Source organism: Pongo abelii, chromosome 21 (assembly GCF_028885655.2).
Source record: "Pongo abelii isolate AG06213 chromosome 21, NHGRI_mPonAbe1-v2.0_pri, whole genome shotgun sequence".
NCBI lineage: Eukaryota > Metazoa > Chordata > Mammalia > Primates > Hominidae > Pongo > Pongo abelii.
In genome coordinates, this window is record NC_072006.2 from 43,967,639 (window position 1) to 44,111,817 (window position 144,179).

Below are 144,179 nucleotides of genomic sequence, written 5' to 3' on the forward strand. Positions count from 1 at the left end.
ATTCCTTGAGGTAAGATGTTTCTTTTCCTCTGGATGTGCTCAAGATTTTCTCCCTGTGTTTGGTTTTCTACAGTTTGAATTTGATATATTTGAGTGTAGATTTTTGGCATTTTTCTTGCTTGGTACTCTTTGTGCTTTCTATATCTGAGATTTTGTGCCTGTCAATAATTTGGGGAATTTCTTTTTTTTTATTTTTTTTAATTTTTTTAATTTTTTTTAATTTTTTTTATTTTTTTATTTTATGGGTTTTTTTGTTTTGTTTTGTTTTCTTTTATTATTATTATTATTATTATTATTATTATACTTTAGGTTTTATGGTACATGTGTGCAATGTGCAGGTAAGTTACATATGTATACATGTGCCATACTGGTGCGCTGCACCCACTAACTCGTCATCTAGCATTAGGTATATCTCCCAATGCTATCCTTCCCCCCTCCCCCCACCCCACAACAGTCCCCAGGGTGTGATGTTCCCCTTCCTGTGTCCATGTGTCCTCCTTGTTCAATTCCCATCTATGAGTGAGAATATGCAGTGTTTGGTTTTTTGTTCTTGTGATAGTTTACTGAGAATGATGATTTCCAATTTCATCCATGTCCCTACAAAGGACATGAACTCATCATTTTTTATGGCTGCATAGTATTCCATGGTGTATATGTGCCACATTTTCTTAATCCAGTCTATCATTGTTGGACATTTGGGTTGGTTCCAAGTCTTTGCTATTTTGAATAATGCCTCAATAAACATACGTGTGCATGTGTCTTTATAGCAGCATGATTTATTGTCCTTTGGGTATATACCCAGTAATGGGATGGCTGGGTCGAATGGAATTTCTAGTTCTAGATCCCTGAGGAATCGCCACACTGACTTCCACAAGGGTTGAACTAGTTTACAGTCCCACCAACAGTGTAAAAGTGTTCCTATTTCTCCACATCCTCTCCAGTACCTGTTGTTTCCTGACTTTTTAATGATTGCCAATCTAACTGGTGTGAGATGGTATCTCATTGTGGTTTTGATTTGCATTTCTCTGATGGCCAGTGATGGTGAGCATTTTTTCATGTGTTTTTTGGCTGCATAAATGTCTTCTTTTGAGAAGTGTCTGTTCATGTCCTTCACCCACTTTTTGATAGGGTTGTTTGTTTTTTTCTTGTAAATTTGTTGGGGTTCATTGTAGATTCTGGATATTTGTCCTTTGTCAGATGAGTAGGTTGCGAAAATTTTCTCCCATTTTGTAGGTTGCCTGTTCACTCTGATGGTAGTTTCTTTTGCCGTGCAGAAGCTCTTTAGTTTAATTAGATCCCATTTGTCAATTTTGGCTTTTGTTGCCATTGCTTTTGTTGTTTTAGACATGAAGTCCTTGCCCGTGCCTATGTCCTGAATGGTAATGCCTAGGTTTTCTTCTAGGGTTTTTATGGTTTTAGTTGTAACATTTAAGTCTTTAATCCATCTTGAATAGATTTTTGTATAAGGTGTAAGGAAGGGATCCAGTTTCAGCTTTCTACATATGGCTAGCCAGTTTTCCCAGCACCATTTATTAAATAGGGAATCCTTTCCCCATTGCTTGTTTTTCTCAGGTTTGTCAAAGATCAGATAGTTGTAGATATGTGGCATTATTTCTGAGGGCTCTGTTCTGTTCCATTGATCTATATCTCTGTTTTGGTACCAGTACCATGCTGTTTTGGTTACTGTAGCCTTGTAGTATAGTTTCAAGTCAGGTAGTGTGATGCCTCCAGCTTTGTTCTTTTGGCTTAGGATTGACTTGGCGATGCGGGCTCTTTTTTGGTTCCATATGAACTTTAAAGTAGTTTTTTCCAATTCTGTGAAGAAAGTCATTGGTAGCTTGATGGGGATGGCATTGAATCTGTAAATTACCTTGGGAAGGATGGCCATTTTCACGATATTGATTCTTCCTACCCATGAGCATGGAATGTTCGTCCATTTGTTTGTATCCTCTTTTATTTCCTTGAGCAGTGGTTTGTAGTTCTCCTTGAAGAGGTCCTTCACATCCCTTGTAAGTTGGATTCCTAGGTATTTTATTCTCTTTGAAGCAATTGTGAATGGGAGTTCACTCATGATTTGGCTCTCTGTTTGTCTGTTATTGATGTATAAGAATGCTTGTGATTTTTGTACATTGATTTTGTATCCTGAGACTTTGCTGAAGTTGCTTATCAGCTTAAGGAGATTTTGGGCTGAGAAAATGGGGTTTTCTAGATATACAATCATGTCATCTGCAAACAGGGACAATTTGACTTTCTCTTTTCCTAATTGAATACCCTTTATTTCCTTCTCCTGCCTAATTGCCCTGGCCAGAACTTCCAACACTATGTTGAATAGAAGTGGTGAGAGAGGGCATCCCTGTCTTGTGCCAGTTTTCAAAGGGAATGCTTCCAGTTTTTGCCCATTCAGTATGATATTGGCTGTGGGTTTGTCATAGATAGCTCTTATTATTTTGAGATATGTCCCATCAATACCTAATTTATTGAGAGTTTTTAGCATGAAGGGTTGTTGAATTTTGTCAAAGGCCTTTTCTGCATCTATTGAGGTAATCATGTAGTTTTTGTCTTTGGTTCTGTTTATATGCTGGATTACATTTATTGATTTGCATATATTGAACCAGCCTTGCATCCCAGGGATGAAGCCCACTTGATCATGGTGGATAAGCTTTTTGATGTGCTGCTGGATTCTGTTTGCCAGTATTTTATTGAGGATTTTTGCATCAATGTTCATCAAGGATATTTGTCTAAAATTCTCTTTTTTGGTTGTGTCTCTGCCAGGCTTTGGTATCAGGATGATGCTGGCCTCATAAAATGAGTTATGGAGGATTCCCTCTTTTTCTATTGATTGGAATAGTTTCAGAAGGAATGGTACCAGTTCCTCCTTGTACCTCTGGTAGAATTTGGCGGTGAACCCATCTGGTCCTGGACTCTTTTTGGTTGGTAAGCTATTGATTATTGCCACAATTTCAGCTCCTGTTATTGGTCTATTCAGAGATTCAACTTCTTCCTGGTTTAGTCTTGAGAGGGTGTATGTGTTGAGGAATTTATCCATTTCTTATAGATTTTCTAGTTTATTTGCATAGAGGTGTTTGTAGTATTCTCTGATGGTAGTTTGTATTTCTGTGGGATCAGTGGTGATATCCCCTTTATCATCTTTTATTGCATCTATTTGATTCTTCTCTCTTTTTTTCTTTATTAATCTTGCTAGCAGTCTATCAATTTTGTTGATCCTTTCAAAAAACCAGCTCCTGGATTCATTAATTTTTTGAAGGGTTTTTTGTGTCTCTATTTCCTTCAGTTCTGCTCTGATTTTAGTTATTATTTCTTGCCTTCTACTAGCTTTTGAATGTGTTTGCTCTTGCTTTTCTAGTTCTTTTAATTGTGATGTTAGGGTGTCAATTTTGGATCTTTCCTGCTTTCTCTTGTGGGCATTTAGTGCTATAGATTTCCCTCTACACACTGCTTTGAATGCGTCCCAGAGATTCTGGTATGTTGTGTCTTGGTTCTCGTTGGTTTCAAAGGACATCTTTATTCCTGCCTTCATTTCGTTATGTACCCAGTAGTCATTCAGGAGCAGGTTGTTCAGTTTCTATGTAGTTGAGCGGTTTTGAGTGAGATTCTTAATCCTGAGTTCTAGCTTGATTGCACTGTGATCTGAGAGATAGTTTGTTTTAATTTCTGTTCTTTTACATTTATTGAGGAGAGCTTTACTTCCAAGTATGTGGTCAATTTTGGAATAAGTGTGGTGTGGTGCTGAAAAAAATGTACATTCTGTTGATTTGGGGTGGAGAGTTCTGTAGATGTCTATTAGGTCCGCTTGGTGCAGAGCTGAGTTCAATTCCTGGGTATCCCTGTTGACTTTCTGTCTCGTTGATCTGTCTAATGTTGACAGTGGGGTGTTAAAGTCTCCCATTATTAATGTGTGGGAGTCTAAGTCTCTTTGTAGGTCACTCAGGACTTGCTTTATGAATCTGGGTGCTCCTGTATTGGGTGCATATATATTTAGGATAGTTAGCTCTTCTTGTTGAATTAATCCCTTTACCATTATGTAATGGCCTTCTTTGTCTCTTTTGATCTTTGTTGGTTTAAAGTCTGTTTTATCAGAGACTAGGATTGCAACCCCTGCCTTTTTTTGTTTTCCATTTGCTTGGCAGATCTTCCTCCATCCTTTCATTTTCAGCCTATGTGTGTCTCTGCATGTGAGATGGGTTTCCTGAATACAGCACACTGATGGGTCTTGAGTCTTTATCCAATTTGCCAGTCTGTGTCTTTTAATTGGAGCATTTAGTCCATTTACATTTAAAGTTAATATTGTTATGTGTGAATTTAATCCTGTCATTATGATGTTAGCTGGTTATTTTGCTCGTTAGTTGATGCAGTCTCTTCCTAGTCTCGATGGTCTTTACATTTTGGCATGATTTTGCAGTGGCTGGTACCAGTTGTGCCTTTCTATGTTTAGTGCTTCCTTCAGGAGCTCTTTTAGGGCAGGCCTGGTGGTGACAAAATCTCTCGGCATTTGCTTGTCTGTAAAGTATTTTATTTCTTCTTCACTTGTGAAGGTTAGTTTGGCTGGATATGAAATTCTGGGTTGAAAATTCTTTGCTTTAAGAATGTTGAATATTGGCCCCCACTCTCTTCTGGCTTGTAGGGTTTCTGCCAAGAGATCCACTGTTAGTCTGATGGGCTTCCCTTTGTGGGTAACCTGACCTTTCTCTCTGGCTGCCCTTAACATTTTTTCCTTCATTTCAACTTTGGTGAATCTGACAATTATGTGTCTTGGAGTTGCTCTTCTCGAGGAGTATCTTTGTGGCGTTCTCTGTATTTCCTGAATCTGAATGTTGGCCTGCCTTGCTAGATTGGGGAAGTTCTCCTGGATAATATCCTGCAGAGTGTTTTCCAACTTGCTTCCATTCTCCCCGTCACTTTCAGGTACACCAATCAGACGTAGATTTGGTCTTTTCACATAGTCCCACATTTCTTGGAGGCTTTGCTTGTTTTTTTTTATTCTTTTTTCTCTAAAGTTCCCTTCTCGCTTCATTTCAGTCATTTCCTCTTCCAGGGCTGATATCCTTTCTTCCATTTGATCGCATCAGCTCCTGAGGCTTCTGCATTCTTCACGTAGTTCTCGAGCCTTGGTTTTCAGCTCCATCAGCTCCTTTAATCACTTCTCTGTATTGGTTATTCTAGTTATACATTCTTCTAAATTTTTTTCAAAGTTTTCAACTTCTTTGCCTTTGGTTTGAATATCCTCCCATAGCTCGGAGTAATTTGATCGTCTGAAGCCTTCTTCTCTCAGCTCGTCAAAGTCATTCTCTGTCCAGCTTTGTTCCATTGCTGGTGAGGAACTGCGTTCCTTTGGAGGAGGAGAGGTGCTCTGCTTTTTAGAGTTTCCAGTTTTTTTGCTCTGTTTTTTCCCCATCTTTGTGGTTTTATCTATTTTTGGTCTTTGATGATGGTGATGTACAGATGGGTTTTTGGTGTGGATGTCCTTTCTATTAGTTTTCCTTCTAACAGACACCCTCAGCTGCAGGTCTGCTGGAGTACCTGGCCGGCTGTGTGAGGTGTCAGTCTGCCCCTGCTGGGGGGTGCCTCCCAGTTAGGCTGCTCGGGGGTGAGGTGTCAGGGACCCACTTGAGGAGGCAGTCAGCCCGTTCTCAGATCTCCAGCTGCATGCTGGGAGAACCACTGCTCTCCTCAAAGCTGTCAGACAGGGACATTTAAGTCTGGAGAGGTTACTGCTGTCTTTTTGTTTGTCTGTGTCCTGCCCCCAGAGGTGGAGCCTACAGAGGCAGGCAGGCCTCCTTGAGCTGTGGTGGGCTCCACCCAGTTCAAGCTTCCTGGCTGCTTTGTTTACCTAAGAGAGCCTGGGCAATGGCGGGTGCCCCTCCCCCAGCCTTGCTGCCGACTTGCTGTTTGATCTCAGACTGCTGTGCTAGCAATCAGGGAGACTCCGTGGGCGTAGGACCCTCTGAGCCAGGTGCGGGCTATACTCTCCTGGGGCACCGTTTCCTATGCCCGTCGGAAAAGCACAGTATTCGGGTGGGAGTGGCCCGATTTTCCAGGTGCCGTCTGTCACCCCTGGAAAGGGAACTCCCTGACCCCTTGCGCTTCCTGAGTGAGGCAATGCCTCGCCCCTGCTTTGGCTGGCGCATGGTGCACTCACCCACTGGCCTGTGCCCACTGTCTGGCACTCCCCAGTGAGATGAACAGGGTACCTCAGATGGAAATGCAGAAATCACCCGTCTTCTGCGTTGCTCACGCTGGGAGCTGTAGACTGGAGCTGTTCCTATTCGGCCATCTTGGCTCCTCCTGCCAATTTGGGGAATTTCTTAGCCATTATTCAAATAGTTATTCTGTTTCATTATCCCTTTTATTCTGGCATACCAATAACACATATGTCACACCTTTTGGAATGCCCCACTGTTCTTGGCTATTTTGTACTTTTTTAATTTTTCATTCTTTTTTCATTTCATTTTGAGAAGTTTCTATTGATGTGTATTTAAGCTCTTCTGATTTTTTTACTTGATTTTGTCTAGTCTACTGATGAGTCTATTCTTCACTTCTGTTATAGTGTTTTTGTTTCCTTTTTGATCTTTCTTAGAATTTCCATCCCTGTACTTGCTTATATTACCCATCTGTTCTTACATCTTGTCTACTTTTTCCCTTAAAGCATTTAACATATTAATTATAATTATTTAAAATTATCTGCCTGATAATTACAAAATCTATGTTATATTTAATTCTGATTCTGATGCTTGTTTGTCTCTTCAGTTTTTTTTTTGCCTTTTAGCATGCCATGTATACTTTTGTTGAAAATTAAACACGACTTATTGAGTAATAGGAACTAAGGTAAAAGGGCTTTTGTGTACATTGTTGTGGAAATTGAGCTAGGCATTGGCTCTGTTTAATGTTTTCTTTATCTATGGGTATTGAAGATTTCAATTTCCTCTGGTGTCCTTGATTTTCTTTTCCTTTTTTGTGTTTCAGTTTTCCTAAAAACTCCTTTTTAATAGTCTGTGTCTTGCAGTTCTTTTAACTGTAATTCACTGTTATTATATGAAAGCTTTGATGACAGGGTGGTAAGGTATACACGTTCTATAATGCTATGATTAAGCCTCAGTCTTTTTGTGGGCTTCTGTCTCTGATCTGTGACCATCCTAAGTGTATCTCAGTGTTTTTTCCCATATTAGGTAGATATGAAGGGTAGATGGTGGAGAATTGAGACATTTCCCGTACTGCACAGTGGATAAGGCTTTAGTAAAGTCTTTTCTCTTGCCAAGTAGACTTGTCTTATGGAGAATGCTCTGGGCATATTTCAAAGTAGTTACTTTATCCTTCCTTCTGCCAGAAATGTAAGGCTTTTCTCTTGCCTCTTTACTGTGAGAAATGGGTAGGTTTTCTGTTGTTTTCAGGAGGTAAAAACCCAAGGAAGAGTAGAGGCTTCCCTAAGACTGTGGTTTCTAGGAATTCTTCACTCTCCAGCTACTTCACACTAAGACTCCAGCAATTCATTAAAATTATGATTTAGCATTACTATCAGCTAATGGCTCCTGTTACTTCTGCTCCAACTAAGCTAGTCATGGCTGCAGAACCATGTAGTTTCTTATCTTTCTAGATTTCTTGGTGGTACTTTGCCCTGTGACCTCAATTCTCTGATGGACTCAGAAAAAGTCATGATTTTTGGTTTGTTCAGGTTTTTTTTTTCTTGTACGAATAGAAGTGATAACCTTCAAGACCTTTACATGTCAGAGCTAAAAGCCAATATTTACTTCACTGGTGTTAGTATAATATATCTTTTCCCATCATTTAACTTTTAGTCTATTTGCATCTTTATATTCCAATTTTTTTGTAGGTAACATTTAGTTAGGTTTTGTTATTTTATCCAATCTGACAATCTCAGCCTTTTAATTTGAGTGTTTAGGTCATTTACATTTAATATATTTATTAATATGGTTCAGTTTAAATCTGTTATCTTTCTCTTTGGTTTCTGTCTGACTAATTTCTTCTCCTGTTTTTTTCTTCTACCCTCTGTTTAAATTGAGTACTTTCTGTGATTCCATTTTATATTCTTTAGCTCTTATCTATTATTACATTTTACTGGTTGCTTTAAAGTTTATAGTTTACAATATATATTCTTAACTTACTACAGTTTACCTTCAAGTGATATTATATACTTTGTATGCATTATAAGAACCTTAAAATAGTATACTTCTATTTCTATTTCATTTCTCTGGGCTTTTATTTTTATTTATTTTATTTTATTTCATTTTATTTATTTTATTTTATTTTATTTTATTGATTTTATTTTATTTTATTTATTTTATTTTATTTTAGAGACAGAGTTTCACTCTATCTCCAGGGCTGGAGTACAGTGGCATGATCTCAGCTCACTGCAACCTCTGCCTCCCAGGTTCAAGCAATTCTCCTGCCTCAGCCTCCCAAGTAGCTGAGAATACAGGCACCCACCACTACACCCAGCTTTTTTTTTGTATTTTTAGTAGAGACGGGGTTTCACCATGTTGGTAAGGCTGGTCTCGAACTCCTGACCTTGTGATACGCCCACCTCCGCCTACTAAAGTCCTGGGAATACAGGAGTGAGCCACTGATTCTTCTCTGGGCTTTTTTGTTACTCTGGTAATACCTTTTAGTTTTATATATGTTATAAAGTATGCATCACATATTTATTATTTTGTTTAAACAGCCAATTGCATCTTGAAGGATTTAAACAATAACAAAATCTTACATATTTATCCACAGACTTAATATTTCTTGCCCTATTTATTTATTTGTTTAAAACATGTGTATTAGGCAGAAGAATAGTCTTTTACCTCCATGATGTCAATGTCATAATTTCCAGACCCTTTGAATATGTTAACATATATAACGAGATTTTGCAGATGTGATCAAAGTTAAGGACCTTGTAACAAGAGCTTATCCTGGATTATTCAGAAGCCCCTCACCTAATCACGTAATTCTCTAAAAGGAAAGAAACTTTCCTGGCTGAAGTCAGAGGCTGAGGTCAGAGGAAGATGTGACTATAGAAGAACGATCATAGGATTGCAATATTGCTGGTCTTGAAGACAGAGGAAGGATGTGGGTTACATCTAGAAACTGGAAAAGGTAAGGAAACAGATTCTCCTCCAGTACCTTCAAAAAGAAACACAACTTTGCCAATATCTTGATTTTTAGCCTAGTGCTCTCTGTGTCAGACTTATGATCTATAGAACTATACAATAATAAATTTGTTTTTTTAAGCCACCAAGTTTATGGTAACTTTAACCAGTTACCGTAGAATATGGTAACAAGTTACCATAGAGTAGCAATAGAAAACTAATACATGATGTATCATCAGTGAGAATACCATCACCCCCAAGAGGATGAAATTGGTTCTTGGATGCCAACATACTTTTTTATGTATAAATATTACTTTTTGTGTGTAAAGCATGAATATGCATGCAGTACATAAATAGATATACAGTGTATCTGTGGCATTAAGACTTTATGAGTTGGTACTTAGGGAAAAAAGTCTAAAAAGACTCCTTAGGGGATGATAATAAGAAACACTTGAGAAACACTGGTTCAGATGCATATTTTCATCTGTATTATTTTATTTCAGCCTGAAGTATTTCTTTTATTGTGTCTTGTGGTGTAACTTTACCATCTGTAGGTGATAAATTATTTCGGTGTTTCTATGTCTGAAAAAAACTTTGCTTTCATATTTGAAAAATACTCTTGCTGGGTATAGAATTCTACATTGACAGTTTTTTACCCCTTTTATTACTTTAAAAGATTGTTGCACTGTCTTTTGTTTTGCTGGTTTCTGACATAAAGTTCACTGTTATCTCTAAACTTGCTCTTCTGTGTTTAACATGTCCTTTTTCTTTGTCTATTTTAAAAGTTTGTACTCATCACTTGTTTTGAGAAATCTGATTATGCTGTGCTTTGGGTTAGTTTTCTATGTTTGGTGTTTATAGGGCTTTTCAAATCTACATATTTATAGTTTTAATCTAACTTGGAAACATTTGGGCAACTGTGTCCTCAATTTTTGTTTTCTTCTCCTCTTTTGGGTATTCCAATTTAGTGTATATTAGATCTCTTAAAATCATCCTATAGATCACTAATGCTTTTCTTCATTTCTTTTTTACTTTTTAAAAGTATTTGATTTTGCATCATTTCTATTACCATGTCTTCAAGTTTACTAATGTTTCTTCCAGTTATATCTAAGCTACATACATTATAGATCTTTCTCTCAAACATTTTAGATTTTACCAATAATATTTTGGTTTATATTTATACTTGTCCTGTGTCTACTTGATTTTTAAACATATGAGAAAAATTATAACATCCAATGTCCTTGCTTACTAATTTTAATATCTGTGCTGATACTGGGAAGTTTTAATTTATTGATTTTTTTCTTATTATTTTAGTTTTTGTTTGCATACCTGGTAATTCTTGATTGTGTATCAGATATTGTGAAGTTTGCATTTTTGGATGTTTGATGCTTGCATGTGTGTGTGTGTGCATGTTCTTAACCTTTGTTCTGAATAAGGTTACTTGAAAACTGGTTCTGTAGAATTTTGTGTTTTAAGATTTGTTAGGGGAGACCAGAACATTGTTTATTCTAGGACTAATCTTTGTCTAGTACTGACACAAGAACCTATGTTGAGAAAAATATGAGCATTTCTTTGAATTCATTAAGAAAGTGTGTTATAATTGATCAGCTGTGTCAATCATGGAGAGCAGATGGAAGAGGTAGCACATGTACCCATTATCTGCACCCTATATTATGTATATTTGTGTAATAAAGAACCAAGAATGATTACCCTGGAATTTTCCCAAGATACTGAGATACTCCAAGTAGGGGGGCATCAGGGAAGATGACTGAGATTATTACTCACATTTTAAAATAAGTAAGGTCAAAGAGGCTAAATGCCTTTTTAAATTCAATGAGACTTCAATGCAAGAACCAAGACTTGAATTCCATTTAACCCCATTTTTAAATAGCCAATTTAATTGGAGAGATGGCAGCAAAATGACAGACAATGAAAGTGATACTGGGGCTTCACAAGACTATTTCACTGTACCTTAACTACATTATGTAAGTTGCTGTGTCATCTACCCATTCTAGGTGAGGACCACACGTGGAAAAGGGAGGCTGAGAATGTAAGACATCAGCAGAGTGTGGATCTGATAGCTGTGTTGGAACTAATGGAAGATAGATGGTTTGAGAAGTAAGGAGATGGCTGGGCACTGCTGGGAATGTTTTGAAGGCACATCTGGGCTAAACAGAGAGTATCATGAATGATTAGCAGTATTTGCTTTGAGCTTGGTCAAATGAAGGTAAGGGAGTGTAAATGAAGGCCATTATGTTAACAACCTAGGCTTCTTTTCACAAGATCATGACAAAGACCTTGGTGGATAAAATTGTGCTAGTTATATTACTTTTTTGTTTATTTGTAGTTAGTTTGAAATTTCCTAGTTAAAACCATTTCCCCTTATTCTGAATATTTTTCATGAGACTATTGATGTCATTCTTCCACTCCCTTGCAGCAGGTGGACAGATAACCACAGAACCCACCAAAATTCTTCTCTGGAAATGATGCATATATATATGCAGACACATAAAAATATTTATATAGAGATATATATATCTTTTCTATATATAATACATATATTTTATTGATAAAAATATTTTATCTATGGAAATATACACTTTTCTCTATATTTATTAATATTTAATTTATATTTATATAATATGTTATAAATATATAAGAATATATAGAGAAATATATATAGAATATATATAGAGAAAATACATATTTTCTATTTTCTATATATATCTTTACATATTATATATAGAAAATATGTATATTATATAGAAAATATATATTATATTATATAGAAAATATATATTATATTATATAGAAAATATATATATTATCTATATATTTATTATCTATATATTTCTACATGTATTCTATATATTTATATATATAAATATATATATTTATATTCTATATATTCTATATATTTCTACATGTATTCTATATATTTCTATATAATATATAATTATATGTATATTATATATAATATATATAGAAATTATATATAATATAGAAATTATATATATTATGTATTATATATAACATATAATTATATATAATTATATATAACATATTATTATATATAATTATATAATATAATATATTATATAGAAATATATAGATTATATATAGAATATATAGATTATATATTAAAATACATAATGTATATTCAAATACTTTGTTTTTATATATAAAGTACTTTTATATAACAAAGTATTTCTATAAAAATAAATATTTTATATATTTCTATATATCTGTATATTTCTATGTCTAGCATAGAAATATATATATTATTAAAAATATGTAATATATATTTTTATAGAAATACTTTGTTTTGGTTTGCTGAGCTATAAAAATATGTCAGGGGCTTACAGTGAGCATCTCTTCTAGCTTCATGGTGGAGAAAATGATGATGGTAAAGGGTCTGGACTGAGCCACACTTGAAAGATAACAAATATACTTGAGAATCTCAATTGAGCCATTCCTGAAACTAACAAACATGAACTTCCTTGTTATATAGGCCAAACAATTCCATTATGTTCTTAAACCAGTATCTCAGTTTGGTTTCCCCAGAAGCAGACCTTGAGACAGGGATGCAAGTGCAAGTTCTTTATCTTAGAGATAATACTAGGATATAATAGTATGAAAGGAGAGAAGCAAGACAAGGAACGGAAGACAGTCACTAAAAGCCTTCTTATCCAGGAAGTAACCATGATACATAATTGGAGCGTAATCTCTTTGGGAAACCTTAGGAGCCAGTATAAAAATGTGTCTGCAGATTATCCCACCTGTGGAGAGAGGGGCTGGGGGTATCTATGTACTATGCCCTTTAGTCGGTTATTGAGTTGTAATCCCAGGAGACATCAATTCCTGGAAGTTCTGGCTGCCTTGTGAGTGGGTGGCAGCATGGGCTCGTAGAACCAGAGAAAGCCCTCAGGCAACGAAATGCAGGGCTGGCCAATTTAAGTTGGGCTAGTGTGGACTGAGGTGAGGGTGAAGAGACTTGAGTGTCGCAAAGGCGAGGTCTGTCGCAGCTTCACTGAGTTGAATTTCCATCACCTGCAACAGAGAGTGCTGGGAGAATTCAGGGCCCCTCATGTGCTCTCAGACCTGGTCCATGCCACTATCCAGCTTTGTAGAGAAGGCAGCACTGTTTCCCTTTCTTGAAGGATCGCCCTGCCAGCTAGGTGGCATGTGTGTGCACCCCAAGATCTAGACAATGAGAATGGAACTCAGTAGCCTCTCCGAGGAGAAAGACAAACCCTTATGAAGATCAGATGAGGCTTTCATTGCAGGAGGCCTTATACTATTTACCCACTGACAACTTCTTTCTCATGAAAGTTTGTTTTCAGGGTTGTGCCCTGCCTAATGTGATTTGTTTATTTTTCTTGAGTGAGAACCAGCTTTGGCTTTTAGGATTTGGCCTCAGTTGTATTTCCCATTAGTCATTTTCCCTGCAATAAGTGTTGCTGGCTGTAAAGTTGGAGTCCTTTTAGCACAACTGGGAGGGGCTTGAGGCTCCCAAATATTGGCCTTTTTCTAGAGGAAGCAAAAAGAATAGCATGAGGTAAAGGAGAGTGTCTGAAGTCAGTAACTATAGTTTTGATATGCTTAGATTTTACCCCTACATCTTGTTCTTTACCCACCCAAATCTTTGACACTAGAACATGAGAAGCAAAATAAGGCTGGCAGGCAGGAAGTGATGGTGGTACAAAATTAGGCTGGAGTGATGGGCAGGAACCATCTCCCTTAGTTCTAAGATCAACCCGAGGAAGGTCATGTCCTCAAGGAAGGATAGATCATTCCCACATTCAAACTGTAAACACCATCATCTCATTTTTTATAAGGGCTTTCTTATGAGCTCCTGAAGTTGAGCGTTAACTGGTAAATGTGATTGTGGACCACATTCCCCCTCCTCTCTTGCCCCAGACCCTGCCAACACTACAGTCTTCATCAGATCACACCCAATCAGAGAACACTTAGTGTAGATACTAAGAGTTGGGGGTGCATTGTTCAAAAGCTCTGATCTTTGGTAAAGTTCACTCATTAAGTCTGTCTTTGTAAGCATCTGATCCATTCCAGGGACCGTTTTAGACACCTGCAATAAAGTGATGAACAAGAAAGACAGTCTCAGTCCTCAAGAAACTTCTATTCTGATTAGATAGGCAGAAGACAAGAAAGACATTAATTCAATAGTTATGCAACATCTCTGTGCCTCAGTTTCCACCAACATATGTGAAATGGAGTCAATAAAAACACTCGCCTTGTGTTGTAAGAGTCAGATGACCTAAGATGGAATTGATGGAAGAGACCCCAGCTTATTGATCATTGCTCCCTGTGTATCTATTCTTTGGTAGAGGCTGAATTCTAAAGGTTCTGGTCAGCAAAGCCCTAAATTTGAACATGCTTGAATCAGATGAATTCTGCAAGGGACTGGCACAGAATAGGGAACCCTTCTTGTGCTCTGGACACAAACCCTAAGCCAGGTGTACCTGGACATCATTTTCTAGGATGCACAAAGGGTCTTCATTCATTAATGCCTTGCACATGTCAGAAGGGAAGAGAGGCTTTGGGCCTCAGCCTTGCCATTCAGACCCAGCTCCTTACTGGTACAACCCTTCCATATTCCTTACTTCCAGGGCCTGGGAGCATGGTCTGCAATGCCCAATCGTGTCTGGATGTGCCTCCAGGTTCAGACATTACTATGCCTGCTTTTTCTGGTTTTCATTTCCTTTTCTTGTGTGCTAGGCTTTTGAAATACATATTGCAGCCACTTGTTGCCCTGTTTTCTAAGCTGCCTTGAACTGCTGCCAGAGGAGCTAATGACTAAGTCACTCTCCTTTTGGCCTCTGGCAGGACTGGAAATCCACTTGGGGATGGAGTAGCAAAGGCCCAGCCATCCTGAACCAATCAGGAAACCACAATAAAAGTGCCGACCAGGGAGTCAGTCACTCACCCTCAAAGCTCAGCGCTGAGCTCAGCATGGAGGTGTCCACCAGGCTGGGGATGCTCTAGTTTGCTTCTGCAGAACCACATCAGAAGCAGAGACTCAGGCACAAAGGGAGGACCTTCAGAGAAGCCTTGGGGGGTATCCTAGGGTCAGCAAGAAAGAGAAACTCACTGTGTTTCTGAGCCAGGAAAGACAGAGAACAGCAAAGAAACACCAGGCTGTAAGCCAAAGACGGCAAACCCAGGTGAAGTAGATTATGAATAACAATAATAAATAATAGTTAACAGCTATTTTGAACTTACTTCATGTAAGGTCTTATCCAAACACTTTTAAAGTCCTACCTCATTCAGTTCTTCCAATAACCCTATCAGATAGGCTCTATTATTTTTCTCACTTTCAGAATAGGAAACTGAGTCACAGACAGATTTAGTTTGCAGTGTCCCAATGTTGTTCCAGTGATCCTCTCTTACAGGACAATTGCAATCCTCTTGGTTAGTAATCCTGATTTCAAAATGCATTTCCCAGGTGGTTTATTTGTTCAGGTATATCCAGCACTTGTACTGAGAGCTCAGGATAGAGAAGATAAGATAAGACAGTCCTGGTCTTTGTCTGGCTGATTCTGATGGCCACAGCATCTCCAGCCACCCATTTTGACCTGTTCTTGTTTTCACCTTTGCTTTCCATTATTTAGGGGGGTTTATAGTACAGTAAACTATTAGGTTGGTGCAAAAGTCATTGTGGTTTTTGCCTTTAATTTCAATGTCAAAAACCACAATGACTTTTGCAGCAATCTAATAGTTTCTATTTTCTGCCCATCTTCTACACCTTCATCTCTCTTGGATTTGCTGTCACCTAGAATGTGCCTCTTCCCTATCTACCAATTTTGCTCTTTTGAGTTCTGCCTGTCCTCCAAGTATCACCTACAGTTTCCAACGTTGCTGCCTTCATTAAGCTTTTCACAAGAAACCCAACCTCAGGTCTTCTCTCTCTCCTCTGAACTGAGGGGATGAATACTTTGCAGCAAGTCTAGAGATTTTTACCTCATACTTCCTTGTGTTGTCCATTTCCTTTATAACTGAAGAGAAATGGTCGTATCTTATTACTCTTTCAGTTTCTTCCATATGCTATTATGGAGTAGTTAAAAATAGCTTATGGATTAAGGAAGTAATTTAACAAAAAGGATATGGTGGGCAGCTTCTAAGAGGGCACTATGATCCCCACCTCCTGGTATTCATGTCATTGTGTAACCTTCTCCCCTTGAGTGTGGGCAGAACCTGTGACTTTCCTCTAGCCAATACAATACAGCAATACTTATGGGCTGCCACGTCTATGGTTAGGTTATGTAAGGTTGTGAGTTCCATCTTGTTAGTAGACTCTCACTGGCTTTGAAGAAGCAAGCATCCATGTTGGGAAGGCCTACCTAGCAAGGAAATGAAGGCAGCCTACAGCCAAGGAGAAACTGAGGCTCTCAGCCCCACAGCCATTAAAGAATTGAGTTTCACCATCAACTCCATGAGGCTAGAAGCAGATCCTTCACAGTGCAGCCTTCAGATGAGACCTCAACCCTGGCTGACAGTTTCCATTATACTTTGAGACACCCTGAACCAGACAGCCCATCTAAACTGTGCCCTCATTGCTGACCCACAGAAATTACAAGATAATAAAGGCATGTTGTGTTAGTCCATCATATTTGTGGTAATTTGGTACACAGTGATGGATAATACAGGAAGGTTCAGCAGACAAAGCCTTTTTGGAAGAATTCAAATGGATTGAAAAGTATAACTAAGGAAAGCAAGAGAGTGAGGTGACATTTGAGGCTGGGGAAGTGTGTGAGCAATGGCTTTATGGAATGTTCACAAAAGAGTTCCAGGCAGACCTGGAGATGTAGACAGGAAGCTAACTGGGGAGGCCTTAAAGCAAAAAGAAGAAAAAAAAATACCAAGCCAGAAGAAAGAAAAATGGTGACAATGTAGAGAAATTGTGATAGTGAGGGGATACCTCCGTGAACATTGAGAATGAGATAAGATGGAGATTCTTCATTCATACCAGATGGCCTTTACCTTTGTATAGATGCAGGTTCTCAGGTTATCTGCTGAAAGCAAGAGAGGAAGAGGGCTTCTTAGTGTAACAATACTATTGATGACAATAAGTCACCATTTTACATCTCATTTAGGCCTCACAGCCTCCTTATGAGAGGTTTTATTTCCATCTACACTTTGTAGATAAAGATTAAAACATTCAGGGAGATTAAGTTACTTGCTGATTGTCATCCAGTTCAGTAGTGGCAGAATTTGGAAACAAACTCAGATCCTAGAGCCATGGTGTCATACTGAGGTTCTGGAACATTTTTCTGCAGATGCTGTGGGGAACGTGCTCTTTGCCAGTGTTGTTTTACTGCTCTGTGTCAAGAGTGCTTTGGGGACAATGATAGAAAACATGATGGGTTTAGACTCAGAAGGAGGAAGTGGTAGAAAACATGATGGATTTAGATTTAGGAGGAGAAAGTGATACAAAACATAATGAGTTTAGCCTCAGGAGGAGGAAGTCTAGCAGGAGACAGAAACAGGCAGAAGAGAGGCTTTTTTATTGAGAAGATATGAAGTAATCTAGTGTATCAAGGTAAATATTTCAGGAGGTGGAAGACAACCAGTGTGTGAAGGTTGTAGCTACTGGAGCATCTGCACACAGGAAAACACGAGCTTCCCAGAGACTTCAGAACAGAAAGCCTAGCTGAGCTGTGAGAGAAGATGGAAGATGAAGGACTGGCTCCAGTTATAAAGTAGATCATAGAGTAAGATGGTGAATGGAGATACGTAGGTAAGGGATACAGGAAACCTGTCCACTTCATTCCAATAAACATTGATATAAATGTTCATAGATTAATTGAATCTTTCACTGTGATTCCTGGACAAGGCAGTGCCATCTCTGAAATAAAAGCCTCTGTTTTCTGTTTCCATCTTTATGAGTCAAGCAGTTGTTATCATGTTTTTAGAAAACTAATGTAGGCTTCAAATTCATAGTTACTCCCGCCTATTCAATGAAAACAACAATCATATGTGAAAATGATACGATGGCATGATGGTTCAGGATGGACTGTGTTGGCATGGGAGTTTACCAAGGAGGATGCAAGCATTTTCTAACTTTCAGAAAAAGAGTGATGATGTGCTCACATTTTTGGCATAATACTGGGGTATTGAGAACTAGCCCTCATGCGATACTGAGAAAACCACTAAGAAGGCAGCCATGACGTTTCTTTCATATTTTTTTCTCAATGCCTAGCTCTGTGTTTGGTGCCTAATAGGCGACTTATAAAAGCATATTGACAGAATGAATGAGTGGGGCATGATTTTGTGTGTTCCTTTGCTCAGTCCCTTTGCAGTCTATTTTAGATAAACATACATTCTAGTGAGTACCAGGAATTAGACAGCACATATGCAGTTCAGAGACTGAGGGTCTGAGAAGTCCACACTCCTCTCCCAGCTTTCCTCTCCACTTACAGAGGAAACTAACCTCCTCTCCTCCCCACACCTCACAGAAGAGGGAGGCCAGCTCTAATGGCCTTGGCCCCAGTTTGCTTGTATAATTAATGTGGGATTTTTCCTCCTCTAGTAAAAAATGACCTTGTCAAACAAGAGATGACAAAATCTTGGTTACTGAGCAATTGTGGACTCCCTGCTGGGATGGCATCCTGGGCCTTGCAAAGAGAAATCTAATAAAATTGGTGTCAGGGGCTCCCTGGGTGCCAGGTCCCCTGCTGCCTGACCCCACGATCTCAATTTATTAGCCAAACCCAAGAAAGCAGACAAACCTCACTGGCTCCAGACAGGAGACTTCCAAGTGGGAGCTAATGTGGGGGCTGGGGCTAGGCTTCAGCAAAAATGACAAGGGAAATGACAGGAGGTGCCAGCCGACCAGGGAGCCTGGGGAAGCCTTATTCAGAGCATCATGCTGCCTTGGCAGGGCCGGTTTCAACTTGGTAGAGGAATGTGTTAGAAAGGCCCATTGGGAAAGGAAGTGTTTTTTCTCTCTTTGCACTGTTATTTGCAGGGCCACGGACAGCATGTCTTGCATTAGCCATGTTCGTGGGAGTCAGCAGGCGTCAGTAGAGGAATAGCCAAAGAAAAACATTTGCATGTGCAGTTTTCATTTTGTAAATTGAGCACTACTACAAGTGCAAGAGAGTTTTAAGTGTACAGTCACTATTTACCCTTCCATACAACCAAAACTCCCTGTGATAGGAAACACTGATTTGCATTGTACACTAACTGCACTCCTTATTAACTAAATGATCTTGGGAAAATTTCTTAGCTTCTTCACCTATAAAATGAGATAACAGTACTATTCTCATAAGGTGAGGATTCCAATATGAGAAAAACGATAGCACGTCACTATACCAGGAAAAATCAGCTAGAAGAAAAAAAGTGTATTTCAAATAGAAATGAGAACTCTAAAATGTCTGTCTAAGAATTGTCTTAACAAATAATATATAAAGCCTATGGGGGAAAGTGTCAAAACTCTAATAAAGGATATAAAAAACCATCTGATAATTTTAAAGATATTCCATGCTTATGAATGAGATGTCTTAATATTTAAAGTTACCAATTATCTTCAAAGTAAACTAAGAACTTAATGCAGTGACAACCCAAATTTCAGACAGATTTAAAAACATCTAAAGACTAGAAAAATGCACACAAATGTATATGATATAAAAATATAAAAGCCCACAAATAGGTCAATTTTGGAAAAGAAGAAGAAAAAAGAGCAATGTACTGCACTAAATGTTAAGATATATTACAAAGTCATAGAAGTGAAAACAGTGGTTAAAGCCGGAGGAAGCCAAGATGGCCGAATAGGAAAAGCTCCGGTCTACAGCTCCCAACGTGAGCGACACAGAAGACGGATGATTTCTGCATTTCCATCTGAGCTTTGAAGAGAGCAGTGGTTCTCCCAGCATGTAGCTGGAGATCTGAGAACGGGCAGGCTGCCTCCTCAAGTGGGTCCCTGACTCCTGACCCCTGAGCAGCTTAACTGGGAGGCACCCCCCAGCAGGGGCAGACTGACACCTCACACGGCCGGGTACTCCAACAGACCTGCAGCTGAGGGTGTCTGTTAGAAGGAAAACTAATAGAAAGGACATCCACACCAAAAACCCATCTGTACATCACCATCATCAAAGACCAAAAGTAGATAAAACCACAAAGATGGGGAAAAAACAGAGCAGAAAAACTGGAAACTCTAAAAAGCAGAGCACCTCTCCTCCACCAGCAACGGAACAAAGCTGGACAGAGAATGACTTTGACGAGCTGAGAGAAGAAGGCTTCAGACGATCAAATTACTCCGAGCTATGGGAGGATATTCAAACCAAAGGCAAAGAAGTTGAAAACTTTGAAAAAAATTTAGAAGAATGTATAACCAGAATAACCAATACAGAGAAGTGCTTAAAGGAGCTGATGGAGCTGAAAACCAAGGCTCGAGAACTACGTGAAGAATGCAGAAGTCTCAGGAGCCAATGCGATCAAATGGAAGAAAGGGTATCAGCAATGGAAGAGGAAATGAATGAAATGAAGCGAGAAGGGAAGTTGTTTAGAGAAAAAAGAATAAAAAGAAATGAGCAAAGCCTCCGAGAAATATGGGACTATGTGAAAAGACCAAATCTATGTCTGATTGGTGTACCTCAAAGTGATGGGGAGAATGGAAGCAAGTTGGAGAACACTCTGCAGGATATTATCCAGGAGAACTTCCCCAATCTAGCAAGGCAGGCTAACATTCAGATTCAGGAAATACAGAGAACGCCACAAAGATACTCCTCGAGAAGAGCAATTCCAAGACACATAATTGTCAGATCCACCAAAGTTGAAATGAAGGAAAAAATGTTAAGAGCAGCCAGAGAGAAAGGTCGGGTTACCCTCAAAGGGAAGCCCATCAGGCTAACAGCGGATCTCTCGGCAGAAACTCTACAAGCCAGAAGAGAGTGGGGGCCAATATTCAACATTCTTAAAGCAAAGAATTTTCAACCCAGAATTTCATATCCAGCCAAACTAACCTTCATAAGTGAAGGAGAAATAAAATACTTTACAGACAAGCAAATGCTGAGAGATTTTGTCACCACCAGGCCTGCCATAAAAGAGCTCCTGAAGGAAGCGCTAAACATGGAAAGGAGCAACCGGTACCAGCTGCTGCAAAATCATGCCAAAATGTAAAGACCATCGAGACTAGGAAGAAACTGCATCAACTAACGAGCAAAATAACCAGCTAACACCATAATGACAGGATCAAATTCACACATAACAATATTAACTTTAAATGTAAATGGACTAAATGCTCCAATTAAAAGACACAGACTGGCAAATTGGATAAAGAGTCAAAACCCATCAGTGTGCTGTATTCAGGAAACCCATCTCACGTGCAGAGACACACATAAGCTGAAAATAAAAGGATGGAGGAAGATCTACCAAGCAAATGGAAAGCAAAAAAAGGCAGGGGTTGCAATCCTAGTCTCTGATAAAACAGACTTTAAACCAACAAAGATCAAAAGAGACAAAGAAGGCCATTACATAATAGTAAAGGGATCAATTCAACAAGCAGAGCTAACTATCCTAAATATATATGCACCCAATACAGGAGCACCCAGATTCATAAAGCAAGTCCTGAGTGACCTACAAAGAGACTTAGACTCCCACACATTAATAATGGGAGACTTTAACACCCCACTGTCAACATTAGACAGATGAACGAGACAGAAAGTCAACAAGGATACCCAGGAATTGAACTCAGCTCTGCACCAAGCGGACCTAATAGACATCTACAGAACTCTCCACCCCAAATCAACAGATTATACATTTTTTTCAGCACCACACCACACCTATTCCAAAATTGACCACATACTAGGAAGTAAAGCTCTCCTCAGCAAATGTAAAAGAACGGAAATTATAACAAACTATCTCTCAGATCACAGTGCAATCAAGCTAGAACTCAGGATTAAGAATCTCACTCAAAACTGCTCAACTACATGGAAACTGAACAACCTGCTCCTGAATGACCACTGGGTACATAACGAAATGAAGGCAGAAATAAAGATGTTCTTTGAAACCAACGAGAACCAAGACACAACATACCAGAATCTCTGGGATGCATTCAAAGCAGTGTGTAGAGGGAAATTTATAGCACTAAATGCCCACAAGAGAAAGCAGGAAAGATCCAAAATTGACACCCTAACATCACAATTAAAAGAACTAGAAAAGCAAGAGCAAACACATTCAAAAGCCAGCAGAAGGCAAGAAATAACTAAAATCAGAGCAGAACTGAAGGAAATAGAGACACAAAAAACCCTTCAAAAAATTAATGAATCCAGGAGCTGGTTTTTTGAAAGGATCAACAAAATTGGTAGACCGCAAGCAAGACTAATAAAGAAGAAAAGAGAGAAGAATCAAATAGATGTAATAAAAAATGATAAAGGAGATATCACCACAGATCCCACAGAAATACAAACTACCATCAGAGAATACTACAAACACCTCTACACAAATAAACTAGAAAATCTAGAAGAAATGGATAAATTCCTGGACACATACACTCTCCCAAGACTAAACCAGGAAGAAGTTGAATCACTGAATAGACCAATAACAGGATCTGAAATTGTGGCGATAATCAATAGCTTACCAACTAAAAAGAGTCCAGGACCAGATGGATTCACAGCCGAATTCTACCAGAGGTACAAGGAGGAACTGGTACCATTCCTTCTGAAACTATTCCAATCAGTAGAAAAAGAGGGAATCCTCCCTAACTCATTTTATGAGGCCAGCATCATCCTGATACCAAAGCCTGGCAGAGACACAACCAAAAAAGAGAATTTTAGACCAATATCCTTGATGAACATTGATGCAAAAATCCTCAATAAAATACTGGCAAACTGAATCCAGCAGCACATCAAAAAGCTTATCCACCATGATCAAGTGGGCTTCATCCCTGGGATGCAAGGCTGGTTCAATATACGCAAATCAATAAATGTAATCCAGCATATAAACAGAACCAAAGACAAAAACTACATGATTATCTCAATAGATGCAGAAAAAGCCTTTGACAAAATTCAACAACCCTTCATGCTAAAAACTCTCAATAAGTTAGGTATTGATGGGACGTATCTCAAAATAATAAGAGCTATCTATGACAACCCACAGCCAATATCATACTGAATGGGCAAAAACTGGAAGCATTCCCTTTGAAAACTGGCACAAGACAGGGAAGCCCTCTCTCACCACTCCTATTCAACATTGATGGAAGTTCTGGCCAGGGCAATTAGGCAGGAGAAGGAAATAATGGGTATTCAGTTAGGAAAAGAGGAAGTCAAATTGTCCCTGTTTACAGATGACATGATTGTATATCTAGAAAACCCCATTTTCTCAGCCCAAAATCTCCTTAAGCTGATAAGCAACTTCAGCAAAGTCTCAGGATACAAAATCAATGTACAAGAATCACAGGCATTCTTATACACCAATAACAGACAAACAGAGAGCCAAATCATGAGTGAACTCCCATTCACAATTGCTTCAAAGAGAATAAAATACCTAGGAATCCAACTTACAAGGGATGTGAAGGACCTCTTCAAGGAGAACTACAAACCACTGCTCAAGGAAATAAAAGAGGATACAAACAAATGGACGAACATTCCATGCTCATGGGTAGGAAGAATCAATATCATGAAAATGGCCATACTGCCCAAGGTAATTTACAGATTCAATGCCATCCCCATCAAGCTACCAATGACTTTCTTCACAGAATTGGAAAAAACTACTTTAAAGTTCATATGGAACCAAAAAAGAGCCTGCATCACCAAGTCAATCCTAATCCAAAAGAACAAAGCTGGAGGCATCACACTACCTGACTTCAAACTATACTACAAGGCTACAGTAACCAAAACAGCATGGTACTTGTACCAAAACAGAGATATAGATCAATGGAACAGAACAGAGCCGTCAGAAATAATGCCACATATCTACAACTATCTGATCTTTGACAAACCTGAGAAAAACAAGCAATGGGGAAAGGATTCCCTATTTACTAAACGGTGCTGGGAAAACTGGCTAGCCATATGTAGAAAGCTGAAACTGGATCCCTTCCTTACACCTTATACAAAAATCAATTCAAGATGGATTAAAGACGTAAACGTTACACCTAAAACCATAAAAACCCTAGAAGAAAACCTAGGCATTACCATTCAGGACATAGGCATGGGCAAGGACTTCATGTCTAAAACACCAAAAGCAATGGCAACAAAAGCCAAAATTGACAAATGGGATCTAATTAAACTAAAGAGCTTCTGCACAGCAAAAGAAACTACCATCAGAGTGAACAGGCAACCTACAAAATGGGAGAAAATTTTCGCAACCTACTCATCTGACAAAGGACAAATATCCAGAATCTACAATGAACTCCAACAAATTTACAAGAAAAAAACAAACAACCCCATCAAAAAGTGGGTGAAAGACATGAACAGACACTTCTCAAAAGAAGACATTTATGCAGCCAAAAAACACATGAAAAAATGTTCACCATCACTGGCCATCAGAGAAATGCAAATCAAAACCACAATGAGATACCATCTCACATCAGTTAGAATGGCGATCCTTAAAAAGTCAGGAAACAACAGGTGCTGGAGAGGATGTGGAGAAATAGGAACACTTTTATACTGTTGGTGGGACTGTAAACTAGTTCAACCATTGTGTAAGTCAGTGTGGTGATTCCTCAGGGATCTAGAACTAGAAATACCGTTGGACCCAGCCATCCCATTACTGGGTATATACCCAAAGGACTGTAAATCATTCTGCTGTAAAGACACATGCACACGTATGTTTATTGTGGCATTATTCACAATAGCAAAGACTTGGAACCAACCCAAATGTCCAACAATGATAGACTGGATTAAGAAAATGTAGCATATATACACTATGGAATACTATGCAGCCATAAAAAAGTGATGAGTTCATGTCCTTTGTAGGGACATGGATGAAATTGGAAATCATCATTCTCAGTAAACTATCACAAGAACAAAAAACCAAACACCGCATATTCTCACTCATAGATGGGAATTGAACAATGAGAACACATGGAAACAGGAAAGGGAACATCACACTCTGGGGACTGTCGTGTGGTGGGGGGAGGGGGGAGGGATAGCACTGGGAGATATACCTAATGCTAGATGACGAGTTAGTGGGTGCAGCGCACCAGCATGGCACATGTATACATATGTAACTTACCTGCACATTGCGCACATGTACCCTAAAACCTAAAGTATAATAATAATAATAAATAAATAAATAAATAAATAAATAAATAAAAAAGAAGTGAAAACAGTACGGCAGTGGCTCCCAAAATGAATAAACACATCACTGGAACAGAAAAGAACGTTCTCAGGGAATTATATGCATACCTGAGCAGGTGAGAGATATATATATATGTGTGTGTGTATATATGTATGTATGTATATATATGTATATATGTATGTATATATGTATATATGTATGTATATATGTATATATGTATGTATATATGTATATATGTATGTATATATGTATATATGTATGTGTATATATGTATATATGTATGTATATAGATGTGTATATATATGTATGTATATATATATGTGTATATATGTGTGTATATATATAAAAGATGACAACAAAAATAAGTGGATTACATTTTATCTGTAACTTTTAACTGATGGTGCTGAAAAATTTGTCATACTACATGGATGACTATGGAAATCCTTTTACTACAAATAAAAGGACGTCCAGATGGATTAAAGTCCAAAGTGTAAAAAGTGAAACTTGAAGGTTAAACAAAGAAAATATTATTATGACTAGGATTGTGGAAGGATTTCTTAAAAAAGTCTCAAATATCACAAATCATATGTTGTCAAAATTAAGAATCCCTGATCATAAATCCATGGACATGGTTAATAAACAGTTGACAGATTGGCAGAAATTACTTGCAAGTTATTTGCAAATTTTAAAATTAGCAAAGGACGAATATCTATAATGTATAAGAAACACCCAAAAGTCATAGAAATAGAATAAAGGGAAAATGTATGAGTAGGCAATACACAGAAGAGGTAGTCCTAATGACCAATAAATAAATAAAAAGATACTGAAACTCATTAGTAAACAGAAATATGAGTGGAAAAATGCAATATTACTTTATGCCATCAAATTGGCAAAAGCTAAAATAATTGTATAACGTTGGGAGGAATATGGGGAAACAATAGTCTTTTATTTTTATTAACTGTTGTTAAGAGAACAGGCTGATGCAACCAGAAATACTTAGTCTAATGATGTTTGGGCATACCTTATGATGCTGCAATCTCACTCTTGTTTGTACAGTATATTTGAGAGAACATCCAGCCCCAATTTCATAAGGGAACACATAGAGGATGTTCATCGCCATGGTGTTTGAACTAGGGATTGTCAAATATGACCAATGGGCCAAATATGTCCACAGGCATGTATTTGTGCACTGTCTATGGCTGCTTTTATGGTATAACAGCAGCAAAATCCTTAAAACCAAGACTTTAGAGCCCCCAAAGCCAAATATATTTACTGTCTCACTCTTTATAAAAAATGTTTGCTGACCCCTGGTTTAAAGTATCAGGGAACATTAGACAACCTAGATGTTCCATTGCAAGGGAAAAGCTAAGGGAACTATAATGGACACACAGTATGGAATATCATGTTACTGTTATAAGACATTAACTACGTGAGACGTATGCTCACAAATGCAGGAAGATCCGAATGTAAGAAAGAAAGAAACAGAACCAGTATACGTGAATATACTTTTACAGAATTAAAAATACCTACATAACAACAACACTATACAGTTTTCAAAAATATACAAAATATTAAGGTATCATATCAAAGACATTATGGTTGATAAAATGAGGAGAGGGGACGCATGAATAAAACACACCATGAGAGAGTCTTTGTACGAGTTTCACAATAGAAGTATGCTATGAAATCAGAAGTGTGATTCACTCATGCCTCTATGCCTCAGATTCAAAAAATAAATGAAATGTGGAACGTGCTGAGTACAATGCTCAGTACACTGTGAATTTTCAAAAAGCATGCATTACCATCATCATCATTATCATCATCATTATCACCTTATTAGTAATGTTTTGAAAGTGAAATCCTAACCATGGAGCTAAAATCAAGAAAGAAGAACATGCTTAAGACAATCTTGTTGCATCAGTGAGCCTAGGATAATTGATCGACTGTCACCCTCTTTAGAAAAACTCTTTAGGGGTCAAAAGAGTTTTATGACTCCTTTTATGACTGAAATCTATGAATTGATAGAGAGGGCCAATTGTTTCCTGTCAGAGTCACTATTTGCACTCGCTAATATTTCTGGTTCTTTGCCTTCCAGATTGGCTCTTTGTCCTGGTCTTCCTTTTAGTTGGCCACAGACTTGTGACTAGTTCTGACTGAGGAGCTGTTAGTGTAAGTGCTGTGTGACCCTTGTGGACCAGGGTATCAGTTGCTCTTTCTAGACCCTCCAGAACTCTCTATCCTGCTGGCACTGTGGCTAGCTGTGTCTGCAGTGGTGGTGTCTCTTTAGTCCCTAGAGGACCACAATGACTAGAGCTAATGCAGTCCAACAATGGATGTGTTGATTGAAACCACTGAGATTTGGGGGATTGGTTGTTACCCAGCATAGCCTAGCCTATACCCTGACTGACACACCTTCCAAATTTTCAAAGACCTGGAAACTTAGAATTGGAAAGACCCTCAAATGCCATGCAATCAAAACCCCAACATGGGCAGAGGGAGTGAATGTTTAGAAAGAGAGGCTCAGCCCTAGTGATAAAGAGCCCACATCCTCCTCAAAAGCTCCTGTCCTTTTTCACTCACCTCTTATCATTATTGAGATTCTTCTGTTTGGAGCCAAATTTCACCTCCTGGCCACTTTCACTCATTTGTATTAGTTCTGCCTTCATCCCTCTTTCACACAATAATTCTTCAGATAGGGGAGTATGGTAGTCAGAAGAATGGTTCCCTAAAAGATGTCCATATCTTAATTCTTGGAGCCTATGGATTTGTTACCTCACATGGCAAAAGGGACTTTGCAGATGTGATTACATTACGGGTCTTGAGATAGAAGATTATCCTGCATTGTTTGAGCAGGCTCAGTGTAATCACAAGGGTTCCTATAAGAGGGATGCAGTAGGGATCGTGTGAGAGTAGGAGATGAGGCAGTGGAAACAGGTTGGAGAGATGCCCCTGCTGGAAGAAACCTTGAGCCAAGGAACCCAGGCTTTCTCTAGAAGCTGAAAAGAATAGGAACAGATTCTCTGTACCCCCTCTGTACCAGCACTGATTTTAGCCCTGGAAGACCCACTTCATACTTCTCCACAAACTGTAGGATATACATTTGTGTTGTTTTAAGCCACTAAGCTTGTGGTAATTCGTTACAAGAGAAAAAGAAAATGAATACAGTGAGATTGCCATGTTTCTTTGAATTTTCAGTTTCCAGAAGAGTTGCCTTTTGCTACACCTGGTTTCTTTTTTAGTCTGGTCCTCTGATATTTTAAAAACTGGTTTCATCAATCCAGTTTGTAAAAAAATGGGATTTCTAGAACTTTGTTTTTATTCTAATTGTGACTTAAGAAAGGAAATTGTAGCAAAATTAGCACTGCCTAGAACAGTCACCAAAGCAATACAGACTCTCTAAGCAGTTGATTGAACTTGGTACCTACCCAGACTCTAAATAAATATTTTTCATAGTTGATATTGCTGCCATTTAGACAGATCTCCCCAATTCCATAGTCCACAGTTGTTCAGTTATTTAGGGGGAATTAAGTGTGGATTTTATTGATTCCTTCAGATTACCAAGTAAGAGTTAGTTAATTCATGAGTCATGTATTTGGTCAAAACTAACAGCATTAATAGTCTGTATTGGAGCTATTAATGAGAATTCAAGAGTTCGACAAAACTTTGTCAGATTTGAGAAACAGAAGAACCTGCCTTTTTAGGGCAAAACCATATTAATAGCATTTTTAAAATAGATTTGTATGTTCCAGGGTCCTTATCGAATAAAGCACCTATTGCCTTATCCAAATCTCAAAACAGTCATATGAAGAAGGGAGTATTATTATTGCCATTTTTAAAACTACAAAATGTTTTTAAGGGTTGCTTAAGCAATTCACCCAGTTTTCACAGCTAGCAAATGAGGGAGCTGGGCTGAAACCAGGCAGTCTGACTGTGCAGCTGGTGCCTTAAAACCATGCTACAGAATCACTCATAACGTTATATCTGTATGGTCCTTACTGGCCTGTGGCTTGGATGTATCTTATTCCAGGTCCAGAGGTTGCCTGGAGTATGTGGACACTGTCCTTGGAAATGAAATGACTTGTCAGCTCATTTTTGATGGATCACATTTCTTAGAATAAGCACAAAATATTTTCCATTTGCTAAGTGATTTTATCATGCCTCTCTGGGCTGGACTTTGGAGGGGAGAGAGGAAACAGGTTTCATGGTTAAAGCCTGAGACATACCTCTCAGGCAGTCATGGGTGAGGGGTTAGTAATGGGTGACTTTGGCCCCTCTTCATGCTCACCTGGCACAGGAAGCTCTGGGTGGTTTGGCTCCAGCTCTTGAAAACAAGCTCCTTGTTTGCCCTCCTGAGTTGATGGTCTGGTGGAGAATTTGTCCGAAGGAATTTGTTCCAGGAAAGGTCCAGCTGCATTTGACAGGAAAGGGAGAAAAGAGAGAATGAGGCATAAATCTCTGGCCTTCTGCCTCTTGCTTGGGAATCTGTCCTTTCCAGCCTGTAAGTGTGGAAATGAGTAACTGGTGAGTCTCAAAGCTTTGAATGAACGTCATACCCCTGGGCAGACAGGTGGGCCCCCTGAGGAAAGAAATGTCCCTTTTCATAGAAAACATCTATATCCAATATTAAAAAGCTTACATTAGCCATTGGCACATGAAAAAAACATTCAGCATCGCTAGTCACTAAGGCAATGCAAATCAAAACCACAGTGAGATACCCCTTCACACCCACAAGGATGGCTATAATAAAAAAGACAGACAAACAAGTGCTGCTGAGAATGTAGAGAAACTGGAACCTTCATACATGGCTGATGGGAATATAAAATGGTGCAGCTATTTTGGAAAAGAGTCTGGCAGTTCCATAAAATGTTAAACATGGGTTAACCACATAACTCAGCAATTTCACTCTTAGGCGGCGTATACCCAAGAGAAGTCAAAGGTCGAGTGTAGCCTCTTGGGATATCTCAGCCATCTTGATAATCAGTGTCCCCAATTTTCTCTCCCCCTCATTTATTTAATGTTGTATGATTCCATTTTTAAGCTGCTGATAAAGGCATACCCAAGTCTGGGTAATTTATAAAGAAAAAGAGGTTTAATGGACTCACAGTTCCATGTGGCTGTGGAGGCCTCACAATCATGGAAGAAGGCAAAAGGCATGTCTTACATGGCGGGAGACAAGAGAGAAAATGAGGGCTAAGCCAAAGGGGATATCCCTTATAAAACCATCATATCTCATGAGACTTACTCACTACCAAGAGAACAGTGTGGGGGACAAAGCCCCCATGATTCAGTTATCTCTCACTGGGTCCCTCCTACCACATGTGGGAATTATGGAAGCTACAATTCAAGATGAGATTTGGGTGGGGACACAGCCAAACCATATCACATGCCCTATTCACTAACGATAAAAGTCTGTCCAAGATGAACTACCAGCTGCCCACCTCTCAACCCCTTCCACTCAGCCTGCTTCACCCAGTTATTCTGTCTGCCTGGCCCTGGAACACTTTTGGGTTTGAGATGGACTCAAATTAGGGAGAAGCATTTTGTGGGACATCACAAAGGGAAAATGGGACACTAACTAAAGCCAATACCCCTGTCATTGGCAGCTATCAGAAATGAGGTGTGGGCCTCAAGGCAGAGTCAAAGTCATGGAATTAGAATAGTGGATGAGAGGTTGGGACCTAGATTTCAGCAAACAATAATGAAGGGCAAAAGGAAAACAAACTTCTCCAACATAAAAGAGAGGAGTCAAGCCCTGTGGGCCTGATCAACAGCTGGTCCTTGGTGAAAAAAGACATGAGTTTTAAAAACAGCAGAATATGAAGCTTCACCTTAGATCCTGGGACTTGATCCTTGGAACTTCCGAAGGTTTTTGGATCCTTGGAAACCCTTAGGAAAAGCAGCAACTCTCTTTGAAGGGTTTTCTCTGTTGGCAATTATTACCTTAAAGTAGAATGTTTACAGTCAGCCAGAAGCCAGTTCCAAGCAATCCATCAGACATGTCTACATGGGTCTGAACTTTACTCATAAGCAAGGCTAAAATTCTGTCCTATGGGACTGTTGGGTCCCATGTTCACCAACTTGAAAGTATCAGCGAAGGGATGACAGGTGTCATGTAATTCTGCATCCTGATGTTTCCGGCTGATAGAATAATTTCTAGTTTCATTTCTTCAAGCTTTTTTTTTTTTCAATCTCTTCTCAAATCCAAAGGTAACTTGTATTCTACAATTCTTATTTCTCTTTCCTGACTGCATAAATGTATTTCTAAGATTTACCACACACATTACTTACTTATGTGTAATAGGTAAATGTTTTAAATGTATTTGTCTGACAGATTTGAACATGCCGCCTCTGTGTTTTCTATTTACAATGTATTTTCTTTGTTCACTCCATACCCCATCCTATTTCTTGTTTTCTCTTCAGATGATCCAGCTTATTTTATGTTTTCATTTTTGCTTTTCTTTGTTGGGAAGTTATATATTGCCTACTATTTTAGTAGTTATCATTAAAGTTTTTTTATGTGCATAATCATCTCAACAAAGTCTTAAATTAAGCAACCTGTCTCTTTCTTAGCTTCCAAAAAACCTTAAAATTCTTTAACTTGGTTTTACTCACTTTCCATTTTCATGCTACAGCTTCTAGTATCTTATTTACCCTATGATCTGCTGTCCACTAAATAAGGCATTGTTATTATTACAATTATTACATTTTAAAGCAATTTTAAAAGATTTGCCATTGCGTTTACCAATTTCTTTTTAACATTGTTTCATAATACTTCTTCCTTGTTAGATCAATTTCCATTTTTCTGAAGCCTGTTCTGGTGAAAGAAAGAAACCATTAGTGATTTGTGCTAAACATACCCATCGTCTTCCATAATTGCCTCAGCAATTCTGCAGAATATGAATTATTATCCCCATTTTACAAATTAGAAAAGAAAGGCACAGAGACGAAAATGACATGCTCAAACAAATCACAATACTGATGTATTTCAGATGCAGCCAGATATTTTGATAAAATACATCTTCGAGTGGCGAAAGAAGCAACTTGCTTAGAGTTAAATAGAAATATAATGGGTTCATCAAGAAACAATTGGGAGATTGCAGAGTACTTGTAGACAGGCCAAAGTGCTTAAGCTCAAGTGATTTGTGCAAAAGAAAAATCCATTATTCTGAAAAAATTGCTTTAACAGAGAATTTTCAAAGCGTAAGAGTTGTTAGATTCAGTTCTTAATTTGGAGCAAGAAAACGGGAAGGAATGGTGAAGGAAGGTAACGTTATCACAATGACTAACTTGACTTTATTTTCCCAAAATATCTAAATCTTACAGTTTAAGAGGAAATGCTTTGGGGAGAGATAATCTTTAAAATTTGTTCACTGCATTGGTTTTTAAATTTTCAAAAACATATCTGAATTAAAGGATGGATAAGACACATTACATCAAAATTCACTCAGGGCTGATATATGATGACTGGTGATGTTTCTAAGGATAACATTATGAAATTAGTTAAGAACAGGAAAGAGACTTTAATAATTCATTATCGGTCATTACCTTTGGTAGTGTTTGTTATTGTTTGTAACTTGAAGACCTATAGGAATAATAATAATAATAGTAATGATAATTAAATTTTTTAAAAATAATTCAATTCTAAGCAGATCACAGACAAGCAACACTATTAGACAGGCAGCACTCAAGATAATTCACTCAGTCTGTTGATGGATTCCATACTTCTCATAAGCGTAAGATTCATTTTCACAATTAAAGCTAGATCATTAAAATTGCAGCCTGTTGGCAGTAACACTTTTTGCAACTCAAATTCTCTTTAGAACAAAACTTGTAGTCATTAGAATGGTGACAATGTGCTGAAAACACCCACTTTGGCCTTCCCTGGGCATTCTGTTCTTCCTGGCTTGCACTTCAACAAGTTGACAGCCTTATTTTGTAGGCAACTTTAGTAGATTGTCAACTCTGGCTACCACCTATCCTCAGGTGGGATGGAGCAGAAATTTTATTCCCTTTAAAAAACCATATCTTGCCTAATTCAAGGGACTGTTGTGTTGAGGATTCAGGGTGCAGGCACCTGCTGCCCACAGGCCTTTGGGTGGTGTGAGAACACCAGAATCAGGTTACCATCACTGAGTTGCCAAACCACATTCTGATTCTAATGCTGGCCAGCTATGTGCCCTTGGGTCTATGACTCAATATTTCTATGTCTTGGTTTCCTCATCTCTAAAATGAAACTGCGATACCCAAGCCCTAGGACTGTTAAGAAGGTTCATTGAATACAAGTGAAGCTCTTCCTGATGATATCTCAAGCACCTTACCCTATTAGTACACATGAATCTTCCTCATTATTGGAAATGATTGAAGACCAGTTTTATCTTAGAAGGCTGAGTTTTCATATGAAGACTTTTTTATTTTCTGTGGTTTAGTTACCTCTATACAGTGGTCAACAAGAAAGTTGCAAATGGAATCAAGTTCACAAAAATACATTTCATGAATTAAATATTTTCATGAGCTTTGCCAAGGGCAGACAATTAAGCTTTGTGTTGCTCAACTTCTTGGTGCTCATGCATCTGCTCCTTCAAAACAGGTTAGTGCTTTGATCTGATGGGCCAGTGTGGACAACGATGCTGGGCTTGTGCGTGGCCTCTGTACACAGAGCCCCTGAAATGCAAGCCCATGTAGGCCAAAATTTCAGGCTGTACATGTTCAAAGTTTTGCTAAAACTCAGTGTGGCAGACCTTCAGCTTCTACTCTGTAAACCCTAAAGGCCATATAGCAGTTAACTGAATGTTCCAGAATTTCCATGATGTGTTTATGTTCAAAAATTCAGTCTTAAAATTTCTTTTTCACTTGAACTTGACAGCCCCGACCTTGTATTTTGGAGTTGAAAAATGTGAACCAATACACATAATAGCTAATTCCCAGTGGGGATTCTAGACAAAGAAGATAATGTACTAGAGTGAATATTTGTTATCTTTGTAAATATTATCTTTGTAAATAAACAATAGCAACACAAAGATCTATGATGCTGATGACTTCATGAACAGGAAGAACAGAGGAAGAAGGGAAAAGGGATGAAGTCTTCTAGCATTGGACCATCCAGTATTGTAGTCACTAGTCATATGTGGCTGGCAAGCACTTGAAATGTCTCTAGTCTGAACTGAAATCTGCTGTAAGTGTAAAACGCACACCAGATTTCAAAGAAGGAGTTTGAGAAAAATAACAGAAAATGTGTCATTGATAATTTTTGTGGTTTCTTGTTGACATAATATTTTGCCTATATTGGGTTAAATAAATGATGCTACTATAATTGTTGTTCACTTTTCACTTTTTAAATATGGCCACTATAACATTTAAAATTACATATTTGGCCAGGTGTGGTGGTTCACGCCTGTAATCCCAGCACTGTGAGGGCAAGGCGGGAGGATCACTTGAGTTCAGGAGTTCGAGACCAGCCTGGCCAACATGGGGAAACCCCGTCTCTACTAAAAATGCAAACATTAACAGGATGTGCTCACTTGTTCCTGGGAGGCGGAGGTTGCAGTGAGCCAAGATCATGCCACTGCACTATAGCTTAGGGAACTGAGCAAGACTCTGTTTCAAAAATAAATAAATGAATAAATATAAATAAATAAAAGTACATATGTGACATTCATTATATTTCTATTGGACAGCTTCCTTTAATACACAAAGATAATTTCCTATTTATTGTATGTAAATAGTGTCTTCAGCAGAATGGAAGCAATTTATACTTATTTATTTACATATGCTTGCTAAAATATCAATTTTCCAAAAAGTGTTTCTCACGTAGACCTGAGGTCAACCTAAACCCTGTTTCTGTTCCACACTCACAAATTATGAATTAGTGAATTCTAAATGAAAGCAGGCCCACCACATTTAGCACATGAGATAAAGAGGAAATAATGTGACTCATCTGTAAGCTTAAGTCTGGTTTAGAAAAGCAATGAGAAATGTGACAGTCCCACTGTTTAAATAGACAAAATGAAAAATCATAAGCAAAACAACCTATGTGATTGTATGTTCTCACTCACATGTGGGAGCTAAGCTATGAAAATGCAAAGGTATAAGAATGATACATTGGTGTTTGAGGACCCGTGGGGGAAAGGGCAGGGGGTGGTGATAAAAGACTACACATTGGGTACAGTGTACACTGCTCAGGTGATGAGTGCACCAACATCTAATAAATCACCACTAAAGAACTCAGTAACCAAATGCCACCTGTTTCCCAAAAACCTATTGAAATAAAAAAATCAAAATAAAAAAAAAAGCCTATGTGGATTTAATGTATCATTCAAAGATGCTTCAGATTTTGATAGAGGGATGTGGCAGCTATTTACCATTCTGGTACCTATAAGTACATACAGGTTTTAGGTTTTTTATCCCAAGATGCTTCCTTCATCCCCATGAGATGTTTCACTAGAGAGGAGCCAGTGCAGCTTCCAGTCAGAGCTGGAGAAGCACAGAGACTGTACAGACAGCAGGATACCTTGGATCAGGCCGGATTAAGTTGCCTGCCTCTGTTCTCTGCATCTCCAATCCATTGAGAAACTTCACTGAAGGAAACTCCCTTCCCCTAGTCTGTGACATTCTGAGCGTATTCTGTGAATTTTCTTCATGCCTACACTTCTGTGCAAATGACAGTAACCAAGCAACCTGGATGTACAGTGTTTGGGGAGAAAAGCACTTGGCTCAATGATGTCTGCAGCCTGCTGCCGATACTGAATTGCTGTGTCCTGAGCCAAGGCTGAGGATGCCTATTACAATAAGGCCTCTTAGCAAGAGACAGCACACTGAAGACACAGCTCTTTGTCAGAAGCAATGACCAGAGGTAAGACAACAATGTTCCAGGGCACCAAAGCTGGCATATTATTGTACAGCCTTATTATTAAATGCTCAGGAAAGTAATGTAAAATGTTCCAGAAAGCATATATATGATGGCTCTAGGAGTCAGAGGAAGAGATTGGGAAAGGGTGGAGCACAACAGCTTTCAAGCAAAGAAGGCAGGGTGGAGGTAGCTGGCAGTAATATCAGCAATAACACTGACAGTAACCACTGGCCTATTGAGTACTTACTTTGCATCAGATCCTGTAATTGCTTCATGTGTATTGGCTCATGTACTTTTTATAACCATCCTACTGTTCTCTCTATTTTATAGACAGAGAGCTTTGGATGGTTGAGTAAGTTGCCTAGTATCACATAGCCAGGACATAGGTAGGCAGATCTAGGATACAAACGGGAGTCTTTCTGACACCAAAGTCTCTGAAATTTCCACTGTGCCAAGAGGACAGGTCATGAATATATTCTATCCTCTTATTCTTCACCACTTTGAGAAATTTGTGAGCATTGCCCATGTAATTACTATTCATCTACGACTCTAGATAAGTGGTCTCAAATGAGCCCCAGAGAACATTTGGCAATGCCTGGAGACATGTTTTGCCACCACTGGGGTGGCGGGTGCTACTAGCATCAAGTGAGTGGAGGCTAGGGGAGCTGCTATACATTCTATAACACAGAGGTCAGCCCCTCACACAGAAAAGTCTTAGCCAGCGCCAAATGTCAATAGTGCCACATTGAGAAACTGCACCAGAGGAAGGCATGGATATCAATGCAGAACCCTATCTCATCCTGCCCCATCTAGGTCACTCCATAGCTTGGTTGATCATTCATTCATTCAGTGCATATTTATTAAGCACCAACCAAGTGGCCAATGCCATGTTAGGCTCTGTGGACATACATTATTAAAACATCAAATGAAGTGATTCAATATTTGTCAAAAGTATAGTTAAAACCCATATGCCACAGGTCTAAGTAGTGTAGAAAGGAGGACATTTCAGGGAAGTAGTTGATACAAAAATGTTTTGAGAATCCAACATGCTGCTTTACATGTTTTAAGAAAGATAAGAAAGAAGATTAAAGAATGTTTACATATCAGTTAGCGCATCTTTATTTGAAGTTAAATCTATACTTAGTCTGTATCCTGTCAATGCTATGTTTTTGTCTAAGTGAGTTTACTAAAATGTACAAAGAACTTCACTATAACGTTTAGGAATTTGTTTTAATGTATCTACAAAGAATATTGACTTGTAGCCTTCAGACTTAAGTGTCAGTCGTTGAAAATTATATTTGCTTGAGTGTTTGTTGTAGAAAATTACATTTATTCACTTACAATTTAAACAATGGTTGTCATAAGAGGTGAAGTGTGTTCATCTATCTTGTATTAATTAGCCCATTGACTAAGGCTTCCCTAAGCTTGTAATTAACCAAGCCTGTCTGTGAGAACAGTGGTATTAAGCTAGCAACACTTTTGAGAGTCTTCTTTGCATTGATTTATGCAAACAAACATTTAAAAGTAACTTGAAGAGATTAATTTTGTAAGACATCTCACAATCTTCCACAGCACAAGGAATTCAATAGTTAGAAAAAAAAGTGTTTCTAAACTCAAAAGTTAACTGCTTGGCAAAGGAAACAAAAAAATCAAAGAAATAATCACAATAAGAATTAAAACTACAACTGTCATGGCTATAAAGAAAGAGAGACTCAGAATATAAGGAGTAAACAGAATGGGGAACATGACATGGCCAGTGGTGTGGAGTTGGGGGAGGCTTCTCTGAGGAAGTGGTGTTTGAGCTGAGAACTCACCAAAGTGCAGAAGTTATTCCAGGCAGAGGGAAGAGTATATGCAAAGGCTTGGGGTCAGAGACAGCTTTGTGGATGGTGTGCCCAGTTCTAAGGGAGTGTGGACAAGTGCAGTGTCTGATAGTCAGAAGGGTAGGCAGGGCTTGTACATTGTGGGTCCAGGCAGGCCACATTACTGGGTTTACTTCTTTTTTATATTGACATCAATGTGGAATAACCAAAATGCCAAAATCAAGAGGGCAAAATGAGAATGTTCATTTTGAGAAGCTCACTGGGCAATGAATGGATCATTGCAGGAGCTGAGTAAAGGCAAAAAGACCAACTAGCAGATAATTGTGTCAACCAGTATATAGATAATGATGGTTGGAAATAGGTCAATGACAATGAAAATGGGGAAGAGTAGGTGGATTCAAGAGAAATTTGGGAGGTAAAATCCACAGGGTTTTATATACAATGAATTGGCTATGATGGCACAGGCGAGGGAGATGGAGGTATTAAATACTTTTTATTGGGCTTAAGGGTTTATATCTCATATACTGGGGACAGCAAAAACATGGCTGATGATGTGGCAGAAGTTTCATGAGCACCTGCACTGTCTCCTATGAACAGGAAAAAGGGAAATATCGTTCTATTCCCCTATGGTGGTGTACAGTATTACCAGCTGCCTAATATGGCCTTTAATATAGAGGAAAAGGACCATCAGCTCTGCAACAGGAGGGGAATTCTGGGGCATCTGAATATTTAACTCAAGGAATTCAAGCCCTGCCAAATCTCAATCACAATGCAAACCTTTATACCCCATTTCCTTCTGTGCCAATAATGACATTTGAAACAGGATGGAGAAGTCTACTGAAAAGCAAGATCCCCCTCAGTGAGCACATTGGTCAATCCCTGCTGGGCTGTCTGTTTCAGCTATTAATTTGCATGGGCTGCTTCTGGACTGATTCTGTGATGGATCTGTTGCCAAGATCAGCCACTAAAAGCTTACTTGCATTTCTGCTTTCTGGACATGACATATCATGAGGCCAAGAAAGAGTGGACAGGTACATAAGCTATAGCCTGAAATGGAAGGAGATGAGTCTGTTGCCAACAGCCGAGGAGAGTAGTAGGGGTGACTAGAGGGGAGGGGAGGAGTGGAAATCAGGTTTGAAAGAGACAAGGTCTCAACCTGAGCCCAGGCAAAGGACAGCCATTCTCTAAAGTGTGGCACCATGGGTTTCTAGAAGAACTTTGGAGTTTGACCTCGGCTCATATCCCAGCTCTGCAAGAAGTGAGCTTAAGGCAAGTCATTTCACCTCTCTGAACCTTGGTTTCTTTTGGGGGAAAAAAAAAATGGAAACCATCATGTCTACTTTGGATGGTGGTGAGAATGAAGTGATGTTGCCACAAGCATTGGGAAGCCTTTGGCTTGGCTCCAGGTCTGTCTGGCAAACACTTGGTTTTAAGGAAGTAAAGGCCACAGACGTAAGCCTACCACCATGCTTTTGCTCACTGCCTTCCTCCCACTATCCCGGACCAAAACCATATGGACCCCTAAATACTCACAGTCTTGAGTTCAATGCATTATCTGAATCAGTCAGTTTCTCCATTGACTGAAGGCAAAATGGCTGAGATAGACATTTGGATGGACCTTCCTGTATAATGTAAACCTATCTCTCTGAATCAGCTGGTGAGGTAATGGGGTGTTAGTCACATGCACACTGAGTTGTTAGGGAATATTAAATGACATCACTCCACTTGTTATTATTTCATCTGTTAAAATTAGGTTTTTGCCTGAAATTGCTTAGTGACAATACTCCTGGACTTTCTTCAAAAGCTGTAAAGATGGCCTCTCGAATTTAGAAAATGCTGAAATTGTTGGAAAGTTTTACTAAGCTGTTTAGAATTTAAAACAGCAGCTTCCAGCAAAGCAGTTAAAAAATAAACAGCATCTCAGGGTGTTTTCCAGTTTCTTCTTGAAGCAATAACTCAAAATCTTGTCACATTTGGAAAAGGAGACAGATCAGGTGTCTAAACATTCTAAGTGTCTTCAAAGAAAATACTTGTCCCTCTGGAACAGTGAGTCTGGTATTAAACAACATGATTGCTTGATGAGTTTTATCATGGCGTCTTAGACCTGGGAAATAGCTTACAAGTCATCTCTCAGTCTTTTTCCCAAGTCAATGAAAATGTCATTTGCTTTATAAAGAATGGATATTTCACAAGTTTCCCTTGTAAATTTTTTAAAGGCTAAATTCATCCATTGCAAGGAAACTGTGGTAGATGTTTCATTCCCATTTTTCACTTTCGTCTGCACCTGTCCTGTCCAGGTATTAGAAGAGAATCACTTTCTCATCTGAGAAGATCCTCCCTTCTTTCTGACATGGTCAGGTTCTATCTTATCTCAAAGCTTATCTTCTTTATAACCTCCTTTGCGAGACTCTTTCCCTACCTTTGGGGAAATCACATTCCTACTTGTACTAAGTAATCTTGCAACAGTGTCTATCCCCTCTCATCATTAGTATGTGTGTCCTTGAATGAGTTTTTCAGTGTAAAGTCATAATCCTTTGAGGTTTCAGGTGGACAATTAGTACCGGCTATTGACACTACAATGCTGGAAGGTACTAAGGAGATTGTTAAAGCATTTTCACTTTACTGCTGAGATAACCAAAGGCCAGAGAGGAGAAGCAATTTATCTATACATACATAGTGACATAACTGGAGCACAAACTAGAACTTCTGACTTTCAGTTCAGCTTTTTTTCAGCTATGATGACATGTCAATAGGTTCGCAATTTGCCCCTGGTTCTTAAGAGACATTCAGTCAATTCTTATTGAGTGAATAGATACTGAATGAGTAAAGAGGAACATTTTCTTAGGAATTTAGTTTTAAGTACAACATGGATGCCATGACAGATGAAAGCACTCACAACTTGGTCATAGATAAATGTTTATGGAAGGCCCCAGTGATGGGATTGAAGGGTCTCATCCTGGAACTGACTGGAGATCGGTCAGGAAGAATCAGGAAGAATCTGATTCTATTTGGATTCCAACTCTTGTTTGCCAGGTCATGTATGTTGTGAATTCGGAAGTCAATTAATTTACTAATTCGGTCAAAGCCAATGATTCTGAAAGAGGTGAAATAGCATTATTGGAGTTGAGGATAAGAAGATATTTTGAATTCTCAGCAGCTCAAACTTGCCAGGGGCTTCCTATTCTGGCCCAGGTACCATCACCTTGGGAAGACTTCCTTGTCAGCTGCCAAAATCTCTCTCCTTCATTGGCCCCTGAGAATCCATCCCTTGCTCCAATAGCCAGAGCTACTAATATCCCCTTACCTCAGTGCACTCAATGGAAGTGATTGGAGACTCTTTCCTCCACTTACATAAACACCTGCTTCAATACCTAGCAGGTATCTACTTCTGCCTACCTAGAGAGAAGTGGATACATTTCTGGATTTGTCAGAATAAATTTAAATGAGGCTGAAGATCCATTCATGGAATCTTGTCCCTCTGGTGATCCTCAAAGCAATTAACAGGGGGGTATAAACAGTACTTGGATCTTTGTGAGCAAAGAGAGATGCTTAGTGTAACTGTAGCTTGAGTACAAATAGTAAAACTGTTTAATTTGTGCTGACACTCTAGAGAAGTCAAGGGTAGAGAGATGACCATTGTGTGAGATAGGAAAAAACAAATCATGTTTCTTACTCTCATACTCAACACACTATACAGAACACTTCTAACATCAAACATGTAAATTTTTACCGACACATTAATTCTCTGGCAGAACACCCACTGGGTGTCCCGAAATTTAATTAAACTCTGACACTATCTACATTGAGTTAGACTCAGATCCCATAGGTTAAGGGATCAGTCCCACAGGACTGCTCCAACCCCGCCACCAACTTCAGATGCCAGTAACAAACTCAGGCCTCAGGAACATCAGGCTGACTAGCTATACAGGAGAGATTTCCACAACTCTCTCCTTGGCTTCCATCATTTGCTAGAGTGGCTCACAGAACTCACGAAAGTGCTTTATTTGCACTCATTGATTTCTTAGAAAAGGTATTACAAAGGATGCAAATAAACACCCAGATGAAGAAAGAATAGGCACTGAACTTCCTCCAGGATATCTCTGTGTTTTCAGCCATACAGAAGCTCTCCTATAGCTTGGGGATTTTTATGTAGGCTTCATCATGTTAGGCATAGTATATTATTAACTAAATATGCAGCTCCACTCCCTTTCTCAGAGGAAGGGAGTGGGGCTGAAAGTTCCAAGCTCATAACGATGGCTTGGTCTTCCTGGTACCCAGTCACTATCCAAGAGCACACCAAGAGATGCCTCAGAACAGAAAAGACTCTTATTACTCAGGAAATGACAAGAGTTTTAGGAGTTCCGTGCTACGAACTGGAGGCAGAGACCAAATATATATTTCTCATTATATTACAATATTACAGACATGTTAATGGATGGATGAATGTGTGGATGGTTTAGACAAATTGTTCTATGAACTAAAGCCTTTCTTGTATCAACACAGAACAACTGACTTGACTTTTCAGTATTATGAGCCTAAACATTTTATTAAGGGCTAGGAAGACAATGAATTTGCTTAACTCAAACTTACTGTCTTTCCTAGACAATTTTTATTCTCTTTTACTTCTAGAAATTATATCCTATCCTCCATGCCCTTATAACACTCTGTAGTTTGCTCAGCTACATTTATCTCTTTATGGTGACTTGCCCATCTGTTTTCATGGGGCTGTGAGCTCCTTGATGGAAGAGACTGTCTTTTTTTTTTTAACTATGTGTTATTATCTTTCACTTTTTATTTTAAAATAATTTCAGACTTATAGAAAAAATTTAAAAGAGTATATGACCTTCACTTAGATTGTCTGCAAATTTTAAAAATGTACTACATTTGTTTACCATTGTATCTTTCTATCTACCTATCACCTATCTACACACACACACACACACAGACACACATACACACTTTATTATGAAATGTTTAAATGAAGGTTGCACACGATACTCCTTTACCTCTAGATGTTTCAGTATGAATTTCCTAAAATCAAGGGCATCTTCTTATGTAATCACAGTTAAATGATCAAAATCAGGAAATTAACATTGATTCAGTACTATTAACTAGTCAATAGAGGCCTTATTCAAAGTTTACTAGTTGTCCCACTAAATCCAAGATTCCAAGTCCAGGATCTTATCCGCACTCACAGGTTGTATTTAGTTGCCATGTCTCTCTAATCCATCATGTCCTTTTGTTACCCTTGAATCTGGAACAGTTCCTCAGCCTTTCTTTGTCTTTTATAAACTTGGCACATTTGAAAAGGAGAGACCGGGTATTTAGTAGAATGTCTCTTAATTTGGATTTGTCTGAGGTTTCCTCATAATTATATTCAGACCATGCAACCTTGGCAGAAAAACCACAGAAGTCATGCTGTATCCTTCTCGGTGCATCATATCATAAGGCACATGATGTTGATTTGTCCTATTTTTTTGTGATGTTAACTATAATTGCTTCATTAAAAGAGTGTCTGCCAGGCTTCTCCACTGTGAAGTTACTATTTTTCTCTTTGTAATTAATTAGTATCTTGTGGGGAAATACTTTGAGACTATCAAATATCTTGTTTCTCATAGTACTTTCACCTACTAATTTTAGCATCCATTGATGATCCTTGCCTGAAACAATTATTCCTCTTGTGGTTGCCAAGGGGTGATTTTCTAATTTCATCTTTCATTCTATATTTATTAGTTGGAATTCTGACATGTCTTTTCCATCTGTGTCCTCATTGCTTAGGTCAGTCTGGTCCAAAGAAGGTATTATTTTGTGTGAGTTGTTCTAGTTAGTTGCTTAGTGTTATTATAAAAATATTACAAGCAAGGTCATTGTTTTAAAGAAGAAAGTATGCAAACATGGTAAATTGTGCTATTCAATAAACTTTATATGAATTGTAATTTAAATAGGTCTTTTAAAAATTAGCATAGACAAAGGCACTTTGTAAAAATCATCAGAATACATAAACTGTGGTCCAAAACCCCTTACATAAATGAGACAAATCTCCAGGATAAAGCCTTCCATCCTCTCTCAAGTGAGTGGGTCTCAGCTGTCTCAGACATAGAGGACTGAGTCATACCTGAGACTATCCTTTGCTTCTGGGTCAGCAAGTTACCCAGAAGAAACTTAACATTGTGATGACACACTTGAGAAAGATTGGACAATTTTCATAGACAGCTTCTTCTTACTCTCTCTGTTCTTCAAATTTTAGTTTTTGTTTCTCCATAACCCAAAAACAATGGGGCAAACTTATTTGCTACTCCTAGTATTCTTTGAATTTCAGGATATGGATATATTGTTACATTTCTATATACATGGTAGGACCACAAAAAGGGTTAAATAAAAGCATTACATAGATACTACTTACTCCTCAGGGTCCTACAGACATCTTCTCCCCTATCCTGTTTCTTCTTTCTCAGACTCCTTGTGCAGCGTTTCTTTGTCCTAAACTTGACCTTAGCTGCTGACCAGTTTCTCCTATGACTCAGCCAAAATACTGCCCAAGCCTTTACCTTCAGTCCTCTGGGGTTTTGCATCTGGGCAAGTGGCTCTCTTTTCTGGGCAAGCTCTGATCTTTCTTCCTGGAACCCTCCACTGCCACATCTGTCAGTTTGAGGTCTCTGACCCCATCTGGCTTTCTTCCTGGGCCACTGGCCCTCTCCCAAGGACAGCCAGAACTCCCAAGTTAATTATCTAGAGTCATATTGCTTCCCTGTCTATCCTGACTTAAAAGGGGGAAAAAATCCTTCTTCCTTTTGGTTCTCCAGAATAATTTAGAACTTTTCAAAAAGAATTACAACTATAAACAAGGATAAAACAGAGACAAAAAGGTTAAATAGGTAAATAGTTTTTAAAGACCCCAAAGTTCATATCAAATTTAGTTTTAAATACAGATTATATTAAGTGGCCTAAGTTAGACTACTAGGACCCACAGTACTGATCACTACACCATCCATTAATTTTATCTTTTAGGGAAAGCCCTTGGTGAGGTGACATCTGTTTTTAGTTTTAACTATTTCTTGGTCCCAGCTTATGGAAAAGGAACCAAGGTATAGTTCCACAATCTCATGAAACTCCCAACTCAATGAGGATCAAGTCTATGGCTGTGGTATTCACACACAAATCTTCCGAGGCTCATATAAAGTCTGGAGTAGAGTAGGTAATCCAATGATCATGCACTTAAATTTTCTCAAAACAGTCTCCCACAAAACTTTAGCAAATTCCTGAATTTCCAGTATTTAGGCACCAGAACTATATCTTCCAAACTGCAGAATTAGAAAACAAAGTCATGTGCAAAGGAACAACTCTCAATTGGAATTAAAAACATAATTGTTACGGCAACATTGGTCCACATTAGCTAGGGTAAAAAGCCTGGTATCTAACCAGTATGTTCCTTGCTACATTTAGGAAGGACACAGGGAAGGTTATAGCTTATTGTGCATAAAATCTGCAGACCCAAGATCACCAAGAATTGAGTGAAGACAAGTGGAAATATGGAAGCAGGGGTAATATGGTGAATAGTTGTCTTGGGTAAGCTTGTCAATGATCACATCATTTTCCCTAAAAGAAATCAAGCCTTTAATTACTTTCTAATTTTCATATAAAATTTGTTTTTCTCTTATTTTCACATACAAATGTGGAGTCTTGGATTAGACTTACTAACACTGAGACTTCAGGAGAGAGGTTCAGTAGCTGAAGTTTCCTTATCTATAAAATGGGCACATTTCTTATCGTGTAATGCTGTTATGAAGATTAAGTGAAAGAGAAAATATCTTGCATGAAACCAGCCTAACCCTTTGAAGAACATGTTACTATTTTACTATTTCTTAACTTTGTCCTTCTGTCTGGTGGTAGGCATAATTTTAATAATAGCCACCAAGTTTCCATAAACTAATATCCAGAATCTATGAACTATCACCTCCATGATTATCTTACATTTTAATGCACAGTTAACTTTAACATAGAAAGATTATCTGCCTAATCTAGTTTCACGAGCCCCTTTCAAAACAGGATTTTCTCCACCTGGTAACAGAAGAGGATTGCAGAGGGTGTCAGAGAGACTTTCATCATAAGAATTTGATGGTAGCTTTGAAGATGGAGGGGCATGATGAGACATGAGAAGCTGAGTGGTCCCCATCTGACAGCCAGTGAGGAAACAGGAACCTCAGTCCTATAGCAATGAAGAAATGGATTCTTTCAACAGTCTGAATGAGCTTGGATGTAGGTTTTTTCCCCAGTTTCTCCAGATAAGAGCCCAGCCCAGCTGACACTATAACTGGAGCTTTGAAAAATACTCAGCAGAGAAACCTGTTGAGCCCACCTGGACTTCCAAACTTACAGAACTGTGAGATAAAAATGGTGTTATTTTAAGCCATTAAAGCTTATGGTAATTTATTATGCAGTAATAAGAAATAGATAAACATCCTTTCCTTCCTTCTTTTTCCATTAATAAACATTTATTTCTGTAATAGCATGTGCAGGGTACTGCTTCAGACACTATAAAACTCAGGGCATATAATTCTCCAAACATCTCTAAGAAGTAAGTTTTAATATCCCCATTTTCATGTAAGGGTGAAAATAGGGGTATAAATTTTGGACACTGTCTGGACTTTAACCCAAATCCTACTGCAACATTTTGTTATTTCCATTTCCCCATCTTTCCTACAGGATTCAAATTTTCCTCTGCCCAAGTGGTCAAGGGGGGCAGAAGGCCCTAGGAAAAGGGGGCCAGTGAGGCACGCATTACTCCTGAGGTTGTTATGGAGATAGTGCAAATTGGATGCCAGCACCATGGGTCACAGTGGCACTTGGAGACTTTAAGAAGTCATTATTATTGTCAAGCTTGCTCCCTGCATCTTCCCCTCAAATTCTCAGAATTGAATTTGGCACAGTTAGCCAGAAGGCCTGGCTCTGCTTTGGAGTGCATGAAAAGGGATTACGATAACAATGATAACAATTAATATTTAATAACTATTTATTCTGTTCCAGGCACTAATTAATCTCCAAATCTACCCTCTGCCTTGGCCAGGGTGCTGCTGTGCCAAGCCTTATTGGTGCCTGAGGCAGAAGGAAAAATGTATACTCTGGCTATAATGGAAGTAAACACATCAACAATATTTTCAAAATCTACTTCATTGCTTATTTCATTTTCAAAGAAGAGAATTGTCATACTGACAATTTCTCTTCACCCAGTGACAAATTTGAATACATTTTCATTAACTGAAGCTGAATTAAAATGATCATAAATATATTTGGGTATATATACTATAATTAAGCTGAGGATAATGTTTATTTTAATACTTACATTTCATTTTTCAATATTTTTTCAACTATTTTAATATTCTGCAAAAAAATTAACCACTAGAAAAATACATAAAAATATGTATAGAAACGTGTGCATGTACACACACACACATGTTTTGCCTCAGGCTCAATATGGCTAAATAGATCAATAGTCTTTATTGAAAATTTTGATTATTTTCATCATGGATTTTTTTGCATAAATTTTAATGTATAAAAATATATTTATTAAATTATCATTTACCATGATTACTGAGTTTCTTGACACCTCCTTTAATTTTTTGACTGAATGACTTACTTATCCTAGTCTTGGCCCTTGTTCAGAGCAAACACCTAGCTTCTCCCAAGAGGCTTAGCCTCTCTAGACTTTTGTATACATTGAAGAAGATCCTAATATTGACTGCCTTATTTTCCAGGCATGTATTGGTGAGTTTAGACATTTCAAAGTCTCAAAGTGTGTCATTTTCTTGACAACTTTAGCCTGTCCTAGGTTACATTACATAAACATAAGGGCTTTGCAAAGCTTTCGTTTGAAAAAAAAAAAAAAAAACTTACAAAAACTGTAGTTGCACAAATGTAGCAAGAATTATAATGCTAATCTGAGATGTATTTACCCTAATATTGAGAGGCATCTGGAATACTGCTGGGGGCCAATGTATATGCAGAGTAAAGGAATCTTCTGGGAGAGAGAGAAGGGAGGTGTGCAATTTTCTACAATGAGTAAATGTTAATTGTTTGGCCAACAGTGTCTTTATTGCTCTGGTAATAATAGAAAAAAGCAGTAATACAAATATATTCTGGGTCATAAAGATCACTACTCTTAGTTTTACTTTGATTTCACTATACTTGCATTTGTGTTTTAATGCAAGACGTCCAGCACCCTGCTCCACCAAAAGAATTTTAAAAAAAGATGAGAGATCTTACTGAATAAATGAGGTGTTCATTCTAAGTGAAGGTCAGTGGATATCTTCAATTCATTTGTATGAATAAAGCTTTCATAGCAGTTCAAACAGGCAAACAGCGTGAGGGGGTGGGGACAGGAATTGAATCATGGCACAGTGCACTAAGTATGGGCTTGTCAGGTGGCAAAGATACTGTAAAAATATAGCTATCAGTATCATCTTCAGATTTCAAATGGCAATTTAATTTCAGGAACACAATACAAGATGCCACATTGAATTGATATTGTTAGTTCAAATGGAATGGCTATTATTGTTTTGTTACTATTGAAGTTGTAAATGTGTTTTTTGCTATAGTCATACATGAACCATGAAGATAAACAGTTAATATAGAGCTTTATTTTATATACTTTGAAGTTATATTATGACAGAAATAATTTATATCAACACTGGACATACAGGTAATTTTTTTTTCCCTTCACAAAGGCCATTATGCCACCCAACTTTAAAAGCCTGGAACTCTAAGAAGTGTCCCAGTTATTTAGAGAATATGTCAGATGCAGAGAGAAGGTGGTGCTTAATCCTGAGGGGCTAATAGCTTGTCATAGTGTCTCTTAACTATGATGGAGGAGATATTTGAGAGCCTTAAGACTTCTTTACACTTTTTACTCATAACTGTAGTCTTTGCTTCATGATGAAGCTAATCTGAGCAACCCTATAGTGTGTTCACAAAGTGTTAGAGCAAAGTTAGAACCACTCTTGCTTCCTCCTCACATCAAACAGCCTAATGAGATTGTTAGCAACATTGTGAGAACCTGTTATCTTTACATCTCAGCAAGAAGGTGTGTATGTGCGGGTGGGCATGCCCACGTATGGATGAGGTGTGGAATTGTCACTGCTGTTGCACTTCCAAATTCTGGGAACTGTGAATTTGGCTGGGCAGGGTCTGGGCTTCCAGCCAGCTGCTAAGCTGTCCAGGTAGATGACACACTAATTAGGGGAACTGCAAACCAATTAGCACTTTGGCTGGATTGGCTGATGTGTCTTAGCAACTTCTTCACTGAGTGTTTTGTGATAAGAACCAGTCCAATGTGCCTCCCTAAACCCCTCACCATCTAGATGGGTTATCCAGTCTGTCCTGGAAAAAGGAATGCTTTAGCCCTAGGGACATTATTAATGTTTCAATCCTAAACTGCCAACCTTTCTTTAGAAGGTAGCAATTCTCCCCTGAGAGATGACTATCATGCTTTGGGGCTGGTGGGCTAGGCCAGACCTGCACTGTGAAGAGGAGAGGCAAAAAAAGAAAAAAAAAAAAAGAAAAGAAAAAAGAAAGCTTGCCTAGAGGGTTGGAAGGTCAGTAGCTCCCTATTGAACACATTAATCTGTATGGTCATTGTCAGCTTGGATACAGATTCCAGAATTGGTTTTATTTTTCTTTCTTCGAAAGCATCCTTGCTCTTAGCCTTCTGCAGACCGCAGGCACCTAGCCTACCTGTCCTTTTCCCTGATAGCTCTGCCTCTTACCTTCACTGGTGTTGGTTCCCTACACCAACCCTGCCCTGTTGACCTCTGCTGGCCTCGTAGCAGAGAAGGAGAGGGAAGGCTGGGGACCAAAGAGGAGGGGAGGCACTTCTACAGGAGTATGTTCTGATTAATTAATTTTTTATTTTATATTCTAAGATGCTATTAATGCACCCAAAGGAAATTGTTTGCTTCTAAATGGTTACAACACATAGAAAAGTGTTTCTCATTTTTTTATAATATAATAACAACTATATTAATTTCTTAGTATATGACACCTTCTGAGTGCCAATAACAATTTTTTAAAAAGGAACAAGGGATTATGTTCTAGTGTCCTCATCACTATCTTCCTTTATAGGAAAATGTGACTCTTATAGCAGTAATCATCTCTGGGTGCCTGATTCGAGATATTTCCCAGTGTGTATATGATGTGTATGTATAAGTGTACATGTGACACAGGACTTCAGTCTATCCTCTAGCATGTGAGGGGTTTCATCCTCTCCCCATACATAAAGAAAGGTGATTTTAAAAGACCTTTTTGAAAATAGACTAATCATAGAGTTCAGAACAATATTTTCTTAGTTCACGGTTTGTGTGTATGATTATACCAATTTGGTCTCCCTTATTCAAGAAGGAACAGGTAAGCAAAAATGATGTGTATAATTCAAAAGACCATTCTCAACACACTTTCTATTGGCAGCCTCAGTTGTTCACACCTTAGCATCTCTACATGTCTAGGCAAGCCCGGAGAGCTTAGCATGGTTGGGATTGGGACTTTGAATTGGGAACACAGGAGCCTCCTGGGATGGAATTTTCTCTAAACGTGGTTTATTTCATTTACCAGATCTTATCAATTACCAGTGAATCTACATATTACCATACTGAGAAACGTTCTGAGGAGTGTTGCAAATCATCTATAAGGAATGCAGGATTCTTTCACCAAAATTGTCATAGAGGCAGGAGTCAGGGGTGGTGATGTTTGCAATCTCTGCCTTAAGGACCAGAGAAAGTCAACATACACAAAATTGATTAATGGGTGAGACAGCATGATTGGCTTTTATCCTGCACCCTTTCCTGTCTCCACACACATACCCTGGCCTCATGGATGCAGTACATTTTCCTGACCCTTGACTTTGGAGTAGTCACGTGAATCTGTTTTAGCCAATGGCATATGGGTAGGAGTCATAGTGGGCTGATTCAGAGACTAGGGCAAGAGGCCTCTTCTGCTTCCACTTGCTCTATGTTTCTACTATCATTGTGAGCTAAACATGCCCTGGCTAGCCCCATGGTTACAGGAGGTTGAAAGACAGAGCAGAGATCAACTGAACTAGCCATTCTACAGAATTGGGAGACTTTGGAGATGGTTTGTTACACAACAGTGGTTAACAATACAGTCCACAAATGAAACCTTGGTTACTAAATAAATGTATAATTGTGAATACAGAAGAGTGTCATTTTCGCAATGGAGCACGAAGAAATTTACATCTGAATCCCAGGGCAAGTGGACTGCAAGCAAACGCTGCCAATAAAATGGCAAGAAGTATTTCATTAATAAATTATAATAGAGACTCAAAACCTGCTACTGCCAGGCAAAGCAGGTTTTTAGCCCATGTTGTGTAATGTCATACTTGTAGAGGTAGGTATAAGGATGCATTGGTTTTGGAATATGTCTATAAATTTTTGACACTCCTACCACCAAGAGGTGGATTTTAATTTCCTTCCTCTTGATTATGTTCCAGCCTTAGAAGTTAGAAATTACTTGCATCTAACAAATATTATACAGAGCAATGGTATTGTATGGTTTCTGAGGCTAGGTTACAAGAGATAATACAGCCTTTTCTCTCTCTTGTAGGCACCCACACCCTTGGAGCCCAAAACCATGCCATGCACATGTAACCAATCAGCTACATGTGAAGGTCACATAAAGGTGTTCTTGTCCTGGCTCCAGCTAAGGTTCCAGCTCTCAGTCAGCATCAATTGTGGAAGTGGGAGTACATGAGCTTTTAGATGATGTCAGTCCCCTGCCTTTGACACCAAGTGGAACTGAGATGCTCTTTCCACTGAGCCCTGGTCAAACTGCAGATTCATGAGCAAAATAAACACCATCATCACTGAAGCAACATTGCATGTGGGGTGATATGTTGAGGAAGCCATAGATAATCAGAGAAAGCTCCTTTTCTTTTTGAGCAATACCATTTGCATAGGAGAGAGACAAAGCTGCATGGACTGGCAACTTCCATGACCAAAAAAGATGTCATTTTCTAAGGGTTTGAGTGGGAGGTGGCCCTGACAGCATCTGCATGAGCCAGAGATGCACTCACACTTTCATTATTGCTTGAGGGTGCCAAGAACTGTAGCAGTAAAAGCAGAAGCAGAAATGAAGTACACGAAGGATGCTATGGAGTGAGAGAAAAGTCCATGCTTGTGAGAATCAAAAGACACCCTGTGGGGACGCCCCAAAATACTTGAGGAAGTGTGTAAGTAGAGCTGGACCTTTCATTCTCCCAGCTGGGGTAGAACTGGAGCCGCGTATGCAGGGCCTGCTTCGTCTTCAAGGCTGCCGTGTCCTGGAAAGCCAAGCTTGCACATTGGTTATAGCACTCCACTTTCCCAAAGCCCTCATATACATCATCTGTTTCGGTGCTCGCATTAACACCTGTGAAGTAGATATTATTCCCAGGTCTCACAGCCCATAAATGGCAACTCTGCCAGGAAATCAAGTCCTGCTTTTCTCCCTGTACCAGAGCTGCCCCAGCAAATTAAAGCTTATTCTAAATGTAGGTACCTAGAGCGTTTCTTAAATTAAACCCAGAGTGAATTCTGAACCTCAGTCTAAGCCTCTGCTGATTTGTCTATTCTGTGAGTTCAGAGTTCTGCATAGTAAAATCTCATTAATTCAATCTCCATGAATGTAGAATTTGGGGTAGGCATCAGAAAGCAGTCTCTCCTTAGTCACTTAGCCACACTTAGTTTGGCCCATTGACCCAAAAATTTCTTGTTAAGGCCTTTCTTTAAAATGATCTCTAAGGCAGGCACTTTATAAATGAAAATCATGCCCACCTAAGTCTAGGCTTGCAGGTTTGTCTGCCTCGGGCTTTCAGGTATGTCTGGTTTTCTTACCCCATCCAAGGGACAGGCTGCTCACAGGTGCTTAAGATCATCCTGGCATGGACCCTGGTTTGTGCAGTGTGTGCCAGTGCTGGATGTGAAAACACCAGTCAAGTCCCATTCGCTGGTCTTAGCCAGTCAGAACCTTGCTTCTGAGGCAGGGTGATACTGTGGTTACTTCTCTCAGATTTCCCTCTAATGTTTGGAAGTTCCTATACACCATACTGTTTTGGCATTAGCCACAGATGTAGGCCACAAATATCTACTAGGCAGCATGGGCTAACCAAAATAAGGACACAATTGACCCAAGTTCAACCTTGTCATTCTTAGAGACACTGGAAATCTCCTCAAGTTGGTAATAAGTAGAATTTTTTATCAAATAATCACTGTTTTACAGATAAAGATGGTGCCTCCACATAAACTGAACATATGGCCAGCAAAGAGCACCCCTATTCCATCATCCAAGTTCTTCCTTAGCCGAAGTGAAAACATTTGAAATTGATGATACAAAGTGCTGGGGAGGGTGGAGAGAAATGGCCCCTGTCTAAGCTATATGGTGAGTGAATAGCAAGGCAGTTTGCCAATATCTATCACTTGTTAAATCCACATACACTTTGCTCCAGGAATTAGAATTTCAGGAATTTATCTTAAAACTGTTGTAACAACACATATATGAAGAGGTTTATTGTAGCTTTGCTTACAGTGACAACCTGTCACTGTATCAGAAACAACCTAGATAACTGTCAGTGGGAACTGGTTGAATAATTTGTTTTATCAACATGTAGGAAAATATCCAATCTCTATAGAGAATGAGGCAAACTTTTACAAACTTTGTAAGATGTATTTCCTAGTAAAAATAAACATAAGAACAAACAAATGAAAATAACAATGACATGATTTAGAAGAGTGTATAAAATAAAATACAAAAGACACACACATACACAACTCAGCATTACAGTGAAAATTTTGGAAAGATAAAATGGAAACCATTATAATGGTTACAGCTAGTATTCTGGTAAAAAAGAAACATATTTTCAAGATGTTGTTCAGTACCATTTGAAGTTTTTATTTATTTCATTTTTAAACCATGTATTACATTTTTTAAATTAAAAGAAAGCAAAAGCTAAAAGCAATATGAACACAGAAAAGTCAGTATGAGGTTGTCGATACATAAAGTTTGAAAGTGCAGACTTTTCAAAACTGCATCACAGGAAAATTAAGGAATATCTACATTGTGGATATCAAATTGCAACCCAGCACAGATAATATTTCTTGAAGAAAGTGGATGGGTTTGATTTAAGGACTTGAGGGCTAGGGAATTTTGCCACAAAACTCTGTTTTTTTCTTTCCCAGAGTGCGTGTGACCCTGGGGTTAACTACATTCAATGTTTTATCAACTCACCCTTTCATATGCTCTACTACACTATTTTGAAACCAAATTTAGGCTACTTTGCATCAGCCAGTGAAAGCCAATTTTAGCAGGTTGTCATCTTTGTTTCTGTTTTTGTGATCTTGTTGTTTTTATTTTTGAGACTATTATTTTGATTCTGTTGCCCAAAGCTTCTTTAGAAAAAAATTTAGGTGCAGTCCACAGGGAGGGAGCAGCTGCCAAGATCCACGCATTCTCCCCTCCACACCAACTCCATCATCTTCAACAACCGTCAACCTATTCATCCTACTTCAGTTGGAAGAGCTAAACTTTTTGTTTATTTTTGGATTCAAGATAAAATTTTATTCAAAAGATGGAATCGTGTAATAAAACACTCTTGGAAAATAATCTTTAACTGCAGTTTGCATATAATATTATTTCAAATTGAATATGATACAGACAAATTAAATGGCTAATGCCAGTGTTAAAAAATGCAAGTTTCCTAAATGTAATGTAATTGAGATAAAGACAGTATTTGTCAGGCTTGCAAAGAAGAGACTATTTAAGTAGAAATATGAGGTAGGGCTAAACATATGGCTTTTGGGGCCAGAAGGCCTGGGCTTAGACCTTAGTGCTGCTAATTATTGGCTATGCAAACTTGGGCAATCATTTACACATTCTGTGCTCTGCATATACAACATAGAAATGTTCCTGGTGCTAGTGACATCACATAGCTTTGTTATGTAATTTAATCAATTACTTGAAGGATTTAGACCATGCCCAGTGCACAGTAAGCTTATATAAATATTAGCTACTGTCATTACCTTTAATCAGATGCTCCTTATTAGGCTTAATGCTATGTTCAAAGGTGAATATGCATGAAATATTGGAAACATATTAATATTATTTAGAGTTTTATAATCTACTTTGGCTTTGGGGGAAATGAATCACTCATGATATGAAAATCAATAATTCAACTTCTACACATTTAAATTCCATGTATATTTTCAGGACACACTAAACAACACATTAGAAGCCTTTCTGCTTAAGTATCTTAGTCATATTCTAGACATAATTTACATACAGTAAAGTCCACAAATCAGTTATACAGATGCAGACACCTATGTAACCACCACTCAGAACACAACAGAGAACATTTCCAGCAACCAAGAAGGCTCCCACCTGCTCCTTCTCAATCAATATCCCTAAAACAGTGAACCCTCTGACCTCTACCCTATAATTAGCTTTTCCTATCCTTAAGGTTCATATAAATGAGCTCATTCAGTGAGTTCTCTTTGTGTCTGGCTCCTTTTGCTTGGCAAATCTGTGAGTCCCATCAATATTATATGATATACCACAATCATTTGTTCTATTCTGTTGATGGGCCTTTGGGTTGCTTCCAGTTTGGGGCTATTTGAATTAAACATTTTTGCAGATCACGAGGTCAGGAGTTAAAGAACAGCCTGGCCAACATACTGAAACCCCGTCTCTACTAAAAATACAAAAATTAGCTGGATGTGGTGACACGTGCCTGTAGTCCCAGCTATTCAGGAGGCTGAGGCAGGAGAATCGCTTAAACCCAGGAGGCAGAGGTTGCAGTGAGCCAAGACTGCATCATTGCACTCCAGCCTGGGTGACAGAGTGAGACTCTGCCTCAAAAAAACAAAACAAAACAAAACAACATTTTTGAGCATTTTTGTACGTGTCTTCTGGTGAATGCACAACTTGCATCTCTTGAGGAGGGAGATTTCTGAATCATAATGTAGGCTTTTGTTTAGCACAACAGCCCGCCAGTTTTTCTTTGCATTTCGTAAGGCAAGTTGCACCATTCCTGTCCCAGATTGGAGGCCAAATTTTCTTCAACAATGTGGCAGGGTGGCCTGTACTATGGGTGTATTAGCCTGTTCTCATGCTGCTAACAAAGACATACCTGAGACTGGATTCCTCACAATCATGGCGGAAGGCAAATTAGGAGCAAAGTCACGTCTTACATGGCAGCAGGCAAGAGGCCATGTGCAGGGGAATTCCCCTTTATAAAACCATTGGATCTCATGAGACTTATTCACTATCACAAGAACGGCGTGGGAAAGAGCCACCCCCATGATTCAATTACCTCCCGCTGGGTCCGTCCCATGATATGTGGGAATTATGGGAGCTACAATTCAAGATGAGATTTGGGTGGGGACACAGCCAAACCATATCAGTGGGTAAGTTCAATAAGCAATGAATCCTTAAGTACCCATCAGAGCACTGAAGCCACAGAGGTAGGAGGACCAAGAATAGGCATCTGGGCTGGTGACACTCAGACGTCAAGATCCAAATCTACAGTTTCTATAGAGGAAAGCTTTCACTGGCAGCCAGACCCCTGCCTTCAGGGATGCCTCAGGCCCTGAGAGTTCACCTCTTCCTCCTGGCAATGTCAAGTTCCACATTTCTGAGCCAGGCAGAGGAAATTATTTGTGAATTTATGACAGAGAAAATATTCTTTAAACAGAATCTTCCCTGATTATTGGAGCAAACTTGGCTGCTAGGAACTGCTTCTCCCTATTAGCTCATTGGGAACAGAGGGGAGAGCCTCTCACTCTGCTTAACCCCCTATGGCTCTGTTCCTTGCCAGAGAAGGAGCCCAGTAAATGCTTGACAAGTCAAATGGAAATGATTTTTCCCCCTTTTAAATGTCTCCTCACTATGGCGTGTCATTTATACAGGGCGAAGCTTTTATTACATTCATCCTCTTTCCTCCTACCTAATCCTCTTGTCTTTCATCTTCCATCCACCTGTCTCATTGCATTTGGGACTCAACATGTGACATGGAATAATAGTGGTTAAAGCATTAGTTCAAGGGCCAAAATGCCCATGTTCAAACCCTGTTCTGCCCCATAATAGCCCCGAGATCTTTATCAAATAACTGTCCTATATCACAATTTTTTGTGCAAATAAATAATATATATATAGAAGTGCTTAGAATTATGCTAGGCTAAGGCCTACATAAGTGTTACCAAATATTATATGAGAACCTACAGGGGAAAAAAAGAAGGGAACGTCTGTTTAGCCAGAATTCCTCCTGTATAGAGGTCTTCTACTCTGAAAACATCACCCTTAATTACTCCCAAAACAGTCTTCAATAGTGAAGGATACCAGTAATCCCTCCTATCTAATTATACCCTTAAAACTTGCAAGCACCTGATATTCAGAATATATTTGAATCCTTACAGAAACCTTTTGAAAAAGAAGAAGAGATATTATCCCTATTTTGCAGGAACTAAAGTTCTTGGGCTTTCTGTCATGCAACCATCTAATCACTCATTCACCCATTCACTGATATGCAGATTGTGTTAAGCACCTCCCAATCCCAGTCCCCATCCCCTGCACACTGTGTGCTTCACCCAATGCTCCTGCCTGGTCAGCCAGAGCTCAGGTCTTCCGATAGCCATCCTGCTCTAGTCCTACCCACCAGACCCCCAGCCCTCTGTGAGCTTTTATTCAACTACTGACTTCTCCATCTCTCTTTTCTACCTCTTCCTCATCCAGACTTTCATCACCTGAACATCACATTCACTGCATTTAAGTTGAATGGCTTCCTAACTTAATAACTTACATAAAAATTATGTATTTTATTGTATACTATGTGTTTAATATTTAGCAGCAAGAATAACAGATAGAAAAAAATGAAAGAGTAAATGAAAATACAGATATACAATAAATGAAAAAGAGAGTCTATATTTTACCATTCTGGATAATTGCTATATCTCTAGAGCAGATATGTATATGTGTATGTATAAATTTTAACAAAATTGGTATTGTAATACACATAACATTTTAAAACATACTTGTAAACTTTAATATCTATCTTTCCATGTCAATACATATTTATCAACAAAATCAATTTTAATTGACTGAACAATGTTGCACAGTATAGATATCCCTTACTTAATTTGACCTGTTATTGAAGAGTAGGTTATTTCCTTGTATAGAAATGTTTTGCTAGTATAAACAATGCTAAGGTAAACATCCTTGTATATACTTTTATGTTCATATCCTTGATGTACTTTAAATAAATTCTAACTGGTGACACTGCAGTCTTGTTTTTAACACTTTTGATAGCTTTTGTAACACTGTCCTTCAGAAAGACTATGCTAGTAAAAGGGTACCCACCACCTGCCAGCACTAGTAAGTATTATGTAAAACAAATAAAAATAAAAACTAGGCCAGGTGCGGTGGCTCACGCCTGTAATCCTAGCACTTTGGGAGGCCAAGGCGAGTGGACCACGAGGTCAAGAGATCAAGACCTTCCTGGCCAACATGGTGAAACCCTGTCTCTACTAAAAATACAAAAATTAGCTGGGTGTGGTGGCGCACTTGGGAGGCTGAGGCAGGAAAATCGCTTGAACCCAGGAGGTGGAGGTTGCAGTGAGCTGAGATCGCACCATTGCACTCCAGCCTGGAGATAGGGCAAGACTCCATCTCAAAATAAATAAATAAATAAATATAAAATAATAAAAACTTTATCAGTTAGATAGAAAATGTATAATCTATTTTAATTTGCATTCATTTTGTTACCAATCAAAATGAATGTTTTCATAATCTTATTATTTTGCAAATCTTTGCCCATTTCTTTAATAGATATTTTTATAGTTGATTTATAAGATCTCTTTTTATATTGAAGATAATAAACACTTTTCACATGTACGGCTGATACTTTCTCCATTTGAAAAAAAATTTTGTGGGGCCAGGCATGGTGGCTCACGCCTGTAATCCCAGCACTTTGGGAGGCTGAGGTGGGAGACTTGCTTGAGCCTAAGAATTCCAGACCAGCCCGGGCAACATAACAAAACCCTGTTTCTACAAAAAAAAAAAAAAAAGCTGGGCATTGGGGCATTGCGGTGTGTACCTGTAGTCCCAGCAGCTACCTAGGGGGCTGAGGTGGGAGAATCACCTGAACCAAGGAGTTCAAGACTGCAGTGAGCTGTGATCACACCACTGCACCCCAGCCTTGGTTACAGAGTGAAACCTTGTCTCAAAAAAAATTATTTTATGTTTAGTTGCTAATTTTAAGAGACTTCAAATATTTATGTGTCAGTTTTAGTCATTATGTTTTCCAGCTTTTGTGAAAGACTTAATAATGTCTTTTCTAGGCCAAGAAGATGTTTTTATAGTTTCACTTTAAAATTTAACTTTTTAAGATATACGTAATTTATATTCTTTCATGGTGAGACATAAAAAGCTAACTTCTTCTCTGTTTGTTTAGCCAGTTCTCTCTGATCTGTGGTTAAAAATCCACTGCCAGGAAGAGTGTGATGGCTCATGCCTGTAATCCCAGCACTTTGGGAGGATCGCCTGAGCCCACAAGTTCGAGACCAGCCTGGGCAACATAGCAAGACCCTGTCTCTACAAAAATAAAAATAAAAATTAGCTGGGCGTCCGGTGTGCGCCTGTAGTCCCAACTACTCAGGAGGCTGAGGTGAGAGGATTGCTTGAGCCCCGGAGTTCAAGGCTGCAGTGAGCAGTGATCATGCCACTGCACTCCAGCATGGGCAACAAAGTCCCAGTCTCAAAAATGAAAAAAAAAAAACAAACAAAACGCTTGTCATATAATATCGCTAGTTGTTTGAATGGTAGTGCATTCAGCCTATGACAGCTTGGCTCCTCTTGTCTTCCTCCCTCCTGTTTCTCTCATCCCTTCATCCTGGGCTCTCTCTTCATGTAGCTTTCCACCTTTCCTAGGAACCCTTGCATGTTCAAGCCTTTATGTCACTGCATACACAAGTCCCTCTGCCCTGCAGTGACTTCTCTCCACTCTCACCCCAACCACTTATACCAAGAAAACCAGACATCTTTTAAGGTTTAGGGAAGGTGCCACCTCTACTCTGTGCCCTTTAATTCTCCAGATATTAACTTCCTCCTCAGGGTTCTCACAGCAATCCATATTTCTGTTGGAGCCTTGTTCTGGTGAACAGTAATTGACAGTGGACTTTGGGCCCTTCACTAGCAGTTGCCCTACCATATTTATTTCTATAACCTCAGCTCTTTTGGCATACAGCAGGTGCTAGAATAAAGTTCCTTCATTGAACAAATTAGCAATTGACTGGCAGCTCAAAAAACTTACCTGACCCTATAGGTAGACTGTAGCAGGGATATTTCTTGGTTTTCTTCCCAGTATCTCATTACTGGGTTATCCAACAGTATGCTAAATTCCAATAGGGGAATTCATTTTTCTGCCATACCCTACTGTGCATTTGAGGTGAGATTGACTGGCAGCCCAGGGTCTCTGATGGGCTTAAGACAACCTGCCTATTCCATCATGGCCACAGTGATGACTTCTGAACCGAGCATGTAACCCAACCAGCACCTTTCTCCTGAGAGGATGTTTTCTGAGTTTGCAAGGAAAGGACAGCTTATTCCTTTGTAGAATGAAATAAGAAGCCCCTCCCTTCCCAACATGCACACAAGACATGAGGGAGGAATGCTATAAGCCTCAGCAGTTGGTACTCTTCATCAGACCTACAGAAGAGCTTTTCAGAAAATGTTGCCCACCATAAACAAGCAGAGCCAAGAAAAACTAGGCAGAAATCCAATCGTTGTTATAACATTTAAGTACTGGATCATATTGCACCTGAAGTGGGTACCCCTGGGCTGTTTAGTTACATGAACCACTGCATTCCCCTTATCAATTAAGTCCATTTGAGTTAACATTTCTCATAAATGTAACTATAACAGTCATAACATATATAAGGTTATTGGATGGCTAAAATTACAATGAGACATGAAGGAAACGTGGGCATATCAAAACAAAGGCTAGAGGAGAGAAGCAAGAAATGGTAAATTAATGCTGCAAATACTAATGGTGACCATCACCAAACCATGGGAACTAGGATTTCTAAACAGTCTTCCAGATACCAGATCACTGTTAGCAAAGCAATTTCCTATGTATTTTATTAGTTTCTTTGAAGTATATAAAGTTCCTTGCCCAGCTCTTGGCACAGAGTAGTCCTCAAAACCCAATAATTTTCATAATCCCACTTTCACCCAATCCCCCTCAGTCGTAACAATCAACAATTCATCTTAGGATAATAAAATAACCACTTGAAAGCATGAATTATTGTCTTTGACTTTAGAGAATTCATGGAGTTTAAGAAGGTGTCAGATGGAAAAATATAGAAAGTTGACTCATTCCCCAGATGAATGCAAAAGTGAAACATCAAGTGATTGTTTTTAGAGGAATATGAATCGTCACAGCCCTGGGAGATAAAGCACAGTGCAAAAGGAAATGTATCCAGATCTTGCCAACATTGATATTCAGCCAGTACCAGACACTGGGGAGACAGTGATGGAAAGTCAGACATTATACCTGGCCTTTTTGTGTAACTTATATTTCAGTGGAGAAACCAAACAATAAAACTAAATAGAGTAATTTAACTTCTAATAAGCTGTGTGCCTAGGGCTAATTTGGGAAGGTAGTCATGGAAGGCCTCTCAGCATCGAAGGCTTGGCAGTTGAGTTATAAATTATGAGAAAGGGCCAGTCAGGCAGAGGTCTGGAGGAAGAAGAACCCAGGCACATGTCCAGCACATATGAGGACTTCAACTATGAAAGGAAAGAAAGAGAGGCACAAAGTACCATAGGCATCCAAAGAGGGCAGACATAGCCGCTTACAACTTGCAAGGGCCTGGAATGTGGTTATGGTCAGAATCCTGCAAAGGATCAAAGCTCTGGGACCCCAAGGAGGGGTTATGTCTGAGGCTGACTAATGTCTTTAAACCTGGGCCAGCAGTGACCACAGAGAAGGCTGAGGCCACTGACATCGGCATGACCCAGGCCGGCAGATGCTGACATTCCTTTACTGTGTGATTCCCACAGAGCTGGGGCTTTTCATCAGGAATGAGCATTATTAGTAACCAGTCTCAGGGGAAGGAGGGGGACATGTGTGCAGGGAGTGAGAGGCAAAGGGAAAGTGGGAGAAAAACAGGGCTGGACACATCATGGTGCCAGGGACCAAAGGTCAAGTGGCGAGACCCTCAGGCTCGATGGCATTTGGGGTGTGGGACACTTCTGGCTGCAGGGCCCTCAGCTGCCTAATTTAAGACTACAGGTTGTGTTTAGGGGTTACCACCTCAGTCTGGGAATGTCACTGTTCCCCAGAGACTAATATTTCTCAAGAAGCTACTGTTTCAGTCACTGAAGCCAACAGGGTCTCTACATGGGATGACCATAGGATGTGCCACCTAAACTGGGACTTTTCAGGGTAATAGGGAGTGGAATAAATTCTAAACCCAATAGAACACTGAGACAACTGGCATGAACTGGGCCAACTGGGATGGACAGTGGCCTTGCTCATACCTCCCTGCTCTTGTGGAGGCAGTCATTGACTTATTAATGTGTGTTGGGTGTTAAGAGTTGTGCACGCTCATCTTCTCCTTTAAGAGGTAAGCAAATGGTAGCCCTGAAGAGTCAAGAATACTCAGAGGCTCAGTACTAAAGCAACATAGTATTCCAGTTAGAGTGTAGGTGCAGACTTGGATACTCCTTGCCTCCAATCTCACCGCCACTGTTTACTCTGAGCAAGTTGTGTTGCCTCTCTGAGCCTCAGTTTGCCCATGTGCAAAATGGGAATGATAATAATAATACCTACCTTGCCAAGTATTATAAGCTTGAATTCAAATAACGATGTAAGGAGGTTAGCATGGTGCCTGGTGCATAATAAGCAGCCACAAATGGCAGTTAATAGGGTTAATTCTCAGGGATGCAGAACCCTCTAAAAGGTTGCATCAGGACTTTGCTAAACAGGCCTCTAACAGAATCTCACCCTCCATCCTCTGGGTGCTCCTCCCAGGGCCTGGTGTACGCTTCTCCTTTAGAAGGAACACGCACACATTCTTTTGCCCAGGGCATGTCTTTCCCTACTTTCCAGAGGAAAATGTCCTGATTCATTTTCCCTATCAGGAGGCTGAAAGGAACAAGCAAAAAGGAGAGAATTGAGGTCATTGGTCCATCCACACATAAGCTCCAATTCAGTCTTTCCAGGGAATCACTCTGGATTTACTCACCACCAAGTGACAGATGAGAGCAACTTAGTAATTTGAAAACCTGGGAAAATAACATGTATTCTAAGATGTTCCCAGTGCTGATTTGGAATTACTGAGCACTGTTCATTTCAGCCTTCAGCAGATCATGCCATCCTGAGTTGGAGTTGGCAGTTCTAGGGAGGTCCTGAGATTAACCCAGAGACTGAGACTGGACTCCAGGGAGTCACAGCCCAGTTCAGGCCTTAGCCAGGGTCCAGACTGTGCTTGTTGGCTTTTCAGCTTTTCCAAAACCTGTATAACCAATCCCTGCCTTGTTGCCTATCTTCGATTCTTAGCAAGGTTCCTGTTTCAAGATGCAACTGCAGAATAGAATCAATGTAACAAGACATCTATGCAGGGAGCACTGTGAAACACACAGAGGGCTACAATCTATTATTGCCAGGTGCTGGAAGATCAGTAAGAGCTAAGTAGAAGAGGTATGACATGCAAATAGGGCCTTGGAGGATGAGGATGAGTAGAGAGTTTAAGGAAGAGTGGAAAGGAAGGACACTGAAAACACAGGAACACGATGCACACAGGTAGGAACACAAGGTGTGGTTGGCAGATAGATCATATATAAGTGGGTAATGCCTGGGAGCAGGCTTAGGAAAAAACACTGCCTCAATTTGTTCTCTTACTAATTAGTCTAGTGTCTTTCTTAGTCACAGACTGTGATATCCAGGGTCCAAGATGACCTCTAATGATCTCCTCCTCCTGGTTTTCTTGTCTTTGTGTGGTCCTTACTCCCACTTAATAGGGCTGACCACCGAGCCAATACGATGTTGTCAAAATTAAGGTGTGACTTCCAAGCCTAGATCATACGATATATTTCCACTTTGCTCTCTCTTGGCTCCTAGCTGTGGGTAAAGACAGCTACCCTATCATTAGGACACTCAAGCAACCCTACGGAGAAGCGTATGTGGTGAGGAACTGAGGCCTCCTGCCAATAACCAGCACCAACTTGCCAGGCGTGAGACACCTTGGGAGTGGATTTTGCAGATCAGGCATGTCTTACATGAAGGCACACCTGGCCAATAGCCCATTTGTTGCTTCAACAGCCAAAACCACCCAGCTAAGCTGCTCCTGGATTCCTGACTCCTGGAAACTACGTGCCAGTAAATTACCTTTGCTTTGAACTCTAAATCAGAATAGACCTATGCTGTGTCTTTTTTTCTTGGAGCTTCCACACAAAGGGATCTTCATTATGGACTGTTTTGCCACAATAAACAGAAGATCTCCTGGACATATTAAAGGGAAATGTGTCCTTAGATAACCTGGAAGCTAGATGTTTGTCATTGTGGCTTCATGTGATTGCTTTCCTCTGCACACATTCTGCATTCTCCTCTATGCAGCTCACTTCCTTTGTACGGCTGTAAGTTTCCATTTCCCTAGAACTTGCATTTGCCTATGGTTTGTGGTGGCAACCCTGGCTCTAACCTTACATGACTTTATTGATCCAGAGTCAATCTCAATCTTACAGCATGTTTTGTGAGGCTTAGTTTATATTTTCAAGAGCAAGGATGATTGGCTCCTCTTGAGTCAAGTACCTGCCCTGCCCATGAATTCTTCAGGCAGGACCAAGGAGCAGTCACCCAGTATACACATGGCTCCTTAGCTTCCTTCTTTAGGAATGGACTGGAAGAATCATGACCAAATGAAGGGTTATAGATCTGGCAAGCACTTCAAACATTGCCATGTGTAGTACATGTAGCCCCAACTAAGAACTTCCCAGAAAACCTGCTGCAAGATCAAGATCATACACTCTGTCCATTTTTATGAACTCACTAGGGTGTGAAACTTTCTCTCCCGAATAAGAAGAAACTTGAAACAAAATCCTATTGGCAGCCAGTCATTAGGATTCATGACTCAAGACCCACATTTTTACGAAAGCAATTCCAAACTCTCAAAAGCAATTATGCATATTATATCATCAGAATAAAATAAATATACATCCCAGAATTAATATGAAGGCATAAACAACTGCTGACGGCCTATAAATTGTATTAGGAAAACTTTGATAAACTCTTACTTTTCCACACTTCCCTCAACCTCATGACAATAACTGTTTAGATTCAACACATATCAGGGGCATATGCAGCTGGAAGTAAGGAGAGTTGGAAATAAATAAAAAGGAAAACAGAAAGAGCAGGAGAAATGGGCAGAAGGATAATGACTTTAAAGGGGAAAAGGTCACAAGAAGAAGTGAATCTGATAGCCCAGGAAAACACCCTTTCTCCTTTCTGATAAAGGAAGGTAGCTAGGGGTGTCTTTATGAATTTACTTTTCATGCTTTTCCTCTGGTCCTTAGCAAAGAGGGGGCAATTCAGAATGAGCTATTATTTACTCAAGAAATAGTTACTGGACATCTGAAGGTGTCAGAGGCGTTTAAACCAGAGCAACTCCATCTTGAGTGAGGACTAGGAAAATGAGGCTGGGACCTGCTGAGTTGCATTTCCAGAAAGGTATTCCTAGCCTCTAGATATTTACACTTAAGGGAACAGATTGATAATGTTTACTAAACAGATCCAGACTTGGGACTGTCCTAATATCTCGATATGTTGAGAACAAAGGCATTCCTAATTTTGCTTTAAAGATAATAATATTGGCCAGACGTGGTGGCTCATGTCTGTAATCCCAGCACTTTGGGAGGCTGAGGTGGGTGGGTCATTTGAGGTCAGGAGTTCGAGACCAGCCTGGCCAGCATGATGAAACCCCATCTCTACTAAAAATACAAAAAAAAAAAAAAATTAGCTGGTCATGGTGGCACATGCCTGTAGTCCCAGCTACCTGGGAGACTGAGGCGGGAGAATCACTTGAACCCAGGAGGCAGAGGTTACAGTGAGATAAGATCGCGCCATTGCACTCCAGCCTGAGCAACACAACAAAACTCCATCTCAAAATAATAATAATAGTATTGATTCTTGCAAAATATAATAATTAAGAAAACCAATCCTTTGTCACAAACCCTGTAGCAGAGCACATCTACCAGTGATCTTCTCTTATCCTGTATATAAACAAGCATTATACCTAGGGTGGACATATTCCTCCTCTTACTTTCAGGAACGTCCTACTCTGTCTATGGAGTAGCTATTCTTCCGTCACTTCACTTTCTCAATAAATGTGCTTTTTCTTTGCACTGTGGACTTGCCCTGAATTCTTTCTTGAGTGAGATCCAAGAACCCTCTCTTGGGGTCTGGATCGGGACCCCTTTCCTGTAACAGAGGGACTAAATGGAGTCATGATCTTAGGCAACTTAAAAAAAAATACAGGAGACAGTTGAACAAACAATTGAAGATAAATAGGTTCATTGCTATATTATGGGCATTGTACAAAATTAATTATGTGTCCAGGAAGGTGGGGGGATTGAGCTCCTCACTCTGTTGAATGGGTTCTTGGAAAGGGCAGTATTATGGATTGAATTGTATCTCTCCCCCAAAAGTCGTAACTAACCCTCAGTACCTCATAATGTGACCTTACTTGGAAATAGGGTCATTGCAGATGTAATTAGTTAGGTTAGGATAAGATTATTAGGGCCCTAATTCAATAGGACTGGTACATTTATACAAAGGGGGAAATTTGGACACAGAGACATGCACACAGGGAGAATGGCATGTGAAAATGAAGGCAGAATCAGGGTGATGCTTCCACAAGCTAAAGAACCCTAAAGATCATCAGCAAACCACCAGAAGCTAGGGGAGAGGCATGAAGAGATTCTTCCTCAACCTTCAGAAGGAACCAACCATGCTGACTAACACCTTCATTTTGCATGTCCAGCCTCTAGAATTGTGAAAGGATAAATTTCTGTTGTGTAAGCCACCCAGTTTGTGATACTTAGCTATGGCAGCCCTAGCAAAAGAATACAGACATTTTATAGTTTCTAAAGATTAAGAGAAAATTAACCTTCTAAAGATTAACCTTCAGGCTGAGGGGGCCAGAATAGGCCTTCAGTCACTTGAGGAAGGTAGACTTGGGGAATATGAGAATATGCCTCATGTTGCAGGAGTGCACATTAGAGAGGGATGCAAAGTGTGGCTGTAGAGAAAGAGAAAGGGAATGAATTGCGAAGGCACGTGTTGGGATGTTGCAACATTTTTAAATGAAAGCTGGGGAAAAGAGAGGTATTGAGGCATCAGAATCACTTGAGGGCTGCCCTGTGATATGTTTACAGTATACCTGGTAATAACAGATATCCAAAAGCTATTTGTTGAATGAATCTACAAGAATTGGCTACTTCAGTGCAAATAATCAAGCCATGGGACATCCAGCATCAGGCTCTACCACATAGCCTGTTCCATGAATGTTCCAGGTGCTTCACAGTCCCCTGGTGAAGGAAGAGCCCCAAAGGCAAGACACTCATTTTCCCTGAAATGAAAAGGTCAGCCCTAGCAAAGGGGAGGAAGTGTTCCTTGTACCTCTGTCTTCCCCATGCTTCCCTGCCTTTCCACCTAACTCGCTCATCGAATGTCGTTTAGGAACAATGGGTTGCCAAATTTCTCTTTAACCTAAATTATATATTTTGGAGACAGAAAGTGTAAGATGGACTGAGAAGCCAGGAGTAGTAACCAGTAGGTGGAGAGATAGTGACCAGCCCCTGGGCCCCTTCAGAGGACTTGCCCCACTTCTGAACTGCTCTTTCTGAAACATCTTGCTTTCTGCACAAATCATGTTGTGGGTTGTGGTGGGAGCCAGAGGGGGGCAGCCTTGCAGCAAAATGCCTGGAGGCTGCATTAACTTCTTTCCCTGACAACTTATATGGCAGCTAATTTATATGCTACCTCCTATTAGTTTGGGGGAAAAATATAGCTAATGATAACGAAGAGAATGCCATCTATTTCTTTAGCTTAAACATGCCTGCTTCAGTGAAGAACAGTTGATCTCTAAGCTTGCTGTTTTCAGGCTATAAAAGCTGTTTATTTCACTCTATAAAAGAACATTTGAACTTATATAGCTATTTAAGTTTAAATGTTTGGGGGGAAAGAAAAATGCAAGGGGAATTAGCAAAGAGATGCTGAAACCTGATCTGGGCTGCGGGGTTTGCGTAGAAACTTCCTTCTTTGGGAATCCCCCCTGCCTGCCCCCAGTGCACCCACTGCAGCACCAGCCCACAGGAAATGTACTGAGCTGAGTGTGATTTCAACATTAGTAGTCATTTTGGCAAAGCTCTCAGAGTCAATCATTTCTCATGCGCTGGTGTGGTTCGAATTCACTGGGGACCCCTTGGCTCTTAAAAAGCTGCAGCTGCCCCAAAGAGGTGACGGACATTAACAAATCTGTGTTGTTTTTCTCTTAAAAACTGTGAGTTTGCATGAGGGATCTGGGTAGAAATGTGCTTCTTCTCTGTGCATCATGGGAGGCTGCTGCTCTGTTGGCTCTGAGAATGACTGATAAGTCTTGAGTTTTTGACAGATGAGCTGCTTTCTCTTGAGGAGTGCTCAGACTTCCAATTAGCCACCAGAATGCTGGCCTTTATGTCTTTCTGGAAGAGTCAAACATTCTCCAAACAGGCTGACCATGCATCTTAGTTTGCTCAATACAATCCCAGTTCATGCCTGTTGTGTTCTTGGTGTACTTTCAATGGTGCTTCCTTCACCCTTCAGAATGTCCTGCTTCAGATCATACCTTATATGACCAATCTATTCCTGGAAGTCTTTTCTTGCATTTTAGGCCACATTTGCACCCAACTTAGGGAGACACAAGTGCTTTGGGATACAGACGAGTTTGAGAGGTGAGTTCTCTTGGTTTGGGTTCCCATAAGATCAGCTCTGAGTCAATTGTGTGCAACTAGTGTATTTGGGAGGTGCAGAAAACACCTGCTGGAAAATAGGGATATGAGAATAAAAGGAGAGCAACTAAAATAGGTGCCCTGGACATCTGGAACTTAATTCTGCTGAGGACACTCTGGCAGACAAAGAATGTCATAGAATCATTTCTCAAGGTGGATGAAGATAATCCCAGGGGTGTTATTTACATTATTTCCTGTCTGCCTGCTAGAGGGCAAAGCAGCCTTCAGCTGCTTTGGAGAAATCTACAACTATAGGAAAGAAGGATGAAATGGAGAAAGAAAACACAAGGGTTATCGAGTATCCAAATGTTTCCTGATCTTTCTAGGCTTAGCTTAATTGATACATATGCTCCTTCAGCAGGGTCATCTTCATAATGAAATTATTTTAAGTGCAATTGTTTAATGTAGGTCTCACCTGCCAAACTATGAACTTCATGAGGGCAGGACTACATAGGTTTTCTTCAATATGTTCTTTGAACATAGTATGATAATATTTGTCAAATGCATCAATAAATAAATAAATTGTGTCAGTTGTTGTCATATACTCTATCACTCAATGTTTTCCATTCTATGACATAACGATTATAATCTCCAATTTGTAGGCAAGAAAACAAGAAGACTTCTCAATATTATGTTGTTAGGAAATACAAATCTAGGTCTGTCTTACTAATTCCACCCTCTTCCAGTATAGTCTTCTGGTAAAGAGGAGTATTGATAAATAAAGATCTTCCCACTTTTTTTTTTTTTTTTTGAGACAGGGTCTTGCTCTGTCACCTGGGCTAGAGTGCAGTGGAGCAATTATAGCTCACTGCAGCCTTGAAATCCTGGGCTCATGCCGTCACCTTGCCTTGGTCTCCCAAGCAGCTGGGACGTGTAGCATGCCATAGTGCCTGGCTAATTTAAAAAATGTTTTTGTAGAGATAGGGTCTTGCTATGTTGCCCAGGCTGGCCTTGAACTCCTGGTCTCAAGCAATCCTCCCACCTCAGCCTCCCAAAGCACTTGGATTACAGGCATGAGCCACTGCGCCCAGCCAAGAACTTCCCATTCTTGCAGGCTTCTTTGTATCTCAGCATGTTGTATTCTACAACCACACATGCTGCCTAATCCTAGTCTGCCACTTCATATACTCTTGGCCCTTCTCCAATTTACCCTCCTATTTTAGGGTGTCAGACTCAAGCCTGATGTAATTGTTTAAAGACTTAACATGGAAAAGGATAATGTTTTGTTTGTTTTAATCTTCAGGCAAGAGAGAAAAAGCCAAAGTTTCAGAAGCTAGTGCTTGTCTTTCCCATGAATGATTCTGCTCCTGAAAAGAAGTAAAGGCTCTTAAGGATTTCTGACATCATTTTTTTCCCTTCTTCATTGTCAAAAGTCTGGTCAAGGTTTGATGGGGGGCAGGAGTGAAGTGAGGTAGGAGAGTCGAGCGCTGTGCTGGTAAATGTTCAAAAACCAGCTCCCCTGGAACAAACTTTCATTTGTAGCATATGCCACTTTCCATGGTGTAAACTTAAAATTGACCACTATGGCCAATTTTAAGCTATCAATGTTGAATCACTGAATGTGAATGTTGAGAATGGACCCACAGTACTACAACATTATATAGCATTTCCATCATATGGATATAATAGATGTAAACAACCTCACAAGCATGGATTGTAGTACAATAACTGAAAATAGTGAATTTTGAGTATTTACTTATTACCTTTTAAAATGCAATTTATTAACTTAAAGTTTATTAATGTAATTTTTATTAACAGCTGCATCTAACAACTAGCACACAAAATTTCTGTAAGTGTAATCGTCAGCTCTCATGGGCTGCTACAGCTACACCATTTTAGAGACTCTGTCTTGAGTAAGTCCTTTAGTTTGTAGATTCCACTCAGATCTTTGTCCTAACTTCAAATGAGTGAGATCTCCAGGTGAAATTGGCCAATGGAAAGTGGTTCAAGATTATGGCTGGACAACTGGAGAGTGAACCATCTTTTGATGCTCTCAAAGTTTGAGACACTTTATGTGTGAGATATTAGGCTTGCCACTACCCTCCTCCCTAATCAAATATTGGCCTTTTGTGACCCTGTGTCTCTGGAGGCTGACTCCTAAGGACTGCACTGCTCAAGGTCCTTTGACCTTTTGCTTCTTGTTGAGCTCAGAAAAAAAAAAAAAAAAAAAAAAAGAAAAAAAAAGAGGCACTGGCAAGATACATGAAATAAGAAGGAGAGATAATTGGGAGTATATATACCCCTACTCTCTCCCTGCCTCACTGCAGTTCTGACATTAGCTGAAAATGGCTCCTCTTAGGTGAGCATGTCCCATGGCTCTCACTAGACCAGTCCCAGTTCCCTCCCCTTGGCTTTCCCTATAGCTGCTTCCTGGGTGCCCCACCAACCTTCAGTCTACACCTCTGTAAACAGTCCCTTTATTAAATTCTTTCCAGCTAAACAGTTTTGAGTGTGCCTTGTATGATAGAAGCACCCTATATGATATACCAAGTGCATATATCCAGAGTAATATATCCAACTGCATTGGTCTTTAGGAAACCTAATAATCTAATTGCTCCTATGGGGAGCACATTTCTATGTTATATTCTCATTATGCTCACCCCATCACGTCCATACTATTATCAATGTCCAGTTATCAATGATCAGTGGGAAAATGGGACACAGACAATTAGCTTTCCAAATATAGGGCTTTCTTAACTCCCACATGCAACTTCATCCACCCAGTGGGCACATCATCAACTCACCTTGGCTGGTTGGCTGAAAGTGGCTCATGCTTTGCTTTGAGAGCCAGGATTTGGCTCTAATATTAGGCACAGCCTGTCCTGTGGGACTTGTAATGAAACCAGGCAGCTGCTAGGGCTCTCTGTTACAGTCCCTATCTTGTTCATCTGGCACAACAGCTATTTCTGAATTCTGCATTTTGTATTCTTCTTATGGACACCTTTCTCTGGCCTGACATTCTTCTTGGCCGATTGTCCCAGACCCATGCATGAATTCAGTTGTCAAAACATCTAGGAGCCAATACTACGTCATTAAACTAACATAAATTGAGACCATGCACCAGTTACATACTCAATTCATATTATCACAGTGCTAAGAAGTTCACACATACAGGCTCTTCTACCATGGTAAAAACCCAACAAGATGGGTACCATTTATCCCACTTCTCCAACCTATTACCCACTGCTTGTGCTGGTCATTTGTCTGCACTTGGATATATTCCTTACCCTTCTTTCCATCTTCTCTGTATTTCAGGAAACTACATTTACAGGCTCCCTTGACCACTAGTTTCTGGCTAGATATGGCCAACTGAAGGACTTGGCAAGACATAGGACAGGAAAAGGCCAGGGTAATTTTCTTCCTCTCCCACCTGGGGCAGCATCTCTGGAAGCAACTGTGCTTCTCTTGCAGCTCCCACTCTCACTGGACAGCTTATGCCTTGATGGCCTAGCAGGCCTGCCACAGTCCCAGTTTCCACAGGGCTCTTGGGATCCTGCAAAACTGGTTTCTTCCTTTGCCCCTCCAGCCCTAGATAAGGCACTCACTTTCTACAGTTGCTAATCTCTTGCTTCATCTCCTCTTCACTGTTTTAGTTCTTCTTATACCTTAAAACTAATTCCCTACATTAAGTTTTCTCTATTGAAGTACTTTGCACGTGTTTTGCTTTCCTGGCTGCACTTGACTGGTGAGTTTCTCTATCCCTTGTCTTTTACAATCATATTTCTATAGCTCTGTGCGTATCTGGGTGTGTGTTTAATTTATTGAAAGCATCCTGTACTATAACTATTTGTTCCCTTTATAGTATTAACTAGAAATTTCTATCTATAACTACTTACATTAATAACAGTTTATGCCCTTTTACCTTTTTATTATCTGCCTTCCCTGATAGCCTGTAAGCTCTATGAAGTCAAGCATTTCACATATTTTATTCATTGGTGTATTTGCAACACTCAGTAGATGACTGGCTTGTGGGTAATCATATTAAATAAATGAGTGAAAACCTTAATGAATCCCCATTTTACATATAAACACACTTAAGCTTAAAGAGGTGAAATAATGTTTAGATCATCTGATTTTGTGCTGCCAGGTAGCTCAGTGAACTGCCTCCTTTATGCCACCTGCTTTTATTCTATGGATTTAGAATTGTGGCCCAGATTTCCTATGGTAGCAGTCATCTTATTTCACCTTGGATCTCCCAACCCCATTGTCCCTGTTTCTCCAGCACTGCTGTGTACCTGCTCTAAACATAGCCTGCTGTTGTGTCATCTCTGTCATACTAGGCTGTTTATGCTTCCTTCCATGGCACCATGAGCCATATTTCCCAATATTTCTCCCAGTCCTGGGGTGGGCCACATTTCATTCCAGCCTGGATCCCTGACTTTCATAAGAGTACTTATGAAACTGCATGCCAACATTTCCTAACAATGTATAACATCTGGTGAAACCGAGGAACTCAGGCCAACACCTAAAATAGGGGGTTTCCCCAAATAACCTGGCCTGAGCTGAGTCTGGCCTGAGCTCCCTGCTGGTGTTGCCAGAGAAAATATAAAGTATCCAATTGAATTTGAATTTCAGAAAACAATATATTTGTATATACTGGTACTGAAAAAGTATTTGTTGTTCATCTGAAATTCAAATCCAACTGGATACCCTGTATTTTTGATTGCTACATCTGGCAACCCTACTGTCTACAGTTGTCAAACAGTGAGAGAGCTGAAACATTAACTAAGACTATGTTCCTTTCCAAGAGAACTTTTGAAAATTATCAGAATCTCCCAAAGAGATGTAAAAAAACAGATCCCCAAGTCCAATCCTAGACCTGCTTGTTGGATAAGATCTCAGATCTGCATCTTTAAAAGCGTCCCTTGCATTCTGTGAGTCAAGCAGGCTTTATGACAACTCTGATTGTTGCCATAACAGAAGCAATGAGAGAAATCAGTGGATGCAGATAGAAGGGAAAACAAAACAGAACAAGAGTTTTAGGTGACACCAGAAATCAGGCTATCTGATTCTCAAATATTGTGCTCCTCTGAAGCAGAAGGGAGGGACTGCCTGTGCCCAGAACTGTTGACCGATCGTGTCCTGGAGACTACTTCCTGTCCCTGTTCTCCATCCTTGCCTCCTCAGCACTCTGGATGGCGGAGGTCCTGACGGTAACCAGGCAACTCTAGAGTCTGGCCTGAGCTGCCTGCTAGGGTTGCCAGAGAAAATATAAAATACCCAAATCAATTTGAATTTCAGATAAACAATATCTATGTATATGCTGGTACTGAAAAATATTTGTTGTTTATCTGAAATTCAAATCCAACTGGACACCCTGTATTTTTTATTGCTATATCTGGCAAACCTATCTACAGTTGTCAAATACTGGGAAGGCTGAAGCATTAACTAAAACTATGTTCCTTTCCAAGAGGACTTTTTTTCTTTTGTAAAATAATTTTCAACTTTTATTTTAGATTCAGGGGATACATGTACAGGTTTGTTATGTGGGTATATTGTGCGATGCTGAGGTTTGAGGTACAAATCATCCCATTACCCAGAAAGTGAGCACAGTATTCAATAGGCAGGTTTTTAGCCCTTGTCCTCCTCCCTCTCTTCTTCTCTAGGGGACCCCAGTGCCTATTGTTTCTATTTTTATGTCCATATGTGCCCAATACTTAGCTCCCACTTAGAAGTGAGAATGTCCAGTGCTTGTTTTTCTTTTCCTGTGTTAATTTGATTATAATGCTGGTCTCCAGCTGCATGCGCTGCTGTAAAAGGCATGATTTTATTCTTTTTTATGGCTGCATAGTATTCCACGTCATATATATAGCGTTTTCTTTATCCAATCTACCCTTGATGGGCACCTAGGTTAATTCCATGTCTTTGCTATTGTGAACAGTGTTGCTATGAACATGGGAGTGTATTTGTGTTTTGTTTTGTTTTTGTAGAACTATTTATTTTCCTTTGGTTGTATACCCAGTAATAGGATTGCTGGGTTGAATGGTAGTTCTAAGTTCTCTGAGAAATCTCCAAATTGCTTTCTACAGTGGCTGAACTTTTCTATTTCTACCAATAGTGTATAAGCATTCACTTTTCTCTGTAGCCTTACCAGCAACTGTTATTGTTTTACTTTTTAGCAATAGCCATTCTGACTGCTGTGAAATCATATCTCATTTTGGTTTTGACTTGCATTTCTCTGATGATTAGTGATGTAAAGCATTTTTTATGTTTATTGGCCATTTGTATGTCTTCTTTTGATAAATATCTGTTTATGTTCTTTGCCCATTTTTTAATTTTGTTGTTGTTGTTTGTTTTTTGAGTTGTTTTAAGTTCCTTATAGGTTCTGGATATTAGACCTTTGTCAGATGTGTAGTTTCTGAACATATTCTCCCATTCTATGGGTTGTTTGTTTACTCTGTTGATAGTTTCTTTTGCTGTGCAGAAGATTTTCAGTTTAATTAGGTCCCATTGGTCAATTTTTGTTTTTGTTGCACTTTCTTTTGGGGACTGAGTCATAAACTCTTTGATAACACTGATGTAAGAGGACATTTTGAACTTCTGTTTCTTGGAGTTGGATAAAGCCAGTGATGTTGAGAAGTCCCTCTTTAATAAACACTGTCTTCTGCAAGACTTATTGACAGATTCAATTCTGCACACATGTAGTATTTAGTACCTATTTCTATCTGCCATATGGGTTCCAGGTCTATCCCCAGCGTGATGCTGGCAAATGCTAAGTGTTCTAGGATGACTTTGGTGAGAAGTTCCATCTAATTAGAAGACCAGCATCAATACAGCTAAACCAGCTCAATTGTTTTAGGTGTATAATTTGTCTTCCAATTTTGACTACTGCAAATATGTTTACCAAATTTGTTTAAGGGCAAATGCTGCCTTACTTTGCATTTCTCATAGATACATGTTAAATGTGGAATTTAATACATAAAAATGGTAGGATATGCCCTTTCCATGAGTGATGGGATTGTTTAGTATTCTTCGGGAAGTCTCTGTGTTTGTCCTTTATTTATTCATTTAATAAATCTTTTTTGAGAGTATATTATGTGCTATGTGGTGTTCTAGGTGTTGGGAGTATTGAAGTGAAACAAAACAAAACACAGCCTTAAGGAGTTTGTGCTATGGATAAAATGAGAAAGAAGCGGGCAGGATGGGCCTCTGGGGAGGTAATGTGGCTGCAATTTTAAAATATTCATTAAGAAAGACCTCACTGAAGAGGTGACATTTAAGCAGCAATTTGAAGGAGAACTGCTTTTAGGATTTTAAGAACTCTTTAGTGAATTTGTTTAATCATCGTTCATTTTAAAATGTATACATTTACCTAAAATGGAGTACTCATAGCAAGTCTATCATTTATGAGGACATCAAATTTGTAAGGTGATATTGGAATGCAACGTGCTTAATGTAAATATCCACTCTTCAATCTCAAATGGACCAACTCAGAAATACACAGTGCATTACAGTTGTTTCTAATTAATATTTGTTCATGCAGTATAGTGCTTAAAGTGTAGGTTCTGCAGTGCAACTGCTTGGTTTCAAATTCTGTCCCCACCACTTAGTAATGATATTGTGTATGACAGATTGTTATAAATTTCTGTACCTCAGTTTCCTAATGTTAAATTGGGATAACTGTATTAGTTACCTCAGAATGTTATTGTGAGGATTCAACAAGGCAATGTACAATTCCTATCCCATAGAAAGTTCATGGTATGCTAATAAGCTGGCTCTCCAGAAGAAAAACAAAAAGCCCTGATATAGAGTTTGCCAATGTTCATGGCATAAAAGTCTCACCTTAGTCAATTTCAAGCTCAGTACATTGTCACTGAACATAGAGTTGGGAAGACATGCACACAGTCAGCTACAATGAGCTATAACACTGTACTGACTATATAACACACTAAATAAGTTATTCATGGTGCTATATTATCAAAGATAAGTATTTATTTGTAGGAAAATAATGGTCTTAAGAATGTATCTTTATATACAGATATTGATGGCTTTAGAGCAGACCTTCTCAACCTTGGCACTGTTGACACTTTGGATTTGATTTTTTTTTTTTTAGTTGAGAGGCTGTCTTGTGCATTATAGAATGTTTAACAGATTCCCTGACTTCTATTCATTAGATGCCAGGAACTACACTCCTGCCCCAGTTGTGACAACCAAACATGTCTCCAGACATTGCCAGATGTCACCTGAGGGCAGGGAGGAATTCCCTGGTTGAGAACCACTGCTTTATAGAAATGGTAGCTAGAAAAGCTAGAAAAACATATTTCTAGGAGAATAGATTTAAAATCACATTTTAAAAGAAAGTAACAACAATACAAGTGATTACAAATACGCTGAAAAGACTATCAGTTTTTAAGTAATTGATATTTTTAAAAAGATGAGCAATGGGTTAACACTAGGTGGAAAGGTGGGCTAAGATGTCACAGGTGGCAAGCATCATGGCAAAGTGGCTGGAGCCTGTTGGTGTCAGATAGGCCTCGGCTCTTACCCGGACTCTGCTACTTATTTGCTGTGTGATTCTGGGCAAGTCATTTAACCACTCAGAGCCTCAGGATACTCATTAATGGAAAAAGAATGAAGGCTGACTGAAACAGATTGCAAACATAATAATCAAGTCTTATAAGTATTTATTGAAGAGGAAAGAAAAGAGTCCTTGTTAGCTCTGTGTTTTGGGGGACTGGTAGGCCTTGGGCAAGGACTGATGGGAGGGGAAGCCCAAAAGGTGTGGTGGACTGGAAAGCACAAAATGATAAAGTGCCTGCCCCGTTACACATGGCTGCGGGTCACTGCTTGGAAATGTGAGAACAAAATGGGACCCCAAGCTAATGACTTTCAGGTGTGCTGGCCCGGCTGCCTGGTCATTGGGGAATCACATAGAGGCCAAGGCTAATGCTCCGGGGCTGCCAAGGCAAACATCCAGACCCAGGGCAAATCAACCAGAGCCAGGGACTTGGGGCCTCTCATCGGACTGCACAGCACCCTGTGGCTGCCTGCGCCCGCACCTGCCCACTGCAGACACAGCAGGCACTGCACGCTTGCCTCTCTCACTGCAGGCCTGTCATCCTTGCTCCCAGATGTCCCCATTGCCCTGCTACCTGCCCAACCCAGGACTGGCACTACTGTTCTCTTTTTCAATCCCAACCTTGTGAAACTCCAGTGAAAATTCTGCTGATTGGAACAATGCCTGAGTCAGTGCACTTTAGCTATGTGGACAGAGAATTCCATCTTCCTTCCTGCCTACCCTTTGTTGCTCTATTCTTTGCACTTGGCACAGTGCTCCACTCCAGACATCACTAGTGTTTCCTGGTGTCCCCTTCTTCCTTCTGTCACCCAGCTATGGAGATGGACCCAACCTGTGATGCATTTCATACAAGCTCTTTTCTGCTCACACAACACTCTCTGATGAGCCATAGGGCAGACTGAATGTCACATCTGTAGCATCAGTTACTCCACAGGACATGATGGAAGGTAGCCAGGTGGGTGAGCATGCAGGCGGACAGCGTCAGCTGGGTTCAGGGATGCTTAGTGATACCACACAAATTCTACCTTGCGGGCCCCTGACCCTGGGCTTGCAGAAGGATTTGCTCTGACTTCACAAACAAGACTGTTGTGAAAGTATTTTTGTTCTGGGACTTACCATCATGGGTCAGAATCTAGATGCTGCTGCTTATTTAATAGCTATGCAAACATTATTAAACCCTCTATGTCTCAGTTTTCCCAACTGTCAAACTCTTTTATATGACTGTTGGGAAGATAACTGAGACTATTCTTTCACTTAACAAGTATTTACTAAGCATTGATGATGGTCTGGAAGCAGTGCTAGACCCTGGACCTTAGGGATACAGATATGAATACAGCATAGTCTCTGGTCTCCAGGAGCCACAGTCTAGGGGTAAAGGCAGATGAAAAACTATAGCAAGATGAAACATTATATGTGTGTATAGTACACATAACCGATAAGAGTAGAGTCTTCCTGGAATACACCATTCATAATCCTGCTTCAGGGTCTTGGCACTTACTGTTGCCTCTGCCCTCAAACTTGCCTCCCAGATATCTGCCAAGTTTGCTCCCTAACTTTTTTCAGGTCTTTGCTCAATGGCATTTTGTCATAGGCATCTTCCCTTTCCACCTTATGTAAAATAACATCCACTCTCTTGGGGTCTATTCCCATATCTGTGTTCTTCCTAGCCATATCATCACCTGATATATTATCTTTCTTTTCCCTTCCCTTCCCTGTTCTAGAATGTGAACTCCTTGTGGGCAGGAGTGTTGTTTTATTCACTGCTGTAACTCAAGCAACTACAACTATGTTTCTAATGTAATTAAATGTTACAATAAATATTTGCTGACTGAATGAACAAATAAACAGAAAAATGAGTGAAAATTGGAATGACAGAATAAAAGACATAATTCTTACTGGGAGAGTCTCAAAGAAAAAAACCCTTGAGAGGGACCTGCAGATGTCAGAGTTACTTGAATAATATAGGGAAGGGATGAGGGAAGAGAATGTGCAAAGGACATGTAGAAAGTCATGGTCTGTTCTAGAAGCAGTTGTTATTTGTTAGTAACTAGAGAGATGAAGATAGGCTCAGAGGCATGGCAGGAAATGCATGTGGAGAGTGAGCTGGCAACAAATCTCATTTAATCCCTTCTAAGACGAGTGTACTTGGCATGCAACCTAGAACTTAATTTTATTTTTAAAAACTAGCACAACAACAGGCACATAGAAGATGTCCAGTGCTTTTCAAGCATATACTTTCCATATATCAGTCTGTGAGAAGTGCATAGAAATCTCTAAGGTGGACTATTCTACTGACCCTAGCTGGCCTCCTATCCCCTGAACACAGATGAGGGCCTTATGGCAGGTAAGACCTGGGGTAATTGGCATTTGGAGGGCACCACACCACAGGCTGTGTAGGTCAGCATTAGTATACAACTTATGGAAATGTTTGCCTCTTCTCAGAATCCAGGCAAGGCCAGCCTGCCCCAGTCCAACCATTCATCCCAATTTTAAACTCTCCATTTCAAAAGTGCTGTTCCCTAAAGTGTTGATAAATTAGGGCTTAATTATCCCAGCTCCAGTTCCACTATGCTCTGGTTACAGTAAATAAACCAGTGCCTGTTTAAATAGATTTTTATAATGGGGCAAGCTCTTGTGTAGACTTTTTACTGAAACAGAATCACTGCTTTGAAGAGAGCCCAAGTTTCATAGAAGAGGCTTGTGGCAACTTCTCCCTGGCTCTGCAGATGTGCTTGGAGAAAAAAGGAAGCTGAATACTCAGGCTGGACTAAAATGAGGGAGGCCACAAAGGAACTCTGTGAAGTCAGCAGTATTGATTCTTACTCTAGTTTTTCACACATGTCTAAAGTTTTAAAGAGATCATAGTCTAAGAGGAATTGAAGAGCCATATTGTTTTTGAAATGCATTTTTGACTTTTTTAATGATAGTTGAGAAGTAAATGAATGCAATTGCTGTGGTATGGAAGCATGATGTGAGGTAGGGATGTGTGTGTGTGTGTGTGTGTGTGTGCATGTGTGTAAATGGAATAATTATAAACTTTGGTGAATTACCTTTTAGGTTATCTCAATTGTAGGTGGCATTACAATTTACTCATGAATTTAAGGCCTCATTACATCTCACCCAGAGCAATGGCCTCTTAATTAATTTTTTTGCCTCCAAGTTCACCCAGGTACAATGCACTCTTCACATCACCATCAGCCAAATATTTCCAATATACAAATTGAATAATGTCACACTCTTGTGCAAAACCCCTTTAATATAAGCCTCTGTCCTACAGAATAATGTCCAAATTCCTTGACCTGGAATTTAGAGGTCCCTTCCAAGTAGTATCTGGCTATCTTGCCATTTGCTATGTTTCAAATGATGGAAATCACCAGGATCCTGCTATATTATTGTCTTCCTGCTTGTCAATAAAAAATTACTGAGCGCCATCAATAAATATTTCTTTATTGAAAAAGTAAAGATAATTTGAAGGAGGTACACAAATACAAACATCTATTTCTGTTCTCTCCCTTTATCCCTTTCTTTTTTATGGCTCCAACATTTTTACAAATATGTAACTTCTATGATGGGACCCATGTGCTTATAAATTAAGATTAGAATGAGAAGCATTGAAAGGGTGAATAAGCCAAGTCTACCTTTTATTTAAGGGGCAAGCATTTGTAGAGACATTGGTCAATGCATTGTAAAGAAATGACTATGTCCTTTTTAGAAAATTCTGAAATGGCTAATCAAGAGACCCAGGCTGAATGAATGATGGGACCTTGCCTCACTCAGCTGAGGAGAAAGGAAGGACTCCTGGTGCTCTCATCCCCACATATCTCCCCCTGGCACCATCATGACCCATGACCCTGGTTACACCAACCTTCATATGCCACCTCCTTCAGAAAAAAGGTTTTAGTGGCAGCCTACTCTTGACAATGACTGATGACCAGCATGCTTTGGGTTCCATTGAAAAGCCAGCTTATGTGACAGGCATCACTGTACTTACTGCAAAGGAAAGTGATGCCATTTCAGACAACCAGGAGGAACACAACAGTTGTACATTGTCCAGTGATTTTCTTATCTAAGAGGCAAAATAAGTTTTTATCTGGAATAAATATTTTGGAAAATAGCTGGTCCATGTTTTAATTGGCTTGGATCCTAGTAGTCTGAGATGCCCTGAGGCCATTAGATTCACTAAAATGTTGAAATAATTGAGATCCCTCAATAATTTTGAGGGGTAATAAAAGCAAGAGATACCTTCAAATCAACCCTAGATGAGAGCTGAGACCTGTTCCCCTCTTGTTCCAATCTAAAGGCTGGACATACCTCAAAATCTGAGGATGGGAGGATTACCTACAATGGGTTGAGATTCTGGGAAGAGGACTAGAATTCTATGTAATCACTGGCTGGGCCATTCATTTGGGAGCCAGAAACAAGAAAATCCAGCTATGGAGGGAGTGTAGATAAAATCAGGATTTGGATTCAGGTCTTCTTCATTTCACATCAGCATGTATGTACGTTGTGCCCTGGTCCCTTCCTTAATTCCACGTTGCTAGTGTTTACTATGTGTGGCCATATCAAAAGGACTCATTCATGTTCTGTGTCTGGAACACCATACCCAATCATGACTCTGGAGGTTGTGTCTCTCTGCCTTTTGTTGATTTTAATATGACATGAGGTCCTGGAAGTCCCTCTTATTCATTTTATTTATTTATTTTAATGGCCTAAATTCAACTCCACTCAGCAAATCAATTCAGCACTGAGGCTGAAATGTACAATACGGCCACCAATACTATGGCTCAACAGGATGCATTAAGAGGCTAGTTAAACACCAAATGCAGTATAAATCTCAGCCTTATAGGTGTGCTGAAAACGTAAATCGCTTCCAAAGAGCTATGATCAATACCAAGATATATGTGCAGGCTCCAAGTGTGCAAATAATTTAAATTTTAAATTAGCCCCTCCTTAGTATTCCCAAGTATCCTAGGCTCTGCAATTTCTGTTAATGATGCTAAATTTCCAGTATCTAAACATTGGTTTTTGAGTTTCTATTAAAATATCCAAACTGGGACTGGGGTGGCATCATGCACTGTGTGATGATTGGAATCCAGAGATGGGAAATGAGAAAGACATAAAGAAGCGAGTTACAGAGAATAAGATAAAGGGTGGGCATCCAGGAAGGTACAAATAGGTGGCACAGGAGAAAGGGCAGGTAGCAAGTTGGTATTAAGAAAGTCCGGAAGCAGATAGAAGGTGCCAGGTCATATGAAAAATGTGTTTTGGCAATGCCTTAATGGTGCTGGGATGGCCTTGTTGTGGAAAACCATGGAATCTGAGCAAGGACACAAAGTGAGAATCTCACCATGTGAACACCAGACACAGCTGCAAGAAAGAAATGGCATCAGAAATGATGCAGACCCAATACCACTGCCAAGTCATAAAGAAATCGTTTGCCTGATGCTGGTGTTGGCTTTGAGGCTGAGGCTGGCTGAGCCTGCAGGAGTGAGCCATGGGTACTCAGAAGGCTGCAGGCATGGGGTTACGTGTGGAAGCTATATTCTCTCCTCTTGAGTCCCTACACCTCTGCCTTCTCTGGAAGCATTATCCTAATTTTCCCCAAATCATTCACTCTGGGCAGAGGCCAGATTGCAAATACCTGGGCATGAAACTATCCTTTACCTGGGTAATTTCAGGGGTAGGAGATCTTAATTTACCTTCATTTTCTTCTAGATCACCTCACCTAGTGGGCCAGAGAGTTGGGCGACCTGGGTTCCAATCCCCACTCTGCTGCTCACTAGCAGTGCTACCCCGGGCAAGTTACTCAACCTCCAAAAACTTCCATTTCCTCATTCATAAAATAGGAGTAACAATGAAACCTACATCACTGAGTTGATGGAAAGATTAAATTACCAAAAGGCATTTATCCTGGCCCATAACAATTTCTACACTCACTCTTATATTCAGCAAGCATTTATTGGGCACACCCTAGGAACCAGACACATTTTTAACACTGAGAATACAGTAGAGAAGAGTAACAAGTCCCTGCTTTCATAAAACTTTTATTCTAGTTGGGGAAGAAAATAATAAGCAAAGACAAAAGATGTGATATGTCAGGTGATAAAGGTTATGAGGAAAAAATAAAATAGGCTAAGACAATAGAGAGTAATGGGAGTGCTCTTTCAGCTACAGCAGCTAAAGCCTTTATGGAGGAGGAGATGTTTGAGCAGAGATGTGAGTAAGTGTGGGAGTAAGCTATGCACACTTGCACAGGAAGAGGCTTCCAGGCAGAGGAAACAGATGTGCAAAGGTCCTGAGGCAGATACGTGCTTTCAATATGCAAAGATGAAGCAGCAAGAAGACTGGAGGGGCTGAAACATAGGCAGAGAGGAGGGAGTGGTACTTGCCGAGTGAGAGCAGGTGTCCTAGGCAGCCGTGATAAGGACTTTGGATGTTATTCTGAAGGAGATGGATGAGAAGTCATCTGAGGAGGCTGAAAAGAGCAGCTCCACAACCTGACTTACAGTTTGTAGGGGTAGCCCTGGCCACTGTGTAGGTGAAAATGGGGCCTCTGAGGAGCTCACCATAGTTATCCAGGGGAAAGATGATGAGGATAGTAACAAACCTGCCTCATATGAATGTCACTGGGACAAGTTAAGGTCACAGAAGATGGTGTCGTCCTATGTCAATCATAGGAACTCTCTTATTATTTCTCTGTCTCTCCTTTTGCCCCTGTACATATGCAGGATTCCTGCCCCAGCCTTCCCAGTCCTTGTATAAGAAACACTCTGCTGCTCTCCGCCTGCGGAGCCAGTGCTCTGACATCAGGGAATCAGTCCAGCCTTAGGAACTGGTCCCTGTGTGCTGGTGCTAATTACTGGAGATGTGGATTCCAAAATGCAGTGTGTCCTGAAAGGCTTGGTCCCAAATGCAAAAGCTTCTCCTTATCTATGGAGCACCTTTCTGCCCATTCTCCTTATTGCCCCTGGCCTATTCACTTGGTGGCCAGACTGACCTTACTGGTGGCCTGGAATTCCAGAGAGAAGGCAGCAGGGAGAGGCTATTTTCAATGGTCATTAATTCTCAAAATGCTGGTTTCTGAGACCCCACTACCCCTACTTCAAAGGTGATGCCACGGACAAATCAAATTAACAAACAAAGGAAAAGGTAGAGACAGGTGTGTTCCAAAGACAATATTCTCTGAGAAGATGATAGGCAGGCTCTAGACACATCCTTTAGGCTGCCTCCGTGACCTCTCTAGTACCCATACTTTTGTTCATAAGCTGTCTCCATCTTCCCAGGTTTGCTGCAACAGAAAGGGGCTCATGTCAACTTCCTCAACACCTCTTGAGACTGTTAAACAGCTGGCAGGAATATGAGAACAGGCCCATTCTCATGAGGTTCACTAGATTTACTTGTTTTTGCTCTAAGAAGCCATCACTCAAATTTCTGCAATGCAACTAGTTAACGTGTCCTTCCATACAGCTTTCTGAATATCCCCCAGCCTTTCTCCCTCTGCTCCCAATGCCCTGGTGAAGATGTGGCCTTATTATCTCTGGAATAGGTTAAGGTACCAGTCTCCTGAATGTTCTACCTGCCATCACTCTTGCTCCCTTTCCAATCCAAACCTGAGCAAATGCTCTTCCCACTTCTCCCACTTTTTTTTTTTTTAATTTTCCAAGGGCCTCAGAAGAAAGTGCAGCTGTGTGACTTGTCCTGCATGTCACCACTCTACTGTGAGACATTCTGCAGTCCCACTAGAATCTTCAGCTCCCTGGAGAATGCTGCCCCCATGTACACTTCCATACCTTTACACATGCCCTCTCTCCTGTCATTTTTATGACTTAGCATCCAATTCAAAAGTCATTCTTTCCATAAAGGTTTATATCAGTATCCCAGAAAGTGAGATCGCTCATTCCTCCGGGTACCCCATACATTTTTTTTAACCTTCATTTCAGATATCCCGAATTATTTTCTAATTATCTGTGTGTGTGGCATGCTCCTTCACTGGTGCATCAATTCTTTGAGGGCAGTGACTGTTTCATGCTGCCATGCACTAGGCATTTGGTATTGTTGATTGCATCCTAAGTAGATCTAGGAAGATCCGACGAGAAGAGGGTATAACGACACAGTGAGTCACACCTGCAGTAGGGAAAGAAAATCCCAAAGCACATGATAATAATGTTTGCAACTTTTTCCTTAATCTTTCATGTGTGTAAAGTGTGTCGCAGATATTGACTCACTTGCCTTTCACATAAGTCCCATGGGGAAGGCATTTTTATTCCTGTTTTGCAGATGCCAAACTGAGTCTTACGTACAGGGGCTAACTGAATTGCCCAGTGTCTCACAAGTCAAGTGTGGTGTGGGAGCCAGAATTCAAAGTTCACTCCATCCCACTTCAACACATGAGTTCTTAGTCACTATAGAAATGTGCCCTCTTGCACTGGGAGATGTTGACCTGTTGGCCTATATATGATGAGCTATGAGGTTGGGCTTGCAATGACTTGAGGAATTATGTCGAAGCGACTGCAGCAGAGGCTACAAAGTGTCTGCCTCTGATAGGGTTTGTGGACTTGCTTCTCTGGGTTGTCAACCATTTAAAGCACAAAATGAGGAAGACTTACATGGCTTAGCCCAGTACTTTGTCTATAATCCCAAATTATACTTAGCAACCTCACCAACCAAGCCAGAGTCCTTTCTTTACTCAAGTAGAATTTTCAGGCACAAAAGGAATCACGATTAATCAGTAATCATTATCAACCCTTAATTTTGCCCAGGTCCTGATTTGGGAGCAATTATTTGTGGTTGAAAGTAGTAGGCAGAGACAAAGTGAGCAAAGATGAAGTCACCAAGTTTCTTTGGGCAGTTTATGGACTTCTTTTCCTCAGGAAGCTCTTCAAGAAAAGCATTCTATAGTCCACTCAGAACTTCTTTTGACCCTCATGTATGTATTCAAAAAACACTCATTGATACCAAATCCTGTTATAGACACTGTAGCTATGGTGACAAGCAAGGTAAATTATGAAATGCTTATTATACAGGGAGAGACAAAAATATAACCCAGTAAAAATTATAAAATATAAAATAATTTTGCTTTGTAATAGGTATTATCAAAAATATTTAATAGGAGGCAGGGAGAGAAAATAATGAGGATTGCTTGACTTTCTATAGTGCATTCAGGGGAGTCTTCTTGGAGGAAGGGTCATTTAAGTGGAAGCCTGAAGATAGAACAGAAGTCGGGTATTCGAGGATTGCAGGAAAGAGGGCTCAAGATATGGGGAGCCAGAAACAGGGATGGAGGCTGCAGAATTAAGGAGCTTGTGTACGTCTGGAGTGCACAAGATGAGGATGGTAGTAACACTGTCTCCAAAATTTAATTTTGAATACTATGGTTATGCATCCTGAGTGATCCAGGAAAATTGCCTTCTTTCTCTTCTCTTCAATCTCTAAGTACCTAAACTAAGCCTCCTCCTCTTGAAACATTTTATCTCTGGTGTTCATGGGAGTTGAGAACACACCATTGGAGAATTTCCTCAGTTCAAAGACACCAGATCAACAAAACAATCTGGATGTTAACCCTGAAGCCAGCCTACAATAATCAGGGCTTCTGGCTCAGGTTCACCATGAGCAGGAGACCTCTGCCACCTCCAGGGCCACCTCTTTGTAAAACCTTAACAAGCTATTTTATGTGAAAATATTAATCACTGCTCATTGTAGGGTTCAAAATCAGTCAAGGAAGCCTCTTTGAAGGTGGTGACGTAGGGGTTTATATAAGGGATCAGCTGATGGAAAGGAGAAAGATGCGCATTCCAGAGAGAAGAAACAAGCTGGGTAGTTTTGTAAATGGTTTATGCCCATGTGGAGACATGCCAGGTTAGAGCAGGTCTGTGTGGGAGAGAAGTTGTGGTTAGGGGCATGGAATTGGACAGAGACCAAAAACATGGGTCCTAGAAAGTCAAATTGGAGGACTTTCATCCTGCATCTCCACCCTTTCCTCTCTTTTTTTCTTCAAAATTAACTGGACTTATTTCTTATTCTCCTCATGGGAGATTTCCATTTTCTCAATAGCTTTGGGAGGTATAATTATCCCCATTTACTAGCTAAGGAAACTAAGGCTTAGGAGGGTTCAGTGACAGGAGCAGGAGCAGCTTGGGCTCATGTCACGTGTCTTCATAACCACCACACAGCTTCATCTGTCCCATCCTGCACCTGCTGTGTCTTACTGCATTTAGATTGCAGCCAGCTTTCTCTCTGTCTCTTTGAATTTCAGCACAGGTAGGTACCCCACTTACCCATTCTCATAGATGAGCAAACCGAGGCGCAGAGATGTTAAACCACTCCTCCAATGTCACATTGCTAGGAAGTCGCCAACACATTACTAAACCTGGGAACACATTACTAAATCTGCTCTTCAGGGCAGCACTCCGTTGCCTCCCAATACCCAGTAGCTGTGATTGTTAGATGATGATGATGACTATTATTAATAGAATTATTGCTTTTGGGGCAACACTAGCAGTGCAGCAGCGAGCAGGCTAGCAGGGCCCAGGGCAGCTTGCTCGGCCACGTCTGCCCTGGAGCTGCTGTCTGCTGTGCACCAGGAATCCGCCGAAGCCTGAGAGCTGTCAGCACAGATTCCACCAGGGAGCCAGCAACGCCCCTCACTTCCTCAGGCCTCTCTGAAATCCAGCCAAGGAACAGGCGCTGAGCTCACAGTCAGACAGATCCCGGAGCCTCCAGGCCTGGGCACGGTGCCCCAGCTGGTGGAGATGGAAACAGCGAGGCCCTTCTGACTCAAAGACTCCTCATTGCCCCGACACCTCAGACTTAAAACCCACCATCACTGCCATTCAGCATCCACCCTGCCAGGCGTGATGCAGGGAGAGAGGAGGGGACAAAAAAGGGAAGGGCCGTACAGAGCCAGGGCAGAGGGAGGAATAGAGCTGGTGAAAGCATTAAGGACCCACTTGTGAAAATCCTTTGGAGTGCTGAGGCTAAAAGCCCATCTGGGTGGGATCAAAGGGGAGCCCCCAACACAGCCCATGGCAGGAGGATCAGCAACTTGCAGGCCTAGGTAGGCCTTGATTTCCCTTCTTCTCAGCTTTTGAGGAGAACTACAGTCACTGCCTGAGAAAATGCAGCCTCAGGACACAGGATTCTAATTCAGGGCCTGCACAGCCTTCCAACAAGAGGCCTGCAAATGATAGAATGGTCCATCTGGATCATTCTGCAAATTGTGAGGTCAAATGCATTTTTTAAAAAAAAAGCATTCCCCTTTTTATTCTCTTTCTCTTTCAGTTTCTCAGATTACATCAAGGGAAATGCATCAGATTAGGATATGCACCTAATCCTTTGCTAAGCTCCCTTTTAAACAACAAGCCCAATCTCCGGTAGGCAAGGGTGTCTTGGTAAAACCTAAATAGAATTGCCTAGTTTCCATTAGACTCATTTTGACAGTGAATCCTTTAGAACAGGAAGTATTCCTTGTCTAAAGTTTCTGTTTAGATCCTATACATGAAGTTTTTAAAAGCAAAAGGAAATCACAGCTCAGACCTTTGCAGATACTCCGAACATCTTGAGGAGAGGCAGGGACAACTGGAGGTAGGGAAACAGGGTCTCGGATGAAAAGCCTCAGCTCTGGGAAAGTTCTGGAGGTGGCAGGACAGCCAGGCCAGAGTTGTCCGGTGGAGACTTGGCTCCTGAAGCCAGCAGGGCACCCCTGAGCAGCAGGCCTTCCTCAGAGCAAACATCCGTCTCTCTCCTCTTTGTCCTTAATGACCACAGCTGGGTAGGGGGGAGAGGCTTTAACTCCCAAGGAGGCTGTTTGTATCCAGCCTGCGAGGAGAGGCCTAAATTGGCATTCCACATCATAATAAAAAAATTCCCAGCAATTATTAAAAGATTCTTATCTCTTGCTCCCTACGTGGATAATGAGTTCCTTCTCTGCTGGACTGAGACAGGCTGTCTCTGCTCTCACTTAATGAAACAGGACCAAGTTTGCAAATGAGCTTGCCCCGTCTCTCCCCTTAACCTCTGCTTGTGGAGTTGTACATCAAACCTTCTGGCTTCTGTCTTTCCTTATTAACAGCCCGTAATCTTAGCAGGGCCCTTGCCTTGGCACTTCCTCTTTGCGTGTACAGGTCTGGTTTTCACTGGACATAATGACTGGGGGTTTGCCTTTGTCTTTCTGGGACTGAAGTTTTAGGGGATCCAGGTGCTTCTGGTTTCATCAGATAAGAAGGCTAATGAACGATGAGAGAGGGGAAGAAAGAGAGGGAATGTGTGTGTGATTTAGCTGGAAAAAAAACAAAACACTACTGCTTTCTCTTTGGGAGACATTGGTGCTGGAACCTGTATTTAGCAATGGTTCTGTTTGAAATCCTCTAGCCGCAGCTCTGAGTTCCAGGGATTCATTTCTTTCCCCAAATCCAGCCTACTTTGGGGGGTAGGATCGGGTCAGCTGAGTCATCTTAATAAAAGTCACTGCATTTTACTTTTCTAAGTCACCCCTCTTGGCCTTCCAGGGACTTTCCTTTATTTTGACACCATTTCAGTAAAAACCATTGAACAGGGATAACTCTTTTCAGTGGAGTATTTGACTGCTTTCCTCAAAGTCTCTACTCCTAGGGAAGGAAGGAGACTGTGAACATGAGTTGGAGCAGGCAGTTTTATGGAATAGGTTGATCCGTCAGGCCTCTTGTGTGTGTAGGCTATCTGTTTCATAGCATGGGAACTGATGGACTCTGTCCCAGGACATACTGGGGCTGTTATCTGGTGAACTGTGGCTGACACTTTAGCTCTGAGATGAATTTTACTTGGGATACAACCAGCCAACATTTCAAGAGAGCTTCACTTACTCTTTCAGGTGCTGTTCTAGTTGTCTGTTGCTGTGTAATAAAGTACTCCAGAACCTAGCCATCTTATTGAACAACTATCTATTGTACCTCATGATTTTGTGAGTTAGTAATTCAAACAGGGTTCAGTTGGGCTATTCTTCTGCTCCTTATGGCACTGGCTGGGGTCTCTAGGCTTTATTCAGCTGGTGACTGACTTTGTCTAAAGCTCCAAGATGGCTTTGGTCATGTGCCTGACACCTTGGGGAGGATGTGTTCTCTTTGAATGCTGTACTTAACTGGGTTGCTTTACATCTTTTTATTCTCAGGGCCTCTCCAGTGATCTTCCAACAGCTATTAGACTTTGTTTTGTTTTGAGATGGGTTCTCACTCTGTCACCCAGGCAGTGGTTTGGTTGGGTGAGGAGTAGGATGGAAGTAGCATGATCATAGCTCACTGCAGCCTTGAACCTCTGGGTCAAGGTATTGGACTTCTTAAATGGTTGTTCAGGTATCCAAGAGTGTATATTTCCAGAAATAGGAAGTGACAGCTGCTGGTCTCTTGCAGCTTGGGCCTCGATCCTAGAGTACATCATTTCTGCTGCATCCTGTTGGATACAGCCACTGTCAAGCCTGCCCAGACTTCTTTTGAGAAGTGTCTGTTCATATCCTTTGCCCACTTTTTGATGGGGTTGTTTGCTTTTTTCTTGTAAATTTGAGTTCATTGTAGATCTGGATATTAGCCCTTTGTCAGATGAGTAGGTTGCAAAAATTTTCTCCCATTCTGTAGGTTCCCTGTTCACTCTGATGGTGGTTTCTTTTGCTGTGCAGAAGCTCTTTCATTTAATGAGATCCCATTTGTCAATTTTGGCTTTTGTTGCCATTGCTTTTGGTGTTTTAGACATGAAGTCCTTGCCCATGCCTATGTCCTGAATGGTATTGCCTAGGTTTTCTTCTAGGGTTTTTATGGTTTTAGGTGTAACATGTAAGTCTTTAATCCATCTTGAATTAATTTTTATATAAGGTGTAAGGAAGGGATCCAGTTTCAGCTTTCTTCATATGGCTAGCCAGCTTTCCCAGCACCATTTATTAAATAGGGAATCCTTTCCCCATGGCTTGTTTTTGTCAGGTTTGTCAAAGATCAGATAGTTGTAGATATACGGCGTTATTTCTGAGGGCTCTGTTCTGTTCCATTGGTCTATATCTCTGTTTTGGTACCAGTACCATGCTGTTTTGGTTACTATAGCCTTGTAGTATATTTTGAAGTCAGGTAGCGTGATGCCTCCAGCTTTATTCTTTTGGCTTAGGATTGACTTGGCAATGCGGGCTCTTTTTTGGTTCCATATGAACTTTAAAGTAGTTTTTTCCAATTCTGTGAAGAAAGTCATTGGTAGCTTGATGGGGATGGCATTGAATCTGTAAATTACCTTGGGCAGTATGGCCATTTTCACGATATTGATTCTTCCTACCCATGAGCATGGAATGTTCATGCATTTGTTTGTGTCCTCTTTTATTTCCTTGAGCAGTGGTTTGTAGTTCTCCTTGAAGAGGTCCTTCACATCCCTTGTAAGTTGGATTCCTAGGTATTTTATTCTCTTTGAAGCAATTGTGAATGGGAGTTCACTCATGATTTGGCTCTCTGTCTGTTATTGGTGTATAAGAATGCTTGTGATTTTTGTACATTGATTTTGTATCCTGAGACTTTGCTGAAGTTGCTTATCAGCTTAAGGAGATTTTGGGCTGAGATGATGGGGTTTTCTAGATATACAATCATGTCATCTGCAAACAGGGACAATTTGACTTCCTCTTTTCCTAATTGAATGCCCTTTATTCCCTTCTCCTGCCTGATTGCCCTGGCCAGAACTTCCAACACTATGTTGAATAGGAGTGGTGAGAGAGGGCATCCCTGTCTTGTGCCAGTTTCCAAAGGGAATGCTTCCAGTTTTTGCCCATTCAGTATGATATTGGCTGTGGGTTTGTCATAGATAGCTCTTATTATTTTGAGATACATCCCATCAATACCTAATTTATTGAGAGTTTTTAGCATGAAGGGTTGTTGAATTTTGTCAAAGGCCTTTTCTGTATCTATTGAGATAATCGTGTGGTTTTTGTCTTTGTTTCTGTTTATATGCTGGATTACATTTATTGATTTTCATATGTTGAACCAGACTTGCATCCCAGGGATGAAGCCCACTTGATCATGGTGGACAAGCTTTTTGATGCGTTGCTGGATTCGGTTTGCCAGTATTTTATTGAAGATTTTTGCATCAATGTTCATTAAGGATATTGGTCTAAAATTCTCTTTTTTGGTTGTGTCTCCGTCAGGCTTTGGTATCAGGATGACATTTATGCAGCCAAAAAACACATGAAAAAATGCTCATCATCACTGGCCATCAGAGAAATGCAAATCAAAACCACAATACGATACCACCTCACACCAGTTAGAATGGCAATCATTAAAAAGTCAGGAAACAACAGGTGCTGGAGAGGATGTGGAGAAATAGGAACACTTTTACACTGTTGGTGGGACTGTAAACTAGTTCAACCATTGTGGAAGTCAGTGTGGCGATTCCTCAGGGATCTAGAACTAGAAAAACCATTTGACCCAGCCATCCCATTACTGGATATATACCTAAAGGATTATAAATCATGCTGCTATAAAGACACATGCACACGTATGTTTATTGCGGCACTATTCACAATAGCAAAGACTTGGAACCAACCCAAATGTCCAACAATGATAGACTGGATTAAGAAAATGTGGCACATATACACCATGGAATACTATGCAGCCATAAAAAATGATGAGTTCATGTCCTTTGTAGGGACATGGATGAAGCTGGAAACCATCATTTTCAGCAAACTATCGCAAGGACAAAAAACCAAACACTGCATGTTCTCACTCATAGGTGAGACTTGAACAATGAGAATGCATGGACACAGGAAGGGGAACATCACACACTGGGGACTGTTGTGGGGTGGGGGGAGGGGGGAGGGATAGCACTGGGAGATATACCTAATGTAAATGACGAGTTAATGGGTGCAGGACACCAACATGGCACATGTATACATATGCAACAATCCTGCATGTTGTGCACATGTACCCTAAAACTTAAAGTATAAAAAAAAAATACTCAAAAAAAAAAAAAAAAAAGCCCGCCCAGACTTCAGGAGATGGAACACACATTAGGAGGAAGAACTTGGTTCTCAGTCTAATGCCTGCCAAAGAAGGTTCCAGCAACACAGAAGTTCCTTGAGGAGATGCTAAAACTTTTCTCTTGATAGCCGTGACTGAAGATTAATGCTTTAGGGGTAGGCAGGGATGCTTACTGAGGCCAGCTTGCCAGTCTCTATATGACCTCAAGTTTAGAAAGTGACAGTGACAGAAGCATAATTTTGGATACCCATACATGTTAAGGGAAACTAAGATCCACAGGCAGATGAAGATGTGGTCTGGGCTTCATCTTTGCTGCCTGCCAAAGTAGCTCAGGGCAAAAACCCTAAAATGATGCCAGTCTCTCTTGCCAATTTCCCCCATAGATGGTCCCTTGCAGCCTGGGAAACAGGGAAACCAAGAGTCAAGGATGTCATTTCCACCAGAATAGTCAAGCCCTTGGAAGAGCAGCTGCCTTCCTTCTGTTGCTATACCAGGAGCTCCTGGGAGTTACAGAAAGCTCCAGTTACCACTGCCTCCATCAGATGGGATCCTTCCTCAGGAATGCGAGCTGTGACATTGCATCTCCAGTGGCAGTCTCTTCTCCCACTTAGCATGTAGGCCCTGGAGGTTTTTTTTTTTTTATACTTTAAGTTTTAGGGTACATGTGCACAACGTGCAGGATTGTCACATATGTATACATGTGCCATGTTGGTGTCCTGCACCCATTAACTCCCAGCACTTAGCATGTAGGCCCTGGAGGAATCCAGAAGCAGTGGCTCCTTCCTTCCTACCAAGGCAGGAATGTTAAGTCACCTCTTCATGCCTGTACCTCTGCCCCCCATTACTGTTATCTCTCTTTCCAGTCACAAGCACTCCTGAGAAATAAACTTCAGATGTGATGTGCACTGACTCTCCTTTCATGTTTTTTTCCAGCTTAGCACCTGGAGTGCCCATTCCATTTAATTATTCTCTGAGACACTCAAGATGGGAGGAGGCTATCTTTAGTGGGTCCCAAATCTAGCTTCGCATAACAAATAACCTGTGAAACTTAAGATTAAAAAATACAGGTTCCTGGAATCTCCTTAAAGAGATCCTGATTCAAGAGGATGTCAGGGATTCGTATGTCCCCAACTCCTCCCTGTTCATTTTGATGTGAGCCAGGCTTAGGAACCACTGGCCTGTGTATTTTATTAACTCTGAGGGATGCAGGGCCCGCATTTCAAAGGATGGGGCCAATTAGCCCTCCCAGTTGGTAAGACCAGCTTGATTATTGAGGAGGCAAAGGCCTGGGATGTGTTTTCTACAGTTAGGACCTGACCCATGACCTCAGCCAGCTGCCTTGCAAATGCCAGTGGTCACCAGGGCAACCCAGCCAGAGAGGATTAATGATTCAGAGCAAATGCATCCTCACAATTAGTGTGGGAGGAGAAGGAAAAGACAACTCTCTAACTAAGAACAGGCCATACTGAATCTGTCACCTCTGAACACCATCACCTTTTATTCTGAAAATATATAGTAGACATTGATGCCTCCTTTGCACTTTGGATGAAGTTTAACACTGTCTGCCATCTCAACAATGTTACCTACCCACATCCCTTTCTTCCAAAGACATCTTTATTAAAACAAAGATGAAATAATGCACCCACGTAAAACAGTGGTTAAGACATAAGTTCTGAATTTAAAGGCCTGGAACGAAATCTTGGCTCTGTTATTTGTGAGTGGTGTGTGTACAAGCAAGTTAATAAACCTTTCTATGCCTCAATTTTCTCATTCTGCAAAATTCTGATAAAATTAGTAACTTTTTATTAGGATAAAAGATGAGGTAGTACTTGTAAAGTACTTAGCACAGTGTCTTCTGTATGGTAAGCACTCAAGAACTTATCACCGCTTTTATTTTATTTTATTTTGATAAGGACATTTAACATAAGGTCTGTTCTTTTAGTAGATTTTCAAGTGTGCAATACAGTATTGTTATCTATAAGCACAATGCTATACAGTAGACCTCTGGAAATTATTCATCTTGCATAAGTGAAATTTTATTCCTGTTGATAAACAACTCCACATTTTCGTTCCTAAAGCCTTTGGCAATTCTACACTCTGCTTCTGTGGGTTAGACTATCTTAGAGACTTCATATTAAGTGGAATTATGTAGTATTTGTCATTTGGTGACTGGCTTATTTCACTTATAATGTTCTTGAGGTTCATTCATGTTTTTCATTTCTTCTTTTTAAATATCAAATAGGCTGAGCATGGTGGCTCATGCCTGTAATCCCAGCACTTTGGGAGGTTGAGGCAGGCAAATCACCTGAGGTCAGGAGTTCTAGACCAGCCCGGCCAACATGGTGAAACCCCGTCTCTACCAAAAATGCAAAAATTAGCCCGCTGGTGGCGGGCACCTATAATCACAGTTACTCAGGAGGCTGAGGCAAGAGAATCGCTGGAACTCAGGAGGCAGAGGTTGCGGTGAGCTGAGATCGCGCCACTGCACTCCAGCCTGGGCGACAAGAGCTAAAATTTGTCTTAAAAAAAAATCAAATAACATTCCATTTTATGTACATACCACATTAAAAAAATCCATTCACCTATAGATGGACATTTAGGTTGTTCCCTTACGTTGGCTACTGTGAATCATGCTGAAATGATCTCATTGAGATCATGATTTCAACACTTTGGGATACATGCTCAGAAGTGGAATTGTTGGATTATGTAATTGTTCTATTTTTATTTTTTTGTGGAAACTTCATACTGTTCCATAGCCATTGGACAATGTTGTATTCCCATCAACAGTGCACAAGGATTCCAATTTCCCTATGTCCTTACCAATACTTATTATCTTTGGTTTTCTTGATAATAGTCATCCTAACAGGTGTGATGTAATAGCTCATTGTGGTTTTGATTTGCATTTTCCTCTGTAATTGAACATCTTTTCATATGCTTGTTGCCCATTTGTCTGTCTTTTTTGGGGAAATTGTAAACATTCTAGAAGAAGACATACGGAAAAAGCTTCATGACATTGATCTTGGCAATACTTTTATGGTTATTATACCAAAATCACAGGCAACAAAGGCAAAACAAACAAGTGGGATCACCTTAATCTAAAAAGCTCTGTACAACAAAGGAAACAACTAATAGAGTGAAAAGGTAACCTACAGAATGGGAGAAAATATTTGCAACCTATATATCTGATAAGGAGTAATTTAAGCAACAACAACAACAACAACAAACCCACCTCCAATTGGCCAAAGTATATTGGGGGCATCTGTGATACCTTCTTCCTTTCTCATCTCTCTTCTCTCCAGCTCACACCCACCATTCAAATACTCTCTGATCCAGCCTATTCTTCTTAACATCCACAAAAATGACTGTCCAAACTTTGCCTTCACTACCTCTGACTTCATGACAAACATTGCTCCCAGCTTGTCTCCCTATCAACAATTTCTCCTCCTGTGATTATTCCCCAACTTGGTCCAGTGAGACCCTTTTAAGCTATGAGTCATGATGACTCATTCTGCGTAAAGAACTTACTGATTTCCAATTTACCAAGTTTAAATCTTTTGCTTGGTGCACAAAGCCCTTCACAACTTGCCCCAAACTTCCCCTCTAGCCCAGTCCAATTTACTTTTCTGTGTATGGTATATACCAATCAGAATTCAGAACCAAGCCAGAATTTACCAATCCAGTCAGAACAGCTGCATAGATGTCCCTATCTGTGGTTTCCTCTGTAATTTTTTTCTTTCGGCCAAGATACCCATTACCTTCTTTTCTCTATGGTAAGCCTCAAGTCATCATTAAAGACCCAGTCACAATGTTAACAGTCCTTCTTTGATGTCCTTAGGTGGAATCAGTCTCCTCTGTGTTCCCATACCTTTTTCTCCCCCATCTCTATTTAAGAGTTTATCTCAAAGGTATAGGGTAAGTATCTGATGTTTAGGCTAATGTCATGATGAAGAGGTCAGGCTCTAAGGTCACATAGTCTTAACCTAGCTTATGCCTCAATTTCCTCCTCTAAAAAATGGAGATAATGAAGTGGCTGCTATCCAGAGTTATTGTGAGAATTAAATGAAATCATGCAAGAAGAATATGTAGCAGAGCATACCAGTGTTAAATAAATACCAGCTATTTTTGTTTGCTTTTCTGTCTGTAGGTTACTCTTTCATGTGAGTTTCTGAAGGCAGAACCCTTGTCTTTTACATCTGTGCATCCTGATCTCCCAAGACCAGGCCTGGCACTTACTAGCTGCATGATGATGTTGGGAAAAAAAAAAAAGCAAATAAGTGAATTCCAATCCTGAGTTAATTATTAATAAATATACCACCTGACTATCCTACCACATGAAATGTGGGAGGAGTTCTAACCTCAAATGTGAAGGCCCTGCCTTCCTCTCCCTTATTTTTCATTTCTACTCTTTATTTCTTCTTTCCTTCCTCCCTCCCTTCCCTTTTTTTCCTCCCATCTTCCTCTTCCTCTTTTCTAGCCTCTTTTCCTTCCTTTCCTTCTTAAGATACTAAGATAATAATTTATTAATTTACATTGGAGAAATATTCCTGTTGTATGAACAATAAACACTTTTATCTTAGAGATCAGCGATAATATTACCAATTTCTATCTACTGGGAGCCCAGAAAGTAATTAAAAATTACTTGACTTACTCGGTGAGGAACTGAAGTCTCCTCACAACAGCCACATAAGTAAACTTGGAAAAGGATTCTCTCCCCCCAGCCCCAGTTCAAGGCATGAGAAGATGGCAGGTCCAATTGACATTTTGACTGAGAGCTTATAAGAGCCAGAACCACCCAGCAAAGTTGCTCCTAGACTCCTAAAACTTAGAAACTGTATCAGATAATAAATCTTTGTTCCTAATGTTAAACTGCTAAGTTTGTGGTAATTTGATGCCGAGCAGTAGAAAGCAAATACAGTCCATATCAACAATGTGTTATCTCTTTACAGACAAGGAGAAAAAAATAGAACTTACAAACTGATCATAACAAATAAGTATTTAACATAAAAGGCAAGTGGTAATGAATCAAGTGACAGGACATATTTAAAAACCAAAGTATTACTATTAATATGGCTATAGTCATAAATGTTAGTTGTACAAATTCAAATAGTATACATACTAAGAAGTAAAATTTAAACTGTCTTCCATGCTCCAGTTCTATGTGGCAAAACCAGCAATATCAATTTCTCTAAGACTATGCCTGTATATATATAAGCAGGCATATAGTGATACCATATCTTGCCTCAGTGGTTCTCAAAGTGTGATACTAGAATCAGCAGCATCAGCACTACCTGAAACTTGTTGGAAATATGAAGTTTTGGGTCTTGGCCATGACTTAAATCAAAATTTCTGAAGGAGGGCACAGCAATCTGTGTTTTAACAAAATGTTCAGGTGATTCTGATGCATAATAAAGTCTTTGGACTCTACATACTACTCTGTAATCTGCTCTTTTCACTTTGCAGAACTTGAACAACTTTTCATGTCATTGAATAGATGTCTGACACATTCTTTAAACTGCCATCTGGTCCTTTATCTTATGTACATACCACGCTTCATTAAACAATCTCACATTGATCTCTGTTTCCAAGTTTCTTTAGCATCATAAACAAAATTAAAATAAAAAGCCTTGTATTATGATATATACATATATCTAAATGTGCACACACATACACATATACATATATAGCTACCATATATACAAAAAACTTTATAAAAAATTCTCTAGGAGAAATTCTTTAGAAGTTATATTGTTGGGTCTAAGAGTAAGCACATTTTAAATTTGGGCAAATTTGATAAATTATCTTCAAAAATAGTACATCAGTGTTTATTAGTAGGTCTAATCTTGAAATCTGCTTCCATCTCAAGGATTATTAACATTTAAATGTCACTTTGATGGGCTAAAACCATTACTCCCTTTATACTGCATTTCTTTATTTATGAGTAACATTAAGCATTTTTCATAGTTTTATTGACTTTTTTCTCCTATGAACTCCCTTTTTCAGATAAGTTCCTTTCCAAAATGAAGATTACAACAAAGAGCTTATTCTGACTAGTTTGGAAAGTCATTACAAGGTTTGAGGAAAACTCACATTATGAGCATGCTGCCGATTGCCCTGAGTGTTTTCTTGTGATTTGTGAGTAGTGATTGATCATAATCAAAAAATTAATCACCAGTCAGCCCTAGTGATTAAGTCATGGTCATATTTGCATATGTCTGAAAATTTGTGCAACCTATAGAGATGGAAATTTAGATGAAAGTTATCGATCATGGAAGCTGTGCCAAAGGTGTCAGTCACTGGTATGGGATTTTTACTGCAGCATGGCTAGATCCCTAATGGTTAGCTCACTGGATGAAAGGGAACAGGTTGGGAGAGGGATGTCTATGTAGAGATTAGTGGTTTGTTTTGGTTTTTTTTTGGAGACGGAGTCTCACTCTGTCGACCAGGCTGGAGTGCAGTGGCGTGATCTTGGCTCACTGCAACCTCTGCCTCCTGGGTTCAAGCAATTCTCCTGCCTCAGCCTCCTGAGTAGCTGGGATTACAGGCATTTGTCACCATGCTTGGCTAATTTTTTGTATTTATAGCTGAGACGGGCTTTTGCCATGTTGGCCAGGCTGGTCTCCAACTCCTGACCTTAGGTGATCCACCCGCCTTGGCCTTCCAAAGTGCTGGGATTACAGGCATGAACCACCACACCCACACCCAGCCTACTGTTTTTTTTTTTTTCCTCCCTCCTGCTAGTTATACATGTCACCATTTTACCAATGGGTTATTTTGATTTCAAAGACCATGGTGAGAAAAATGTGGATAGTTCAGGGCAAATCTAACTCTACTGCTCAGATAGAGCTCAGAGTGTACCAGCATAGAATGAGTCTGAAAGACCAACATCATGAGCTGATTTAGAATAAGGTCAGCAAACATTTTCTGTAAAGGGTCAGATGGTATTAATAAATATTTTTGGCTCTCTGGACATACAGTCTCTGTTATAATTGCTTAACTTTGCCGTCATACCTCTAAAGCAGTCATTGACAACACAAAAACGAATGTGCATTTATTTGCAAAAAAGCAGGCAGTGAGCCAAATTTGGCCCATGAACCATCATTTACTGGTCCCTGGTTTAGATAATTTTAGTGTTCGTTACTAAATGACCAAGAGTTTGAAGATCATACCTACGGTCAAACATGAATTTTTCCTAGTATTCTTCCTTCCCCTACTTGTTCTCCTTGTTTATTTTTCCTTCTGTTTTACCTTCTCCATCTTCTTTTCCTCTTCTTTTAAATAACTGGCTAATGTGAAGGGATGATTTCTTAACATCTCTGTATCTCAATTTCTAAATCTATCAAATGTTAATAATAATAGAACAAAATAAAAGAGTTAGTGTGAAGAGCAAGTTAAACTAAAAAAAAAATTCTAGAAAATGCTTTGAGAGATACACACATCTGCATATATGTGTGCCTAAGTGTGAAATCTCAAGATGGAGAAGAAATAAAAGCAAGAAATAATATTTCTGAAATGAAATATTTAGTTTTCACACATTGGAGCATTCTTTAATCCAAGTTCTCATCCATTATACAATGGCAACATGTTTTATATATTGTACGAGCAGTAAGCTGTGAAACGGGTGCTTTTCCCCTTCTGGCATTGTGATTCTGCCTGGTAGATGGAGAGCTCTCCATTCTTTTCACCTGGAGCCAGAGCATCTGCTATAGACCCATTGCTATTTACTTGGTGGAGATAAACTGTGTATAATCTGTCTACCTAGAATGGATCTACGTTAATCTGAATCAAACTTGATTTTGCAACAATTTGAGCACCTTCTATTGGGTAGATGGACATTTCACCAGTCCACAAATTCTAGCTGTATGTTGTTCCAACTACAGATTCTGAATTCTTTGCCATCTCCACTAGTTCTTGCTTAAGTCCTAACATGACAACATGGCATCCTGAAATATGAACAGGCAATCTGAAGGAAGTTGAAAAATACATGCTTATAATCACATAGCTCTGATGTCACTTTAAGTAGAGTAAATATTACTTTTGTTGTTCTGGGTTGAGTTGTCTCCTCTCAAAGTTTATACATTGGAGTTTTAAATGCTATGCCTCAGAATGTGCCCTTATTTGGAAATAGAGTCATGGCAGATATAACTAGTTAAGGTGAGGACATACTAGAGATGAATTGCCCCCTAATGCAATATGACTAATGTCCTTATTAGAAAAAGAGAAATTTTGAGAAAGACAAATACACAGGGAGAATGCCATGTGAAAATGAAGGCAGAGATCAGAGTGATGCATCTACAAGCCACAAAACACCAAGATTGCCAACAAACCAGAAGGAAGGAAGAAGCATGAAGAAGAATCTTCCTCACAGTCTTCAAAAGGAACCAACCCTAATGATACCTTGATCTTGGACTCCCAGCTTCTAGAACTGTGAGACACTCAGTTTCTGTTGTTTAGCCACCAATTCTTTTGTACTTTTTAAACAGCAGCCCTAGAAAACTAATGCATTTGTAATTAAACTCTTAATAATAGTAGTAGTAATAATAATCACAAAAAACTCTTTATTGAACAATAGTTATGCACCAGCCATGTGCTAGGTCTTTTTGTGAATTATTTTAATTTTGTCCTCCCAAATGCCTCTATGAGATAGGTACCACTATTAACCGCATTGCATAGATAAGGAAACCCAGGTTTAAAGCTTAAAGAGTTTAAATATTATTTTCAGGGTCACACAGATGAGAAGAGGTGGAGCAAGGATTGGAACCAGGCCATCTTAATGCCAAATCTTGTGGCCTGGTTTGCTTGGAGAATCTCAGGGAAAGAAAGTCCATTGGAGTTATTCCAAGGAGTATTCACTTCCCATCAGCCTCAGTAAATGAGAAGTAATAAGAGATATGGAAAGTGTGATGTTGACAATGCAGCAGTTAAGTGGGAGAGAGAAGTGCAAATGGACAGGTGGTTATTTGTAGTGCTGCTGATTCAGATCTCAGGCTCACAGGTCTGAGTCATTTGTTTGTCCTCCAATGTTCTGTGCTGGAAAGCAATCAAGGTACTGGCCCTGTATCAGCTTCCCTGAGTTTGAGGTCTCTCCCTGTAATCACTGGCCTGTTCTTCTGCACAACAGTTCCGGCCATGAATTCAATCATGACCACTCCTTTCTTCATTAGGCCCCTATGGAAGCTGCTGAAAATCACACCCAAAACCAGTTTTAAGGCTTGAGTGCATCATGCTGAGAGCCAGCAGGTCAGGCCAGAACTAAGTTCAGGGGTTAATTGGAATCAGAAGTTTGGAACCTATTAAATTGTCCAGTTAATTATGTGTGACTCCTCCCTTTTCCTCTCCCTTTTTGTCTTCACACCTGAGCAATGGACAGTAAAAAAAAAGCTGGGGGCTTACTGCACACAGATGTCCACCTTTAACCTGAGAAGTCAGCAGCACTTATTTATCATTATGGTCACCCTAGAAAATATAAATCCAGATTCTTGGTACTCTGGGAAATGGTGCTTTGGAGAAGAGCGAGCTTGTGGCATAAACTCAGAGTCCTCCCCTAATCTTGAGGACTGCAAGCTTAGGTGTTATCTAGAGAAAGTGTCTGGAGACAGATAATTGATGCTTTACTCACAGCCTGGCTACAAAGGCTCAAGGCAGGCAGACCTGAGTTTCCCTCCTCGCCCTACTCACCAGTCATGTGCCTTTGAGCAAGTTTTGTATCTTCTTTTTCCTCATATACCTGACTCACAAAATGGGATAGACAGACCTTGTGGTGGTTGTGAAAATGAAATGTTGCCTCTAAAACACTTAGCACAGTATTTGAAGATGTAGCATTTTCTGAGTTATGGCTAGTTCCTTGTGAACACTTTGCTGTTGACAACCCAAGACTGCTTCTTACTTCTCCTTGCTACTCTCTGTTGTGACAAACTGGAAGACAATGGCTCCAGGTCCTGACTGATCCCTTATGTTAATGGTCCTGACTCCTAAGACAGCTTCCCAGATGCTGTCAGACCTCAGCAAAAATTGTTGGCTTGAACTTCACTCTTTACAGAAAGATGGGTCCCATGTGGGATGGATCTCAGCTTCTAGAATTCACTGCGGGGTCCTTTCCTGCTTGTTTACTAGGTGGGCCCCCATTGGCCTGAGGGAGCTAATATGTTTCACAGCGTGTTTTGTAGATTGCATCTGGCCAGATGTTTCTCTGTGTGGGTTCCCTTAAGCAATGTGGGAGGGAAGGAACACCCTGATGTACATGGAATTTCAGCCAAGAGGCCTGGTGTTGCATTGCCTTGGTCTAGACCAACCTCTTTTTTTGTTGCTCCCAGGGAGCAAGTATTCCATAATGAAAGCTTAGAGGCAGTGGACCCAAGGCCACTTTTCTCCCCTTCCATTAGGCACATGTCAAAGACTACTTCTATTGATGACACAGCCTTCAGCTTCTGGGATATATTTCAAGTAAGGAGCCCAAATATAGGCTGTTACAAAACATTGTAATAGTCATGCCCCAAGGTGGCCATGGAAATGGTACTTGATAGTGGCCAGGAAAACCATATAGCTTCTTTTACAGGGACAGTCTACTCCAGCATCCTATCCAGTCCTATGCAGCATCCAATGCAGCATTCCCACCTTCCACTCAATTTCAGTCTGAGAGTATATGAAATCTTAATTATGGCTCAGAGTCAAAGCTTTTCCACCCAGGAGTTCAGCGGAGAAACATGTTCTTCATCGGAGGGGTAGATTATGAAGGGCACCAGCATCCCCAATCCAGGAGCTGAAGGGCAGCTGTAGAATGCTGTCACCAAGGTGTCAGTTATTTAACCAAACAGAGCCAAGGGAGACCCACAAAAAATAAAGAGAAAGCTGTCTGACCAGACTTAGAAAAAAAATTAGGGATACTGTGTTTCTCTCTCTTGGTTGAGGGATCTGGATTTTTAAATCTAAATTACATTTATGGGTGCTACCATGTGTGAGGCTTGGTGGAAGATGCTGGTGAGGCCAAACTCCCTGGTCCTGCTTCCTGGTACCAGTGTTTCATCAAAGACAGAAGGATTGGGTGTCATGGTTTCCCAGATCACAGTAGCCTAGAGAATGTGATTTTAGGCTGGGTTTAAAAATAAAGGGATGAGGGACAGCAGCGTAGTAGTAGCACAACAATGACAACACTAACAGACAATAGAGAAGGAGAAATGGCTCCTCTAAGTAGGGCACTTTGTATGTGCCATTCCTGTGCTGAGTTCTTTATAGGCATCATCCTATTTTATTGATACAAATCCAACTGAGCTGGTGCGTATTGTAACAGAGGAGAAAATAGATGCTGAGAGAAAGAAGAAATGACTTGCCCAATGTCACACAGTCAGGAAGTAGTAAAGCCATTTCTCGAATCAAGGTGTGCAAAGCCTGAGCTCTTAGCTGTCATGCCACCTGCCTTCTGGAGATGTATTAGTTTGCAATTTTCTCTATTTCTAGGACACATCCTCCCCCAAACTTTAAGCTGGGTTAAGTCTCTGCTTTGTGCCGTTGTTATGCCGATAAAACTTTCCTTGGTTTTGCAGTAGCTGTGCTTTTCCCTGCAGAGCTACCACATTCCAGGCTGTGAGTTTGGCTGGCATTTTGCTCAAAAAGTATGAGGCACAGGAAAGACTCTCTGCAAAAGAAGTTACAATAATTTTATTATAACCCAAGTGAGAACCAATGTATTACCGACATTAGTGATGGTGGTAGTTAAAATAGTAATAACAATGATTGGGGCAGGTAATACTAAAAAATAAAAGTAGTCAGAGTAATTATAATAAAACAACAATCCCTAGGGTTTATTAAACACTTACTATGTACCACCTGCTATTGGGACCCCTTTGTATGTAATAAGTCATTCAATCTTCACCACAATTCTCAAGGCCTGAACTAAAGTGAAGCTGTGAATCCCGTAAGGATAACATTTAAGAAGGCCTTCACTGTCAGTTGAAAAGAATAAGTGCTTCCTTAAACGTGGCACTCTAGGGGTCCCTCTTGCCTCACTCTAGTCCTGGCCCTGGCCTAGAAGGGTTGTGGGGTGAAATAGTCACAATCACAGGAACTTTTTGAAAAAGTAAACTGTAACATAAACATGTTGATAAATTTTCCGGGATCACACAGACAGCAAGTAACAGAATTATAATTCTAACCCAAGCCTGTATTGGCCAAAGCCTGTGTCCTTTGTAGTAAGATATGCATTGTTTAGTTTCTCACCATCATCTTGCAGGAACTTAGTCATAGCATACATTCTAGGACCTTTTACTAGAGTGTTTTCTCAGAGTCTCTATTTTGCACAGAGTATCGGAGAGGAGAGTATCAAGAAATGATTTTATTTATGTGTGCGTGCATGTGTGTGTTTATCTGTTAGTGGTTTTTTGTTGTTGTTGTTGTTGTTTTTTGTTTTTTTGTCACCCAGGCTGTCCGAGGCTCAAGCAATCCTCCCACCTCACCCTCCTCACCCTCCTGAGTAGGTGGGACTACAGGCACCCACCACCATGCCTGGCTAATTTTTATATTTTTTGTAGAGATGAGGTTTCTCCATGTTGCCCAGGCTAGTCTAGATCCCTTGGGCTTAAGAAATTCTCTTGCCTCAGCCTCCCAAAGAGCTGGGATTACAGGTGTACACCATCATGCCAGGCCAAGAAATATTTAAACAAGGAAGAGAAAGAGGAAGAGTAGAAAAGAAGGAAGGATAGAAGGAAGGAAGGAAGGAAGGAAGGAAGGAAGGAAGAAGGAAGGAAAGAAGGAAGGAAGGAAGGAAAGTTTGATTCAGAAGTCAGTGTGAGGAGATACATACTGGATCTCACCTCATATTGTCTCTCTCTGTGTACTAGGCAGAACATTTTTTAGTTCACATGACATAAACCCAACTCACAATAGCTCAGGTAAAAGGTGAGATTTATTTTTTAAATGTAGGATTATAGAACATATTAAGAGAGTAGCTAAAACCAAACTACAGGTAAGGCACAGATAATGCTGGTTTCAGGAATAAAACAGGGAAACAAATATCGTTTTCCTTTCTCTCTTGCTCCCTCTCTCTCTGTCTCCATCATCATCACCATCACCAGCATCATCACCATCACCATCATCATCACCATCACCATCATCATCATTTCCACAAGGCTCATAGGGTTTCAGCTTAAATAGAATCTTGGACAACCTCAACTGAAATTTCACGCTGGAATTCTCATGGTAGGTACACAGAGGAGGCCTCATTATGTGTGTGGAGGCAATCATATTACAAGAAAGAATATGATAAGGGCATACATTTATGTACTGCAGAGTTTCTAGGAATGGAGAATTAACATCTGGCGATGAATCAGAGAAAATGCCATGAAGAATATGATATAATAGCATGGATGGGATTTTAACAAGTAAAAGTATGAAACCAAGACTTAGACAGGGAGGGCATAGCAATGAGACATTCTCAGAAAAATACTTCATAAAACAGTCAGTCAATTACAAGCTGTTGTATTTGACTAGATCATAGATTATAAATCATGGTATTGTGAGGCATTAGGCAAAAAAAGTGAAAATATTGTAGTGGAAGTCTTCGAATAGATGGAACAATGTTATTCACTTGTTCATTCATTCACTCGCTTATTCATAATTAATATTTATTGTACACCTATTAGTCACCTACTAAGTCTGTTGGTGCAAAGATATTCGTGGAACATGAATAGTTCCCAGGTTAGAGCCATTGATCATGTGAATAGGAGCTATAAGCAACTAAGCATAGCTGATTGTCCAGATGTTATGAAATAGTCCTCCTTATCTGGGAGTTTTATACAGTATTGCCATGCCGACAAAGTGGAAAGCCATAACTTGCATCTGGCTTCCAATGTAGAGACTATGTGTGAGGGAATCAACGAGCTCAGAAGCTTTTCGAACAGCAGAATAATATGTGTTTCCATTTAGTAACTTAATACTGGTGGCTATAGCCAGGAGAAATTGGACTTGGGAGATTCTGGAAGCAGAAAGAGGTGTATGTGTGTGTGACAGAGAGAGAGAGAGAGAAAGTTGTTACAAGAGTTTGGGTAGGAAGAAACAATAATTTGATAGCTATAAAGCACACATTTGGGAATCAAAGAGAACCATGGAAGAACATTTTTAGAGAACTTGATAGCCCGTTGGGTATGTTGCCTATTAAGGGAGATTGAGGACTTTGGTGTCTGGGTGGATGTTGATGTCGCTGAACCAAACAGAGAGACAAAATTAGGAGCCAGTGTGAGAAACAGCAAGGAGGTAGGAGGTAGGATCCGTGGTATTATAAATTTAACAGGAGAAGCTATAAGTTGACTAGACAGCATTGAAATTGGACAAGGAGGCTGAGATTGGAGATATCAATTTAGTCTTCAGTCTATAGCAGTCCTTCTCCATCAGGTTTCAAAAAAAAAAGAAAAAAAAGTAAACACTAATGTCCTAAGGCATCCATTGTACATAATGAATTAACTTGCTTCCATGAATGGAAAAGAGGATTAGCTCCCTACCATCTCTGGGAAGACTGAGAAAAGGGTCACTCAAATCACTTTTTAGGGCTTCATTTTCTCACATGATTTTATTTGAGAAACGCTGATGTTAAGATAATAGTTGCTAAAAATGGAGGTTAATGAAGACATTAATAAAAAGAATATAACTCATGTATAAAGGGACCTAGGGTAAAAAGATCAGGTAGGTCTAATATTTAGGAAGCAAGAGGGAAAATAAAGGAACTGGTATGGTGAAAAAGAAAGGAGTGGCCAAAGAAATCACAGAAGAGGCTGGGTGCCATGGCTCACGCCTGTAATCCCAGCACTTTGGGAGGACAAGGCAGGAGGATCACAAGGTCAAGAGTTCGAGACCAGCCTGACCAACATGGTGAAACCCTGTCTCTACTAAAAATACACAAATTAGCCAGGCATGGTGGCACACGTCTGTAATCCCAGCTACTCAGGAGGCTGAGGCAGGAAAATTGCTTGAACCCGGGAGGCAGAGGCTGAAGTGAATGGAGATCGTGCCACTGCACTCCAGCCTGGGGCGACAGACAGAGTGAGACTCTGTCTCAAAAAAAAAAAAAAGAAGAAAGAAAGAAAGAAGAGAAGAAATGACTCCCATGCCATTGTTTATGCAGACATGCCAAAAGTGTCTCTTCAGAACACACAAAACTCCCTTTGCATGTCTTTATTGCCATATTTACTGTATTATTTTGATTAGTTACTATCTTATCTCTAACTAAACCTTGAAGCAAAGACCACATTACATGTATTCTTGTGGCCCCATTTTGTAGACATAGAGCTATGCCACTCAGATCCTCATTCATGGAAGAACTTGTCCCAACTCTCAGCTCCTGCAGAATTTGCCTCAGCTGCAGGAATGTGCTTTGTCCAAGGGTATGCCTTTCCCATGGCAGCCCATAGCCAGTGGGCTGATCAAGGTGTGGTAAAAAGTCCTGGCAGCTTCATCCCAATGTGGAAAACTCTGATGGGATGTATTCCAGAGCTTCCCATGGGCCACTCCAGAGCTTCTCCTAGGTTGTCCAAGTCAGACCTCTACTCCATCCACCTAATTTTGCTTCTTGCTTCTCCCTTCCAAAAGTGTTTATCCCTAATAAAACATTGTATGTTAAACCCTGTCTTAGCATCTGCTGTGAAAGACCTAGCTGTAAGTCTAGGTAATGAGAAAGTCCTCAGTAGCTAGAACAAGGTCTAACATATAAAAAGAGATTAGTACCTTTGGTGTAGAGAAACAAGTTGTGACCTCAAAGTTGCATATTTTATTCATCTGTTCAATACAAGTTAAGCATCTACTGCGTGAAAGACTGTGTTCTAGGCACCAGATTTTTACATAGATGGAATTGGTCTTTGGTGTCTTTAAGAACAGTCAATCAGGGCAGGGGCACTAATAAAAGATTATAAAATGCTAAGGAGGATGGGAGTTGAGGTGGATCAGTGCTATGTTAAATATAACCCATTATATTGAGGTTAGTAACTTTTTTTTCAAGAGTTATAGAAGGGCAAGAATAGAAAGAGATGAGGTATTGCTCAAAATGGCATGGATGAGACTGATATTGCTCATGGTGTCTGAGATTTCCTTTCCCCATTGGCACTCTACTTGACTATGCACCTTAGCCTTCTTGCATCTAGGTGTGGCAATGTGATTATTTTTGGCCAATGTATTGATGTGAACAGAAGAAATATGTATGACTTACTCTCCTGGGCCATAAAACTGCCCACTGAAGATTCCCCATTTTATCTTTCCCCATACTGCAACAGAATGAAGAGGAATACAAGGGCCCAGAGAAGAGCAGAACCACCAGAGGAAATGAGCAAGGATCCCTGAATGACTTTATGGAGCAGAGACCCTCTGCATAGACCCACACTGTACGCTGATGTAAGCAAGAACCAAACTGTTGTTTATAAAACCACTAAGATTTTGGAGTTGTTTGGGAAATTAGGTAGCACATTCCAACTAATATATGTGGTATAAAATTTAAAAGAAAAAATTTTTCCTTAGAATAGGATGGTCTTGACTACATTTAGAGGCTAAGGGTATGGTGCCGTGAAAGATAAATTGAAGAAGCAAATGAGAGAATGGATAATCGTTAGAGCAAGTTCCCTGCAGCACAGAAGGAAGTGACCCAGAACAGGATCTTCTGTTCTCCTGTGCTTTGTTGTCAAGAAAGAGAAGAGTATTGGTCATTTTTGTTTTAGTGCTTTTACTACTAATTATTAACTAGAGAGAAATGATGAAAAAAGAACAAGGATAACAAATATGTCAAAATAACAAAGGTTCAAGAAACTTTTCGTGTTATTACACACATGGTGTGTTTCAGGAAAAAAAATCACAGCAAGGAAAATGTGAGTTTAAATACTGGCTTTGCAATATTTTTGTTGTAAAATATGAAGACAGTGCATTCTGAGATTATTCACTTGGTTCAGTTGAGACACAGGTAAACTGATGTAAATCTCATATGGATTATTTTTGTATGTGTGAAAACAAAATTAGATCTCATGTAATTAGCACAGGAAATGGAATACTTTGAAAATTATAACAATAGCTAATCTTTATTGAACAGTTATTCTGTGTCAGGTACTGTTCTAAGTAAATATAATCATTAAGTAATCTATTTCTCACAACAACTCAATGAGGTATTGTTCTTTTGCTATACCCATTTTATAGATAAGGAAATTCACTCACAAAACATTAATTGCCAGTGCTTTTCTTTGGGTAGAGAGATTATGGGTATATATTTCTTAATATTTTCATATTTTATAAGATGGCTTTTATATTTACAATATAAATGCTATTTTAAAAACAATGACAATATTAGGCTTAATTTTCTTTTTTTTAAAATTTATTTATTATTATTATACTTTAGGTTTTATGGTACATGTGTGCAATGTGCAGGTTAGTTACATATGTATACATTAATTTTCTTTTAAAGAAACCAGAAGTATGGCTCTTGAATGTGACATTTACCAAACCCCGACTCTGCTAAGGCATTTGCAAAGGCCCTGAGGCTATTCTCCAAGATACCCTAATGGCACATAGACTTGGGGGTATAATCAACCAAATTAGATCAGTGCCTGCTCTTTGCCCTCTGAATCTCCAGCTTTGGTGGCACCCAGATCAGTATGACAAACCCTTCTAGGCTTCTTCCTATGGAAAGTCTTATGGGTGGTTTTTCACTGGATAGCTGAGTGCTCTTGGAACATGCTGTTGAACCTCCCTCACGTCACCCTCCTGTAAAATGGATGTGTTAGTTGGGTATCCCCCAAAGTCCGACTTTGAGATAGGAATTTCAGCATAAGTAGTTTATCTGGGTTGCGATCCCAGCAGGCACAGTGAGGGGGTGGAGAAATGAGTCAGGGAAAGGGAGAGAGGCAATAAAAGCGGTATTAACTAGTGTGTTATCGCTACAGGAAGATGGGCCTCAATTCCATTGGGGACTCCTAAGAGCCTGTGCAGAACATACCTCAGAACTGGCCTGCTATGGGCCAAAGAAGTTGGCATGTCATTCATCAACATCACCAACTTTTATCCTTAATTATTATAAGGTTACTCTTGGTGGTGTCAACACCTTCAGGTTTCTGGGTATCCAGTGCAATGGGCCACAGTTCTCCTGTGGCCAGAGGACATTCTGTGGCAGAGAGACACAATTTCCTTTGACATCTATGGGGATTCTTGTTAGGTGACCTCTGGGGTAAGCTGACGGGGGACAGGGCCAGACACCAACAGTATCTGCTACAGATGTTAAAAAAATAAATAAGATGACACATTTAAGGATTTAGCATATAAATGCTTAATAAATGCTAGCTGCCATAATTAAAATGATAGCATTAACACTATCATAACTAGTGCAGAACTCATATTAAAATCCAAGTTTTGTGAATTCTGGTCTCAGAGTTATTTTAATTAACGAGGGAATCTTCATGTTTCTTTTTCATGGTTCTCTTTCCTTCGTTTAATCTTTATGTTTGTATAAACTAACCCTTAGTTCTCCATTCTTGGGGTAGGAATAATTAAATGGGAACCACTTTTGCAGACTAAATTTTCCATCTCTGAAATTCTGTGCTTCACCTTAGGAAAACCCCCAAACTAACATTAGCTACTATTGTTGTTTTACTTCTTTAAGCCATGCCACTTATGGCTCTGGGGTCAGGAGATAGACATCTTGTTTTTATGAAGGCTCCCAAGGGGTGAACTACAGTCAAACCCTGTTTCCCTGGAAGACTTCAAGCCATTTTAGCTGCTCAATGGAGAACACATCCCAGGATGCAGGCAGGTTTCCAAGACAACTGGGGATTTGATTGTTCATAGAAGGATGGCCAAAGCAGCTGCATATTGGTGCTTTGGAAGTCTCAAACTATTCTGCAAGAGCTTTGAGTTCTGTAAATCCAAAACATATTTGCTACAAATATTTTTCTTTTCATTTTTAAATCACATATATATTACAAGGGAAATATATTCCATCTGATTTCTTTTACTCACTTATACTCATATTGTCCAAATGAAATTTTGAAATGTATTTGATGTTCTATAATTTAAAGAAAAATTCACTATAATGGAAAAACATATTTGGTAAAAGGCAAGTGCTTCTGCTCTTCATGCTGCTAGTGACTGTGGGTCACTGAAGTGGCCTCAGAGTCAACACAATGAATTGGCCATATCGTGGATTCCTTTGAAGGATGGTTCCAGCTCTCTCAGTGGCAGATACAATGGGCAACAAAGGGCTCATCTAATTCTATTAATCACAGAAACTTGGCAAAGAGAAGAGTATGGTATAAAGAGGTTCAAGGACCTGAAATACCAGTGAGTCCAACCTCACTTTATTTTACAGCTGAGGAAACCGAGCCCCAGAGGGGAGAAATTCTTTGCCTAATGACACATGGTTAATTAAAGGCAGATTTGGGGTCATAAACTTAGGTCTCCTGAGACTAGGAGCAGGGTACCAGTATTCTTTCTACTCTCTGTGCTGTAAAGCATCAAAGCACAAATACAAAATCTGACTGCAAAACTGAAATCACAAGTGTGTTCAAGAATCATAGGCTGTTATGAATTTTGGAGGAACAGGGAATACAGAAGTTTTAAAAACAGACTCTCCTTCAAAGAGCACAGGCTCTGGGGTTAGATAGGCTGTGATGTGCTCCTGCTGCAATTTTATACCTCCCTAATGATAATGACTTTGGGGAAGTTACTTAACTGCTCTGAGTTTCTGTTTCCTAATCTGAAAAATGGGTTAAAATTAGCATCCATACATCAGATTGTCAAGAAAGTTAGATAAAAACCTGGATATAAAAACACTAGCTACAGTGGCTACCATGGAGCAAATATTAAAAATAAAACAGATAAAAACCTTTTTTAAAAAACTATTACTATTAACATTATTACTCAATGATCTTACTTTCCAGGACAGTGCTTCCTAAAACTGTGTTTTGTGGAACACTAATACCAGACGATGGATGTGAATTGATGTTTGGGTTTGTGTTTTTTTGTTTGTTTTTGTTGTTGTTTTGAGACAAGATCTCACTATGTCACCCAGCCTGGAGTGTAGTGGCATGATTATAGCTCACTGTAGCCTCAAACTCTTGGGGCTCAAGCAATCCTCCCTCCTCAGCCTCCTGAGACTACAGGCAAACACCACCACATCCTGTTCAGCTAATTTATTTATTTATTTATTGTATGTGGAGACAGGTTCTCACTGTGTTGCCCAGGCTGGTCTTGCACTCCTGGCCTCAAGCGATTCACATAGGCCTCCCAAATGGGATTACAGGAGTGAGCCACCATGTCCAGTCTGTGAACTGATATTATAACAAACAAATAAGTGCAAAGAAAATATCCTATATTTCAATGTGTTTTGAAAATACATACTCCACTGTTTTCTTGGCTATTCTTAATGCATAATACGCAATTGGTAGTCTGTAAGAAAGCATTCAGGAGAGAACACTATTAAATTGTGTTGAATGTAATGTAACCAAACATCATGTATTTTTCTTTTTAATAACATGCATAAATTAATACTGTATGCAATAGCATTCTATCAGTTATAAGAATGTCGATGTAGGAGAGACAATAGGTAGACACAAAGCTATAATGCGCATGGATCATGATCCATCATCAAAAGATGTGTAAAGGTGACTGCCAAGAAGCATTCCTCTTCCAAATGTGTCTACTTCATGGATTCTTCATGAAGGAAAAATTATTACAGCAGAAGAGGGTTAGGGGTTACTTGGAGATTGAAGTGAGGAAGTTCCTGGAGACAAAAGTAAGAAAGTGCTGAGGAAGTTTTGGAGAACAGCAAAAATCCAACTTTACTCCTTCAGCAGTGGGCAGGAGTTAGGGGAAGCACTGGCTAGAGATTGTGGGACCAGCTTATCTTCCTTTTCTTTTCCAAGGTCCAGAAGTATGCAGGGTTTATTTTTACATTTACAACACCTAGTGCAGGGTCTGGCACTAAGTAGGACTCAATAAATGTGCACTGAGTTGAGACCAGATCTAAGTGGATGTGAAAAGCCATTACAAGGAGTCTGGATGCTATTTGGCAGGCAATGGAGAGCCCTTGAAGCTTGCTGCTCAGGGGAGTGACAAATTCAGAAAAGTACTTAGAGAGATCGGTTTGGCAGCAGGTAGAAGATGGAACCAAGGAGAGAGAAACTGGAGGCAAGAATAAACCCAGAATCCATGCACTACTTTAAACAAGAAGCAACCGAACTCATGGGTGGACAGGGGAATGGAGATGCAGACAAAAGAGCAGCTGCAGAGGTAGAAAACTAACAGAACTTTCAGTAATAATATTTTTTAAGTTAAAAGAGGAAAATTAACAGGGTTTCCTCAATGATTTCTTATTGTGCAAAGAAAAAGAGATGAATCTTGAGACTCTGAGTTCTGGTTCTCTTGAAAGTGAGAGAATGGTAGTGTCAAGGACAGTCAAAACGAGTGGGGAAAGTAGACTGTTCTAACTGTGTAGAAAGATGAGCCCAGATTTGAACTTTGAGTCAAGCTTGAGCAGCTGACAGGAAATAGGAGGGCAGATAATCAGAAAAAACTTGGAAATGTGCAACAGAAACATGGAGGATAAATTAAAAATGAAAATGTATATCTGGGATCCACCTGCATGGAGCTGAGATCCGAAGCTCCGTGAGTAGATAGGAGGGTGGCTTAGAGACTTGAGGGAAAGGAAAGTGAAGGTCAGGAGCATCATTTCCCACCATTGTCCACAGTTGCAGCCTGACACAGCTTGTTCCATGCCCACCCCTGGAGGCAGATGGCTACGTGCAATCACACCGCTGTCTAGTTCCTGAGTCAACCCTTTAGCTCTGGTCTAGCTCCGCCTAGGGGTGGAGTTTGGACATGGTCTTGCTGTTTTGTCTAGGGGCAGCCCTAAACACTCACCTGCCCACTCAATTGAATTTTTTCCCTGCCCTTGTTGTTGTCTTCGAATGCAGTCTCCGAAATAAGCCTACCTGGATTTGAACTTCAGCACTAGAAGAGTGGAAGAGTTTTTTTTTTAACTTCTCTCTTCCTTTTCAGTTTTTTGCACATTTGAAATAAAAATAATATGTATGTGATAGTGTTTGCTTATGAAGAATAAATGTAAAGCATTTTGAAAATTCTTGACATATAGTATAAGCTCAATATATTTTTCCCATTATTATCTGTTTTATCACACCAGTTATTTGTGCTTAGTGCTGATGCCTGGGCTTATGACTCAGTTTTCATGAAATTATTAGAAATCTGCCCTGAAGCTCTGTTCCCATTACAAAACAAACAGAACTCAGTTTAACTTGGGTCACCTCCAGAGTCAGGCTCTTGTCCACCCTAACCCCTGTTTCGAGACTGTACTGACTCTTGTCATCATCATAGGAGAACAGAAACTTCCACATCCCTCTCATCACTCACTCATTTATTAATTTATTGAATCACCCATTCAACTAATATTTATTAAGCATTCACTTTGTGGTGGGCACTCTGTCTACAACTACCGGGTAACACTACCTGGAAACTGAGGTAGCCATGCCTTTGCTATTCTGGACACTGTAATACTATGACCCTCCACTGCAGCCACCATGACAGCAGGAAGGATTGACACTCTATCCTCGCATGAATTTCCAGCGTGCTTTTAGGTTGAGCCACCAAACTCCTCCAGCAAACTGCCTTCTTATATCTCCCCAGACTCATGAGCAAACGGTAGCACAGGGTAAAAGCCCAGGAAGTTCATGCTGATGGCTTGGGAGGATACACAAGAGGGTCAGTACTGCTTTTACCCCATGATGATGCAGGCAAGAAGACATCCATCCTCCCATATCTGTTTACATCGGCCCTGATGCCTCATAAAACTTCCCCCCATACAGTCATTAACGAGGTGGTAACGAGGATATCAGGGGCCCAGGGGAGACACTCTGTTTGATGTTCTGGATGAAGGAAATGCAGACTTGCTCTTTGTGAAAGTATGAGGGCTAACTTGGAGGCCTGCCTGACAGTCCCTGTAAGCTCAGACATGAAGTCAGGGGAATACAATTGTGTGAAAGAAGCAGAACAGTGGAGTGTTGAGATGGCAAAATTTGGAAGCCCAAGGGCAGGGAGCAGAAGAGGAAAAACAGGCATAAGAGTTTTCCATGTGGGTAACATAAAATGATTAGTGACATCCATATCAACAGAAGTCTCCCTGTTCTTTGCTTGTGGTGTGTTTTTGTGCAGACATCCACACTTCTGATCCACAGTGAAGCCTATAAAGGGGCTGAGCACTCTTCCTGCAGTGAACTTATACATGTGCAATTGTACATGTCTTTATTTTTCTCTTTGTTATTTGTGCTGCATTTAACCCTATGGCTGGTACATTATAAATGTTGAAAACTTTGTTGAATGAATAAATAAATAAATGGCTCAAAGATGGGGCCATTTAGCAGGAAGAAGGACCTGCCAACCTTCTTTTTCTCTTTTTTGTCTATGGAACCAGACAAGGGCAAAGGATAGGGAAGTGGCACTGGGGAATTCCACTCTAGAATGTCCTTGAGACTCCCAGTCATTGGTAGGGCTGATGCTTACCGGACCTTCTGGTGCCAAAGATCAATAAGTCACCATAACCAGGGTAACGTGGGGGAAGCCAGACCTCAGTACTCAGCCCAGAAATGCTAAGTTCTTCTCACCCCACGTATTCTCACACTCAGTGCTGGCAGCTTTTGAATAGGGAAGGCCCCTTTGTTCTACCGAAAGGTGATCATCTAAATCAGACCAACAGCCCAGCTGGGACATCCACATATACCTTAGTATTCTCTAGTATTTATTAGAAATTGGGCGTCTCTCTACTCACTAGGAACAATCTGCAGTTGTGTGGAAGGATCACTGACATTGTAATATCGACAGCAAATAGCTTTTGAGCACTTATTTGCATAGGATACTTTTAAAATCTTCTACAGCCATTATCTCATGTGTCATCACAACATCCAAGAGGCAGGAACCTTTACTATTCTTGTCTAGTACATAAGGAAAATGAGGTCCGGAGAGGTAAATTAGGTAAATTAACTTTCTTATGGTTACAATGCAAGCTATTGGCAAATCTGAACTGAATCCAGGAATTCAGCCTTCTAAGCAACGCTCTTAAGCATTGCACTGAATAATTAGACTCATGTTTACATCTAACTTTACATCTAGCTCTAGATGACTTTGTGGTTTTAGGTCTGTTACATGCACTAGCCTCCACTGTTCTTATCTATAAATGGGAAACATAGTGTGTCCCACGATTGTTGTAAGGATATGTGCTAAACACCTCACCAGAGCAGTGTCCAACATATAGGAGGTTACTTTCATTCCCATCACTTCGGTCATTAGGAGAAACTCACGAGGAATGTTTTGGTCTCCAGTTCTGCTGAGTCTGTCTCTTCCTGGATCTGCGAGTATATATGATGGTACTCTTTTCCCTTGGCAAGAGAAGGGCAGTTGGGAAACTGTTGCCTCTGAGGATAAAGGAGAATTATCTTCAAGGAGTGCCAAGTGTGTGCTTACTCGTAAAACAAACATTTATGGAGCTTCAGCAAGAGTCTGGGCAGCAGCAACTATAGCGTCAGGGACTGTGCAGTTGGTTCATTAGAAGCTGAAGCCCCCCTGGAGGCCTGCAGGGAGCAGGCCTGGAAGGGGGAGTGGTGTGCAAAGGCCAGCTGGCTCTCTGGCAACAAAGTCAACATCGCCCCAGATGTCTGCCCCGAGGTTGAGGCCATTAGCTCCAGTTTACCTGTTCACTTCATTTTTCAAAATTAGCCACAAAAGCCTCCCACAGAAACACAATGGGCAGCATTTCTCAGCGGGGGCAAAAAGAAAACAAAGCATATCTTTCCATGCACTTGTTTGGAGTTTCTGAATGTCCCCCAGAGCCCTGGAGGCTTGGCAGGCATGATTTGGATTGCTCCCACATGGATGTCTATGGAAGCCGCACTTTTCTTTCCTCTCCCAGATTCACCCCAGCTAAGGCTAGGCTGTCCCACCCCTGTCATCAGCCTTGCCTGAGCACCCCAACCCTAAACCCAGGAAGACAATGACTTTCTCATTTTCTTGCTCCTTTTTCCTAGGGGATAATATTACAGTTTAAATTCCTGGGTTGACTTTGAGAGTTGCTGGGAGATGGTATTAGCTTTCAACCACCTGATTTAATCTCTTCTCTCACTCCCACCTTCCCCCACTGCTGTTCAGACAAGGCAGAGGGCAAAGGGGAGAGGTGAGGAGGTTAAACGCTTGTCTGCAGAGACATCTTTTCATCAGGTTGTGTTGAGAGCAGGGCAGACAGGAGTAGCCAGGGTGTCCGTAGGGCAATGACAGCTTGTGTCTGTCTCTTGCTGACTGTACAGCCCCATATGAACTTATATGGGAGAAATGGGGAGAGAGGGCCAAGAGAACGTAATGACGAAAGGAAAGATGAACAGAAATATAAATACTGAAGTATAAGGCTGTGCAGTTGGAACTGTCCAATGCAAAATACATTTTTGCCCTAAGATAGTTCTCTCTAACCTAAAAATCAATAGAAACTTATGCAATAATCTACTATGTGCTAAAAAAAAAAAACCCTGCCCCAAATAAAAATAAATTGAAAATATTGGTAGGAGAAAAAACAGTGTCTTTAAACACAGGCCACATGCAAAACAAGTGAAGAGAGAACCCTCAGATGTGATTTATTGGTTTCTATTTTTAATCTTCGGGGAGTCAGGGGAATAGGAGAGATGCCAGGAGTTTGGAAACTGGATACAAGGAACGTTTTTATTTACACATGATTTAGCTACTAATTAAATGTGTCATTTACTGTCTATCCTGCCTGGAATGTAAGTATCAAAAGCACAGGGACTTCTGCTTGCATCTTTTCCATTGAAATATCCCAGTACAGAGAAGTGTGTTCGATTCGTAGTAGGTTTGGAACACTATGTGTTAATTGAGTAAATGACAGGAAATAGAGGTGAGTCTGCAGCTTCCCCCAGCAAAGTGTTTTTCAGGACTACTGTTTGCAGGCCAGGTAATTGTGAAGGTCTCTTCTTGGTTTGAGTCTCTATTTGGAGCTCCAAACTTCTCTCCTCACTATGTGTGTGTAACGTATGTTTTCTTGTCTTTACTAAAGAAGTTAGTGAAAGATTGTAGTATCCTCTGACTCACCATCCTCCTGACTTCAGGAGCTCTTTCTTTCTGCATCATCCTTGGCTCTGGCCTTAAACTCAAGCTACTTTGGGTAGTGTAGGAGGCTGAACAACAGGCCCCAACAAGCATCAGTTCCTAATCCTTACAATCTTAAGTGTTCCCTTATTAGGGAAAAGGATCTTTGCATAAGTGACTAAGGATCTTGACTTGGGAAGAATATCCTGTTTTATCCAGGTGGTTCTTAAATTCAATCATAAATGTCTTTATAAGAGAGAGAAAAAGGACATTTGATAAACTCAGCGATGAAGACAATGTGAAGATGGAGGCAGAAATTTAAGTGATGCAGCCACCAGAAGCTAGAAGGGGCAGGGAAGGAATTCTTCACTGAGCCTCCAGGGACAGTGTGTTCCTGATAACACCTTAATTTTGTCCCAGTGAAACTGATCTTGAACTCTGGCCTCCAGAACTATGAGGGAATACATTTCTGTTGTTTTAAGACACCCCGTTTGGGGTAATTTGTTACAGCAGTCATAGGAAACTAATTCAGGAATGCTACCCTCCTCTTTTCCCTTGGAGCAGAGCTAAGGGCTTAGTCAGAGGTAAGGCTGGTCAGACCTGAAGAGAGACTGGAATTAAGGACAAGAAGTTGGAACTGGGGGCTGGTGCAGTAAACTAAAGCCAGTTGCTGTAAGACACGAATGGTGAAATCTTAATGCTGTAACACAATATACATTTACATATTGCTCTTGTAAAGCCCGGTTGGCAGCAATGGTGAGGGTGGAGATTCTGTTTCATGAGAAGGACTCAACTGATGGAGGCTCAGCCATCCTTACTGCATGATTTTATTGTAACTTTTGAGTTCAGTGGTACATGAGCAGGTTTATTATATAGGTAAACTTGTGTCATGGGGGCATGTTGTACAAATGATTTCATCACCCAGGATCACTGAGGTATTAAGCCTAGTACCCTTTAGTTATTTTTCCTGATTCTTTCCCTTCTCCCACCCTCCATCCTCCAATACAGCCCAGTGTGTGTTGTCCCCCTCTATGTGTCCATGTGTTCTCAACATTTAGCTCCCACTTATAAGTGAGAACATTTTAATGGATGACTTTTGAGGTTGTCTTGGGCATCTGCATCAAGGAATCAGATAAAGATGGGGGAAAGAGGGGGGCCAATGGGGGTTTTTATAATCCAAGCCTGCAAATGGCATACATTACTTCTACCCATATTCCATGGAGTATAACTTAGTCATATTACTCCACCTAGATGCAAGAGGTCTGGGAAATCTAGTTCCTGCTAGGGTGGTTATATTCCAACCACAATTTTATATTATGGAGAAGAAGCATGAGTTCTTAATGGACAACAAGCCAAGTTCTCAACAAAAAGAGAGAAATGCTACAAAGGCAAAGGGATTAAAATAAAAACAGGGTAGTTTAACTTAATATGAGTTTCATTTCAAAAGTCACACAAAATATTATGAAGTAGAATACAAAATTCACATGAGTTTTTAAGATATGATTAAAACACATAAAGCAAATCTGCCTTTATTATTCATTTTTGGGAAGACTTCTCATCCAGTAGGCTTATGTATCTACTCCCCTGTGCCTTGCACTGCTGAGAATGTAAACAGAGTCTGGAACCAGAAAGACCAGGGTGCACATTCTATTTCCTTTACTTACTTACATGTGTGACCTTGAGAAATTATTTCACTGTTCTTAAGCTTTTATTTCTTTATATTTGGGAACAGGGGAGTTTCTGGAGGTCACACTATCTTCAGGGTACAAAGACGAGATGTAGAGAAGAAAACTGCCTAAAGCATGCGCCTGTAGTCCCAGCTACTCGGGATGCTGAGGCTGGAGAATCACTTGAACCCTGAACCCAGGAGACAGAAGTTGCAGTGAGCCGAGATCACGCCACTACACTCCAGCCTGGGAGACAGAGGGAGACTCTGTCTCAAACAAACAAACAAACAAACAACAACAAAAAAGAAAAAAAAACAAAAACAAACAAAAAAACCTGCTTAAAGTATTTATTTCTGCACCTTCAAGAGTGGGATGAGTCAAGATCATACTTGAAATCTGAGCAAACGTAGTTGAGTGGCCAACAGAAACTACAATGCACATACCTCACTTCCTGATTAATGGGCCTCCCTCCTGGCAAGAATGCTAGGAAAAGACACTGATAGCCTGGTGAGCGCCACCTAGGGGATGCATGGGGGAACAGTTTGTGGGTGCAAAGAAAATGATGAGGTCGATGATTTGTGTTTATAAAGAATTAACTTGGCTGGGTGCGGTGGCTCGTGCCTGTAATCCCAGCACTTTGAGAGGCCAAGACAGAAGGATCGCTTGAGCCAATGAGTTTGAGATCAGCCTGGGCAACGTAGAAAGACTCCAGCTCTACAAAAAATAAAATAAAATGAATTAGTTGTGTGTGGTGGTGTGTTCCTGTGGTCTCAGCTACTCAGGAGTCTGAGGTGGGAGGATATCTTGAGCCCAGGAAGTCAAGGCTGGAGTGAGCTATGATCCCACAACTGTACTCTAGCCTGGGTGACAGAGTAAGACCTCCCTCAAAAAAAAAAAAAAAAAAAAAAAAAAAGAATTAACTTGAGACTATCTGCTCCAAAGAGCTTCTAGATACTGTTTTGTTTATTTGTTGTTTGTGCCACGATCTCAAGAGCATGTAGATAATTAATCCTGAAGTTGCACATCCACATTCTATCTTCTGTTCAATTCATTCATGTAATTAACCAGAAGGAATTGTGATGTAAGAAAAGAATTAAAAAAAAATACTGCTCTTCATGGGACAGTTAACCTAGAAACGGAACTGCCTGTTGCCTGCAAATATTTTGCTTTTCCTCTTCTTATTACCACCCAAAAGGGGTGGCTTTACTTATAGGGCTACCTAGAGGGGAAGAAGAACCAAGTCAGGCTAAAAATCCATGACAGAGAGTCAATGAGACAATGAGTCAACACACACACACACACACACACACACACACACACACACACACACACACAATTTAATAACTCTAATAATTGATGATAATATGAAAGTCTTGAAGTGTCTATACAATAAATATGTTAAATCTGACTAAAATTAAATGAGATAGCAGAAAATAAAATAAAAATATGATATAAAGAAAGAAAAGAACCAAATACTACTTCTAGAAAAGAATAGAGAAAATAAAACTTTTTTTAAAGCCTTCATGAACAAATTAAACACCAGAATAGACACAGCTGAAGAGAGAACCTATGAACTGGAAAATAGATCTGAATGCAGCACCACAAAATAAAAAGGTGATTGATACGTATCGTCAGGTCTAAATTGCAAGAGATGGCCAACACTGGTGAAAAAGCAGTCTACTAAGAAGCCTGACAACTGCACTGAGTAAAATATGAGGCATGGTTTGGGACAAGGTGTTCAGAACTAATACTAGGAACATGAGTGGGGGCTGGAGTTTTGTTTATACATTGTTGCATAGTGGTGGCATTTCCTAACCCCAATTCTGTGTGACCATGATCTTTTTTTGGTACTATGTACATGCAGTCTCTCACAGAATTACTTTAACTGGTGGTGTAATTAAATACACCACCAGTTATTTAATTCAGTGAATAGTTTATTCACTGAATTTTTCTTTAAACATAGATCCGTATATTCGTTTTTTAAAACAATATTAATAATAAAATTACCTTTTATATGCCTTCTTAAATGGTGTTCACTAATGTCAGGCTTAGGAGAAAATATTTAAGATTGAGTAGGAACCTAGAAAAACTAGGGCTATAATTATAATGGAAACTGCATAAATCGCTCCCTCTCTAAGCCGGCAAGACCTCTTAGGGAGTTCCAGGTGGATGGGAAAAGGGGACCAAATGAGTTCATCACCAGAAGCAGGCCTCAGAAGAGAAGGTAAGACTCACTCACCTCCTGGTGGGCATATTCTTGCACATAAAAAGGTCAGTATGTGAAAGGAAAGTTCTTGGCTACTAAAGCTGCAACCAGACACTTCCTGCTGAAAAATCTCAGAAGCCCCTCACTCTCACCTCACACTATCAGGGCTGCTATTTTCAGCTGTCCCTCTGCCCTATTTGCCTTCATGCCTCAGAAGGCACAGAAATCATAGCCAAGTTTGAGCTGACAAGTGTTCATAAAACCAAAGAATTCCCAAGCAGGATTTTGAGCTTGACCTTAGAGCAGTTGGTCAAGTTGGAGATATATTTTTAATGTAAATATTTCTGGTAACATGAGCTTGGGATTTATGCCAGCAAAGCTTCTGAGGGGCCTTTTCTCACCCTGTGTTCTGTGCATAAGTTTCTCCTTCTTAGACTCTTTTCCTCTGTTTAGGAACAAACTTTGTTTTATGATCCCTAAAGCAGTTAGCAAACTGATGACTTTTCTAAAGCCAAGGATGAAAGACCATATAACAGGTTGCAGAGATTAAGTTGAGGTCCTTAAGAAACAGCTTCTGGTCTAGATTTGACACATATGCAGACACTTGGTTCTAAACTATTGTTAAACAAGCATTAGAAAAGCCTTGCTCGCTTACGCACAATACATTCTAAAATGGACTTGAGGTGGCTAAAACATATGACATTAAGAAAGAGTGTTAGAAATATACAAACAGTCAGAACCTTTGGAGAATTAATTATGCTAAATTTAAGACAAATGTAGTTATTACATTTGGGTAATGCTTTTGAGCTTCCTGGTGGCCAGAGTTAAAAGAAAAGTCTAACAAAAAGAGGAAATAGAATGATTTTTAGGGAGAAATAATAGATTTTTCATTTTATGTATTTTGCCACAGATACAGTTGAAAAGAAATATATTACATAAAACCTTCTAATGGGGGCACTAATAGGTACAATGGAAAATGCCCTCTGCAACAACATTAAAACTAAGACAAAATTGGTTTTTAAATGTTTGTTTGATAAATCAACTTTGATATTTAATAAAGAACTAGGGTACATAGAAATTATTCAAAAATTAGTTGTTGAATGAATGAATAAAAAGATTTAAAAGTGTTCATTTTATTTAATGACCCGATAACTTCTTATGGAATTAACCAGAGACTATTCCCTGGAGTGATGTAATGAAAACCAAATTGGAGTAAAGTTCTTGGAAATGGACATAGTGATGCAGACACCTTTTTGAGAATGCTGCTGTTAAAAAAACACAGAAAAATAGAGGAAAATAAAATCAAAGTTTTTTTTTAAGAAAAGAGATATCTGAGCAGATGATATTCTGGGAGGATCCACTGTAGAAAGAGTGAAAAGTTAGGGATGAAACAAAGTTGGATGGCATCTAGAACACAGGTGGGTGAAGGAACTGGCCTCAGACAGAAATATGGAACCTCTTAGAGTTGCTTTTGATCTGGGTTTGGTAGCATTACCTGCCTTGTATTTCCACCAGTGTGAACAATTTTATGATTTTTTTAATGAGTTATACTGAACTCTGCTTTGAGATGCCATTAGGGAAACTGTGGCAAAAGCAGCTAATATTCTCCCTCCACCCTCCTTCAAATGGGGCCATTTTCGATTCCCTTTTAATAGTTGAATGATTTATAATAAGCATATATTACTTTTTAAGTAAAAATAAGTCATAATAACATTGCCAAAAAAATTTCTTAAAATGATATGTTCCCCTTTGAACATAGGTTTGTGTATTCTTTCATTTGTTTGAGAAAGGCCAGTGACCTCAGATAATCCTTGAAGTTTGCACTGATTTTCTGCTTAAAGATGGCATTGTTTTGAATTGTCTAACAATGGGTAATCTAAATATTATTTGTTTTATGCTTTTGGATATAAGTTTTAGGAAAATTAAAGTACATGAAAACTATGATTGAATATAGGAAGACAAGTTGTATAGTATTTATAGGAGAAAATTCCAGCAATAGTCTCAATTGTTCGAGACTTCTCACTTTGTGATAAAAATTGCTCCTGTCATCGCTGTCACTGATCCTATAGACAATAATTTTATTTTCATTTTTAGACACAGGGTCTTGCTCTATTACCCAGGCTTGAGTGCAGTGGCAAAAGCATAGCTCACTGCAATCTCGAACTCCTGGGCTCCAGTAATCCTCTTGCCTCAACCTCCCAAGTAGCTAGGACTACAGACACATGCCACTATGCCTGGATAATTTTTTTTTGTAGAGACAGGGTCTCGCTATGTGTTCAGGCTGGTCTTGAAATCCTGGGCTCAAGCAATCCTCTCACGTCAGCCTCCCAAATTGCTGGGAATACATGCATAAACCACAGTGCCCAGCCAGGATCTTTATATTAGGAGATTTATATTATTTGAAACAGCAAAAATACACTTGACTACAGACAAAACTGAATTTTAATTAAATCCAAAATGGATCATTGAAAATTTATTTTTTCTGTACACACACACATACATACATGTCAACACAGGGGCATAATTTGTTAATCTTCCAATTGTGCTACTTTTTACAAAAATGGTAAGAACCAAATGTTTAAGAGTGATTTATATTTTCAGTACCTATCTGTATGTTTTGTTCCATGAAAACTATGAAAAATTTTCCAGTTTCAAATCTCAAACTTTTCTGAGTAATGGGTATAGTGAAATTCTTCCACGGTCATGTTAAATGTTTGGGCAAAAGCAGAACATGCTTGAAGGGATCATGCTGTATAAATGTTCTTCTTTCTTTAGATGCTGCAGTAAGCCTATCTCTGCTTCTCAGCTAGTTTTAGAAGTGGCATTCTTACCATCCTCAGAACAATACTCAGATAGGTAAGTGGAGGAAGCTGCTTATAGCAAGCAAGAGTTTTAGTTGACCTTATAGAAGAAGAGTACTGCTGGTCTCCCATCCCTTCCCTGTTTGTCTAAGACTCTGAAATTAAAGGCTGATAGAGTGTGTTTCTTGTTGGATGCACGGCGAAGTTCATCATGTTTAGCCTACCTGCCACTGGGCAACCTAAAACCAGGTATCAGAAGAAAATAAATAATAATCCTGGCAGAGAAAAGTGAAGAGAGGAAACTGGTGAGAAAGTTGTGTGCACAGGTGTGCCTATGTACTTGTGTATGTGAATACCAGTGGGGTGTTTGTTGCAGACAAATGGCAGTTTAATAGGCACATGGCAGAAATTCCTACCACATAAGTTCTCTTTCAGTTTGCTATGGAAGACACAAAAACCCATGAGCCCACATTACTGGAATGCAAACGCCCTGAGAGCCTGGCACGTAATAGCTGCTCAGCAGGGGGCAGTGTGACACAGTCATTAAGAGCTTGAAGGTGCTGCTCCCTCTGGGCCTCCTCTTCCTCATCTGTAACATGGGAGAATCAGTCTTTTCATACAGAGTCCTGTACCATTTAAATTAGATAATAGATTCCTAACCATGGGACAGAGTAAATATTCAACAAATAGTAACTTTTGTCATTTCTACTTTTTAAATTACCATTACAAAATATCTCCTTCCAAGTTAGAATGCTCATTCAAATTTCATAATTGTGTATCTTTGCCTGGGAGGTCAGGGAAGGCCTCCAACTCAAAATATCTAAAAACTAACTCGTGGCTACCCTGACCTCCCTGCCTGGTGTTTGTTCAGAGATCCCTGTTTCAGAGAACAACATCCAGTTGTTTTATAAACGATTTGTCATCCTTAACACCTCCCTCTCCCCTACTCCTGCTCACCACGCTAATGTGAGTTCTTTTGATTTAACCACTTAACTCCCTCTTGGAACTCCCCATTTCTCCTCATTGCCCCATCACCTCCACAGTGTAAGCAGCCCGTCTCTACCATTGAAGACTGCAGTCCTAACTGCAGTCCTAATAGGCAGTCCTAACTGGCCTGTTCCTCACATCCTGTCTTGCCCTCCTCCAGTCTGTTTCCACATGGCAGAAAGACCACTCTTGCAGGAACACAAATCTGGCTCTGCTGCCTCTGCTTCAAACCCTGCATCACTTCCCCAGATTCTTAAAATGAAGACCAACATACTCCCACAATCACTCCAACTTCAGCTGGAGTCAAGCCCCTCCTCCCCATCCTTACTTCTCTGGACTCCACTCACACCAGATTTGTTTCAGTTCCTCAAAAGAGCATGGATTCCCCTTGTCACAGGACCTCAGTGCCAGCTGGGCTTCCATTCCCTGTCACACCCTTGAATCTGGCTAACCCTATGTACCCCTCAGTTTTGTTGCTTCTTCAGAAAAACCTTTCTGAGTAGAACCATCTCCCTTTTCACATGTCCTCACAGTACTTGTACCTCTCTCTGTCTTTTTTTTTTCTTTTTCTTTTCCTTATTAAATTTTATTTTAAGTTGTGGGGTACATGTGAAGGCTGTGCAGGTTTGTTACATAAGTAAATGTGTGACATGGTGATTTGCTGCACATATCAACCCACCACCTAGTTATTAAGCCCAGCAGGCATGAGTGTACCTCTCTTTTAGGAGTGTTTATCACTGTTAATATGTAACATATATTTTGGTAATTTGATTCATATATGTTTCCCCATCAAGGTATAAGCTTCACAGGGCCAGAGGTGAGAGGTGGGGACAGAACTCATAGTTGTTCACCTTTGGATCAACATTTTCCAGTGTAATAATAGATGCTCAATATGTGTGTTTGTGTGTGTGTGTGTGTGTGTGTGTGTGTGTGTAAGGATAACAGCTGTCTTTTGTACCCCAGGACTCACCCAAGGTTTTCTTACTTTTTGTTTGTTTTGTTTTATTTTTTTGAGACGGGGTATCACTCTGTCACCCTGGCTGGAGTGCAGTGGTGTGATCTGGGCTCACTGCAACCTCTACCTCCCAGGCTCAAGCTATCCTTCACATCAACCTCCCTAGTAGCTGCAACTATAGGTGTGCGCCACCTCTCCTGGCTAATATATTTGTATTTTGGGGAGAGATGGGTTTTGCCATGTTGCCAAGGCTGGTCTCAAACTCCTGAGTTCCAGTGATCTGCCTGCCTTGGCCTCCCAAAGTGCTGGGATTACAAACATGAGAAACAGCACCTGGCCTTCATCAAAGGCTTTAATTCACTGACTCCCTCCATCTGTAGTTTAGCTATGTAAAACCCTGTGAAATCAAGGATTTGAATATGTATGTAATGACAATGTAAAGTCAAATGATAATTGGAAGAAACTATTCTCTGACTTTGCTTTGGGGTCCTTTTGTTCAGCAAAGGCCTTTAGCACATGCTGTCTAGGGCCCAACTTCTCTCTGTTTCAAACTGAATTCAGACTCCATACCACCTAAAAATCATAGACCCCTGGAGGAGAAAATCAGAAGTAGGAAATAATTAGTGAGAGAAACTGTATTAGTCAACAGCTTTCTCTCTGTCTCTGTGACTGAAGTAGGAAACAGACCTGAGGCTTCCTTTAAACCAAGTATCAGGTGCTGAGTTCCAGCAAGGACCAGAAACCAGGTAGAAACCCCAAGTCAGAAAATAACTCAAAGAAGGCATTTATATACTTTCTGAGACAGTGGTATAGGGTGCACAAGAGAGGGAGAAAAGCTGATAATTTAGAGGGCTTTGACTCAAAGGGTTGCTTAAGAGTATTATGTAAGCGTCAACCCAGCTGCATAGGTGGCAGGTTGAAGGTCATTTCTGGAAAGTTTTAACAAACTTTGGGAATGAATTCCTCTTAATACTGATAAGGAACAACACTCCCCCAAAGTGAATGTGCAAAAAGATCACCTGGGATATTGCTAATATTCACTTTCTGATTTGGTGGGCCTGAGGTAAGTCTAGTGATTCTGTCATTCTAATAAGTTAACAGGTGATGTCAATGCTGCTGGTTTGAGTGGCAGGTATGTAGTACCCTTCTTCTCATCACTTGTAGTACCCAAGTGACTCATCCAGGACAATGATTCCAGGGCTGATATAAACCATGGCCCTGGTCGGCAAGTTTGCTTTCATCCCTCCTAAGTACTCTGCCACTGGGGACCCATGTCTGCTCCCATGGTCTGTAAATGCAAATCATTTTCAATTACTGGAAAAGCAAAGTGGGTCACCATCAGCCTGAAATATACTCAGGTTAGGTAAAGATCTCTTGATAGATTCTTGTGTCCAGGACTGTGGGTTTCACCTATAATTGAGGCAGTGCTTAGCACCCTTTGATACCTACTGACAGGCTGAGGCAAAAGTGATTGAAAGAGATGGGGTGAGGATGGAAGCTGCATAGTAAAGTCAGGTACTCAGTATTAATACCTAATGAGTACTCTGTTGTCCATGTGTGCTATTTCATTTAAGTATCATAGCAGTTTAACGAGAAAGGAACTTTCCATTTCACTCCCATTTTATAGTTATGGAAACCGAGGCCTGAAGAGATTAAGAAACCTGCCCTAATTTGTGCCGCTGGCAGTTGAGGGAGCCCAGATTCTGATCCATAAAGGCTCATTTGAAGTCTGTTGTTCTTACCTGGCCGCACATTAGAATTCCCTGAGGAGCTTTTGGAAAATATCCATTTCTGAACCCTCAAGAATTCCTATTTCATTGCTATTTTAAAAAAAACAGTCCAATGAATTTAATGTATATCTGAGTTGAGTACAATTTCCTAGGCTCTGACTCTTAATTACCAGAATTTATACGCTCCAGAGACTAAGTTAAACATTAAAACAAAGAAAAAAAATAGGAATGCTTGGTGGGGTATTTTGCGGAGGCTGAATTTTAGAGCTACGCAGTGCATAGGACTAAGCCATTGCCCACTGACCACTAATCTTACAATAGCAGGACAATGTCCAGATTCTATTTGCTGGGATTCTACGTGATAATAGCTACGTATACCATATGCCAGGTGACATGGTTCTAAACACTTTACATACACTGCCTCCTATAGTCTTTCAAAATACACCAAAATAGATATCACTAACATTCCCCATTGTACAGATGAGAAGATTGAGATTCTGAGAGGTTAAATGCCTTGCCTTATTACAGGTGGTGCTAGGATTCAATCTCAAGTACTTTGGCTCTAGTCCATGGGATAAACAACTTTGCCCACTGTCTGTCACTTTATGGGCCACGCTTGTTTCTCACCAGCTCCGATGATGTAGATCTTCACCACCATATGTGAGGTGAGAACAAAAAAGGGCTGAAAGAGATTAATTTTATTGAAAAATGCAGTCGATATTAGAGAATGAGTCTCAGTGCATAAATGTTTAGGAAACCTAATTTCCATTTAAAATCAGGAGCCAGTTTTTATCTGGTAAAGCCGTTCAGCAAAGAAAAAGTTACTCTGGGCAGGAATGAGTCCCTTCATCGCTGATACATCAGATATTTCCTGGATACCTACATGGCAGGGATGTTGTTGCAGGGGGTTGGAGATGGAATGGGGTGGGTGGCCTGCATGCTGTCTGATGTCTCCTTTAGGCATGAGTTGCTGTGATCCTGTGATCTGACTTAAGTCCTCCAACACTCAATCAGTAAGCGAGGGCTTGATCATTTACAGTTACACAGTGAGATGTTTCCAGGAATGATTTCCCTGTAGCATTTTAATGAGTACTCTATAAATAATAATTTATTGAAGTTGCCTACTATATAAGAAAAAGAATATATTAAAGAAGCCGAGCTAATTGAAGCTGGCAGTTAAGTTCCCTGAATCGAAACCAATCGGTTTATCTACATGACTCTAAAGATTTGGGATGAAAATTGCTCATTATAGTCTAACATCCCGATACCCAAAGATCCAGTTGTTTCACAATATATTGACATGGCCTTCCAGGAAACCTATGTGCAATATTGAGCTTAAAATGTTCCGATACAATTAAAAATAAATTGGATCAGAAAGAGCCTTTACTCTTCTTTAGCTGGGAGATGAAGGGATTTGAAAGATACTGAAAGCTGTGCAACCCCAGTCAGCAAGATTGCTGGTTCTAACCTGGATTACCACACAGCTTAAGTTGCCAGTGACTGTCCAGTTTATACCTTTGGTCCCAGGATAATGTTTAACAGAGCATCCATTCCCTCCCCAAGTATCTTGGTTTGAACAATCATTGCATAGTCCCTATGATCATTCTGGTTACCCCACAGTGAGAGAGATTGGAGAGGGCACAATTTAATGAGGTAAAAACAGGCCCTGAGGAAGACCCAGCTTCAGGTGGTAAGAGAGAATGCAAACCAAAAGGCAGAATTGGGGTCCAAGGAGGAGCATTGTCTCACGATTCCTCAAACATATTTTACTTTGTGTGACTCTATAATTTCATATAGTTTGTTCCTCCCTCAGCTCAACTTTTGCATGTATGTATGTGCATGTGAAAAATCAAAAACCCATGGTCATTCTTTTTCTCCTTAATATTTTTTCTCCTGATTGCATTATTATAGGGTTGTTGAGGACAAAGACAGTAGAGTCAGACATGTGAGGTGCAAAAATCCTCTGAGGATTTTGCATTATCTGGCTTGACAGTTCAGAGACTGTCTCTGAACTGTCAAGCCAGGATAACAACTAACATTTTTGAGCCCTAAGTCAATCACAAGTATTATTTTTAATATTCATGTAAGCCCTATGGGGTACATATTACCATGATCCCCCTTTCACACATGAATAAAATGACACTTGAAGAGATTAAGCAACTTGTCCAGGATTCCACACTGAGCAGATGACAGCATCAAGATTTGAAACGAGAAGCCTGACTGGTGCTCCTTCTGGCCAGTAGTCTTTTCTCAGCAGACCATTATGCACAGTTCATTGGTAAATATTTCCTGAGTTGAATGGGAGTAGGAGAAGTGATAGGAGATATCCTCTCTGTCATGCAGCCCAGTCTCATGACATAAGGCAAGATATGGAAGTGGTCTCTGGAGAGGAGGGCCCACTCAAGGAAATCATCAAAGACTTCTGAGAGAATGTATTGGCAGGGGGGTGGGGTTGTGGAGTGGCTCTTAGGGGTTGGTTTTGTGGGCTAGGAAAATGTTTACAAGACAGAAATTAGAAGAGGACTATACCTAGCAGTAGGAATGGCCTGAAGAATGACTTTGGTCTGAGGAATAAATGGTGAGTCTAGGTTTTCAAATAATCCATTTGGGCTGGACTGTTGTAAAGTTCAAATGTATGACTATGACTTACATGGACTCCTATCATGGCCTCTGCTCCCTTCTTCCCATCACACAATTCTATCACTTTTGCTTTACTCTTTAGCCACAGCTTTTTATAGTACCTCTATTCTTCCATGCTGTTTCAACTCAATGACACTTTATTAGTCCATTTTATGTTGCTATAAAGGAATACCCGAGGCTGGGTAATTTACTAAAAAAGAGATTTATTTGGCTCATGATTCTGCAGCTCTAGAAGAAGCATGGCACTAGAATTTGCTTCTGGTGAGGGCTTCAGGGAGTTTCCAATCATGGTGAAAGAGGAAGGGGAGTCAGCGTGTCACACAGTGAGAGAGAAGGAAAGAGAGGAGGAGGGGTTCCACACTCTTTTAAAAAGTCAAAAGCTCACTCATTACCTCGGAGGAGGGCACCAAGCCATTCATGAGGGATCCACCCACATTATCGAAACACCTCCCACTAGGCCCCACCTCCAACACTGGGGATTATATTTGAGCATGAGATTTGGAGGGGACAAATGTCTAAACCATATCAGATACCATTAATAATTTTCCTTCATACTGGAATACCCTTTTCCTTGATGTTTTCTTCATTTGGTTCTTTGTTGTTTTCCTTCTAATTTGCTTCTCCCAGAAAGCCTACTTTGCTATTCTGGGCCAGGTGATCTCTACCATACAGTTCAGTAGCACCCTAGTATGTATTCACTGCTGTGCACAGTGCTTGGCACAGCGTAGGAACTCAGTTAAACAAAATAAGGCCAGGCACGGTGGTTCACACCTGTAATTCCAGAACTTTGGGAGGCAGAGGCGGGTGGATCACTTGAGGCCAGGAGTTCGACACCAGCCTGGCCAACTTGGTGAAACCTGTCTCTACTAAAAATATAAGAATTAGCTGGCCATTGTGGTGCATGCCTGTAATCCCAGCTACTCAGGTGGCTGAAGAATGAGAATGACTTGAACCCTAGAGGCAGAGGTTGCAGTAAGCTGAGATTGCACCACTGCATCCAGCCTGGGTGACAGCATGAGACTCTGTCTCAAAAAAAGTAACAATAAAACCAGCTGAAGAGAGCTGGATAGATTAGATAGAAGAAGCTTTGAAGCAGAGGTCAAGTTCAAAGACTGTTTCTACAATTGTCCTAGTAAGAACCAGGGTATGTCTGTAAACATAGCATGAGGGATATGAGGAAGAAAGATTGCTGAGAGATAATTCTGGCATGTTGACAGGAATTTCAGACACCAAAAAGGTGGGAGGGCCTTGGATTCCACATAATCTAAGAAATACCCCCTCTGTACTCCTCAAACGTGTTTTGCAAGTGTTTGGCCATTTTTTCATAAGGGAGTTTTTCTAGTAATTGGAAAATCTATATGAGGAATTGCTTCCAGTTATTCAGCAAGTCATTTACCCATCAAATGAACACATGTAATGTACTGTGTACTGTTGACAGTACAGCACAAGGATCCAGGGATGATTAAGGCTCCTCCCCTACCATAGAAAATCCCAGACACCAGTAGAGGAGACAAGTGCTTGAAACAAATGACAAAAACTATTGTGTTAAGTAGTGAATCTCCTCTTTTCCTCAGGCCCACTTTGGCCTCTGACAGCACAGGGTTGATGAGTTAAGTAGTGAATCTCCTGTTTTCCTCAGGCCCACTTTGGCCTCTGACAGCACAGGGTTGATGAGTCAGCCTTTTTTCATGTGAAAACATCTATCTGGTCCCCCCAAAGACTTCTCTAAACATTCTTCTGATATGAGGTAATTATTTCATATTTGCTGCATTTGTTGTGAACACTGATAATCTCATGAAGATCTATTAAATGTCAACTTGTTCCTTTCTGATCCACTTAACTAGTTGATGCCATCTTTAGATGTATGTATTGTAGTAGTAGTTACGGAAGGGATTTGTAATAAACAGATGCAATGAGAAATTCAGTAAAAACATAGAGAATCATTTATCTTTCTCAATTATAAGTTAAAAGGCAAAGCCTTGGTAACTGGATTTTCTTCCATTTGGGGAAAGTGTGATGTAATAATCCTTCATTTTTAAGAAATAAAGAGAAATGGGTGGTTTGTTCAGTTCTTGATATAAAGAAGTCAACTTTAAAGCAACATTTTATTAGAACCATAAGTTTTGTTTGAAAAAATTTAAAATCCAGAGTTTATTTTCCTTTGGAGTTGCTGCAGAGAGTCAACAGGAATCGAGATAATTTTTTTCCTTGTATTTGTGCTCACTTATTAAACACATATGTGAGCTAGATTCCTTGCATAGGTGCAAAAGGGTTTGGAAGAGCGGGGAAGGTGCAATTTAGTTCATTGACCTGTTTTCCTGCCCTCAGGACTCTTTCAAACAGCTGTGAGAAAGAGGAAGAGGGGAAAGGAGTAATTTTGCACTCGTATCCAGATGTTCATTTCAAACATATCCTGAACAACTTTTGCATGGTTTATTACATTTTCTGAAACCATTTTTCACAAGCCTGTTTTCTCAGCTGGGAAACTTCTGGTGTAGAATTTTCAAAAAAATATTGCATTTGGCATTGTAAGAAAAAAAGAGCTTTTGATACATTCAAAGAATAATCTGTTGGCCTTGGTCTGCAGAAGCAGGACTTCAGGAATGTAGGCATTTTGTACCACCCAAAATATAGGTAAACGAAAGATCTATTCTTAACATTTGCTTTACATGGAAACTTGAGAGATCCTTTAGCTTGATGATTTCAATGCTCTGCTATCTTAGGTTGGCCTGAAATATCAGAGAAAAGAAACCTAGCTGGGGACAAACAGGACCAGTGGAAGAATCCATCTGAACCCAAACCAAACCACAAGCTTCCACATAGCACTTCAAACACAGTAGTTCAGTTTTGCAGAACTCTGTACTATTCTAGTCCCACCCATCTTCTGAGGTAAAGTGGGAAAGAGTGGAAGAAAAACAGTTACGAATGCTAATTAATTTCTTAGAAGCCTTAGGATGCCCTTCCCATGGTTGGTCCCATCCATTCCCCTTAAGATCCAGGACCTGACAACAGAGGAATTGAGGGTCTAGAACAGCCCCTAGTCCCACCGCAGAGTGGACTTGGTCTCCTGGCCAATTGCAGGCAATGAAACTCTTCCTTCTTCATACTTTCTACATGTGGAATCAAACCTAGAAATACTCTTAGGAAGGAGTGGATGACCCAGAAAGATGAGTCCAAATGGAAAGACTAAGATCTGCTCTTAAAGAAGGGAAATCAAGCTGCAGAGGTAAAGGAAATCAGAAGAAATGATAAAGCAAAGTTTTAATGTGGAAGAAATAGAAAGATCAAGGGTTTTAGAACCCAAACCAAGTCTTGGATAAGTTTCTTAACCTTCCTGGCATTCAGTTTGTCCACTTTTAGAATTGAGCACGCACCTACGTCTTTATACCAGAGGGTGTCAAAATGAGAATGGAGTGGTGTGATGTATGAATATACCATAGCATACCATAGGTCCTCAATATTGTTTAGTTCTTCACACCTATTTCCCAACTTAGAGAGGTAGCACAATAATGCTAGACATCCGTACTTCTGTAAATATTTCTGTTGAAGTTCTGTGTGTGTCTCTGAGATATTAAAGATATTATCCAGTAAGCAGTTGGTTATACTAATGGTGCAGTCAGGAGAGAATCTGATTTGAGGATAGAGATCCAATAGACACAAGCACAGGGGTGATGGCCACACACATGAGCATCTATGAGGGCACCCAAGAGACTAAAGGGAGTGAGAGGTAACAAGGACATAAAACAGAGTCCCCAGGACACCAGCCTTGGAGGGACAATCCACATAAGAGAACCCTGCAAAGACAATGGAAAAGAACATTGAACAAAAACAATTAAAGCAGAAATTAATAACAAGGCCAAGAATGCTTCTAAAAGAAATGAGAGGGAGGATTTTCTAAATTTTAAAATAAATATAACCCAAAATGTAAAATACTGTGGGAAACAATAACAGTTGTCCAAGACTACATATTGCACTATGAAGTACTGGGAAGTGAAAAAAGAAGTAAAAAAAATAAATAAATAAAATGTGCTAAGTTTCTCAACTAAAATAGGACTGAGTCAAAAGCTATTGTTTCTTTTTGACCTTGATAATTAGAGAAATATTGGATCAAGTATGTTATTTTGTAAAATTTAGTAGAAATAAAAAACAGGATGATTCCTCCCAAATTACTGCAGGAGATTAAAGAAATCAAAGCAGAGTTCATCTAGCTAAAGACAGGAAATAGGGGAAATGGTAGGAAAGCATAAAATCCAGAAAACATAAAATAAGATCAGAGAAGGAAGTGCAAACGTGTCTCTTATGACATTAAATGTAAATTATAATGCCACCCTTTAATATTTAGGAACCATCAGTTCAGGTTAAAAACAAAGATGCACCTCTTCAAAGAAACAATTTTTAAAAAGTGTCTCAGAAAATTTAAACATAATATATCTGGAAAATATGCATCAGGAAAATGTAAATAAGAACAACAGATGTGTCAGTGTTAATAGCACATAGAGTAGAATCCTGGTTTGAAAAAAAAGATACAAAACAGTACAAGAGTTCATTTATTTGTAGTTTATATTCTATTATGGATAAATAACTATGATATAGTTTGCTATTTTTAATAACAGATAATTAAATAGATATATAAATTAATCTTTTGGAAATTCAAAGGAAAATGTTTGGGATATGTACACACATATGACTCTCAACTACATATTAAATAGAGAAAAATAAATAATAATAGATGAAGTTTGGTTAAGATGATAAGAATATACCAAACATGTATTATACCTAGAAAATGAATACTCATCTGGCCAGCTATGTTTCAGATTTTTTTTTTTTCCTCTGTGAATTGCAGAGAACTCTTCCCAGGAACAATCTCATTTGCTGGGAGATGTGGTTTCCATAAGGATATGAAACTATTTCACTATCCTGTCCTGCTATATGGTCACACTTATCTGGTGACATTCTGGACTCAGCACAACAGATGTGCCCTCACATGCAAGTATACAGCCTTTTCTAGAAAAATTTTAAATTCATTTTCTAGGAATAAGGTCAAGCTCTTGAGAGACCCATGAATTCTCTAGGTTCTCATTTTACAAGTCAACTCTTGGAAATATTAGTTTAATCTACTTTACTGAAAACTCTAGGAAAACTGCTCTTCAATTCTCTTTTCTAGTGAACAGCATTCCAGTACTTAATCCTTACAGACTTTCAGAGGAACTCCCTCACATCACCCACAGTAGAAGTAACATGAGAAAACACACAGTCATCTCTTGCATCCATGTCCTATCAGTGCCTTTGCATTGCTGACAAGTGAAGGGTGGGCTCCGACATCAGGAGTTGCAAATGGCTCAGATGATTCAGATGGTTGATTGGTAAGTAAATCTGGGTAAACCCTCAAAATGCAATGTTTATTTTTTCTCCTGACCACAATAATCTGAAAATACCCTCAGATTTTAAGAATCATTATAAAACAGCCTTTTTCTGGCTCACTACCCACATATCAGAATTGGAATAACTCTACTGAACACTTGCCTACCCTGATAGGAATGGAGTATTTTTGACAAGCTTATACATGTTCACCTCTTTCTAGCATCACCTTCATTGCTATCATGTCTACTATAATTATCATGCATTGGCAATCATGAGGAATATTTTGCATATATTATATAACTTAATCTCCCAATAACATTCAAGGAAGATACTATGAAAATTTCCACTTCGCTGTTGAATAAACTGCCCACAGCCACAGAGTAAGTACCCAGCATAGTCCTTATTTTAAAAACTTTTCATCACAGAAAACATCTTTTCCTCCTTTCTCCAGTGACCCTTTGTGTGAACTCCTACTCAATTTCTAGCTACGTGGGTTCCCTGGTCATTTCAGGGATGTTTCCTTCTGAAATAGTTTCCGGGTTTATAGGTTCTCCTTATCTGTGTTCTTCAGTGTCTTCAAGTGGTTATATAACTAATGAGGGAACTCACCCCAAATGCCCTTGTCACATGCTATTGGGAAACATACTTAAAGCAGGGATGTCCAGTGTTGTCCTTGATTACAGAGATTCATGGGAATTTGTTTCACAAGAAATTGTGTTCTTACAATATACTGTTAAAAGCTCCCAGGGCCAGGAGTGGCAAAAATGCCATTTAAATGACTCGCCATGCTTGTTTTATTCAAAATGGCTACCCCTTTATCCAGAAGATCACTTTTCTTGGATCAAACATCATTCTTCAGCTCCCTTTCATTCTTTCATTTATTCAGTCATTTATTTCTAACATACTTATTGTGTGTATGCTGTGAGTCAGGACCTCTTCTGGGTGTTGGGTGAACACCACCACATTATACTAATTAGTGTCTGCACTAATAAAGTAGACATCACTGAAGACCTCAGTGAATTTGGTATTTAGTAAGGAACCATCAGACAAGTTCAAACCTGAAACAGAATAAGATAGTTGCTCTAACAGGGCTATGGGCCAGATAGGGGAGAGAATCATCAGATAGGTTGGAAACCCACCCATGAGGCTCCTTGGCTCATGTCCTGCCTGCCTGGCTGACCCTCCAGGCATTCCCGGACATGTCTGAATATTCAGGATGTACACATTTTGGGCTCCCATTCTAGGACCCTGTTGGACTTGGAACATTGTCAATCTCCTCTTGGTTGGCACTGTGGTCTAAAAGAGGGTAGAAAGAGAGTAAATTCTACATGTGGCAGAATAGAGGTTTCATCTTCATCCCCTTTCCCTGCTTCCTGGACACAGTGGTTACTTATTTACCCCTTATCTTTTGGAGCTGGGATCAATGCTAAGCTAGAATTAGAGAAGAGTATCACTGGAAAAAAAAACAGGAAAAAAGAAGGCTGCAACCCTATTAGAATAAAATACAGGGAAAGTATAGTCTAGGAAGAGGCAAATGTTAGCTGGTAAACGATTTATTAGTCTGTTGAGATATGTCAGCATGAGATTAGTGAAGAAAGTGCATTTTCCTTCACCACCTCCTCTTAAATATTGGACCAGGGCAACTTAAATCTTCTAAGGGCCTTACCTGGCCTCTAGTCTTCCTGATGCAATAGTCCTTAGAATGGAAAATGGTGATAACAATAGCTATTTTTTATTTTATGCTTTATTAAGCACTTATTATGCTCCAGACTGTACTAAGCATTTTGCCTGTATTATTTCATTATATCCTCAAAATAACACTGTGGAGAAGGTACTATTAGCATCCCCATTTTATAGGGCAATGGAGACATAGAAAAGAAAAGCAACTTGCCCAAGGCCCAGTGTGAGTAAAAGGTGAAATAAGAATTTTACCCAGGCACTTGGAATCTAGAGCTCCACACTCTACTGAATGAACGTATTCTGTATTCTTGATTATCTCATTTTATTTTTAAATTTCTGGTAATAAACTATACTATAGTTTTATGCTCCTGTAAGGTATCAACTAAAGTGTTAAATAGAAGCAAGGTATCAAGATTGAGGCCTTCCATCATGAGACATTATTGAAGGTGCATCTTCAAAAGTTTCTGCTTTGGGGAAAACTTTAGTAATTACAGTACAAGACAAATAATTTAAAACCCCAAACGCTGTGGATATATGAGTGTTGAACTTTATTTCTTGTATTTAGGATGGAGCTCATTCCAGTGTGAGAATTTATGCCTTGGTGCACTGACCACTCCATAAATCTAAATAAAGCCTCACAATGTTCCACGTACTATGACAGGTAGGGGATGCAGAGGATAGTGAGTAGGAGCATAAAATCTGGAGCAGAAATGGCTGCATCTGAATCCTGGTACTACTACTGGGTAAGATTGGGAAACGCACTTAAATGTTCGTTGCTGTCAAATGGAGGTAAGATGGCACTTGTAGGGTTGTAGTGAAGGAGAATCAAGAACAAGTTATCTTCCACAATTATTAGGCATAGTTTAATTACCAGGACATAGTGCCTGCTATTAAACAGGACATGAATGTGAACAGGTAGATACCCAGATATAGGTGTTGAAAGAGAACAGGGCTTTGACACAGCCAGTGGCCAGATTTAAGGAAAGGTGTCAGAGACAGTGGGGTGTAAAGCTGAATTCTCAAAGATCCACAGGTGTGTCCCTGATTAGCAAGGCAAAAGGAGGCATTGCTGGTGAAGGGAACAGCCATGAAAATGGAAATGGCAAGAGTGAGGCCAAGCAGTCAGTCTTAGAGAACTGCAAATTAAGAACTATGCCTGGATTTAGGATTCTAATGGGGGCATTTTTAGAGTTTGAGTCTAGAGAGAAAGGAAAGCCTTTAGATCTCATTAAGGAGTTCAGACTTTATGCTATGGGCGATAGGAATCCATGGAAAATCCTTGTTTCATTTGTTTCTGTTTTTTGTTCACTTCTACTTCTTTTTTTTTTTTTTTGACAGAATCTCGTTCCTTTGCTCAGGCTGGAGTTCAGTGGTGCTATCTTGGCTCAGTGCAACCTCTGCCTCCCAGGTTCAAGTGATTCTCCTGCCTCAGCCTCCTGAGTAGCTAAGACTACAGGTGCACACCACCACGCCTGGCTAATTTTTGTATTATCAGTAGAGATGGGGTTTCACCATGTTGGCCAGGCTGATCTCGAACTTCTGACCTCAAGCGATCCACCTGCCTCGTCCTCCCAAAGTGCTGGGATTACAGGTGTCAGTCACTATGCCAGGCCTCACTTCATGGTTTTTTAACTTTCATTTTTTTAAATCAAAAAGAGCTTTTGAAAATTTCCTTCCAAGTAGTGAAATATTGTGTAAACATTAACTTATGGACAAATTGCAAGTCATATTTTAAAATTACCTAAAATCCCACAACCCAGAGGAAACACGCACTGACATTTTGCTGAACATCTCTCTTAGAACACACATATATGATTTTAGTGAACTGATTAATAATATTTTATAAAATGCTTATTAATAATATTCTATGGAAACCTTTCCATATCAATAAATAAAGGCCTATATTAGCATTTTAATGACTGTAGAGTTCTCTCTTTTATGGAGCTAAAGCATTTTATTTACCCGATCTTTACTGATTTGACAAAAAAAAAGTTTAATCTAATTTCTGAGCAGTAAGCAGTGCTTCAATAAACAACTGAGAACACAATGCAATAAAACCATAAAATAATGGATGGAGTAGATAATATAGCAAATAGTTTGTTGAAAATTAAAAAACAAACAAAACTCACTTCTTTAACCTGCTGTTGAATGAGAAGGGAAAAGAACATGGCCAGTACCTTAGTAGAGGTTTATTTGTTCAAGAATTAGTACCTCATCTCTTATTTATTGAGCATCAAAGATGTGCCTGACCCTGTTCTGATAATGGGGTGCAATGGTAAACAAGTCAGAGAAGATACATTTCTTACAGCTTACATTTTAGCACGGGGGCAGATGATAAACTAATAAAGACACAAGAACATATTAGGTAGCCAAGAGCACTGTGGAGAGAGTTAACACAGGGTAGTACAACAGACTAGAGGATCACATTTGTTGGGTCACCTGAAAAGACTTCTCTTAGGAACTGCTATTAAGGCTGAGAAATGAATGACCAAAGAATCCAGGCAGGTGAAGATCAGGAAAAAGTGAATTCAGGGAAGAAGAAGCAGCTACTGCCCAAAGTGAAGGATGTACTTAGCAGGTTCAAGAAAGAGAAAAACAGGGGTCCACTAGCGTAGTTTGCAAATACTCACCAACAGGAAAGGTGGCATAAGGCACAGGGAAGGTCAGGGAGCATCCTGTGGGCCAGGCAGGTGTTCAGATGTTTCTCTTACTTACAATGGGAGGCCACTAGAGAGTTTTCACCAGGCCAGCAACTTTATCTAAGATTTTAAAAGATCAATTCAGCCTCCAGAAACCACAAATTCCTCAAGGGTAAGTTTCTGTTTTGTTTAGCTCTGCATTCATAAGACCTAGAAAAGTACCTGGCACATAGTAGATATTACTTCAGTGTTAAAAAGAATGAGCAGCCATTAGGTAGGGAGTCCAACACAGAGGAAATGAAAGTGGAAGCAGGGATTCATTCATTGATCCAACAATAATAATGAAACATTTAAAGGCATTGTACTAAGTATTGTGGGTCAATGATAAATGAAACTTAGTCCTTGCCCTCAGAGAGCTTATATTCTAGTTGGTGAAAAAGACCTGAACTGAATACATGGGTGATTATTTACTTCTATTGTGAGAACAATATTTCATTCCAAGAAAGGACATGTCTTATTTTGATACTCCAGACTGTTATCTATTTGCTTTAATTTAATTTAATTATTTTTTTGAGACACAGCCTCTCACTCTGTTGCCCAGGCTGCAGTGCAGTGGTGCACTCTTGGCTCACTGCAACCTCCACCTCCTGCGTTCAAGTGATTCTCTCACCTCAGCCTCCTGAGTAATTGGGATTACAGGCGCTTGCCACCATGCCCATCTATATTTATATTTATTATATTTTTAGTGGATATGGGGTTTCACCATGTTGGCCAGGCTGGTCTCAAATTCCTGACCTCAAGTGACCCACCAGCCTCAGCTTCCCAAAGTGCTGGGATTACAGGCATAAGCCACCATGCTCAAGCTATTTGCTATTAGATTTGAGGACAGGCCACAGCTGGTGGCCTCTGTTTAGCTTTTTAAGGAGAAAATCAGGTCTTCCACTGACCAGAAAGCCTAGAAGGAATGGAATATTTAGAAGAAAAGATTATCAGCCAAGATTGGGATATGTTGGCTTCTTGGCACCTTTGGCCCCATGGGTGCAGACGAGCAGTGGAAGCTGGACCTCGCAGTGTGGAGCTCAGACAAGAGAGCTGGAGATGGGAACATAGCCATGTGGGGGCCAAATATAGACAAAGGAAAATGCAGTGGTGTAAAGTAATTTTCATTATTTTCCTTCTATGGCCTAGATAGATTAATTGCTCCTTCAACAGTTCCTGCAGAGACCTACAATAGCATTTAAAGAGCAAGTTCTCTGGACTTGGGCTGCAAGGGTGATCACCAGAGCATTGTCACTTACAATAGAATATTTATGAGCAAGTTGCCCAGCCCCTTGGGGTTTAGTCTACTCATCAGTAGAATGTGAATAACAATAGCACCTACTGTATACAATTGATTACATTCTCTAATATATTTACAGCCCTGAGTAATATTGAAGCCTTAATAAATATCTAATATCTTTATTACATTCAGTTGTAAAAGGCTGTAATGGCCTACTCTAGACAATCACACATTGTGATCACTTACGTATTATCGATGGCAATCATAGTATTTTGTAAAAAGTATATTTGATAAATATTCTTTGAATTAATATTTTTAAAACACCTTTTTGGAGATATGATTGCACATACAAAGAGCTGTGCATATTTAACGTATGTGTGCATATTTAATGTGTGCATATTTAATGTATTTGATAAATCTGGACATAAGCATACATTCCTGAAACCATTACCGCAACGTATGCCATGAACATATCCATCACCTGCAAAAGTTTCTTCCTGGAGTCCCGACTTATCTAAAGTATAGGGAAGCC

General features: G+C 39.9%; 1 long non-coding RNA gene across 1 annotated transcript; it reads right to left on the reverse strand.

Moving 5' to 3' along the window:
• Positions 1-12,650: 12,650 nt before the first annotated feature.
• On the reverse strand, positions 12,651-89,498 carry LOC134760758 (uncharacterized). Its single transcript, XR_010138705.1, has 8 exons — positions 89,164-89,498; positions 32,913-32,949; positions 32,110-32,181; positions 31,196-31,307; positions 29,653-29,775; positions 27,948-28,092; positions 15,055-15,191; positions 12,651-14,196 (listed from the first exon to the last, which is right to left on the reverse strand). It is a non-coding gene; the product is annotated as an uncharacterized LOC134760758 (long non-coding RNA).
• Positions 89,499-144,179: the final 54,681 nt, after the last annotated feature.